The sequence below is a fragment of the Alligator mississippiensis genome, chromosome 1 (assembly GCF_030867095.1).
Source record: "Alligator mississippiensis isolate rAllMis1 chromosome 1, rAllMis1, whole genome shotgun sequence".
Classification (NCBI taxonomy): Eukaryota; Metazoa; Chordata; order Crocodylia; family Alligatoridae; genus Alligator; species Alligator mississippiensis.
Genome location: NC_081824.1, coordinates 64,964,509 through 65,108,687, shown reverse-complemented (window position 1 = coordinate 65,108,687; position 144,179 = coordinate 64,964,509).

The window sequence follows — 144,179 nt, the reverse complement described above, 5'->3', positions numbered from 1 at the left end:
AGGATTGCTAAATGATTGGCTGGGGAATGTCTGAGTTCCTGTGGCACCTACAGGCATCATGATTGATATGAGGATGGGTGACTGGTGTCAGGATGGCTGAGTCCCACTGATAGGACAGGGCAAAGCAATGGCAAAGGATTTATTGCAGACCATCAGGTGGAATCTGAGCAACTGAGCAGTCCAAGTGGTGAGGGCTGGGAATAACCGACAACAGCTGTGTGAAGTTATGTTCGTGGGCTGGAGAGAGGAAATGGGAGTGAAAAGCAGCTTGTAAACAGATGGAGAAACCAGGCACAGATGTACAGAGAAGAATCAAGCACCAGACCTTTACATACACACCATGCTTTGTCTCTGGGAGCCATATAAGGCTGGACTGAGACACAGGTAGGGGTTTGCCCTGTTCTGAGAAGTTCAGTGCATATAAACTGCTTTCAAAATGGCTGAAACCAGTTTAGAATAAACTGGATAGATGTAGCATCAGACTTAAGTAATTTAGGTTAAATTGGTTTATTGAACTTCTGTCACCAGATCCCCTCCAAATTCAAGTTAACTCACAGTCCCTCAGTATCCCAGGATGCTTTGCACCTGCCCTGCAAACCCTCCCTCACAGAGTGGGTGAGCTAGTCTTGGCTCAAGCTGCCTGCTCCAGCCAAGCAAAGAGGCATGCTCTAGCATCCCTTGGCTTCTGGCCTGAGCCACTGCAGGCACGTAGCTGTATTTCTGGAATCAAAAGTGAAAGTGTTCACTTGCTTATTGACTCAATCTATGAAGTTTAGACTAACCTGCAAAGACTGAATCAATTCAGCCTTGGGATTTTTGATTGTCTGTACTTAGCCAAAGTGGTAAGCACGGGATCCAAACAGTCTCAGGTAGGAATCCCAGGAGCATCCATAGACTTGAGATTAGTTTATTGTTAATAAGTTATTGAACTTATTGTTAATTTATTGTTTGGATTTTTTTTAGTAGAAGATCCCTAAGAGATCTACATGATTTTAACCATACACAGGATCTAGACCTGATTTTAGAGGTGTTTGGGAAAGATGCCTAATCAGATGCCAATGCTGCTAATTACAAGACCCTTGCCATGCTTAAGCCTTACTGTGCTACGTATAAAAATGTTGATCATTGGTTTACTATTTTGCTAACTTAGAGGAATTGGCAGGTGAAAAGGAGTAGAAATCAGAAAGAGCAGCCCCTTCCTACATCATATTTCAGCCCAGAACATGCAACAAAATATGCTGACAACTTCAGCAAAATGATGTCAGCTGCATGGTATGTCACTTTTAACTTAAGAGTTGTGACCTGTTTTCAAAGACTGATAGTTTCATATACAAAATCTTTCACATTTCTATTGTGGGCACATGCCCAATATCTTCCCATGAAACATTAATAACTTTGTACCTAAGTAATTGTAAGTAAAATTACCACTTTTGAATATATAATATAGATGCCAGCCTCAGCTATTGTACCTTCAGCAGATTGTGATTATGCACTCAGCCGTTCCTAATACCAAGAACGCTTTTTGAGGTTATCAGGACTATGCAGGAGTTGATCTGACCTTCCTTCATACAAAAGAAAAGACATTTTTTCCTCAGATTTTTTTGATATAGGCCTTACATAAAACATGAATTCAACCCTAGTATGTTGAAGAAAGTCTTTCTGCTGCATGGTGATTTATGCAATTATTCACTGTGTAGATTAGAACATGGAATTGTTTTTCAGATGACTGTAAAGGCAGAATAATCTAAGATCAATTCATTTTAGACAGGTTATGCTGTTTAGTTTTTTTTATACAAATAATTTATATCACTAATGTTGGCCTTTTTATGGTTACAATTTGATCTTAACTTTCTAGTTTTCACAATCAAAAGTGACCTGCATGGGCATCCATTCCAACCATTTGCATAACATACGTGATAAATTTTACTAACAGGTCCTGCATGTATTTCAAAAGCATGTATTTGAATTTATGGTAGTGTTGGAGTGATATTTTGCAAGACATCCATTTCTGATGTGAAGATTGCAAATGAGAGAATTAACCACATCCTATTGTAATCCATTCCAATGCTTAATTGCATTGTGTTAAAAATGTGTACTTGATAGGATAACACAATTGCTGATAAACACTAATGTGTTTAAATACTGTAATTATTACAAAATAGAATGTTTCTTTGCTCCATTACCTACCCTTCAAAACAACATACTTAAAATATTTGTGATATGTTAATAATTAGAAATGACCAATTTTAATAATATTAAGGAGGCTTGTAGTATGTATGAGCCAAGACTTCACTTATGGTATTCAAAACGTAGTTAGAGCTAGAATTTGTTGCCATTCTGCAAATTAGTTTAATGCTGAACTGTTAGTTTCCTGTTGAGTAAAGATTTATGTGAGCTATAGACCACATTTGTATGTAATTTAAAAAGAAGCTTGCTCCATCTAACTTAAGCAAAATAGGCATTACACATTTGGTACCATCGTTAAAAGAGATACTTGAACATAATGGGTATTTTATTGAAGACAAAGAAAAAAATTGTGCAAGACTGAAGAGAAACAGCAAAAAAAGGAGAGAAGGCCTGATGTTAATTTATATAATTCTTTAGAACATTATTTAATTAAAACATCTGTTTCAAATATTGAAGATTAGTTTACTGGGAAAAAATTATCAGTGTCCTGTAGACAATTTTCCATTTAGTTAATTGCTAATGACTTCAAAATATATAAAGAAAAATGTGTATAGCTCTTGAAAAATCTGACCATAATCTCCATGGTGCACATCTTGTTTTGGAATAGATTGAGGGCAACATTTTCAGAAGCAGTTAAGGCCCGGGTTGACTAAAGGATTACATTCCTAAAATGAAATATAGGCAGGAGTTTAGTACCCAACTCCAAAACTGCAATCCTTAAATCCTCTGCTCAACTTCCACTTAATGCTAGGGTCACCTTATACACACGAACACCTATGTTCTTTCATGGCTGTCTGAAGTTCTGGTTCTAGTTTTGAATCGCCTACAGCAGAAGAAGAATTTGAATCTGGATGCAAAGGGAGTGGGAGCACAACCCTCTCCCGCCCCCCCCCCTTTTTTTTTTTTTTTTTTTTTTTTACAAGAAGAAAATTAAATTCCTCTCAGTACTGAGAAGAAAGGACTTAAGTGCCTGCTTTCAAAATGGGATTTTGTGAGTAGGGAGGTACTGCCCAGTATTACTGATTCAGACCTCTATCATGGCTATACTGCTTCTGCAACCCAAGCTAATTTGTTCCAAGTTAGGTTATGTTTTGTTTTTTTCTGTGTAATATTGCACTATGCAGTGAAGACAAACTCATGGGCAATGTGAACACTGGTGTATGTCTACACATGAGATCCTCTGTGTACAGGGAACTATCATGCTCATGTATACCCCCCCACAACCTGGTCTCCTTTGCATGTGCCCAATTTGGAAATAAGGTAGGGAAACTGGGTTGAAATTTTTCCCTTACCACCAAGGTTAGACACATTGAAGATGCAATCTTCAAAAGGCTGACAGGGCAGCCTCTGCCCAGCTTCACTGCTTCACCTTCAGATTTAGCACATCTATAGTGGGAGTAGTTGGGCAGGGCAAGCTCAAGAGAAGCATTGCCTGGGAGCACAGAGAAAGCAATATGGAAGTGCACTTAGATACTTTTGAGTATTTTACCTAAAGAATATTAATATGGAAAAACATTCTGTTTGCTCTCCATGCTAATTATGCATTTTGTTTAGTGTAAAATGGATCGAGTTTTATAGTGCAGGAACATAAAGCATCTAGGCAGACACAGAGCCATTCTCCTTTGTCTGGAGAACAGAAGACTGAGGGGGAATTTGATAGCAGTCTTCAAACACTTGAAAGGCAGTTATAGAAAAGATGGAAATGGGCTTTTCTTTGTGGCCGTAGGGGACAGGTCTATGAGCAATGACCTCAAGCTGCAATGGAGAAAAATTAGGTTGGAGATTAGGGGAACTTTCTATGAGAGTTCCTGACCATTTGAACGGGCTATCTAGAGAAGTTATAGAATTATTATTCCTGGAAATTTTCAAGAGGAAGTTAGACAGACACTTGCCGAGAATGGCTTAGTTAGGGAAGATCTTGCCTTGAGCAGGGGGTTTCATAGTTTCATAGTGTCTAGGGTTGAAAGGGACCTAAACAGATCATCAGGTCTGACCCCCTGCCCTGGCCAGGAACGAGTGCTGGGGTCATAACACCCCAGCCAAATATCTGTCCAGCCTCCTCTTGAAGATCCCCAAGGTAGGGGAGAGCACCACCTCCCTTGGCAGTCCATTCCAGAGCCTGGCCGCCCTAACTGTAAAGTAATGTCTCCTGATGTCCAGCCTGAACCTTCTCTCTAACAATTTGTGGATGTTATTCCTAGTAACACCCGGTGGTACCCAAGGGAACAGAGCCTCACCCAATTTCCACTGGTCCCCCCCTGTTGAGTTTGTAAATGGCCACCAGATCCCCTCTCAGCCTTCTCTTGTGGAGGATGAATAGATTCAGGCCCTTTAGTCTCTCTCCATAGGGCCTGACCCACTGCCCCTTGACCATGCGAGTGGCCCTCCTCTGGACCCTCTCAATGCTAGCCACATCCCTCTTGAAGTGTGGCACCCAGAACTGGATGCAGTATTCCAACTGCGGCCTCACCAATGCTGCATAAAGGGGAAGGACCTGCTTGTGATGCATCTGTAGATGCACGACAAGGTGCAGTTAGCCTTATTGACCGCTTCCTCACATTGGCAGCTCATGTTCATCCTGGAGTCAACAATGACACAAACATCCCTTTCTGCCACTGTTTTGACAAGAGGGGTGTTCCCCCGCCTATAGATGTGTTGCTGGTTCCTTCTCCCTAGATGCAGTACCTTGCACTTGTCTGCATTGAATTTCATCCTGTTCTCATCTGCCTACCTCTAACTTGTCTAAATCTAGCTGGATTCTGTCCCTCCCCTCCAGCGTGCCCACCTCGCCTCACATGTTGGTGCCGTCAGTGAATTTGGACAGTGTGCTTTCCATACCCACATCCAGATTGCTGATAAAGATGTTGAACAGTACAGGCCCCAGGGCTGAGCCCTGGGGGACTCCACTGCCCACATCCCTCCAGGTCGAAAATTACCTGTCCACCACCACTCTCTGGGTGTGACCATCTAGCCAATTTGACACCCATCTGACTGTGTAGGCATAAATACCACAGTCACCTAGTTTTTTTGAGAGAATGTGGTGGGAAACAGTGCTTGCTGTCCTTTGACATCCCTTCCCCCATAATTCTCTCACTCTGGCAGGGCCAGATTATGGCATGCTGGGGCCCTAAGATAGGGGTTCCCAACCTTTCTATGCTGCAGCTTGGCAAACTGTAGACCAGAAGCAGCCATGGCCCAACAAACTGCAGACCACCAAGTGGAGCCCCGTGGCTGGAAGTTCTAGCTGGAACACAAATAAAGATACTTCCACACCCCAGGTGGGTGGGCAAGCGGGCCCAAACTTCAACCACAGCTGCCGTGGGCTCTGTGGGAGGAGTCACAGCCTCTCCCCCCGGCTCTGCAGGGCCGCGGTTTGCCAGTCCACGGTCACTTCCGGTCTGGCAGCTGACCCTTCACAGCCCAGGAGTTGATCTAGAGGCCCCTCATAATATAAGGCCCATAAGATGAAGCTTACTTACTTATGCCTAAATCCAGTACTGCACTCTGGGCTACCCACTGGGCTGGCTTCAAGAGTAGAATGGAAAACATTCTTAGCACAGCTTCTTGGTACCATAGCCTGGTAGTTAGAAAAGCACAAAATCAGTACTGAGAAGCATGAGATACAGGTTCAAATTCTTTCTGGAAGAGGGCAGCTTAGAACCAGGACTTTCTGGTCTCTTGGAAAGTAGCTAAGCCATTAGGAAGATTAAGAGTAAAAAAGTAGGAGGGTTCCGTCCTCTTCTATTGGATGCTTTGAAATGCAATATTTTAGTGGCACTACTTAGGTGCAATGATTTTTAATAGTATGCTTTTCTGCTCTGTGAATCTGAGCAAGGAAAATAGCTGCCTGGTAGAGGCATGTTTTGCTTCAGCTCATGAGTGTATTGATTAAACGGGAGGCAGTCTTTTAGAAAGTTATGCATCTCATGTGGTCAGACTATGATCTGCATGAATGACAGGCTTGCTTTCTAGCGGTGTGTAAGTTGCCTCCTATTTATCATCATAATGGATTAGGTACTTATGCAGAGTGGTATAGGATTGGTTTTAGAGGCTGCAACAGACTTCCCATTAATACAATAGGAAGTATAGATACTTCAGAGGTGTAAGAGGATTACTCCTGAGGGAGTTACCAGAGTCTGAGGCAAGTGGCACAGTCAAAGGCCTAATCAGATTCCATCAAAAATGTCTAGTTTCTTTTGAATATAAAATCTTTAGACCTCTATGATTTTGTAGTAAGGCAGGGGTGGGCAAAACATGGCCTATGGGCTGAATCTGGCCTGCAAGGCCATACTGTCTGGCCCATGGGGCCCCTAAAAACATTTAGAAAATTCAAATTTATCTGTCCTTGGTTCCTGTCAAAAATGACAGGAACCAAGGGCAGTAGGACCCAGGGGAAGCCCTGAAGAGCTCCAGCAAAAGCAGGGCCAGCCCGGCCCTCCTCCCCGCCCCCCCCCCCCCCCCAGCCAAAAGCCCCAGCAGGGGCTTCTGGCCTGGGACCATGTGGCTGGACCAGTGCCAGAACCTCAGGTAAGGGCAGGGAGGGGGAAGGGCAGGGAACAAGCTGGTGCTGAGCATGGGGGAAAAGTGGCTCCCCTCCACCCCATGCCTAGAGCACCCTGCTGCAGCCATTTGCAGCCTGCATAGGGCTGTCCTGAGCAGGCACAGTCAGCCCCACAGGGCTGCAAGGCGGGGGAGGGGCTGCTTTTCCCCGTGCTCAGCACCAGCTTGTAACCTGCCCCCGCTGCCAGCCTGGGCCCCAAGCCAGCTCCAGGCTTGCTTGTCAGGGCTGTGCACAGCAGCAGCAGCTGCGGCCCCCTCACTTGCCCTGCTGGGCAGCCTTTGCTGCTGCTGCCCAGTGCATGAGCTCCAGGCAGCCAGCAGCAAATGCTGCCCAGCACAGCAAGCAAGGGGGGCACAGCTGCTGCTGCTGTCTGCAGCCCTGACAGGTGAGCCCGGAGCCAGCTTGGGGCCCAGGTTGGCAGCGGGGGCGGGTTACAAGCTGGTGCTGAGCATGGGGAAAAGCAGCCCCTTGCCCACCCTGTGGCCAGTGCTCCCTGCTGCATGTACTCACAGCCTGCATGGGGCTGCCTGTGCCTGCTCAGGACAGCCCCATGCAGGCTGCAAGTGGCTGCAGCAGGGAGCACTGGCCACAGGGAGGATGAGGGGCCACTTTTCACCCATGCTCAGAACTATCTCCTTCCCTGCTGGTGAGTAGGGGGTCAGGGCTGTGCACTGACTCCCACCTGTACCATGGACCTGGGGGGCACTGAGAGTGAGCAGGCGTGGGAGCAGGGCCTACACCAGTGTCCCAGGGCCAGCGCCAGAAGGGCCCAGAGCAGGGCGGCAGGAGTACAGGGTCCCAGCTGGCAGGGGCTCTATGGAGCCAGTCTAGATCACCCCTCTCCCTGATGGTGCAGGTCAGCCCAACTCCACAGACCCCTGCCAGCCTGTGCCCTGCTCTGGGCCCCGCCAGTGCTGGTCCTGGGACATTGGTCCCAAGACGGTGAACAGGGGGCAGGGCACCTGCCAAGGGGCAGGGCTACCCGTACGGCCCTCCACTGCTTGCCACAACTTGGTAAGTGACCCTCTGCCTAAAATAATTGCCCGCCCCTGTAGTAAGGGATCTTATTCAAAGAACACTAATTGATTTCAATAGGCTTTACATCAGGGCCTAGGAGTCTACTAGAAGTTGTTCTATTCATAATGCAGAGAAAATCACTTGTTTGCCTGTTTTATGCTAAAAATATTTATGTACATGTGTGCATTCAAATTTGCTGTTTTAAATTGTAATTATTTATTGCTTTCTTAAAAACTCAGTTTCCACATGTGTTTGTATCCAGTTTTGTAAAGCAATATAATATTTGGAAATAGCAATTCCTTACTGCCTGAACTTTGAGTCTGCAAGAAAAGAAGAGTGGTAAAAGGGGGCTTCAGGTCAAGTGGTTTTTGAAAGTGGTTAGATATTTGGTGCTGTTTGTGACTGAGTTTCTTCCAAGGAACTTTATTTATTTGAACTTTCTGCACTGGGAACAGAAAATAAACCCTTCTAGGTAAAAGTTGAATTATTTTCTATTATCACGATCTTAAAATGTATGAAAACAAAAGGAATATATACTTGGAGGCAAGTATGTAATTTAAATCCTTACTACAGCTTTATCAAATCAGCTGTATATATGTTTAGAAGTATTCATTTATTTAGATAAAATGGAACTAGTCTTGCTAGTGAGTTCTTAATATTACCTTTTGCTTAATTCTTTGTCACAAGTAGGAGGAAGGTGGAGCAAAAAAGGAAGGAAAAGATTTTTATGGATCTATGCCACTATGCATCTGCTGAAGATCTGTCTCTATAATTCAGCCAAGGAGGTATGTGAATAGGAAAACAGAGGACAGTTTACATCCTGGGCCTCATGCTCTCTTTGAAAGTAGATTAGCTATTAGGAGGATTAGGAGTAAAAAAGTAGGAGGGCTCCCTCCTCTTCCACTGGATGCTTTGAAATGCAGTATGTTAGTGGCACTAACTAGGTACAATGATTGTTAATAGTATGCTTTTCTGCTCTGTGAATTTGAGCAAGGAAAATAGCTGCCCGTTAGAGGCATGTTTTGCTGCAGCTCATAAGTGTATTGATGTAATGGGAGGCAGACCAAGGGGGTTGGTGAATAGGAGAACTACTGACATGTTCATACGCTGATCTGTTTATCTCTTGAAACATGAGCACTCATTACCAGCATCTTATTACACATAATTACACGTTTCTACCAGTGAGAAAAGGTGAATTTCAGTGGAAGTTCCATTTAAGTGCACTGAGAGGGAAGAGGCAAGTGAAAGAGTTGGCACAGAATACCACCATGATCAGGGTTAAGGGTAGGGTACAGCTACATTCATGCTGACCCAGCAGCCCTCATATCTCACCTGAGTGACATGGACTATGGACATAATTCTAACCTGTAGATTGGAAAAACAGCAGAGAGACAGACAGTAGATTGCTGAATACCAGCTTATTTCAAGGGATGAAATCCCAGGTGTGGGGGTTGGGTTTTCCCTCCACGTTTCTTTTCTCCTCACCTAGCATACCAACTTATTATTCAGGCTTAATGACGCATTTTAGACAGAATGGATTAACTCATTAAAGGTGCAGATAACATATTTGGGTAATATCTTCTGCAGCAGTGGGTTCCATGGATTGCCTGCATACTATTTCCTTTTAATTTGGTCTTCTTTACCTGGCTTTATTTCAAGCAGTCCTGCTTGTTGGGGAACCATAAAATAGATGTCTTTATTTTCACTTATGCTCTGCTTCTTCTCCTATTTTTACATTCTCTTTTTGTACCGCTCATATTTCAAATTAACATATACCAGAAAATCCATGTTATTTTAACTCCATGCACATAAGTAATATAATATAGAAGCTAGAATGCTATATATTATATTTAAAATGTGATTATATCCATCATTTATTTAGTAATCATTCTTCCTGCCGCTTCTGGATGAACTGTCAACTATCCAAAACTCATAACATATTTTTTTTTCAACATGTTGTCAGACTCAAATTTCTCTGGGTCGCTGATTTAAATGCTAAGAAAGAAACTGTGATGAGAATGTTTGAAATGAAAAGCACTAACCAAATTTGAAAGGAACAGCTGAACAGTATTTCATCTTTTTTTTTGATGAAGTATGGTTGATATAATTGGCCTGCTTCAGAGGGAGAGTTGCAGAAAGATCCAAGATAAAGACTGAAGGTAAATTAGGTTGAAAAGCATTGCTTAGGACAAAGCTGAATGAATAGACCTTTCCAAAGAGTATGCAGAATTCACAAAAGTGAAAATTTTGTTTAAATACAGGGGAAAAAAATCCTTTTTTGCATTTGTGGAAAGATTTAAGTTAATTAAGTTAAAAGCAAAGCATTACATTAGTTTATTTACCTAATAACAGAAGCAAAGTATAATTCCCTATGCCAGCTCAGCTGTGTTGGCTAGAACACTGGAAAGACACTGTAAGACTTGACCTAATCTTCCTGCTTCCTACCCATTTTTGCCCACTTCTAGGAAAAGGAAGGGAAACAGGCAGAGACTGCTATATGGTCTACCATACATCATAATAATCATAAAAAAAGAATAAATGTTTACCTGAATTACATCATCTTGCTTGCTCCATAAAATTCAGGGAGAAAAGATACAATTTGTAGCATGCCTTGAAAGTTAACAGATGTGGGGGCTGTTGAAAAAAACGGGGAAGCAAAGACTACAGCTGAAGACCTGTTGTGAAGGATTTCTTTCCAGTAATGTGTTATCCTTTAAACTATGAGTTTCTCAGTTCAGACACCTCCACTGAACCTAACTGGTGTGGACCATGGAAAAGGAGAAAACGTCTCCAGGCATAAAATATATTTGGACTCTATTGGTTAAAACGAATACCTTCAACTCCCACAACAAGTTAATCAGAACCCAATCATGAAAGCCCGCATAAGCACCTATATCTTGAAGGCTTAAATAGAATTTAAGTGGAGTGTAGGGTTATGCTGGCCCTTTGCACAAACTTGAATTTCACCCAGAAAGGAGATTCAGAAACAATTTAACTACAAAGTGATGCATCCTAATGTTAAATAAAACATGGAAAAATATAATATTTATGCCTAGATTTTAAAAATGGTGCACTGGATCCTAAAGAAACAAATGCCTTGGCAATTCCTAGTGGGCCCAATCCTAAGGCAGAGGATTCAGGTCTTACTCAGTGGGTGTGTCTACACATGTTCCCCACGGCACCGTTACTGCACCATCATTTAGAACTTGCTTTAGGAAGTACTAAATGAAGGCACAGTAACACCTGTTACTGCACTGTCCTGGCAGCACATAGCTATTTTTAGCAGCTATGTCTTCATAGCAGCATGCTGTAGCAAGGTACTTGTTGCTACAGCAACGTAGCATTGGTGTTACAATTTGTGCTTACTGATGCTTCCTCACCGTAGCACATCTCTGTGGCAACGTAGCATCACGTGTAGACATGCCTAGTCACTGTATATTGACCTGACATGGATAAAAATTGAAATGTGGCCCCACCATTGCTGCTGAGCTGATAGAAGAGAAAGAAATAATATTTGCCTCATTCTGTTGTCTTTGAACAGATGATGGTCAGATAATGGTAGGAGATAGGAAACTTCTGTTGGTCTCTTATTGCGGGTATAGCTGTGTCTCCTTATCTGCTACCAGGAAGCTGTGCCATGGATGTGTGCTGTGGATGTGTCAGGGCATGGTGGAAGTGGGATGAGCTGAGGTGCAATATTCAATTTATATATGGTCCCTGGAACAAGTTGGTACTCTAATCTGTGCTGGGACTGAGGCAGAAATCTCAAGGTCCGTGTTCAGCTCCCAGATGTGACCTCTGGGTATCTGGAATAAGAAGAACTAACACAGTAGGGACAGCTGGAAAAAGGTAGGATCTTTGCCTTATTTATAGATGCAAAAAAATTAAACAAACATGTAAAAGGTAATGTTTCATACTTCCTAATGGGGAGAAGTGTTTGGTAAAAGATGACTGCTATCAATTTTTTTTCCAGGCTTAATATATATGCCATTAGAAAAGTAGAATACATGTCTGTGTGTGCTTAATGCTTCCTTTAGGAGATACCACTTTCTGGGGCTGCCATTAGAGTTATGGTGAGCACCAGAGATAACTCACAGAAAAATATAGCTAATTTTTCATGGTAGAGACAACTGAAACTTACATAGATGACATTTTCATCTGGGGAAAGAAACTGTAGATCAGAGCATGAATCAGGGATCCTGACCAGTTTTGGAAAAAGCCAGAGCTGCTGAGCTAAATGTAAATTCTATGTAACAGATATAACACGCCTCAGAGGAAAAATGACCCAATAAGGTATACAGCAAGATTGAACCCATAACCCGACACGCCCCCAAAGAGAAGTAATTGCGGTCTGTGTTCAGAAATTTTCACCTAAATTAGCCAACTGAACCAGGAAGCTGAGAGTAGCAGTCCGATGGACATAAATGGCAAATCTTAAGGAACTAAAATAGAAGCCCAGTGATGAAGTACTAAGACAGAATGCATAGAACCGAGCTGTCCACAGATATTTCTAAGGAGGATATTGGCACAGCAGTAAGGTTTAAACTAGAGATTAATGGTTTATACATCATGGACATAATAGACTCTGAGTGTCAGTAAGTTGAAATAGATAAGAAGGCTAAGGCCTCAGTCCATGAGTGTAAATATTTTCATGTGTTTGTTTGGTGTTAACCGAAGATGATCATAAACTACTTGTCATTTCCAAATAAGGACATAGAAACACTTGCATTTTCTATTGACAATCAGAGATTATTTTATCAGACATAAATGTATGATTTACAAATTGAATCTGAACCTGACAGAGATTTGATTATTACAGAGTGTATCAATGGTCTTTATGGTCTTATGGTTGAAAATGGTTTAAGATAAACCTGGTTGAATGTAATATCAGACTTAACTGATTTGGGTCAAATCAGTTTATGAAACTTCTGTCTCAGACCCCTTCCTGGTTCAAGTTGAATCACAGTCCCCCAGCACCCCAGCATGCTTTCTAGCTCTAGGTTGTGCTGTGCTGTCCAGAGAGCAGGGCTGGCCCCACCCCTGCGCTCCCTAGCTGGAGCAGTGAGGACTGGCTGACAAGGTGAGGGGAGGGGGCAAGCCTGACTGGGGATATAGCCTAGTCTCCGGAATGGGGGAAACTGCCCCCCCCCCGGCAAACCTCAGCTGGGGACTGGGGCTGCGGGGGGGGGCGGTTAAACACCCCTTCCCCCATTCAATTTACTGCTGGTTGTGATTGTGGAATACAAATCGCAGAGGTACCTGGAAACAGGAAGAGGAAATGATAAGCAACCATGCAGAGTCCTGCTGCTGTGATTCTGGATTACAACTGCCAGAGACCTCAGGGGCAGCAGAAAGAGGAAACAAACACACAGCCCATACTGGCTACATGCCAGAGATCTGTGGTGTAGCACCTCCTAGCTTCTGGTCAGAGCTACTGCAGGCATGTGGCTGCATTTCCTGTATCAAAGGTAAATGTCAGTTCACTTCTGTTTCAATATAATCTATGCAGTTTAGATGAAATTGCAAAGACTGAATCAACTCAGCCTTGGTGTTTTTGACTGTGTATACTTAGCCCAGGAGTACCAGAGTCTTCATTGGCTCTTGATAGCTTTCCAGGTGCAAAACAAGGTGATAGGCCCTACATACATAAGAAACCACCTTCTCCCTTATGTCCCATTGTAATCCTTTCGGTTAATTAAAAGCAGCCTCCTTACAAGTACAATTAGTATGCCAAGTTCACGAAGCAAAAATGTGTGGAAGGTTGCTCTTCAGTTGCTCCTCAGATGTGGAACTTCCCTTCCAGGGTCACTGGAACCCAAACCTGGATATCTTTCAGGAGCGTTGTAAGAACTTCCTTTTTGGGGAGGGATTTATGAACCAAAACTAGGATGTGAGGTTGTTTAGGGGGTCTCTTTTTATCTTGACGTTCTACTTCCCTTCAAGTTGTTTTAGTCCTCTTGTCACTTTCCTGTTTTTAAGTTATTTTGTTTTCTTATTGTAATCTGCCCAAAGCCTTTGTTGGGAAGGGTAGCATATAAATTGAATAAACAAGCAAACAACAAATAAGGATTTTGTAGAAAGTGATTACAGCTCCTGACATAGTCTGGTCAGCAGTATTCCCAGCTATTGTCAATTTAAAATACAGTTCTCAGTACTGAATTTATCTAAATGTATGGGATGATAGATGATACTTAAAATGCTCCAGAAAAAATAATTTAAATAAGAATACATGGAGATCATATACAGATTGAACAATGTATGAAGAGTATCAGAAATGTGTTGTATTGTCTTCAAATCAACATAGAGGGCATGTCTACATGTGTGTTTACACTGGCTTAAATTTACTGCACAGTAAATTACTACACAGTAAGTGGGACCAGGCTGGTGTCTACACATGCAGGCATTAAAGCTCATTAACACTGCATGGTTTGACTCAGGACTAAACTTAGTTCTGAGTCAGTTCACATACACAGTGTTACTGCACAGTAAGGTATCTACATGTGCATTACTGTGCAGTAACTAATCAGGTGTAAATTTGATACCTGCATCATGCAGGTATCAAATATATACTCAAGTCAGCATAGGTTGCCATATTTACTGAGCAGTATGGGTGTGCATGTATAGACATGCACCTGTACTGTGTAGTAATTTTGGTTACTGCGCAGTACATGCCCACATGTAGATGCACCCAGAGGGAAGGGAACTATTTAAACCAAAGAACAGTGTTGAAACAAGAGAAAATATTTTTTGTAGTTAGCCATGAGTAAAATTATTGTGGGAATCAGAAGATTTCTTACCATCAGAAAAATGAGTTTCTAGATGCAGGGGTCAAGAACCTCCTCTTTCTAAGATCAGTAATACCTACTCTTGCAAAATTATTGTGAGAGTTGCAATTTCTAAGTAAAATTATGTCTGACTCATGAGAGAACTCTTAAATCTCAGGATTTTTTTTTCAGGCCCCAACTAGGCTAGAACCAGCTACAAAGTCCCTAGGAGCCTGGGTGGGAGTAGAACCTGGGCTGGGCCCAGCCACAAGGAGGTTGGGGAGAGAGGTGCAGGGAGCCCCACCAGGTCAGTACTGAGCCTAGGGCTGCAACAGGTGGGGGGCTGCTCAGGGTACATGTGTGAAGAGCTGGGGGGAGAGGGGTTAGAACAGAGCATCTCATGATTTACATGCCAAATCTCTTGATTTTTAAGAGTTTGTCTCTTGATTTTTTACATGGTTGGATTGGCAATACTTTAAGATGAAGCTTGATCTGTTTATGCAAAGGATTATATGCCATGGTTGACTGCAGCTGCAGAAGACTAGACAAAAAGTCCTTTCCCATCCTATATAATTATGACCTTAAAGGGCATTAGTTCAGCAGTGATTCAGAGGAAAAAATGTCATTTACTGAATTGTCATATCATTTACTGCCATATTTTAGTTTTCCTTGGAGGTGTCCCAACCAATTGGCAGTCAGGACTAAGTATTCTGAGTTTATGAGATTTGACAGCTTGAGTGGCATGGCTACAGGATATTATTATAAAGTGCAGGATATACATACATATAAATTCCAACAGTATTAATTCCTTCTACATTTTACTTTAACACTCTTTTCAGTACTTTATCTAGGAAGCCAGTAGGATATTTTTCTTACATGATCTACTTGTAAAACCTGTGTTGTGGGGGGAGGAAGGGGAAGCTTATTTATTAACCCCTATTACCTCCCCAAAAGTGCTTTCAAATGTGAATGCCTAGATCCTGCTACCATTACCCTGTGTACCTTTGCATTGAATACACTAGATGACTATAATTCTCAGTTGGCTGTTGTGTTAAATATCTTTAACTATTTGCAAATGCTGTAATGAATTGCTGTCAAAATACCACCAGAGTCCAAGAATCATATCATTCTCATCTCATAAAATTTACATTGGCCTCAGGTCTTTAAAATAACCAGATTTGTAATATTACTTTCTTTTAGATATTGTATTGGCTATGTTGCTCAGGACTTTAGAGAATTTCTATGTCTCAGTTATATTGTCACTCAGTTCATTGATTAATACCACCATTAACTTTTCAGAAGGGTCACTTTGATTGTCCATGAAAATTGGGTGTCTGTAGATGTGTGGGATGCTTGCTCCAACACTCTGTAATTACAGTGTGTTGGAGCAGTTTCAATTGATTCTTCTGGAGTGTGCTAATTAGCTTGCTCCAGCAGCTTCAGCGTCTCATGGACTCAGCATCCCCATGCTTCAAAATGTTGGTGGGGGTGTTTTAACTAAAGCCAGTCAAGCAAGCTTTAGTTGAAATGCCCCTGCTGCCATTTTGAAGTGTAGGATGCTGAATGCATGAGATACTGTGGGTTCTTTAAGTAGAGCAGCTCCCAAGAGATGTTCTAATTAAAGCAGCCCCCCCCCCCCCCCCACCCCTAGAGCATGTGTAAAGATGCCATAAATGTCTGTCCTGTATTTACAAGGCAGAAAACTCAATTAGAGATTGGAAATGGCTGTTATCTGGGAAAAACCCAACTTTTCAATGCACACAGGCATATAACTTGTATACAAATGCAAAAATATCACTTGCAGAGCTAGAAAACTACTACTTGGTCACACAAAGGGAACTAGAATTCTGCCCCTCATGTGGCATCCTTTGTTTCTTCCATACTCCTCTGGTGGCAGAAGACCAAAAGATAATGAAAGTATTTGGACTTTGTTATTCCCAAATAAAAACAATGGCATGGAAACAAATAATGACACTCCTCTACACTCAACTAATATGTGAAATAAAATACTTAAAATATTTTAATCTTGTGTATTTGGGCCTAAGACTTCTTTGGAGCTAATTTGACATGGATACTGTTATGTCAGGAAAACCTTTCTTGTATTCCTATTCTTTTCATAAGTTTTGGGAAATCAATATGGTAAACACTTTCAGACTAGTGACAGGCGTTAGTCTGAAGTCAAATGGAAGACAGAGCATGGTGGCACCTTAAAGACTGACTCAATCAGAAGGGCACAGGTCTTAGTAGGCTATAGCCTACCTCCTCAGATATTATGAATGGATTTGCAGAAAGCAGTTGTACAAAACAGAAAGAAAGAACACAATTTAAATGCAAAGCAAAGGGAACGAGAAGGAAGGGACAAAGGGAGGGGCGCATTGCTGAGAGAGGTGAAGGTGGGTGAAAGAGATCAAAAGGGCTAAGAAAAGCAGTTAACTCATTGACAGACATAAAGCTTATAAGGTGAGTACAGATGTTCAGAGAGGTAAGGGAGAAGTTAGATCGCATTAAAAATGGTTACCTAATCTAACTTAGTGTGCCCATGTGCAGATCCTGAAGTTGGTTGATCTAAGTGCAAACTTTATAGAAGTCCCAGAAAGGTTAGATCAGACAAAAAATGGCCAAGCTGATCTAATTTAACTATAGGCCAGAGGTGCATTGCGCCCATCTCCGCTCGATGATCCAGTTCTGCACCACCTTTGCCCGGGCAACTGGTCTTATTAGCCTAGGACTCTCGTGTAGACCCTGGAGGGCTCCTTGATGACCTTCTGGGTATCCCCCAAACTCACCTGCCATGACTTCAGATGGTTCTCCAGTGGAGGGGGTCCACTCGGAGGATGGCTCCAGAGTTATCATGCACCTTGGCGGATGCCTACGGGGCTCCAACCTCCCCTACACCCCGGCCACATGACAACCCATGAGACGGGCCTCAGGATCTTTTATGACTGTCCCCTTTTGATGTCTTCCCCGGTAACCACATGTCCTTCTCCGCCAACCAGCGCCTTGGGTTCTAGCCAGAGCTGGAGAGTTACCTTTGGGGCTATCCCCTCGACGCCCTGCACATTCCATGACAGATGCTGTTGATTGTCACTGCGTTCTCACGTGGTGCTCCATCTCCAAATGGGATCTCTGATTCTCTGAGCCTGGTGTAGAGTGCTAGGCTTCCCTGCTCTAGGCAGGTAACAGAATGGATTTAACTAAGAAGAAAAAGCAGGAACCGAACGCTCACCACCGGAGAAGCCCCACACCAAGGGAACAACCCACTGTGAGAAAAAAACAAAATAAAGGAATAATGGCAAGAAACACAGGAAGGAAGGGACAAGAAAGAAAAGCAAAGTAAAGAAGGGTAACCGCAGGAAGAATCCTGTGCCCCCTTTGCCCCAATGACCCTAAGCCGGCACATCCCCTGGGCCAGGGCCCACGCCTTCACCTTGGCTGGGGTCACTCTTATCCCCTCCAGGACCTGCTTTTTCCTTGAAGTTGCGGCACCTGCCACCTCCAACCAGAGCTCCCTCACCGGCCCTTCTCACTGCTGGTGCCGGCTCCGCTACCGGTGGCTTTGATCCTCACCAGTCTTCCGGTTTACGGAGATCCTCAGCAGCTGCCGCTGCCGGCTTCACTGCCAGTACAGGCTCAGTTACTGACTCCTTTGATCTTCACCGGTCTTTCCTGGCATGGAGATCCTCCGCTGCTCCCGGTGCCAGCTTTGCTGCCTGCGCCTTTGATCTTTGCCAGTCTCCCCTGGTACGGAGATCCTCCACAGCTCCCGCTGCCACCACTGATCCTAGCCATGGCGGCGGGACGCGCTCCACTCGGTGGTTTCCCACCAACCCTCCTCCACTCGGCGCACCTCCACCTGTGCTCTCAGGGCCAGTTTTTAACTTCGCAAGGTAACATCTCTTCATGATGTCACCTGGCTCCAGCTGGATATAGGCGCGGCTGACAAACCGCTCGGGTGGTTTTCCCTGGTGTGCCTCCTTGCTCCTCTGGACCCCTGCAACAGGTAGGTTTTTTTCCTTCTTTTACTTTTGACTGGGGTCTGCCTCTGGATGAGACTTCCCCCTTGGTCCACCCTACATCCCTGGGACAGCATCAAGTTAAATTGGGTATGGCTAGATCAATCTAACTGAACTTCTGTACATATTCTGACTATAGCTCCAGGGCTGGGAAAGCTCAGTCACTGACCCTAGCCGCAGGACTGCACTTTTCCTACCCTCCCTCCCTCCCCACCATGCCTCTGGGTTATTTTTAGACCCTGACCCCCAAACCAAAAACTCACCCTACTCCATGGACCAGACATCCCCTCATAAGCCCGCCAACTCCCCCAATTCCACAAGTTGCCAATAAAACAAGCACCAGGGAGCATTTCATAGTTTCATATTTGTTAGGGGCTGGAAGGGACCTTACAGATCATAAGGTCCAGCCCCCCTTCACATGTGCAGGAAAGACTGCTGGGGTCAGATGACCTTAGCAAGGTGGGCATCAAGACACCTTTTGAAGATCACCAGGGTGGGTACTGTACTACCTCTGGGGAGAACACGTTCCAAGCCCTCGGCACTCAACTTGTACAGAAGTTTTTCCTTATGTTTAATCTGAAGAGATCTTCAATCAGTTTGTGCCCATTATTTCTTGTCCTCCCCTGGGGGTTCTTGGAGAATAGATGCTCTCCCAGGCCCTGATGTATGCCCCTGATATACTTATAGGCTGCTACCAAGTCCCCTCTGAGTCTTCTTTTCCCCAGGCTGAACAGTCCCAAGTCTTTCAGCTTTTGCTCACATGACCTGGTCTTTAGGCCTCTACTCATGCATGTGGCCCTCCTTTGGACTCTCTTGAGCTTCTCTACATCCTTCCTGAAGTGCGGTGCCCAGAACTGGACACAATACTCCAGCTGCGCTCTCACCAAGACTGAGTAGGATGGGAAGATGATATCCTTAGCCTAGTTTGAGATGCCTCAGTAGATGCATGCCAGTGTTTGATTAGCTCTGCCAGCTAGGGCATCGCATTGGTGGGTCATTTCATTTTGTGGTCTATCACAACACCCAGATCTCGTTCAGTCATTGTGCTGGCAAGCATAGCACTGCCGATCCTGTAAGTGTACTGGGGAATATTTTTCCCCAGATGGAGCATTTTATATTTCTCTATATTAAATGTCATCAGGTTGATATCTGCCCACCCCACAAGCCTGTCCAGGTTGGCCTGTATTGCCAGCCTGTCCTTGAGTGACCACGCTCCTCCATAGTTTGGTGTTGTCTGCAAACTTTGCCAGTTCTCTTTTAATATGCAAATCCAAATCATTGAATACTGAACCCTGATGGATGTCACTGGTCACCTTCCAACATGTTGACTCAGTTCCATCAATCAATACTCTCTGGGTCCTTCCTTGGAGGCAGTTACCTAGCCACTGGACTGTAGAGGAGTTGAGGCTACATTTTCCCAACTTAACCAGGAGGACATTGTGGAAGACCAGGTCAAAGGCCTTTTTGAAGTCCAAGTATATGACATCAACCTCATTTCCCCTATCTAGGTAGTGTGTTACCCCATCGTAGAAGGAAATGAGGTTGGTCTGACATGACGTGCCTGTAGGTCCAGGGAGGATAAAGTGTTCTGCCACAGTCTTGGGTATATTTCTGGAATTGATGTCAGATAAGTATTCATTTTTTCTGTGTAGGAGTTATCTTGTCTGTACAGAACAGACAGTACAGGTGAATGGTAAGCAGGTCATGGTATATATGAGGTTGGTAGTGGAGCCTCTCTTAGTAGGTGTTGTCTTTAGGGTGCCACTCTCCCCACTTTGAATCTGGTTAGAGGCTTAATAGTTAATGGACATAAGGAAAGAACAGTGGGTTTCAGGACAAACTACTTTATCTAGTCCAAAACTGATTACTGGAGTAGGTAATCAAAGCACTGAAACAAAGTTGCAAATCAGCCTTGAACAAAGCTGCAAAGTTTCGGAAAAACAGAGCTAAATACAGACAAAATGCAAGCAATAAACGACAGACTGGGATGGGCTGCATGGAACCTTTTTGTTTCCAAATGTTATAATGACATACCTTTTCCTGAGTATTCCTAAAAATCTGTCTGTTCTATGATAGTAAATTGATATTTATGGGGACTTACACAGTGGATTACATTGCTTCATTATTATAAATGAGAGTATTGCCTTCTCATTTAACAAACAGAGGAGACAGACAGGCTACAATTGCACAGTATCTGAACTACAAAAAATGAGCTTTTATGGACCTTTTTAGATTAGTAGTGTAGGAGTTCACATACAAGTTCTTACAAGTTCTTCTAAGAACTTTTGGAGCAAGGAAGTTCAAGCTTAAATGCTATTTTGTGTTTGTTTTTGATCTATCCATTAGTATGGTGAAGAATAATTATTATTTTATTTGTTTCTATAATTTATCATAGGACTTGGTAATATGTTTATAATGCTTCCTTGTTTACCAAAAAAGGAAAGCACACGTGTTGTGGTTTGGCATATATAAAATTGGGTGTGCCAGCTGAAGAGGTTATCAAAATCATTTCAGCTGGCTTGATACATTGTCCTGACTGGTGATTTATATTAAGTTGAGAACATGTGGTCAAGTCTGGCACTCAGATGGAACAACCATGAAGTACTAATTTATTAGACAGTGCAGTAGGTGGCTGGTATACAATTACACAATCCCTGAATTTCAGCATATAGCATAATACTAGTGACAAGGATCTAACTGTACATGGTGTTTCATTATTCTTTACCTTTTCAAAGGTCTTTTTATATGAGATACTGCTTTTTCTGTTGACATGAAATGTAAGAACAGAATTCTGTGAGTAATTTCCCTTTAATGTTTTTCCATAGAGAAAATTCAACACTTCAAATGTCAAACTGTTGGAAGCATAAATAAACAAGCACTTTCAGTGCAATGAAAAACAGCCTTGATGGCCTCAAGCATACATAAATGTTAAAAGCAACATATTTGTGTGAAAAAATGCTTTTAATGAAAACTTGGAGAGTTTGTATTTTTCAGTGAGGGAGAGGAGATAAAAAGGAAAATGACTGCATCCAATTCAGAAGCTGATTTTAGCCAAAAAGATACTTATACAATTGAAATTCACAGATTTGGAAACAAAACTTTTGGTAAAGGAAATGGAAATTACTTCAAGTTCAAAAGGTAACATTAAAGTGGGAAAAAGTAACTGGAAAAGAATGTGAGATGTGATCACAGGGGCTAATTTAATATTTCTCTGTGTTCATTTCCAGCTCATGTTGCCTGAAAATAAATCTATTGTGCATACTGAATGGACAATATTTTTAGTAGGTAACGGATAAAACCCTATATGTTCAATAGCCCTAGCTCTTGGATTCATTGACATGTCCATGACTGAAAAGCTAGAGTGTCACATTTTGAATTAGAGTTTTTGCTATAGACAAAACAGCAGCTTCATACTTTAAAATTCATTGTGCCGTGTGCAAAAATGACATCGCCACATTCTATATTTAATTCTTCTCCTATTCCGTATTAAATTAGCTCAGCTTACAAACTGCAAGGATATCATTTTTGAATTCAAGGACAACAAACTACACTTGGGATCTGAAAGTTTAGTAGTCTTCTTCCAGATATTTATATCATAACGTGCAATAAATATTCTGCAATTAAAATTCAGCTGACAGTTTTGTTGGTGCAGGTTGCAGAAATATTCCAAACAGCTTGTGGCTGTGGCCCAGTTGTGTAAAGTTTCATAGTAATTAGTTAGGGGTCAGAAGGGACCTAAATAGGTCATCTAGTCTGACCCCCTGCCACTGGCCGAAGCGCACGCTGGGATCACATGACCCCAGACAGGTGTTCATCCAACCTCTTTTTGAATTTACCCAAGGTAGGAGCGAGGACCACTTCCCTAGGAAGTTGGTTCCAGATCCTAGCCACCCTAACAGTGAAATAGTGCTTCCTAATCTCTAACCTGAACCTATTCTCCAGCAGCTTCTGACCATTGTTCCTTGTCACCCCAGGTGCTACTGGGGGGAATAGGACGCTTCCTATTTGCTGCTGAAAAGGGTGGTAAAAACCTTGGTTTAGTCAGGAAACTAATCAAATGTGACTCAAAAACACATGGTGAGAAGATAAGCTGGGTACAGAGAGGATGCTTTTACTATTATGTTTCTGACTGTATTGAGTAAAAATTGCCTGGCACTTACCAAACAAATACTATATTTTTTTCCTGGAAAAATAGCATATTTAAGAATATTAGGATTTTCAGAAAGATTAATAATCACATTAAAATAGTATTTGACTCACAGGTGTTCATTATTGTTTTTGAAAGATCATTAACAAAAGAAAAAGGAAGGATTAATTAAAAAATAGGCATCTGAAAAAGAATACTATATGTTATTCCTTGTAGCCTTCTCAGAGACAGTTCTGATGTGCTTATTTTGTCTAAATCAATGCATCATCAAGTTCTTATCTGTGGGTATACTGCTTTGATTATACCAGCAAACTTCTAACACTAACCCTTGCATGCTGCATCGATCCTGTTCTGGAGAACCACTAACAGGGTCTAAAGATAAGTCAGTCTCCATGCAGTTTAGATCTTGGTGCCTCTACAGTGTCTGCCAACAAGCATAGCATTTAATGACTGTTATGTTAGACATTTGTTGATGGGAAACTGAACTGAGAATGTACATTTCTTTTCTACGGGAAGCCAAAAATGCATGGGATGACAATTACTTTTTTGCAACAACAATCCACAAACAGGGATTAAAAATGCTTTCCCATGGGAAAGCTTCTAAACAGGGGTAGATTAATCAGAATAGAATGTGATTGCAATTATTTTCTTGGTAGTGCAAGTTAATTTTATGAAACTAAACAAAGAATGCCTTTACAATGACATTTTTTCTGTTTGCATCATTTTTTTAGAGGAATTACGAGTTCATGATCTAACAATAAGAACGATCCAGAAGAGATTTTTTATTTTTAATGTACTGAGACAGATCATTGGTTAAAATCAGGTTTCTTAGAAGAAGAACATATTTTTACTGGATTCTTTTATGAGGTACTTAATTGATTTTGGTCTGCTGGAATGTTTTGGATTTATATCAAATCCAATATCCATATTTGTTTTATATTAAAATATGATGAGAACTTTTAATTTATAGAAACTTCTGAAAATTAGTTTTATAATATAATAGGCAAGGACTAATTTCAAGAAATTAAAAAACGTGTACAGGCTTGTGGTACTGCTAGCAATATAGAAGTTTAGCTTTAAGAAAATGAGTCAATCATATTGATTTTATTGGGACTTGTAACTTAAAATTAGCTATGCTTATAAGTATATTGCTGAATAAAAGCATTTACTCTATACTGGAGTAAATATTTACCCACAATAACTACATAATAGTATTTTAGGTGTCACACTTAGGCTGGAATGTATTCCCCTTTGTGGTCATGTCCACATATGCAAGCATGTGTGCTTGCAGCAGCTCAAATAGAAGTGGTGCAACTTTGAGCCAGGGCTTTTGCTTCAGCGCATATGCCCGGACATGCATTTTGTTGTGGAGCAAATAGTGCCACTTGCATTGTCTTCAGCAGCCTCCTCTGCCCGGGTCAACTGGGTCAAGAGTTTTGTCCTGATGGTGGGTGATGGGTAGCAGGTGGGCTCACTCCCACCCATGCTCCATGTGATCCACTGGAGCACGGGCTCACTGCTGTACTTGGGGGTCTACCTGTCCCCCAGAGATCCCTCCCCACTGGAGAACTGGTACCAGCTGGAGGTAAGGGTGTGGAGTGGCTCTGGGCATACGCAGGGCTCTGGAGATGTCTGTCCCTGTGTGGGAGAGTGATGGTGCTGAACCAGCTGGTCATGTCCATGCTCTGGCACTGCTTATACACCCTGACTGTGCCCCCTGAGGTCCTGGCAGGGCTTCAGAGATGGGCGCTGGAGTTTTTCTGGCCAGGATGGCACTGGGTCACTGCGGAGGTCCTGAGCCTCCCCTTGCAGGAGGGCGGCCAGGGCCTGGTTTGCCTCCGCAGCCAGGTCCTGACGTTCCACCTTCAGGCTGGGCAGCAACTGCTATATGGTGTAGGTAGCCACATGACATGGGGCCACCTGAGGCGCGCGTTCCTCCACCATTTCTGGGGGCTCCCATATGACTGGCAGCTCCTGGCCTATAGGGCTTCTCCCTGCAGGACCTACAAGGGCTGCCAGAGTTCTACCAGGACCTTCTTTGGGCCTGGAGGCTGGTTTCCACCTCCAGGTCGCCTGCAACACTCACCCAGGGTGCTGACCTGCTTGTCAAACCCCTCCTCTGGAACCCCCAGCTGGAGTTACCAACAGCAGAGGCACCCGGTTGTGACAGAGATTGATCTTGGCTGGCGTCACCTGTATGTGACAGGGGTATGCTTGAGGCTAGACCTCATGCTTGAGGCTAGACCCACCTGTCTCTGGGCTAACTGCCCACTTCACTCATCTGCCATGCCTTGTTTTTCTTAATTAGATCTAATTAAGTGGGAGGCTGTCCATTCTCGCACAGACGCCAGCAGGCATTATCTGCAGCTCCATTCCTCCCCTACACCGCAGCCCAAGCCTCACAGATGGCATCCACCAACTGGGTCTTTCATAAAACATACACACAGACACGCAAACACATACTGTACTCCAAGCCCTTCGTCCCTTAACTGGGGTCCCACACTGGGGTCTTCCACCCCTTGGGGCTCAGGTGGCCACAGTCCTGCCTGACCCTAGGGTCTTGCACCCCCACACCACCCCCTCACTGTGGCTTCACATACTGCCTCTTCACTGGGGCCTGCCGCCCATCTGACTCAGGTGGCTGTAGCCCTGCCTGACCCTCTGCCCTGGGGTATTGCACCCTATGAGGCTCAGGTGGCCATAGCCATGCCTGGCCCCCTCTCAGGGTCCCTGCAGCCACAGGACTCATGAAGAGCCTGGGCACTGCTCCAGGTCCCTCCACTACCCTAGGCCCTGCCTCAGGACTCCCATGAGCCTGGGCTCCCCCTGTGATTGAACCCACTAGGGATGTGGAAGCTGGGGTTATTAAGGCACACTTCCCTGCCTTTCACCAGGGTGGTAACTGACCTGGTATTTCCTGGGGGGCTCTCATGCCACTGGGAGCCCCACTAGACCACCCGCTCCCAGCAGGGTGTAGTTTTTAGGTCATGCCTTGGACCAAGAGCCTTCTATCCATCCCCATAAGCTCTTGCCCTTACCTTCTGGGTTGTTCCTGCTGCAGTTCACCTAGGCAATGTTTCTGCCTATATTGGCAGCAGCAAACTGCAGCCTTTTTATGTCTAGAGTTCAAAATGGCTGCCCTCATCAGGCACCTGGTAGTTGGTTTCCTCTGTCCTTAAAGTGACACCCAAAGGTGCCCTGCCACACCATATCGAAGACCTCCTGGACTACAATAGGCAGGAGTGGGTGGACCACAACATGTGCGACCTGCTGTCTGGTCCAGGAGGTGAAATCTGCCCTACCTCCAAACACCCTTGCCATTGTTGACCAGGTCCTGTGTGTTGGCAGTTCCCCCCACCACCATGTCCTCCAGCCCACTGGAGTTTGTCATGGGGCTGGTGCCTCACCCAGCCTCACACTGCTCCCCGTTCCATTACCTAAACTGGCTGGAGGACACCAGACCAATCCGTTTTTCCACCATCCATCACTGCCACCTCTACATGCTCATGTGCCACACAATCCACCATGCCGCCCTTGCGTACCACCCAGACACCAAGTGGTGGGACATGCTTGGAGAGGGCATGGCTGAGGCACCACAGTGGCTGAGTCTGTACTCCACCCTCATCCCATGAGCCACTGGGGACCTCAGCTGACAGCTCCTCCATGGAGCCATCACGACAGGCGTGTATGTGATGAGCTTCACAGACATCCTGGTCTCCTGCCTCTTTTGCAGGCAGAGGGAGAAACTGGTGCACATGATCCTCAAGAGCGCCAGGCTGCAGCCCATCCACCTCCACCTCCAGAGCCTCCTCCTGAGGTTCTGGTTGAATTTCACCCCCCCCCCCTCATATTTTTGTTTTTGGCCACCCCATCTGCAGCCCCACCAAGTCCTGGGACCTCCTGGTCAACCTCCTCCTGGCTCTGGCCAAGTGGGCCCTGTACTTTACCATGAAGGAGGCTCTGTCAGGGAAGGTGCCCAGAGAATGCAGGGCCACTTTCCTCTCACTTGTCCATGCACATTTCCAGCAAGAGCACCAGTGGGCGGCATCCACCAGCTCCTTGAATGCCTTTGAGGACCAGTGGGTGCAGCTCAAGGGCTCTGCTCAATTTCCCTCTGAGGTGCACTCATTTTCACATTTTGACACTTTGACCCTCATGTTACTTGTGTCCTGTTCTTTTACTTTGTTTTCCCAAGTATTTTGTTGTAACATTCACTCATTAGCCCCCATACAATAGGGGCTACTAGTTAGCTGGGTGGGCCTTAGGGCCTATGGTATTTGAATATTACAAATAGACAGGAGCGTCTCAGGCCCAGCCACTTGGTATCTGGGAACACTAGCCCCTTGTGTCAGCTAGACTGCTGAAGCAGCATCCCGAATTCAGTTTTTAAAATACCCCAAAATCCACATTCTTCCACAATTAGAACAAAAGAGAGAGAGAGAGAGAGAGAGAGAGAGAGGGATTGATCAGATGGGCAATATTTTATTACTATATTTACAATGTTAAAGCAATTTGGAAGCCTACCAGTGTCTCTAGCATCTTAATAGCATTAATCTTAAATATTTATGTTTTAATGTTTGCTTTTTGTTTCATCATCACATGGTGGATGTGTGATGGGGGGATGTGGGGTTTGCAGGATAGGGGTGGGAAGGGGAGTGCAGAGATGTGGGTGGGTTTGTGGGTGAGTGGGGAGGGATGTGGAGGGATGCAGGTCAGTGTGTGGGTAGGTGTGGGGGGACGGTGGGTGTGGGGGCTGCTTAGGAGGGGTGGGTACCCTGTCCTCCACAGGGCAGAGCACCCCAACAAAGCACATCGACTGCCCTGCCTGCAGGGTCCCAACCTCTACCCCTCCCCAGGGGCTACAGCTCCCCACTAGCCCCTTCCCCCACTCGTCTCCAGCCCTGTGCTCATTCCCCTGCTGGTCTCTAGCCTTCAGAGGCTGGAGACGAGCAGGAGAACAAGCAGGAGGCTGGAGACCAGCAGAGAAATGAGCAGGAGGCTGGAGACAAGCCCCTGGAGAGACATTCCCCTGCTGTCTCTGGCCTCCTGCTCATCTCCAGCCTCAGGAGGCTGGAGATGAGCAGGGGAATGTCTCCAGCTTATCTCCAGGGGCTCGTCTCCAGTCCCCTGATCATTCTCCTTCTCTGTCTCCAGTCCTCCAGAGGCTGGAAACAAGCAGAAGAACGAGCAGGAGGCTGGAGATGATCAGGAGACTGAAGATAATTCAGGGATTCCCCAGTTGACTCTAGGCTCCTGATCACTTCCTTGCTTGGCTCCAGCCCCCTGCACTGCCTGCAGCTTACCAGTAGCAGCAGCAGTGGCTGGGGATACTGGGGCTTCATGGCACAGCCCCCCTGCATGGCGTGGGGCAGTGTGGGGCAGCAGGGCTTGGCCCTGGCTGCCTGGCACCCGTGCTGCCACTGCCGCATTGTGTGGGTGTGGTCCGGCTTGGCAGTGCACTGCACGCTGTCTGGAAGCTCGGGAATGCTGCAGCTGTCACCTGGGGCTCAGCACCACTCAGCCCGAATGGTCAGAGCTCTGAGATAGCCCGCGGTGCCCTGCTGAGCCAGGCCGTACCCGTGTGATGTGGAAGCAGGGGTGCCAGGCAGCTAGGGCTGAGCCCCACTGCCTCCTGCACAGGAGGGCTGTGCCATGAAGCCCCGAGTGGCCCTGACCACTCCTGCTATTGCCGGTGAGTGCAGGGGCGGGGGGCTGGGAGAATGAGCAGGGAGCTGGAGCAATGAAAGGGGGTGGGGGGAACAAACGGGGAGTTGGAGGAACAAACGGGGGCTGGGGCCAGGCGGGCCTCCCTCATGGTTTCCCCCCTCCTCAACCCCCACAACTTCCTACTTAGGTTGGTTGCTTCAGGCCGGGGCAAAGGCCAGCCATAGAGACGCTCTCTGTGGAGGACCAAGCCTCTGGTTTCCCTGCCCCACTTTTTTCCCCTGGAGTATTATTTGACCCCTGGATATCCAGGGGTATACTTTTGCCTCTGAGCTGCAAGGTTTTTTTGTTCCCGCGTGTGCCTCTTGCAGCATCTCAAGAGGCACGTGTGCGTTCATCTGGACACACCGTGTGTGTCTAAATGGCAGCTTCTTAGCCATGCAAGTGGCACTTTTGGCACTCACACAGTTAGCAATTCTTTTTTTCCTCCAGTGTGGACCCTCATTGTACATAGATTAAGAATCCAGTAGCCTCTGCATTAGACAGGCATATATGTCGTTTCATATGCACTCCTATTCCGGATGCATATATACATCTAAGTCATGAAAATGTAGTAAGCTAGAAACATGTGAGTAGCAGGTACTAGACTGAGGAGCATCCTCCTGTTGTTTATCTGAAGTAGCTGACTGCCTTGGGCATTCACCTGGGGAGCCAGAGATCCAGATTCTAGGACCCCCTCATCCAGAGGGGATTGTAACTCAGATTTCTGACTTCCATGCATTGTGCATGCACATTCCATCACACCCTAAGTCAGGCATTAGCCAGTCTCTTCTCTTTGTGAAGCTGTCCCATGGGCAGCCAAGAAAAAGGGAATTTGTAGGCTAGAAAGAATAGAAGAAATAGAGCATATGAGACTCAGTAGATGCTGCCCTGGATGGGAGCAGGTCTTGGGTTCCAGCCTGGACTGCCAGTTGGTCTTTAGCCTCCCATTGCTCTCAATCCATTTTAATCAGTGCAAGGGGAAGTGGCTGAGCTGCAAAATGAATTCTGGAGTGGGGAATAGGATAGCGCCTGACTTGTGGTATATATTCTTGGCCAGTGAATAGCTCTGCTGCTCACGCTTACACATCCATTGTGTAAAACCAGAGCCAAATACCTACATTCATTTCCTCCCCTCCCCTCCCCCCTCCCCCAACACCTGTCTCTCACCTACTGACAACCTCAATTTACATTTTAACTGACTCGCTTTCTTGCATATGTACTGGCCTCTGCCTGCTTTACCACTCCATCCAGGAAGAGCACAGACCGTCTGTCGTTGCTTATTCAGCCTGATGAAAGGTGTTTATGCCCAAAGGCTTGCTAAGAAGAATTTTTCCAACTATTTGAGTTTGTTGAATAAAAGATATGAGATTTACCAAAGAAACTTGTCAGCCAGATATTATTGTACTTAAGTGGAACACTTATGCATTAACAACTATAATTTTGAATACTTCATTGTACTTCACTAGAGTGTTGTCTAGGAAGATGATGTCTCTGTGTCAGAACTATAAAATAAGAATTCTGATTACACAGCGAATATGCTACAAAGCAATGTGTTCTGGCAAACCAAGTGTTTGAGCCATAATGGAGTTGAATCTCTTTTGGTTGCGCAGGCTGATTGGCAGCGCATCCTGTATTCAGTTTACTAGATTAGACTGCATTTATGTGACCTTCCAATCACTAGTCATACCGCCAAATCCTTAGCTCCTAAATCAGTTGCCTGATCAACACCCTCCCTCAGGAAAATCCATGGACTGGCCAACATTGCCTCATGGATTTTCCACATACATTTTTCATTTGAATCAGGGGGTTTGCTCCTGCAGGACAGATCACAGGAACCATTCTGAAACTCAGCCATTCCCTAGCCTGTGTAAACCTTGATGGATACCAGTGCAATCACCTGTCTGAAATTCCCTTTCAGTCTTCTGAACCTAAGTACTGCTTGATGCCATGGTATTAGAACGTCTCCATTTACTGACCCTTCTTTAAAGTGGATCACTAGTGTTTGGAGGCTATTTTATGTTTTTGAGGGGATCTCTGTGCCTCTTTCTACCTGAGGGATTGCTTCTTATCAGATCACGCCCCTCTCCCACCCAGAGCTGTTGTGTGACTTCGAGGAAAAGGAAGTTGTTACCACAGAGACAGCTGGCCCCTTTCCTCTGTTAGCAGATAGGATTCACACATGGAGGGGGACTTTTTTATGACATTTTAAGTTTTATACAGTTTGTTTGATTTTCACTGAAGTCAGTGGGAGATTTCTCTGTAGAAAAGTCCTTACAAGTTTGCCCATTGTTCACTGTGAGCACTCAAGAATAGTGCAGACGGATTGTAGCTACTCCCCGCTGACATTTTTCTAAAACAAATCTTCTCACGTTTTCTCTTCAGCCATGTTAGATTTTTGTGGATGAAGACAGAGATGACCACCCCATTAAGGAGGGGAAAAAAATTGCTAGCAATCTCAGTCCTAAACATTTTTCAAAGTTTCAAACTTTCTCCAAAGCATGTGCTTAAGGTATAGCTCTTGAATCCTATCTACAAACCATAAGGTAAATTCATGTTGATGCCTTTTTTGGCTAGGAAATAGATTCTTCATGTACAGGAGGAAGTCATTGTCTCATATCATGGTTGTGAAATTAATCTTTATGTCTTTTACTAGACACATTTGTCTAAATGCTTATTCCTTTAAGAAAAAAATACAGTCTCTATTGCATGAATTTGGTTTTGATATTCTGGCCATGACAATATATCTAAGACAGCCCTTTCCATAACATAGTTAAGTTTGAAAGAAAATAGGAACAAATATAATTTTCCAAGAAATAATATCTAAGTATCTGCAGTTGCCATAGAGACTTTGTGATGCCTTTCACTGTGTTGCCATTCTACACACCATAGAATTAGAGAACAATTGAGTTGGAAGGGCTCTCAAGAAATCATCTAGTCAAGGTAGGATCATCCCTGTTTGATGTTTGTCTAACTTTGCACTTAAAATTTTACATATATGGAAAAGTAATCTGTCCCAGTGTTTAAGTACCCTCATAGTTCAAAGTTCTTCCTACTATCTAATTTTATCTACTTTGTTCAAATTTAAGATGGTTACTTCTTACCTTGTCTTCTGTGGATCCACAGAACAATTGATTGCCATCCTCTTTCTAAGAGCTTTTTTGGTGTTTGAAGCCTGTAACTAAATCCCTTCTCAGTCTTCTCTCCTTGAGAATAATTAATCCCAGTTTCTTCCAGGCATTTCTGATATGTCATATTTTATAGACTTCTAATCATTTGATTGTTTTCCTCTGGACTATTTGTAATTTGTTCACATCTTTTTTAAAGTGTGGTGTTCCAAGCTGTACAAAGTATGCTCTTGCCAGTGAAGGATACAACTCTCTTGATAGTGCTTAATACACTCAGATCATGATTCTTATCATCCTCACGTGCTTTCCTGTAGTACTGCATCTTAGCCATTCATTCCTCATTTTTTTTTGATGTATCAAGCTAAGCTCATTTGGAATCCTAATCCTGTCCTTTAAAGAACCTAATTCCTATGCCCCCTCATTTCCCTCTCCAACGTGCTGTCAACACAAACTTAGTAAGCATATACTCTGTTCCATCATCTAAATATTTTGTAAGTATTTTCTTTAGTTTGCTTATGTAATAGCAGAATTAAAAATTTTCAGTAACATGAAAGGATCCTCTAGTACTAAGCAAGGGATATGCATTAGCTTTATTGATATACAAGAATGCACTGGATTTAGGAATAATGCTCAAAGTTAAACTCTGTGTTATAATAAGGTTTTGTCAGGTCTTTTAAATAAAGTTTATTATTCTTTTTGGTTCTGTTATCATTAGGGGAGACAGCTGCCTGATATCTTAGCTGATACTGGAATTCTTGACCATAATAAAAGTTTTATTACTTTTAAAATGGGATTACTAGTTGCCTTTTGCTGTTTCTAGGGATGTGTTTATCGCATTTTTAGAATAATGGTTTTAATTACAATTTCAGATGTTAATAGATTGTGAAGAAAAGGGAAGCAGTTAATAAAAATACATAATAGTCTTATATCTATCCATGGATCACATGCAATTTTCTGACTTAGTTGGCAACAGGATTGTTGTATGTGGTTCAGGTCTGGGAGGCAGTTAGCAATTAACACCATTTTATAATATTGCATTGCATCAGTAAAGAAAAACAAGTAGGTTAAGTTTGGAGGCAGTTCTCTTAAATGTGCTTATTGTTTTGAGGCAAAGAAAGTCTTTATTCCACTTTAACACACTAAGCTCAGTTCAGAGGTTAATTCAAGGGCTAAATCGTATTTCAGCGTGTTTTAGGCTAGGTACAGACACTCAAAAAGCCTGAGGCGGATTCAATCTAAATTATGTGTTTTTTTGTAAGCAGCCTAGTTTAGAATTGAACATGCATTTGTGCCCCTCCCCCCCCCTTGGTGGGGGTGCAAATCTTAGACTAAATTACATTTTTAAATCAGTCTCTGTGTACTGAACTCTGTTTTGTTATGGGTATATACTGGTTTCTGGTCACCTATAACTGGTAAAAATGTAATATAGCCACATGACTACAATTTTTAGCATCTATAGACTCCTATGAGACTATAATCTGAATTAGTGTGTGTGCACACACACAGAATCCATAAAGGACTCTGTACCCATCTTCCTGAATGAGAGATACTGTAGGAGGTCATTGAGGAGGCTGGTGCTAAAAGAACCCAGGAGTCCTGTGGACTGGATTTATGTGCTCTCAGAACTTCTAAAAACCATGTTTGCAGCTGAGCTATCATATCAATCAGCTGATTGTCAGCCACAGTCCCAGGCCTTGAACAGATCTAGGAGTGTCAGACCTTGGCAATCATCTGATAATCAGACCTGGTCCTGGCAGCCCTAGGTCCAGAAACTGCAAAGGACTGGGGGAATTCCAATGTTCAGGACAAAGCTACCCTCAACCCAATCTATCTGTGGGATGCTTGGAAACAGAGAAATTTTATGCCTCATTCCAAACATTGTGCCTCCTGCCATGCATGTCTGGCATAGCAGGGGCACAATTTTTGGGATATGGAATAAAATTCCTTCATTCCCAATCAGGCAACTGTTTAAACATCTGCCAGGAGCCTTAAAATCATTCATTTACTTATATAGGGTATTTCACACAAGTTTTTATAATTCCACTTACACTTAGATGGGCCAAACAATACCAAATGTTTAACTTAAGCATATACACCATTTCTGACTAGATATACCAGCTCTCACTGCAATTGTGAGAACAAGTGCTGTATAATCTTTAGTGCCTGTAGATGATAATGAATTTAGTCTTACACAAGACAGGGTAACTTTTCACCTTAGACTAACTAAATCATAGAAGGTGGAGAACTGATGAAGTAAGCCTGCTGCTTATAGAAAGCTTATGCTATGCATCTATGATTTAGTTAGCCTATGATGCAAACTTCAGACAAACTCAGCTAACTATCTCTATCAGTTTTTATATGTAATCAGAAAGATATTACTTCTCAAATCCCTAATGTGTAATATGATAGAGAATTGATAATTGTTTCAGAGGGAAGAAGGCAATCTCCTGAGACATTTTAAACATTTCTTGTGATACAGGTGGTGTATCTACATGTGTGCTTAATTCTGAGTTGACTAATTAGGTCAGCAGTAACGCAGTACCATCTACACAAGTGCCCATATTAGGACACAGTCAATTAATTAACTCCACAGTAGGATAGTACTGTCCAGGACAAGAAGTATCCTATGGCAGAGTAATTTATGCTGCTGCAATGCAGGTGTAGACAGTAATTGTGGATGGCTAGAACACAAGGGTGCTATGGTGCAGGGGCTGCCTGCTGACTAGCCCCACATTGTAGCACCCTCATGCCCAGCCAGTCCCAACACAGCCTAATGGCACCACCCAGAGTCCAGGGTTGACCCTTGGCCCTGTGCCAGCCCAAGGCTGCTCTATCCTGGTTCAGACTGCTTCGGTCCTGGACATACATGTAAACTGCATCAGATGACGTTTACTGCATCAGATTAATTGCTCATGTAGGTGCGTCCAGGATGTCTTGTAATTGTTTCAATTGCTTTCTAGATCCAAGGCTGTTTGATTTATGAGATCTGATGGAATCTGACCTTATTTGCATCTAATAAGACTGCAGGAACAATGCTCAAACTAGTGAACTTTCATTTTCCATTAAGATACCTTTTTACCTAACGTGTATAACTTCATATTATTTATTTTTATCAGCTGATTCTTAAGCTGAGGTTATGGAAATGTAATTTTCTACTACGAAAATTAATTAGATATTTTAAAATTCTTTTCATTTTTTTTCTTTGTGTCTTATTTGGGATTCTTGCACCATTTTATAAAATGTGACTTTTGTTAGTTGAGAAAACTTTAGGAAACTTTAATTTGTATGTTGTTACACCTCAATCTCTTTTCTAGGCCAAAGTTTTCCTTTGTGTATGGGACTCTATATCAAGCCAAAAATTCTTGTTAAGTTTTCGGCAGAAAGATGATGTCATCTGTCTGGTTTTGGAAGGATTTTCAGTGGAATAAAGCCATTTGTGGATACAGAAAACATATTCGGACAGATAATACATTTCTCCACAGACCTTATCCAGCATTTGTAATTTCTAATACTTAATTGAGCATATCTCTTCAAATCAATTATTATTATTTTTCTTTTTTTGCTTGCACAGATCAATGTTTTCTTCATTGCTGAATAGCTCATCAGCTCTTCGTTAGTTATGGTATATTTTTGGCAGAGAGCTTCTTTTTCCAACATGTTTGTTGAAAGGGCCTCTTGGTTTCTCAATCTCATGGCTTTTCAATAAGTCAGTCCCTAAAAGACTGGAATGAATATTAAGAGAAAAAATCTATGCAGCCAAACTCTGCTTAAAGTCACCAGTCTGCAGCTCCCCCTGAAGTCAAAAGAAATAATATACAGATAAGTACAACTTCATTCTTGCAATAACTTAGGCGCATGCTTATTAACTTCTTCTCCTTGCTCTAAAAAGAGAGAAAAGCCTGAACTGTCAACAACTGCTTGAGGGTTGACACTGACTTTTGAAGTTAAACATATAACCAAATCTTTGCCAAACCGAAGTTTGAGGAGGCCAAAAATGTGGAAAACCTGGGGTTGATCTGTAGAACTGTTATAAATGTGACATAAATATTAAGATAGTTAATGCATAGCATATTACATTATTGGAAAGTATACAGCTATAGATCTAGTTTAAGAGTGTCCTGTTGAAAAACAAAAAAGAAAGCACACAACAGTCAAGATAAGTAAGATCTGAGTAAACTCTTAAAGGACAATAACTGAGCCATTAGCTGTGAACAGAAAACTTACAGGCTCCAACAAAAGTTACACAGTTGTTTTGCCAAGACCAAGACTCTAAAGATCAAAATGAGGTTAACAGTCAGCTCCAAAGAAGAGGTTAAACACCTAGGGTAGACTTAAATGGACGTTAGGCACTCAGCTGTGATCCCTGGTCTCAGGGTTATTTCTTGTTTTTTATCCAATATCTATTTATGAATATAACTTACACAAACTGTCCAAATCCAGAACTCCCTTCTCTTTTTAGCTGATTACTATAAATAGCACAAACTGTCCAAACCCAGAATTCTCTTCCCTTCCTTGATGATTACCCTAACAGCTAGACTGTAGCATCTGGCTCCACCTTTCTTGCTTTCCTTCTGGTTCCATGAATCTTGCCTTTCTTTCTACATCATGGCCCAGCATTGGCAGGAGGGCATTCTCCCCATCAACTAAGCTAGCCCATCACATGGTGGTTAGGACACCTTCCTAGAGATGGGAAATGTAGATTTCTCAACACTAGGTCTCTCATTTCTGAACAAGTGCTCTAGCTATTAGACCATGACCTACAAGGTGAACAGTGCCATCATCATTCTTTTGTCTGCATTCAGGAGAAGACTCCAGGCTCTGAATCTCAACTTGACCAAAAGGCTTCCCTTGGAGTCATACACCTATGATCCAGAGAGGGGCAAGAGTTAAGACGTGCTCCTGAGCTTAGAACATCATGTTGGCTACATCTTATTGGCTCCGAGCTTTAAATTACTCTTTGAGGTCCTGGCAGCTACAATGCAGGCCATTTAGAGATGCCTAAATCTTTTTGGGGTTGGTTCTAAATGCTTTCAAGGACTTACTTGAGATGGGTGGAGGTGGGAATTGTCATGAACTGCTTGAGGGACCACAGTAATAGGGGCAGAGACTGAAGCAGGGCAAATTGTATCTCCCAAACTGAACAGGGGTTTTTCAGGTTAAGTAGAGCCCACTTAAACTTGCAAAAAAGGGGATAAAAGGTTTTAGGCACCATGAGCTATGTACACATATTTGTCTTTTTTGGGTGAATTAAAAATACATTTGTTTACAAGAAGTTGTTTGAATCCTTTTCTGGGTCTGCTAATTATAAGTTTCTGGAAGAAATTTTCTTGTAAGAACCAAATGAAGTTTTGTCTGTTGAGCTATTGCTGAAGTTGTAAAACAGAGGAGTTGCAAAGTAGGGATTCTGCTGAAGAGTGGTTTCACCCAGAGAGAGCTGAATGCAGAGAACCTGTAGTGAAAGGGGTACAGCCAGGAGAAACCACTCAGGAATTAAATCCACTGCAATTCATTTAACAATGGAAAATGGGACCATGAAAGTGTGTTTATAAAGAACAAATATTGCTGAACATACTTGAGTATTTAAAAAGAGAATTGTAAAATTAGTGGGTAACGTACTTGAGAAATGCCTCATTACAGTTTGTTTTCAAAATTAATTTAGATTGGCTGAGACCTGATTGAAAACAGGCTGAGGTAATAATAGAACCACACTGAGTGTATAGTGGGGTTTCACAGAGCAAATGCTTTTCTTTATAAAATATATTATTCCTATGTAAAAAGAATAATTTTAATTAACATGCAGATGATGCTAACTTGGGAGATGCTATAGATAACAGTGAAAAAAAGCAATAATGCAAAAAGATGCACAAAAATAAAAACATGGATAAGAAATACCAAGATAGATTGCTAGAATAAGAGGATGACAGTCTTTTTCTCTATACCTCTTACCAGACTGCACTTTAAATATTGCATTTCTTTCTAAACATGTTAGAGCATTTAACAAACATGATTAAGATCAATCCCAAAATGATTTAAGTGAACAGGATTCAGTAAGTATCAGACATTCTTAGTAAAAACAAATTTTCCCTTGTAAAACAGGGGTATATTTATGCCAAGTAAAATATAGGGGAAGTCTCAAAGGAATTACAGCAGGTAATAATATACTGGGCCATCCTTTGCCTGAAAGAGACAATGGAGTTGGTGCTAGAATAAAATGTGGTGCTTTCCCCTACAGTGCTTTTCCAGTTGCATAAAACAATCTTTGTGTAAGAAGCCCTACTATAAATAACTTTTTCCTTATAGTCTAAGATGGGATGACCTTCCTGGTCATGTGGGATACATCAGTCAGCCAATCAAGGTCAAAATAAAAACATTGTGACCTCAACTGTCTTGACATTGTTTGTCTGGGCCTGGAGTATCTTACATGCTCAACCCAGCTTATTACAAAAGAACATTTAAGAAGGATTTCTTCCAGTGAGAGGCTGACTTGTAGGGCTCTGTGAAACACCATCACTTCATTTTGACATCTGTTTCACTATTTCAGAGGGACATTGTTTCATTTCATCATTTTATTTCATTTCAAAGCACTGTCCCATTTCGTTTCGTCAAAACTGTTTCACTGTTTTGACACATTTCAATGTTTCAGCAATAGGCTATTATGAAGAATCATGACAATGCCTAAAACTCATTCATTTCTTGCCTGATCTGGATGAAAATTTGCAGAGATGGTGGCCCCTTCTGAGGGCATGAAGCTTGCCAAGTTTCAAGGAGATAGGTGCAGAGGTTTCTGGGAAACTGCACCTCAAACTCTTCAAGACACAACTGACACTTGAGGGCAACAGCTGCCTGCTCTCATCCAGGAGAGCTGCGGGGCTCTGGCAGACTCTTTCCAGGGATGCAGGCTCCTGGATCTTTGTGCTGGACGAGAAGAGGTTGCTGCTGCCTCCTTGGACTCTCACTGAGCGCAGCCTTGCACCCAGCACCGGAGAAGATTGCTGCTGCTGCCTAGGGCTCCTCTCATTTGGTGTGCAGATCCAGGGACTCACACCCCCGGAGGAATCTGGCACAGCCTGGCAGCCCTCTCAGGGGTGCAAGCCCCCGGATCTATGCACTGGAGGAGAAGAGGCTCAGGCTGATGCTGCAACCTGGGACAGGCGGCAGCAGCAATCTTCTCTGCTGCTGGATGCAGCCCGTGTCCAACACTGGTCCCATGTGGAAGAGGCAGCCTCCTTTCATCTGGGGCACAGATCTGGGGGCTCACACCCCTGGGAGAGCTGCCAAGCTGTGCTGGCCTCCTGCTGAGGGTGCAAGCCCCCAGATCTGTGCACCAGATGAGAGGAGGCTGCCTCTGCCATCTGGGACCAGCACTGAAGCCAAGTAAGCCCGGCTTTGAAACTCAAAATGTTTTGAATCTTTTGAAACATTTCAAGTGCCCTTTTTTCACTTTGAACCTGTTTTGAAGCCTTTTGTTTCATTTTGATTTCACTGTTTTGAGCTCAAAACACATCGAGACAGCTTCAAAATGAACACCTGGTGAAATTTCACATAGCCCTAATGATTCACTCTAATAACCATCGCCAAAGAACCAGGACTGAACTGAAGACATGCTGCCAATGGCAGCTGAAAGACTTTGAGGGCATGAGACATTAGTGATTTGTGCTTTCAATGTGAACCACTAGAGAAACTGAGCATGTGCTTGGCATGCCTTGAAGAGTTGCACAGGACCACTATGTTTTTATTTATGTACTGGGGTAGGATGTAATAAATTACCTCATTATGTATATGTATTTTGTTGGCACCTGTTGTACAGTTTAGGATGTGTACTTTTCTGCAGAAGAGATGGATGTTAATAAGAAATATTTAATGCTTCCCTGAGACACTTCATTAATACTTAGAAAAATATATTTGGAATAAATTATGACATATTGTCATCAGTCTGTGGATTTCAGTAGTACTATAACCATTTGTGTCAGCTGAAGGTCTGTCCCTTTAATTCACTAACTGTTGCTTAAATTGCTAAAATCGTGTCTTTAGCCTTAAAATATCAAGAACAGTCTCCTATTTTTGCTCTTGTACTATATATTTCCACTGGAGGAATTTGCAATAAACAGATAATAAGAAGGAATTTCTTAAGCAATTTTACTTTTTTGGAATCCCAGCTGAAATCTTGTTAACATATTTTGTGTCATTTGGGTTTTTGGGGAGAGGGAGGGTTAATTGCTACACTCTCTACAGAATATGTCAAATCACTATTAAGATTTCTTTTCTTCATCATCTTCAAGTGGTTTATTAGAGGCAGCCAAATATTTGGAGTGAATGGACAGAGGGCCCAATCCAGAGGGGGAATGAGGCGCCTTCATGTCAGGCACCACAATGCCTAAATTTTAGGCGCCAGAAAGGCTCACTAACTAACTCTCCAGAGGAACAATGGACAATACTAGCTCTTTGATTTGCAGAAGACAAAGATTAGGTTAGAGGCAAGGCTAAGGGCCACTTGGAATTACTTTGATCACTGAGATCAGTGACTAATATCTCTCCTCATGGCTACCTTCCCAACCCAGCACAATCTCCTCCCTCTCCTTTGTGTCTGCTAGTTCACCTGCTGTTTCTTGTCATAATCCTGGCTTTCAGGGATAGGAGTCATCTTTGTTTTATTTATTTACACTGAGCCTAACAGTGTTGGCCCTTATCCCTGAGGATGATATTTATGCCATTATATGGTTTCTCTGGAAAACTCATATAATGTGGAACTTGTTTAATATACGAGTTTGCCACATAGTACACAGCGGTAACCAACAGAACCAACTCATTACGTTAGAAAATGTAGAACAAAGCATGAAATCTCTCTCCCAGGAAATAAAGTGAATGGAGTAAAATACAGAAAAGTCTTTTAGCTAATTTTTGAAGCTAAGAATTTCACATAACAGCACTATTAATCTTTTCTAGGGCTTCATTAACTACCCTTAACAGTGCATTTATTTTGGCAGTGGGCTGATGGACAGAGACAGTCTGAAGGGTTTTTAATGGATTTACATAGTTTTCATGCCTGACGCAGGAGTGGGCAGTCCGAGCAATCAAAAAGAAGAGAAAAAACTCCCTTAAAAATATACATTTCTTTTCCCTCAATTTAAGGTGAGAAGGGTAAACTACTGATTGCAGGAAAATAGTTTTTCTCTCCATTTGTTTTTTTTGCAGCTTATTGTCTCATTGTTTATGAAATTGCTAAGAATATGCTAACTTCTGGCCTTCGTGATCAGAGTTGTGCTTGAGTGACAGATGTAAGATGTACAGAACTGCAAGCAGAGAACAGGACATTCCAGATATTTGAAGAAGATTGCATGTAGACAGATGCTTGGGCAGCCCTCCTTTTGAAGCATGCTAGGTAGATTCCTGATTGTATTTAAAATGATAACTACACATCAGTTATACTCAGAAACATTTTAAGGATGAATACAAGAAAACAACCAAGATAAACTGCCTTTGCTGTATAATTGAATAATATCTATGTAAAAGGGAATATTTTATGTTATAATTAATAGGCCTGATTCAAAGTTATCTGAAATTATAGGAATCTTTCCACTGACTAAACTGGATTCAGGGCTAAGTCCAATAGACCTTATATTTTAACTGCAAATAGAGCCTGGAGTAGAGTAACACAGTATGTAAACCTCCACTAAGTAGCTGGGATTGCCACTAAAAATACAGCAGGATTTTCCACTATCCCCCTTGCTTAGAAACTTTTGGTGACAACTGCAAAGCTTAGGGTGAGCTAAGAATAAATACAGCTGCCAGCAACACACGATAGAACAGACCAAAAGAATAAGTGTGAGTGAGTATTACATGTGTGAGAGTGAGTGAGCCAGAGACAATTAACAAAGCTTTAGTACAATTGAATTCTTAATCTAAACTTTCACCAAATCAACATACTCATCTAGCATGACCCCTGAAGTCCAAGGTGAGGTCAGGAATTTTAATTGGATACAGAGCTTCATCAAAATTCAACAAGTCCTGCAGTGATTCAATTAAAACATCATTTAAGCAGTCCAGAGGGGATGTTGGCTTCCATTTGCAAAATGATGAAGGCTTTTCCCTTTTCCAGTCTGAGAGAGGAAAATAATCCCATCTTGTATCTATTGGTTTGAAAGGCATGTTAATTTATCTCCATTAACCACATTGGTTCAGATGAAAAACATCTAATCTGAGCACTAATAGTAAACTGAGGGGATGAAATCAATGGTCAGATATTTATCTCCATTGCGTGTTTATTGAAATGCATGGTTTCAGTGACAGGAAACAGAAAATTTGTTTAGTCAAAGGCTAATATTGAAATAAACCTGAAAAGTAAAGGGACCCGTCAAGTTGAACAGGTCAGGTCAGCATTGTCACTTTGGGAAAAGCTGTAAATTTCATTTGATTTTGTTGGCAACTTTCCTAGTTTTTCATTTTAGCTTTTTACAAGATCTGACATACATGACACACTGCTGGCTACAAATGACCCAGACCAGACCAGCTAACATTAAGTATGAGAGAGACTGTGGGTGTATTTTACTTGGTGTAAGGTTAATACATTATTTACTACCAACAAGCTAACCAGAATGTTCAGACTGTGCTACACAGGAACAACACTGAAGTTCCCTTTGCAAAGGTTCTTCATTCATGTATGTTAGTTACATAAAACTCAACATCTTTACAGAGGTGGAACCTTGGTATGGTATCTCCTTATAGACTTGGGAACTTTGGAAGGACATTTCCATTTGCTGTGATTAAAATGCTGAGTAGATCTGGTTGGGAGTTTTTCAACAAAACCTTTTTTTCCCCTTTTCTTTGGAAGTGTTTGTTCATTAAAACAACATTTTTCTGCAAAAAAAACCCCTTTCAATTATATCTTTCATTAGTAAAGCTATCCAGTATAGGTCCAGGTGGAATTTCTGGTAAGACAGAAAAAGCCTAGCCAATAACTAATTGTCCAGTGGCTGGGGTGCCTGCTTAGCATTTGGGAAAAAACAGGTTCAAGTCCCTGCTCTGAATGAGGCAGATGCATACTGCCAAATCCTATTTGAACTCTGTTACACAACTATCCATTGCAGTGTTTATAGGCCACATGAAAATCTGTGGCTAAGACGGTCATGATGACAGGTATGATCATTATATTTTCTCCATAGTTTCTTTGTACATATGTAGTCTTTGTCTGTTAGTTAGATATGCTGTCAACAGGTTAACATCTTGTCCCTTGTAAAATGCCAAATCCTACAAATACTTAATGATGAAGCAAATTCCAGTGACTTCAGACTCTTTCAGTTTATCAAGCTGATTTCAATATTATACTTTGAATGAATAAATTTCCCATTCCCTAAAATAAATTAGGGTAGCAAGAATTTATAAAATAATTGTGATTTATTCAAAGTACTTTTAAGAAGTGCAAGTGCAAAGGAATAAACTCCTAGAAGAAGGTTTCAGACTGGATATAAGGAAAACCTTCTTCACAGTTTGTATGACCAGACTCTGGAATCGACTCCAATAGGGGTGGTGCAGGCACCTATCCTGGAGATCTTCAAAAGGAGACTGGACGCACACCTTGCTAGGATTATTTGACCTCAGCAGTCTTTTCTGCCCAGAGCAGGGGGGGCTGGTCCTGACCATCTCACAAGGTCCCTTCCAGCCCTTCCAAACTTCTGTGAATCTGTGAGAATCACAGTTTGGCTACAATGTAAAGCAGTAGATTTGCAAACTTGCCTAAGGGACATAGATGCTAAATTTCCGATTAAATGAATTGAAACTTGCATATAAATTCTGTAGGTGGCTTTTGAAAATACCACCCCCTACTTTTTTTCTATGACTGTGAAATACGTGGAACCATCAAATGTTGTAAAACTTTGTTCAAAAAGGCACATTTTTATGCAGAACAGAAGTTTGTACTTTTGACTCAATAGTTTTTAAATCTAAAAATAGCTACTGTCTAGGGAATATAAGTCCCTGGAGGGTAATGTTCTGACTGAGTTGAAGTTTTAAAAAAGGTTACTTAAATTCAAGATAAACATGGAACAATCTGTTCAAGCTTTAAAACAGCTTTTGAAATGGTCACAAGCTGGTGTACGTATGCAGGGAAGCAAGAATCCCTCACTAGAAAATCATTACACCAAGGAAAATAATTAGTCCCAAGGCTAGCATACCTTTTAAAATAATCTTATAATAATTTACAAAATTACCAATAAAATTATATTTTGTAATGCTTTAGTTGAGTAAAACCAGAGAAATATCTGAACAATCTGTACACTTTATTGTATGTAGGAAAAACAGAGCAATCCTCAAACTTGATATCCAAAATTAGGATTGGCATCTCTGTTGTGGTCCAGCCAAGCAAAATAGTTTGTTCCCTAAGGCTTATCAAATAGCTTGGGGGAAATACTGAAAGCAGAGTGAGTTGACCCCAAACTCAACTCATTATTTGGAAAGTCACTTGATATTCCAGTGATCTTTGGTGATCTGATTGCAAGCTCGGGTAGTATCAGTCAAACTTACACCAAGAATAGAGAAAGTAGTTAGCGACAGTAGTCTAAGGGTGGTGTTACAGGTTACCTTTAAACCATTCTAGAGACACTTACGATGGGAGCATCCACATATTAAGGAGTGCTAAACTGTGCTATCTATGTATCTTCTAAACATCTTAAAATTACTTCATTTTGGGTGAGAGTTATCTTTGAGCATGGGCAACTGGTGCCTCCTGAGTCTGGGGGGCATCAGATCACCGACAGAGGGAGGGGTCCCCCGGTGGCCAATTGATGACTGGGGAGGTGGGGGTCCCCCAGCGGCTGATCGCCGAGTCACTGGTGAAACTGGAAGTGCACTTCTGCCGGAACTTCTGGTTTCACAGCTGGTGCTTCCAGGGGGTGCATGGCCAATCTCAGGGGGTGCAGGTGCACCTGTGTGCACCCGCCACATGTTGCCAATGTCTTTGAGGCATTCTATTCAGCTTGAGCTAGGGTATTGTGAGTTGGCTCCTCAGAGGTAAGATGACCAATTTACAGTCATTTAGCCCAGGATGCATGGCTTCCAGCCCTTCTACCCCTGATAAACGTTCCACCCTCCCAAGCTCTACTTCCAGCCCCTGTACCCCTGACAAACTTGCCACCCTCCCAAGCTCTACTGCCCAGGGGGCCCCAAGCTAATACCCCATCCCACATGGTGACATACTGCCAGCTCCAAAGACCCAGGGAGACCTGATTCAGGCTCCTGGACTGGAGGCCAGGCATGTGGCTCTCCTCTCAGTGAACTAAGCCTTTACCCCACATCTGAGCAGCTCTTCCCTAGCCACAAGAATCTGGAGGGGGGCATGGCTTCCCTCCCCAGCCTTCAGCATTCCTGTGGAGGAGAGGGGAAAGGGTTGCCTAGAACTGAGGGTGGTGCGAGTGAGGAACCTGGGGAGGCATGGTGAACTTCTGGTAGCTCTGCTCTGGAAACAAAGTCACCAGGCAGTGAAAGCATGGACCCCAGGGAAGCATGCTTCTCCAGCTCTATTCTCTCACCATTAGGGACCTAGTGAAATTGTGGTGGAAGTGCGGTGCGCAGAGGCTCTTTTAATCTTGCAGTTTCCCCTCGAGCGCTCCCCCACCTCTGACTGGCAGAGAGTCCCTGCTGCTTGCTCCTTATTGATGGGGAGGTCAAAACCGTGGTTTTAATATAGCATAATCTTTGCCTCCCACCACCGATTGGCCGAGAGGCTCTGGTGACCCAGCTGCTTGCTGCTGACCAGCCTGGAGGCCCAAAACTGCACCATATTTGAAACCACAGTTTTTGCCATCAGGAGTGAGTGGTAAGTTGCAGGGCCCTTCTGCCAATCAGCAGCAGGGGGGCATGTGAAGGAAACTGCAAGATTAAAGGAGCAACCACACAGGGCACTTCTGCCATGATTTCGGTAGGTCCCTACACATTGTGGTTAACCCCCAGCTGCTCTGTTCCCAGAGGAGTCCTAGCTGCTGGCCATTCCCCTGTTCACTGCTAGTTACTGGTAGTGGCAAGTCACAATTGTGCAGGTCTGAGATGGCCTTAAGCCTTAACTTGTGATTGTTCTGAAACTGCTCTAACAACACACCTACATTCCACTGATTTAAAATCATTTAAAAATAGCCTGTAACAGCCTCCTAAATTAGACAGAAGGCAGAGAATTGTGGCACCTATAGACTAACTTGATAAGGGAGCCTTGCTAGCATCTGAAGAAGTAGGCTGTAGTTTAGGAAAGCTCATGCCCCTCTAATGGGTTAATCTACAAGGTTCCACACTCCCCTGACTTCTGTCTTATAGCAAGAAGTTTTCAGGTAAAAAGATACCAGCTCTGAGTGACTTTGCAAATAAGTAGTCTTCAATGTGACAAGATTGAATTACTGAATCAGAACTGTTTTGCCTAAAACAACATTTTAAAAAACCTGCAATTTATTCTCTTTTTGGAGCTGAAACATCAATATTAGAAATACTACATGCTGTGAAGCATTTGTAACAAATTATTATTAATACTGAAAAACAACTGCACATCAAATAAGAGAAAATAGAAATAAATGACCTTGGCCTTTTACGTTTGTATAGACAGGCATTTTCGGGTGGCAACATGTAAAATGGTAACTTTTTGACATTTTGCAAAATCTTACTAAAACAAATAATATTTTAGGATAATTTGATAGAATGCCTTCCCTGTTGAAGCTGGATCACTGTACAGATCCAGAAGATAAATAGAACCAGAAAGAAAGAAACCAAGAGGGACCAATGTCTTTGTAGATCAGTCATTAGGAAACTCAGCTAAGTCGGGGAGACTTTGTGTCTGGTGCCTGCTTTCAGGACTATTTATGTTTTTTTATATAATAATAGGAGCAGGGGCCAGAATCCAAATCTCCCACTCCCAACTGAGTTAGCAATAGGCTACAGAATCTGGCTTTTTTTATTTGGTGTCTTTTTGGCCACAGCAACCTAACTTCAACAGGAGAGTGGAAAGGAACCATCTTGACTTGTTCTCTTCTGTCTGTGTTTTTTTAAATACAAGTACACATGGATGTGAAGCCCTGCCCTGAACTCAGTGGTGTTGGATAGAGATATGATTACACCATAATAACAACCTGCTGTGGCTGGGACATTTTGAAGTATGTCTCTTTTATTTTCTCCTACTACAAATGTGCAAGTGAAGCCACTCTGGGTGTTTCTTCAGAATTCACTGTTAAGCACACTGGAGAACAAGATATTGGGAGCAGCTTCACAAGTGTACTCCTGATTTTAGATTATGTGTGGGTGGGCAGAGTTACCTTAGGAATGTTCTGAGCCAGACACACTGTTATCATGATCTGGTTGTACCCTAGAAGGCATAGAATCTTAGAAAATTGGGTTGGAAGGGACCTCAAGAGGTCATCTAGTCCAACCCTGTGATCAAAGCAGGATGATCCCTAACCAGATCATCCCAGCCAAGGTTTGTCTAGCCAGGTCCTAAAAACCTCCAAGGATGGAGATTCCACCACCTCTCTAGGTAACCTGTTCCAGTGTTTTATGATCCTCCTAGTGAGAAAGTTCTTCCTACTATCTAACCTAAACTTCCCTTGCTGCGACTTGAGATAATTTCTTCTTGTTCTGTCATCTACCACCACTGAGAACAGTTTAGCTCTCACTTCTTTTGAACCACTCTTCAGATAGTTAAAGGCTGCTATTAAATCCCCTCTCAGCCTTCTCTTCTCCAGACTAAATAAGCCCAGTTCCCTCAACCTATATTCAGAAGTTATGTGCCCCAGCCCCCTCACCATTTTTGTCACCCTCCACTGGACGCTCTCCTATTTGTCCACATCTTTTCTGTAGTGGTGGGCCCAAAACTGAATACAGTATTCCAGAGGTGGCCTCACCAATGCTGAATAGAGAGAAATAATCACTTCGCTTGATCTGCTGGCAATGTTTCTACCAATGCAGCCCAGTATGCTGTTAGCCTTTTTTACAAAAAGGGCAAATTGTTGGCTCATATTCATCTTATTATCCACTGTGACCCACAGGTCCTTTTCTGCAGAGTTCCTGCTCAGCTAGTCAGCCTCCAGCCTGTACTGGTGCATGGGATTGTTCTGTCCTAAGTGCAGGACCATGCACTTGTCCTTATTGAACCTCATAAGATTTATTTTGGTCAAATACACCAATTTGTCTAGGTCTCTGAATTCTAGCCCTACCCTCCAGCATATCTATTACTCCTCCAAGCTTGGTGTCTTTTGCAGACTTGCTGAGGGTGCACTCTATGCCATCTTCCAGGTTGTTGATGAAGATACTGAACAAAACCAGCTCCAGGACCAAGTCCTGGGACACTCCACTCCAATGGCTGCCAACGAAATACCGAGCCATTAATTACTATTCTCTGAACCTGATGATCCAGGCAGTTTTCTACGCACATTAAAGTCCATTCACCCATCTTTTACTTCCTTAGCTTGCCTACAAGAATATTGTGGGAGATCATATCAAAAGCCTTGTTAAAATCAAAGGTACACCACATCCATTGGTCTTCCTGCATCTACAGAGCCAATCATCTCATCGTAGAAGCCAATCGGGTTGGTCAGGCATGACTTGCCCTTGGTGGATCCATGTTGACTATTCCTAATCACCTTTTTCTCCTCCAAGTGTTTAGAAATGGATTCCTTGAAGATCTGCTCCATGATTTTTCCAGGGGGTGAGGTGAGGTTGACCAGGTTGGGCTATAGGTTGTACAGAAAGGACAGGTGAGGGAAGAAAGGGGGGGGGGTTGCACTTTATGTCAGTGAGCAATATACATCAACCCTCATCAAGACAGAATCCAAGGATGAGGAAGTAGAAGGATTGTGGGTTAGGCTACATGGGGGGCAAGGAGAAAGGGATTTGGTGGTAGGGGTCTGCTACAGACCCCCACACCAAGGGGAAGAAATAGATGCGGGGCTCCTGAGGCAACTCTCGGAGACCATAAAAGCTAAAGAGGCGGTAGTCATGGGGGACCTAAACTACCCAGACATCTGCTGGGAGATGCAGACAACAAGGTCCCATTGCTCACACAGGTTTCTAACCTGTATACAGGACCTCCACCTGACACAGGAGGTGCATGGTCCCACTAGGGGGAATGCCATACTGGATCTGGTATTGGCAACAGGGGATGACATGATAGGGGACCTCCAGATCGGTAGCCATTTGGGAGACAGTGATCACCTAATAATAGAATTCAACATAAGACGTCGAGTGGGTAAGGTAACTAGTAGGGAGAAAGTGCTAGACTTTAGGAAAGCTGATCTCAGTGCACTCAGGCGATTAGTCAAGGACGCATTGCAGAGTAGGAGTTTTGAAGGGATGGGAGCCCAAGAAGGGTGGCTGTGCCTAAAGGAAATGATCCTTCGGGCACAAAGCAAGACGATCCCCGAGCGAGGCAAAAAAGGGAAAGGGGCCAGGAGGCTTCCATGGCTGACCAGAGAAATCCAGGGCAGCCTAAGGGCCAAAAGGGGAGCACATAAAAAGTAGAAACAGGGTGAGATCACTAAAGATGAATATACCTCCTTTGCTCGTGCTTGTAGGGAGGCAGTTAGGCGGGCCAAAGCTACCATGGAGCTGAGGATGGCAACCCAAGTAAAAGACAACAATAAATTGTTTTTTTAGATATATTGGGAGTAAAAGGAAGGCCCAGGGAGGAATAGGACCCCTGCTAAATGGGCAGAAACAATTGGTGACAGACAGGGGGGACAAGGCTGAACTCCTCAACGAGTTCTTTGCCTCAGTGTTCCTAAGTGAGGCGCACGACAAGTCTCTCACTGGGGTTGTAGAGAGGCAGCAGCAAGGCGCCAGACTTCCATACGTAGATCCTGAGGTGGTGCAGAGTCACTTGGAAGAACTGGATGCCTTTAAATTGGCAGGCCCGGATGGGCTCCATCCGAGGGTGCTGAAGGCACTGGCCAACATCATTGCAGAGCCACTGGCGGGAATATTCGAACGCTCGTGGCGCACGGGCCAAGTCCCGGAGGACTGGAAAAGGGCCAACGTGGTCCCCATTTTCAAAACGGGGAGGAAGGAGGACTCGGGCAACTATAGGCCAGTCAGTCTCACCTCCATCCTTGGTAAAGTCTTTGAAAAAATTATCAAGGCTCACATTTGTGAGAGCCCGGCAGGGCAAATTATGCTGAGGGGAAACCAGCACGGGTTTGTGGCGGGCAGATCGTGCCTGACCAATCTAGTCTCTTTCTATGACCAGGTTACGAAACGCCTGGACACAGGAGGAGGGGTGGATGTCGTATACTTAGACTTCAGGAAGGCCTTCGATACGGTATCCCACCCCATACTGGTGAACAAGCTAAGAGGCTGTGATGTGGATGACTACACAGTCCGGTGGGTGGCGAATTGGCTAGAGGGTCACACCCAAAGAGTTGTGGTGGATGGGTCAGTCTCGACCTGGAAGGGTGTGGGCAGTGGGGTCCCGCAGGGCTCGGTCCTTGGACCGATACTCTTTAATGTCTTCATCAGTGACTTGGACGAGGGAGTCAAATGTACTCTGTCCAAGTTTGCAGATGACACAAAGCTATGGGGAGAAGTAGACACGCCGGAGGGCAGGGAACAGCTGCAGGCAGACCTGGATAGGTTGGACAAGTGGACAGAAAACAACAGGATGCAGTTCGACAAGGAGAAATGCAAAGTGCTGCACCTAGGGAGGAAAAATGTCCAGCACACCTACAGCCTAGGGAATGACCTGCTGGGTGGCACAGAGGTGGAAAGGGATCTTGGAGTCCTAGTGGACTCCAAGATGAACATGAGCCGGCAGTGTGACGAAGCCATCAGAAAAGCCAATGGCACTTTATCGTGCATCAGCAGATGCATGACGAATAGGTCCAGGGAGGTGATACTTCCCCTCTATAGGGCGCTGGTCAGACCGCAGTTGGAGTACTGCGTGCAATTCTGGGCGCCACACTTCAAGAAGGATGCGGATAACCTGGAGAGGGTCCAGAGAAGGGCAACTCGTAAGGTCAAGGGCCTGCAGACCAAGCCCTACAAGGAGAGACTAGAGAAACTGGACCTTTTCAGCCTCCGTAAGAGAAGGTTGAGAGGCGACCTTGTGGCTGCCTTTAAGTTCATCACGGGGGCACAGAAGGGAATTGGTGAGTATTTATTCACCAAGGCCCCCCGGGGGTTACAAGAAACAATGGCCACAAGCTAGCAGAGAGCAGATTTAGATTGGACATTAGAAAGAACTTCTTCACAGTTCGAGTGGCCAAGGTCTGGAACGGGCTCCCAAGGGAGGTGGTGCTCTCCCCTACCCTGGGGGTCTTCAAGAGGAGGTTAGATGAGTATCTAGCTGGGGTCATCTAGACCTAGCAGTCTTTCCTGCTTATGCAGGGGGTCGGACCCGATGATCTATTGAGGTCCCTTCCGACCCTAACATCTATGAATCTATGAGTTTGTAGTTCCCTGGATCTTCCTTTTTCCCTTTCTTAAGGATGGGCACTATATTTGCCCTTTTCCAATCATCTGGGACTTCTCCTGATTGTCATGAGTTTTCAAAGATGATGTCCAATGGCTCTTTAGTCACATCAGCCAACTCCCTCAGCACCCTTGGGTGCATCCTGTCCAGCCCCATGGACTTGTACATGTCCAGATTTTCTAAATAGTTTCTAACATATTCTTTTGCCACTGGTCACTGCTCACCTCCTCCCCAAACTGTGCTGCCAGGTGCAGTAGTCCAGGAGCTGACCTTGCCTTTGAAGACTGAAGTGAAAATTGCATTGAGCACTTCAGCCTTTTCTGCATCCTCTGTCACTAGGTTGCCCCCCCCATTCAGTAAGGGACCCACACTTTCCCTGATCTTTCTCTTGTAGAAACCCTTCTTGTTCCCCCTCACATCCCTTGCTAGCTGAAAATTCAGTTGCGCTTTGGCCTTCCTGACTTCATCCCTGCATGCCCAAGCAATACTTTTATACTCCTCCCTATTCGTTTGCCCAAGTTTCCAATTATAATCTTTTTTTTGATGATTTAGTTTACTGAAAGAGTTCCATGCTAAGCTAAGCTGGGCTTCTGCCATACTTGCTAGACTTCTTGCACATCAGCATGGTTTGTTCCTGCACTCTCAATAAAGCTTCTCTAAAGTACAGCCAGCTTGCCTGGACTCCTCCCCACTTCAGACTGTCTTCCCAGGGGATCCTACCCATGAGTTCCCTGAGTGAGTCGAAGTCTGCTTTTTTGAAGTCTGTTTTTCTGAAGTCCAGGGTCCTTACTCTGCTGCTGTCCATCCTTCCTTTCCTCAGGATCCCAAACTCAATCATCTTATGGTCACTGCTGCATGCTGCATGCTTAGGTAACTCTGGAAATTTATGTGATGATATGGAGTGCAGTGAATCCTAACTGCTCAGACTGGAGAAGGTGCCAAAGGGGTTTTAGGCCATCCCCTTTTGAATTATGCTAAACTCTTAACCTCTATGATCTCTCCTCATATAGAGTTTCCCAAGAGGTTTTTTTAATTCATTTTCAGTTTCTGAACCCCTTCATTATGCTATATTCCTTTTAAAGAATGGTGACCAGGGCAGAACACGTATTCCAGATTAGAAAATACCACTGTTTTATATAATGGTATAATATTAATGGCATAATACATATAATGACATATTATATATAATTTGCCAAATAATTTCTTATTCCTCCTGCTTCATGCTTTCTAGGAGTTCTTCAATTTTATGATTACAACAGTTCCTTTTCCTGTTTAAGTTAATTTACAGCTCAGATATTTAAGATGTATCTCTTTTTCCTTCTTAAAATAAAATGGGTGAAATTCAGGCCCCTTTGAAGTAAATGGATAAGGGTCTCTAAAATTGATCTATATATTTATGGCCACTATGAACATCTTGTATCTGGTCACCTCTAGCAGTCTCTATCACCAGTCAGCTTAGTGTCAGCAAGTCCATGGCTGAAGATGCCACCTGGGAGTTATGTCTGGTCATTCAGAATGTCCTGACCAACCACTTCATCCACCTTGATAACTCACAGGAGGTGGTTGCTGGCTTCTGCCACATGGGCTTCTTCAACTGTGTGGGAACTGTGGATGGCACCCATCCTCTGCCTACTCCAAGGTACCTGGGCATTCACCAACTGCAAGGGCTACTTCTTGCAAGGCATCATTGACCATCAAGACCACTTCACTCACATTCTTGGTGGCTGGGCAGGCAATGCCCGCAGTTCCCATAACTTCTGCAATACCTCCTCCCCCAGATGATGGAGAATGGGTGCTATGCTTCTGGGGCCCCAAGTTTCATCATTGGCACTGTCCTCATTCCTCCCCTTATCACTGGAGACCTGATTTACCCCGTCTTGCCCTAGCTCCTGAAGCCTTACGTGGACCACTGAAATGGGCACTCAACTACCACCTGGTCAGTTTCCACATGACTGTGAAGTGCACCTTTGGCTACCTCAAGGTGTGCTGGTGGGCTCCCAGCTTGCACCTCAAGGTGGAGGAGCAAACCTGCCACAACTCATTCTTGACACATGTATCCTCCATAACACCTGTGAAACCAGGGGAAGGTCTTCTGTGAAACCTGGGCAGAGAAGACAGACACAGTACACACACTAGGGCTGTGTGAAGCTTCAGTTGCTGATTCACTTCAGTAGAAATTTGGCCCCTGGAGCCAGGGAGGGCCCCTTCCCCACCCCTCCCCTGGCGCATGCTTGGTGGTAGACCCAGAAGTGGACTAGAAGACCTTTTGGTCCACTTCTGGGCTGCTGCCAAGCACACTGGGGACCTCCCTGCACTCTTGTGGAACTTTCCATCTGCCCCAGAATTGCAGCATTCACGAACTGCACCTGATACCTTGAGATATGTAGAAAAATCATTTAAAGCTGTGTGTATGGCTGAATTGCTGATTCTCCAAATCAGCATTGAATCTTCAGATTCCAATTCAGCCAGATCAAATCGGGACAGTGATCTGAAGCAATGAATTGAATCACTCTCCCTGATTTGGGCTGAATCCAAATCCGAATCGAATACGGCCCATTTTGCACACCCCTAGCACACACCAGACGTGGTGGGCTGAACATGTCTGGCATAGGGATGCATTGGAAAGAGAGCCTCCTCACCGATGTTGAGAGCACCAGCTCTGCATGCTGGCAGGGAGTCCAGGTCTGTAAAGCCCTAGTCAACTACCTCCTGGCTCATGGGGACTGGGAGTACTTCCCAGATTAGTAGGGTCAGAGGGCTTCAAATTTCTGAATGCCTGTTCCCTAGCATCAGGTCATGATTCTCCCACCCTGGGCTTCTCTAGTTCTGAGTCCCAGGTGGTGCCACCCACAACCCTAGCTGTCTGAAAACCATTTCCTTCCCACCCATGGTTCTCGGGAACCAGCAGCAGGAAGGAGAGGATCCAGGCACACGTGTATCTCACACGCACGTGTGCCCCTTTACTAACTCACTGACCAGAGGTGGAAGCAGCAGCAGCAGCAGAGGAATCAGCAGCAGGGGCAGCAACAGCTGATCCCCCGAAGGTAAGTGGGACAGAGGGACCCAGCACAGCTGAGCCGGATCTGAAGGGGAAGCCCCCCGGGTCCCTTATAGCTGAGCCGGTAGGGAGCTGAGCTCCCGAGCCACGCAGCGCGAACAGAGCGTGCAAACAGGGTGGGCTAGGGAGGGGACTGTCCCCCCAGGGCAGGGAGCACCCCCGGGGCTAACCCTTGGGGAGCAGGCTCTGGCAGCACTGGATCCCCCCAGCGGGGGAACGTAGGGGGAGGAACTGCCGGCAGGCACTTCCGGATAGACCGGGGCACCTGATTGGCTGTTGGGGCAGGGGCGGGAAATTCAAACCACAGGCTTTAAAAGCTGTGGTGTGACGTAGTTCCCAGTACTCAGGAACCAGCAGCGGGAAGGAGAGGATCCAGGCACACGTGTGCCCCCTTACTAACTCACTGACCGGAGGCAGAAGCAGCAACAGCAGCAGAGGAATCAGCAGCGGGGGCAGCAATAGCTGATCCCCTTTAGGTAAGTGGGGCAGAGGGACCCAGCACAGCTGAGCTGGATCCGGAGGGGAAGCCCCCTGGGTCCCTTATAGCTGAGCCGGTAGGGAGCCACGCTCCCAAGCCACTCAGCGCGAACAGAATGCTCAAACAGGTGCACTCTGTAAGAGCGCGCCGGCGTTTGCGCAGGCGTTTGCACCGGTGGGCAGGCAGGAAGGGCCAGGAGAGAGACTCCTGTATGGGTAGGGCGTAGTCACCACACAGATCTAACAAACAGCAGCTTATAGAATGGTGTCGACGAGGAGTGCTGCTAGGGCCTCTGCCCAGGGGGCCATGCCTACCAGAGGCTGGTCTGAGGCCTCCACCCAGACTGAGCCCATGGGGGAGCCGATGTTCCCCTGCCTCCTGGCCTGCGGGGGATCCCCAGCAGGGCTGGGGGGAGCAGAAATTGGGGGCCCCCACACCTGTCCAGCAGGTGCCTGTCTTAGGGCTCTGGAGGCGCAGGTGAGGGAGCTCCGGGAGGAGGTTAGTAGGCTGAGGGGTATCAGGGAGGCGGAGGATGAAATTGACAGTTATTTCCTTTCCCTGCAGGACCAGGCACCTAAGGAAGAAGCATCCCGGGGAGTGCCCTCCACAGCAGAGTGGAAGACGGTCACATCCAGGACCGGAGCTGCTCGCCGCAAACTGGTACCAGTTCCTCCAGTCCGACTAGAGAATAGGTACAAGGCCCTGGCGACCCTGCAGGAGATGGAAGGAGAGGAGGAAACCTCCAGGCAGGAAGCAACACCACATTCTCCACACTCTGAACAGGTCAAGAGATCCAAGCGGACCCAGAGGAGGAGGCATCGAGTGATCGTCACAGTGGGGTCCCGCAGGGCTCGGTCCTTGGACCGATACTCTTAAATGTCTTCATCAGTGACTTGGACAAGGGAGTGAAGTGTACTGTGTCTAAGTTTGTGGATGACACAAAACTGTGGGGAGAAGTGGACATGATGGAGGGCAGGAAACAGCTACAAGCAGACCTGGACAGATTGGACATATGGGCAGAAAACAAGAGAATGCAATTGAACAAGGAGAAGTGCAAAGTGCTGCACCTAGGGAGGAAAAATGTCCAGCATACCTACTGCCTAGGAAATGACCTGCTTGGTGGCATGGAAGCGGAAAGGGATCTTGGAGTCCTAGTAGACTCCAAGATGAACATGAGTCATCAGTGTGACGAAATCATCAGAAAAGCTAATGGCACTTTATTGTGCATCAGCAGATGCATAACGAACAGATCCAAGGAGGTGATACTTCCCCTCTATCGGGCGCTGGTCAGACCGCAGTTGGAGTACTGCATGCAGTTTTGGGCGCCACACTTCAAGAGGGATGTGGATAACCTCGAGAGGGTCCAGAGAAGGGCCAGTTGTATGGTAAAGGGCTTGCAGGCCAAGCCCTATGAGGAGAGACTAGGGCACCTGGACCTCTTCAGCCTCTGCAAGAGAAGGTTGAGAGGGGACCTTGTGGCTGCCTATAAGTTCATCATGGGGGCACAGAAGGGAATTGGTGAGGCTTTTCTCACCAAGGCGCCCCTGGGGGTTACAAGAAATAATGTCCACAAGCTAGCAGACAGCAGATTTAGACTAGACATTAGGAAGAACTTCTTCACAGTTCGAGTGGCCAAAGTCTGGAATGGGCTCCCAAGGGAGGTGGTGCTCTCCTCTACCCTGGGGGTCTTCAAGAGGAGGTTAGATAGGCATCTAGCTGGGGTCATCTAAACCCAGCACTCTTTCTTGCCTATGCAGGGGGTTGGACTCGATGATCTATTGAGGTCCCTTCCGACCCTAACATCTATGAATCTATGCCTCCCATCCTCTGCCTTTAGTGGCAGACACCAGGCTTCAGAGGAACATGACATGAGGAAGAGATGTGCCTTAGTTAACATTTGCATTGCTAAGCTTTTCTTGTTTATATAAAAAAACCCTACTGAACATTGCCCATGTCAGAACTTGGTCCCTCTTCCCATTGATGCAAACTAGCAAACATTTGGAAGCAGGGGTGTTAAAGTGGGAGGTGGGGGAGGTTTGTAAAAGGGGTGGAATAACCTGGATGGGCAGTTAGGACAGGGAGCAGGGAAAGGGTTGGGGTCAGGGAGAATGCTGTAAGGGTAGAACTGAACACAAAAACTTGGAGGGGCTACACAGGGAAGGGGACTTTAGAAATGGAACACTAATTCCCAGTCAGGAATGAAGACCAGGGACTTCTCTATGTAGGAGTTGGATAGGTGGGTTATCCTTAGGGTGACCATATTATAGTTAAGGGAATCTGGTATGGGGTAAGGGAATCTGGAATGGGGGGTCCTGCCACCATGTGCACAAGTGCGTACACACACACACACAAACACCCCTGACCCCACAGCTCTCAGGAGCCCTGATGGTGAGGTGGGGTGGGACAGTGCAGAGGCCTATGATTGGCTTCCATCTCCCCATGCACAGAGCCTGGACCTAGCTGACAGTGGCCCCTCCTTCTCACTGCCAGCACCCCCCCAGGGCCACCATATGCATCCCAGGCCTTGGTAGCAGCTGCAGCAGCAGGGCACAAGGCTGATGGTGGTGGGCAGCCCCACCCAGGTGACTGAGCCCCTGCCCCCTCCCTCAGTCCACTCCACCCCTCCCCACCCTGGCCAATCCCTGCCTCAGGCAGGAGGAGCAATGCCCAACCCAGCCTACCCCTCTGTTTCCAGCCGCCGCTCAGCAGGAGCCAGGCTGGGTACTGTGAGTGGCAGCAGCAAATGCCTCTGTCTGCAACAACTGAATCCAGGACTTTTGCTTCAATGTACACCAACCAGCTGGGACACTTGGATGGCCTATGAAACCTAGGGCCATCTCAGCCAATCCAGGATGTACTGCCCCCCTTTTGATCCTGGACCTACTGTCCATCTGGGAGGGCTGTGGGGTGGTGGGATGAGGCATCTGCAGAATGGGAGACATGACCACAGCAGGGCCAATGGACTCCTGGCACTCCCTTGTGGGACCCCCATCCTCCACCCCAATGCCCTCAGGTCCCAGTTTCCCTCTGTGGGGACCCCCTGCAAGCTTTGGCTATGCCTGGGGCTCACCTCATGTGGCAAGGATGAGCCTGGGGGCTGCCTATCTCTGCCGTGGCTGTGGCACTCCCCTGCAGTGGGAGCCAGGCCAGAAAAGGGGTCACAGGGAGTGTAAAACTCCCCCCTAGGCTTCCTGCCTGGTGGGTAAATGATCTAGTTTACGTGGGCTCTGATGGCAATGGCTGTCCCAGCAATAGCCGGGCTGTGCTGTCCCTCTGGTTCTGGGTGTTCCTGTGCCCTGCCAGGGCTGTCTGGGAGACGCTTGTGCGGGGGTGGGGGAGCTGCATACATGAGTCATCTCCAGGGGTGGAGAGGGAAAAGGTCAGCTAAGAGAGGAGGGATGGCCTTAGTCTTGGGCAGAAATGTATATTTATGGGTTTAAATTGATCTACATTCACCCAGAAGAGTCTAAGTGTGATATCTGTACATGCCCTAACTGTCTTTTACTGGTAATGTTTTGAGTTCTGCTAGAAAAGGTAGAAGTTACTATCATTAAGAACTGTTATCTAAGCATTATAAGAATAATCAATGACTCTTATATTTTCTGCAGTATAGTAGCTTGTATCAGAACATCCCAACACAGTGCCTGAGGTGCCAGGTTAAAGTCTTGAACTAAAGCCATTGCAGCTGGAAGGAGCCTTTTCATGAGCTTTAAAGGACATTGTCTTCAGATCTTAAATAAGATTACTGAAAATGTCCAAAGGGGTCAAATTCTGATGTGCTTTCAGAAATTAAAGGCTACATACCACCATGGAATTTTATGAGTATCTAATTCAATACACCTATCATTCTGATAGTTTCAGGGCTAGAACACTGGTATGCTGAACTATCCAGCGGTCAAAAAAACCTGCACAGAAAAAAAGTGGGGTGGGGCATGGGGCATGAGGCAACTGGAGGCTGGGTCCTCCATACCTATGCTCTGGCTGCTAGGATGCCTCGAAGCCCCCCAGTCCCTGCTTGGTAAGTAGACGCTTTTCTTTTTTTTTATGTTCCGGAGGCTGGGGTTGGGGGGGCAGCCATGGGGGGGTTGGGGGTTCAAATGGGGGATGGAGCTGGCCAGGCAGCCACTGGGGTGTCTGGGGGAGCGAGGGGGGCTTGGGGGGCAGTCATTGGAGGGGTTGCAGGAGCTGGCTGGGAATGGAGCCAGGCAGGGCAGCAATCCAGGGGGCTGGGGGAGCAAGTGGGGCTGGGGTGGGGCATGTGGACCCTGCAGGGGAGGTGGCCCCTGTGGGTGGTTCCATAGCCCTGTTGGGGAGCCATAGCCCCTGATAGGGTGTCCATAGCCCCTGTGGGGGGGATATAGCCCCTGTGGGGGTCCATAGCCCCTGTGGGGGGGACGTAGCCCTTGTGGGGGCGGGGCATAGCCCCTGTGGGGTGCAGCAAAATATATATTCATGTACTCATTAATTCATGAAACATTTATTTAGAGTTCACTTTATTATTATGATAGAGACACTGGTAGTCTTCCAAATTGCTTTAACACTGTAGATATATCAATAAAACATTGCCCAACTGATCGCGCTCTCTCTCTCTCTCTCTCTCTCTCTCTCAAGTGGTCTTTTGTTTTAATTGTGGAGGAACATGGATTTGGAGGTAGTTTTACAGAGTGACTTTGGGATTTTTTTATCAGGGATTTTTCAGTTTTCCAATAGGGAACACCAGAATTCCTGCTAGGGAGGCCAGTAGCAGGACCCTGCCTGCTCAAAGCTGGCACCTTGGACCCTACTGGCTGTGGCTGACCTCCTGGCCAATTGGGGCCAGGAAGTCATGCTTTGACAATTCAAAGCAGGCCACCACATCCAGAACATCTTCTGGGTGATACAGATGCCTGGGTAGGGGGCACACATGGCAGTAGTGCCCCACAAAGGCCAACTCTGCAGCCACAGCCTGCTGGCAGCTGGCCCAGCAGGACAGATACTTCATCTGGGTCTGGCAGGTGTGCAGCAGGTCACAGGCAGCAGCCTCCACTGCCAGATTGTGGCAGTGGGTAAAGGGTGCAGGGAACTCTCAGGGCTGCTTCAGCAGTCCAGCTGGCACAAGGGGTAGTGTCCCCAGGTACTAATTGGCTGGGCCCCAGAAGCTCCTGAGAGCAAGTATCCCTGAAGCTACTTGCCTAAAGCAGGGCAGCTTTATGTACTGATGGGGCAAGGACAGGGCAGCTTTTTATACTGCTGGGGACAGCACAGGTGCTGGCCTCAGGCTCTAGCTCCTCTTGGCTGCAGATCTGGGAGGAGCCAGGCAGGGTTATTTTGCCCCAAGTGGCACAATTTGCTCTACAACAAAGTGCATGTCCAAGCATGTACGCTGAGGCAAAAAGCCCCGGCACAAATTTGCACTGGCTTCTATTTGACCTGCTGCAAGCACACATGAGTGTTCCCCTATTGAGTGCAGGGGAATTGAGTATTCCCCTTCATCTAACTTGAGTGTTGTGTTCCCTTTCTCCCAACTTATGCTGCAAGGTGCAGTAGTCTGGTAGCTGACTTTGCCCGTGAAGACAGAGGTGAAAAGGGCATTGAATACTTCAGCCTTTTTCACATCATCTGTCACTAGGTTCTCTCTCCCATTCAGTAAGGGACCCACACTTTCCCTGTTATTCCTCTTCTTGCTGAAATACTTGTAGAAACCCTTCCTGTCATCCTTCATGTCCCTTACTAGCTGCAATTCCAATTGTGCTTTGGCCTTCCTGATTTTATCCCTGCATGCCCAAGGAATACTCTTATGCTTCTTTTTAGTTGTTTCTCCAAGTTTCCACTTCTTGTAAGTTTCTTTTTTTGTGTGTGTTTTAGCTCACTGAAGAGTTCCCTGCTATGCCAAGCTGGTTTTCTGCCTTACTTGCCAGTCATCCTGTACATCAGGATGGTTCACTCTAGCACTGTCAGTAAGGTTTCTTTAAAATGCAACCAGGTCCAGTCTCCTGGACTCCTTTCCCCCTCACACTGGCCTCAGTTCCTGCCCACCAGTTCCCTGAGTCAGAGCCTGCTTTTCAGAAGTCCAGGGTTCTTATCCTGCTGCTCTCCTTCCTTCCTTTTCTCAGGATCCTGAACTCAATCATTTTGTGGTCACTGATGCCCAAGTTGCCATCCACTACTACATTCCCCACCAGTTCTTCCCTGTTTGTGAGCAGCAGGTCAAGAAGAGTGTGGCCCCTAGTTGCCCTCTCCAATGCTAGCACCAGGAATTTGTCCCCAGTACTCTCCCAAACTTCCTGGATTGTCTGTACACTGCTGTATTGCCCCTCCAGTACATGTCAGGATGATTGAAGTCCTTCATGAGAAGCAGGGCCTGTGATCAGTACATTTGTGCTAGATGTTCAGAGAAAGCCTCATCCACCTCATCCTCCTGGTCTGGTGGTCTATAGAAGGTGTAGCAGAAAGCCCCCTTTTCCTCTTGCCTCCATTTGCTCTCCCCTCTTTGGATATGTTTCTCTTTTTCTACCTTTTCTTCCTTCCTCTCTCTTTCACTTTAAGATAAGGAATTGTGTTTTAAAATTTGTGTGTGCGCATTTTGTATCTCCCCTTGTAGTTTGGTATTTTTATCTATTTGTGTGCCATGGCATTTGTAGCTTATATTTTATACTCCTCACCTTTCATCTTTCAACTGAATGTATTTAGTTTCATAAGTAAGTTATACATTGTAACAATGTTAACAAGGGCAGGAATCAAACTGTCCTTCCCTGTATCAGGCTGGCCCCTGAAAGAGCGAGTGAATCAGTGATTGAATGCGTAACATGGTAGCAGACAGATATTAACACCTGGGAAACTCCAGATCAACCAACGGAAGAATTCAATAGAAGACAATGTAACAACCGGGAAATCTCTAACCGTCACTGATCAAGGGCTAGAAGCCCTGGCCTGAGTTAATCAATGCCGGGGACCAACTTTTGGGCTGAATATCTCCAGATCGACCACTCCCAGAGCCCTATTCAAAATTCACCAACGGACTCCCAAACCTGCACGTACATGCGGACAACCCCTGGGGCTGACAGATGCCATCCAGTAGCCACCGAGGGGGGGGGGGAGGAAGTCCCACGAGGGTCAATGACCCCTGGATTGGGCAAACCTGAAAACTGGGGAGTCACCAAAATCTGCCAAGGACAGATAAAAGGCAGTAAAAAGTGACCCTCAGTGGTGCTCTCTTGATCTCCAACTTGACCAGCACCCGACCTGTCCAGCCAGAAGGACCAGCCGGGGACCCCCTTCTGGATGATAACACCATGCTGAAAGAAGCCTCGACTGGCCATTGATGGCAGACTCCAGCGCTTGTAGGATAGGTATACCTGACTCTGTAGCTTGCTACTGTGTGTGTGTATCTGTGTGCATGTGTGTGTGTGTGTGGGGACCAGCCCCAAGGTTTATGATTTAACTCATTACAGTGTTTCAATCCGCCTAATAAACTAGTTTTTAGAATTTTAAGGATCCCGAGTTGGACATTTGTAGCCAACATAGGCATCCACCATGACATCACCCTTATTGCTTTCTCCTCTTTCCTTAACCCAGAGATCTTCAACAGGCTGATCTCCATTTTCATACTGGAGCTCTGAGCAATCATACAGTTCTTTTACAAAAAATATAAGTCCTCCTCCTCTTCTCTTTTTCTCGTTCTACCAATCACATTATAGTTCCTTGTCTATATGAAGACTTCCAATTCTTCCTGCTTGTTTCCCCGGCTCCATACATTTGTGTACAGAGATCTGACATAACTAGCCAATTGCCCTACTTTCTCAGGAAGAGTGAGGAGGCCCTGTTGCCTCCTTCCCCCCTCCCCTCCCACCCTTTCTTGTGCTTCCTGCAGGTCATCCACTTCCCCACTTACCTCAGGGCTTGGGTCTCCATCCCCCGGAGAACCAAGTTTAAGCCCTCCTCTCTAGGTTAGATTCCATCTCTTCCCAGAAATCCTTCTTCTTGGAACAATATCCCATGGTCAAGGAAGCCAAATCCCTGCTGGTGACACCATCTTCACAGACCTGCTTTGATCTGCAGGATGCATCTGCTCCTGCTCAGGCCCTTTCCCTTGACCGGAAGGATCAAGAATATCACCTGAGCCCCCTTTCCCTTGCACCCAGAGCCCTGTAGTTCCTTTTGATCTGATCAGGGTCTCCCCTGGCAGTATCACTGGTGCCCACACAGATAAGCAACATGGATAATGCATCCATGACATCTCTGGTCCAAGCTCCAAGCATAGCAGACCTCCCAAGAAAACATGTCAGACCAGAAGATGGATGCCTCCATCCGCTGCAGAAAGGAGTCTCCAAGCACCATCACTTGTCGCTTCCCCTTGGTGGCAGTGCTCTTGATCCTCCCAACCTTGGGGATGTCTGGCCTCATATCTTCCACCAATGGAATGTGCTCCTTCTCCTGTGTTGCTACAACTCCATATCTGTTTCCTAGGAAAACTGCTGTAGGTGGAGATGAAAGCTTCTGTTTGCTGCCAGAGGTCACAAGCTTCTAGCTTCCACCTTTCTATGAGTCCATGTCCTCTTCCTTCTCTAGCATTGCCTGTAGTAGTCCTTCCTCCACAGTCTTAGATGTCTTTTCCAGCATCAAACTGATGACGTCCTCATGGCAGAGGATGCTTCAAAGCTTTGCAACCTACTCCTGTAGCAATCATGCCTGCTTCCTGAGGCACACCACCAGGAGACACCGCTCACATTGCAGGCACTTCCCCAACTGGTGGTTACTGAAAGGAACCTATAAGCTGCAGTCCCCACAGCACCAAACCAGGACATGGGTGGAAGCCTCAACAGTGAGCATTCCTGCCTGGACAGACACCTCACAGGTGCAAGCAGAGGAAGACTGGTAGTGGCTCTAAATTCTGGTATTGTGGTGTCCTCCAGCCATTTCTCTGGGTTTTTTTAATTTGCTGCCTCTCTCTTCCTGCCCTTCTTTTCAAGCAGACCTTCCCTAGCAAGCTCCCATGTAAGTTGGCCTGTTTGCTGCTTTCCTTTTCCCTGATAACTTGCTTCCCCTCACCAAGCCTACAGTGAAGGAAGGTGAGAGAGAGTTTTGGGCAAACTCCCTAATGAACTGCCTCTCACTCAGGACTCTAGTTAAGCAAGAGGCTAAAGTATTGCTCTAACTGCTGAGTTTTAGCTACTTACACTAAATATATGTAGGTTAGCTACTCTTAGGGTGCATCTACACATTACCATATAGTGACAGTGCTATGGCGCCATGCTTTAATACTTCGTTTTGGAAGTTCTAAAGCATGGTGCAGTAACTGCCTGTACTGCACCATGCACATAGTGCATGGTTAGATTTCGCCACTATGCCATAGTGGTGTACTAAAATGGAGGAGCGTGCTGCTGTGGTGAAGTACCTGAGTGGAGCATGAGGCAACTGGAGACTCACATGATCACTACGTCACCATAGTGTGCTGTGTGGTGGTATAGCACATTGCTACAGTGATGTAGGGTGATATGTATACGTAACCTTAATTAAAGAAAGAGCTTATCTTAAAGGTTTCCCTTCAAAGAAGAAGGCAGTGAACTGCTCTGTGTACTGACTTGCTAACTGCTTGCAGACTGTCCTGTTTGCTGCCCCTGTTCCTGTGGTCCTTGGTCATTTGGGGAATTTCCTTTTATTACCTGCTGGAGCTGGACTGGCTCCCCTTATTTGGGCTTTTGTCAGATACAGGCAGCAATCACCCAGCAATCACTCAGCTAGCAGTAATCCCAGCTACTCAGAGCACAAACCCAAAAACACAGTCCACCAAGCAAGGACTCAGCAGGCCAAACACACAGGCAGCCCTGGCTCACTTACTTACCCAGAGCAGGACCTAGTGTCTGGTTCCTCTTCCTTTCCCCCTTCCTCCTTTTGCTCCTAATTAACTGCTTACAAACTGCTCTGTTTGATGCCAGTAATATTATATGTCACAATTCAACAGGAAAAACAATATTGTTTTCCAGCTGTACATAGGAAACTTAGAAAAGAATAAAAATGAATACACTTAATCCTCTCACCAACTGGAAATACCACAATAAACAGTTTGTTTGTAAAACCAAAACTTTATTGTGTTGAGTAACACAACAAATAGGAAGTAAGGTGGTTGTTGGGGGGGGAGGGGTTGTTTTTTTCATTTTAAGGATTTATTGCTAAATTTCCTAAAGCACGAGTCTCCATAAAATTTAATTACTGTCTATCAAAAATACGTTGTCTAGATTCTCACAAAGGGGAGAGTTCAGTTCTTTGTTAAAAAAAAATGCTAGTCTGATTACTTTCATTCCTCTATAAAATTTAATTCATTACAGACAGCAAGATATGTGGACAGCTGTTGTGAAACCAAGAAATGTTACTAATATCTTTTGCTCTGTGCAGCATGAGCTTCATGAAGCAGTCACTTTCATGAAGCAGTCATTTTCAGTGGACAAGATAACTCTACGTGGCTGAATTCGCCAGGAGTCTTTTGCAAGAGATGGCCAAACCCCTTCCCCCAACCTTAAAAAAAAAGAGACCTGAGGACAATGTAGAGAAGTGAATCCTAATGGTGTCAGCAATTTTTATGAATTTTAAGAAAATGTGGTTATTGAATGAGGAGGGTACTCCAAAATAAGAGTGTTTATGCCTTTCCAATAGAAAAGCAGAAAATGTCAACTATAGTGAACATTGTCTATACAAACTGTCATTACAGCCTTGGTCCAGTGAGGGAGACCCACTGATCTGTACCTTAGGATTATTAGGAATGGATGAATAGTATAAATCCAGCTCAGTTTCCATTTGAAGATACAGACACTATATTGTGTACAGAGGCAAAAGAAATGAGACTTCATAAAAACTGTGAGAGAGACATGAACATCACCCATAATCATAACAAGGATGGAAGTCTCTAACCAAAGTACAGCAGGAAAATGTTGATACTAATAGCTTTAACTAGCTCATAGAAATAGAGCTTATGTCTATGCTGTATAGTATTAGTATAACTGTCAAACTTACTTAGTTTTTATTCCATTTCCTATTTCTAATTAAGGGTTTAGCTTCTTTTAGGCAGTAGAATCCATATGCACCAATGACACAGTAACACACACGGCTGGAATTGACAGTGAGGCTTGTATTTTTACAAAAGATTTTTAATGTGCTTGAGGAGGAGTTTAGATACACAGAGAATCTGCTTTCTGGCTGGTAACCTGAGGACAGAATTGTCTTGCGGGAGTTCTTCAGGGAATGTTGCAGATGTATATATTTTCATGCTGCTTGTCCTGTTTTTCACCATTCTTCTTCAAAGTTAGAATTGAACCATTTTTTTGTTATTCCCTTAAAAAATAAAAATCATCAAGGAATATCCTGAGACTCTGCCTCCTCTCTTTCCAAACTGAAGAGAATCTACTCTAAATGTTTTCTGACATTTCTGAAACTGGGACAATATCATAATCCTGATCAGGATTTCATTATTTAATTGAAGATTAATTCAGTTAAAGACTTGCCTGTAATGTAATGTTAAATATATTAACAGCATACAAAACGTTTTCATTCTAAATGGACTATTACTGAAGATTTACTGGAAATCATGCAAAGCTAATAGTAGTTTGTCTTTGAAGAAAATATTTACATTATAAAACATCAAAGGCTGGATTATAATACCCTAAAGCATGGTAAAACACTGTTTTTGTTGTCAACAAAAAAACACCTAAATTGCACATGCGGAGATTTTAATGTAACGTGTTTAATGGGACTTGCACACACTCTAATGTTACTGCGTAGTGCAATCCAGCTATCTCATGCATCTATGGAAAAGATGTCAAATCAGAGAACATATGCAAAGCATGATAATAAATGTTAAACTTTTTCCCCTAAGGCATCCACAATGAATTTTCAAAGCAAAAACTCATAAAAGATAGATTCTTTATTAACTAAATTGCATAGGCTGCTCTGGAAAATTTGTTAAAGTATTTAAACATTAAATATTCTATTCTGTGTGTACATGTATGTACTGAAAGATGCCAGTATAATAAATAATAACAAATGATTTACACTTACAGCCTACTGAAGTCTAATAAAAGACTTAGAGGACCTTGGGACCAAAATACTAAAGTTGTGATTCAGTCAGCCCCTTTAAATAAACACATGGGAAAAATATTAGAAACAGGGAGAACTCAGTTTGATAATACTTGACATTCCACTTATGGAAAAAAATGCTTTGCTTTATTGCCTAACACAGGAAGCTTTCTGCTACTACTTAATACCAAAGCACATTCAAAGAACAAAATGTCAAAACATTACTGCTTTCTCTATTTGAACTATTTAAATACACAGATCCAAGAGACCATATGAGTGACAGCAGTGACTTAGAGAAGAAATATGTTATATTCAGTTACCATACTTGGAATAAAAGATGAACACATTACTGTGGTGGTAAAATCCTACGATATATTTATACAGCATAATGCCTTTCACTTGAGAGTTTCAAAGCACCTTTAGAAATACTATTTAAATAGTATTTTTCTCATGGAAAAATTGGGCAACTGTGGCCTCGACTACACCACAGTCTGATGGCTGGGGAACTGGCTCTGAGGTCAGACCCAGGGAGTGGTAGTTGACACAACTGAACCAACATGGCACTTGGTGACCAGTGGTGTTCCCTAAGGCTCCATTCTCAGACCTGTGCTCTTTAATGTCTTTATAAATGATCCAGCCTCTGGTGTCAGAAGTGGACTGGCTAAGATTGTTGATGACACCAAACTTTGGGGAAGAATGCCCACACTTCAGAATAGGTTCATGATCCTGGCCGACTTCAATAGGCTTGCAAGGTGGGTGAATGAAAACATGATAGCATTCAATACAGAGAAATGCAAGGTGCTCCACCTCGGGGAAAAAAAAAACCCCACATCACACTTATAGGCTTGGCAATGCTACACTTGCTAGCACCACGACCAAAAGAGACTTGGGGGTCATGACTGACCACAAGAGGAACATAAGCCACCAACGTGATACCGCAGCCAGCAAAGTGAACTAAACCTTGGCTGCAATCTACCAATGCATCTCAAGTAAGACCCAAAATGTCATCTTCCCACTGTACTTGGCCTTGGTGAAGCTGCACCTGGAGTACTGCATCCAATTCTGGGCTACATAATTCAGGAAGGACGTGGAGAAGCTTGAGAGAGTCCAGAGGAGAGCCACAAGTAACATCAAGGGCAAGAGAACAGGCCTTATGAAGAGAGGCTGTGAGCAATGGGACTCTTCAGCCTGGAGAAGTGCAGGTTCAGGAGTGACTTGGTGGAAGCCTATAAGTACATAAGGGCTGTGCATCAAGATCTGGGGGAAGCCTGCTCACCAGACGACTCCAAGGGATGACAAGGCCCCATGATCTCAAACTCCTCCAAGACTGTTTTAGGCTGGACATAACGAAAAACTTCTTTACTGTCCGAGCCCCCAAGGCCTAGAATAGGCTCTCCCGAGGTGGTGCAAGCACCTACTTTAGGCACTTTTAAGAAACATTTGGGTGCTTACCTTGCTGGGATCCTTTGACCTAAGCTGACTTCCTGCCCTTTGGGTAGGGGGCTGGACCCAATGATCTTAAGAGATCCCTTCCAGCCCTAATGTCTATGAAATCTATGAAATAAATAGCTAATTCATTAGTTATGGCTCACAAAGACACTGGGAGGGAAGTATATGTTACTATACCCCTTTTGCATTTGTAAAGGTGAGGCCCATAGAAACATTCACGGTCCCACCAGAATATGTGTGTGAGAATTCTGAATCTGAGAACACTTCCCAGGATGGATATGGCATGTTCATTTCCATTATTTACTCTATTTTATGATTTTTAGAATATTGGCCAGCTAGTCCAATAAAGGAATGTGGGAGTTATAAGAGCTGGAGGAAAAATATGATTATCATAAAGTGAGTTTATAGGATCATAAGAAACTAGAGCTGGAAAGGACCTTACAAGGTCATCTAGTCTAGCCCCCTGCTCAGAGCAGGATCATCTCAGACTAAACCATCACAGCCAAGGGTCTGTCCAACCCAACCTGCTTTTGGAAATTTTCAGGAATGGAGATTCCACAAATTATCTAGTTAGCCTGTTCTAATTCTTAGCCAACCTCATAGTTAGACAGTTCCTCCTAAAACACCAAGTTAAATTTCCTCTGGTACAGCTTGAGTTCATGCTGTTACTCCTGCCCCCTCTGGCCACAGAGAAAAGCTTATCTTCTATACTCTCTGTAATCACCCTTCAGGTATTTGAAGACTATTATAAAATTCTGTCCCCTAACTCCAGTCTTGTCTTCTTCTGACTAATTCATCCAGCCTTTCCTCATAAGTCATGCCTACTAGGCCCCTAATAATTTTTGTTGCTGTGCACTGGACTCTTTCCCAACTGTCCACATCCTTCTTGAAGTGTGGGGCCAAAAACTGACACACTACTCCAGGTGAGGCTCTTGATTTGCAAGTGATGTTCCTGTTAATATAGCCTTATGCTGTTGGCTTTTTTTGCAATGGGAGCACACTGTTGGCTCATATTCAACTTATGGATTACAGGTCTTTCTCTGCAGTACTTCAGTCTATCACAACCCAAGGGTGTGATTTTCTGTCTGTGCGCTTCGGCGCTGCTAAATTATTTCCCGCCACGAGGTGCTTTCTTTGCAGGGTGCATTTCTCAGTTGCAAAGAGAAAACCCCGGTGCAAAGAAGTTCCCGCCACCCGCATGCAAATTTGTGTCCCACTATTGGCCAGTTCTAAATTATTCCCACGTGGCGGCTAGCGATTGGCTTGCTAGCCGTATAAGAGGCTTGAGCAGTTTCCGCCCAAGTTGGAGGACTCCACAACCATCAGGAGGAGGAGGACTTCACGTCTCGTGAAGAACTCTAAGCGCTGCGGAGCCTAACGGACCCAGCGTGTACCTTAAGAAGGCTATAGGGGTCTGATCAACCTCTGGCCTCTCCCTGTCACCGAGCGCAATCCCTTGATGAACCCCTTCCCTGCACGCATGTTCCACGAAGCCTAGCAAACTTCGTGTGAGTGTATCCAGAGCTCTCCTTCGAGTTGTTTTCTTCGGTTGACACGACGGGCTCGCGGTTTTAGAGCCTTCAGCCGGATTGGGCTAGAGTTCACGAGATTAGAACTCTTGTCCGCTCTTCTTTCCTATCTGTAACTGCAACTCAAGCAAGTTTTCCTGCCTGCACTACGACCATCTACGGTGTGAGTAAAATAATCTTTAATCAACCGCTACGCATCCGTGCCTAATTCTAGTCCCTGACCCGCGTGCCAGGGCTGCTGGCCACAGCCTGCCGCGCGCCCCCGAGGGCCTCGGAACGCTCCCAGCCCGCACATGGCGACCTAGATGGGATCAGGGGAAGGCACGCTGGAGCTAGAATTAGTTAAGAACTGCCCTTGGCGCAGTGGAAGACGCCAAGTGGAAAACTTTATGGAACTGGAGGCGCATATCGCGTACCACCAGGCGGGCGGAACGGGTGAGAGGTTTATCAGCGGATGCCTTTCGCTGAAGGGAGAAGAGGGAGCCTCCGAAGACGGAGCCCTAAGAGAGAGGGAAGTGTATATGCACCCCGTGGCATTCGGGTGTATAGTGAGTGATGAGCGGGTCCTGTTCAGGCCCCTCGACACTGTGTCCCTCGCCAGAGTCAACCCGGCGGGCGCAGTAAACCCGACCCTCATCCAGGAGCGTGCTGGTTGCCTAAGATGTACTCGGGAGAGTGAAGAACTGGTGCTGATCAACCGGTTCACCCCCTTTATGCTGGCGTCTAGATTAAGGGGTCGCGAGCTTCCATCTGAGCTCCGCAAAGATCTGGAGACGGAGGAACACGCCGCAGATGAGAGGGTGGCCCAACAATATGACAAGGGGGGAGTGCTAACTGCAACTTTTCGCACTGTAACCGATTTAATGCAAAAGAATTTAAGTTTGAAAGCCCAGCTGCGTATGGCTGTTCAAGTGGTCAAAGAAGCGGCTGCGAAAAAGAATCCTGAAACGCCACGACAAGATGGCGCCGAGCGAGAGGGAGACCGTGTGGAAGAACCTGAAGAGAAGGGTGGAGCTTCGGAGGAACCCGCGAGAGTTCGGCCAGCAACTCCGCCCACCGATGCAGCGTCGCTTCCGGCAATCCCGCCCACCGATGCAGCGTTGCTTCCGGCGACCATGGCTTCATGCCGACGGAAGGGAGAATCGAGCGGAGGAGTGCATCTGCCCCTCCTGCCTGAAGTAATAACAGCAGCAATGACTCCCGCAGCAGTAGTTCAGCCTGTAACAACAACCAGCCGAGTTGCTACTGCCTACTATGCTCGCACCAGAACTGAATTGCAGGAGTTGTGCAGAGAATCAAGAATCCAACCTGAAGAAACTCTAGCTGTGTGGTTGGGACGTTTGGTCGTGGAACTTGGATCTGACCTGCTAAACCAGAAAGAAGCAAGCTTCTTGGTCAAACAAGCTTCATGGAGTAGAGGACATGTCACTGACATCGACATGGTGGCGTTCAATGTTCACTGGCCTATTCCACTGCCAGCGCTTGTTGCAGGACTGATCGCTCAGAAAGCCCACGCATGGCATGATGGACGGCCAGAACATACCGGCAGAGAACAGCTTATGCTAGCAATCATCAGAGCCTTGTACTGTGCCTGGAACCCCACAGCATGTGCGCTGGGACTGACATCACTCCAGCGAATAAGACCGTGGCCTCACCGTCATCTACGAGATCCTGGAACCGTTCCAGTAACCATTCACAGCATAGATAGTTGTCTTGAGGTTTATGGGTGAAAGAACATCGTCATTCTCCAGATTCTGCTTAACCCAACGGTGAACCAACCCGTGAGTAACCTCCTTCGTCAGTTATCACGACTGCATATCCTGATGGAGCCAAGATTATCTAGTGATCGGGAACGTCGACACCCGACCAAGGCTCAAAGCACAAGACATCGTGAAACCGATCTTCCATCATTGCCACAGAGAACACCAGATGAGCGATACATGTTTGGATTTCTCCTACAGCGTTCTGGACTCAATAAGCGGCAACTTCGGATTTTAGGGGACGCAGGCCACTGTCCTATGAGTTAGGTTTCCATTATCTAGAAGAATTAGACGATGGCTCCTCGACAATTTCATCTAGTTGAGTGTGCAGGAGAGGGTAGTTTAAAGTAGCAAACACCTGTATTATATGTTTTAGAAATGATAGTGTAGTTCCATGGAAATTTTGTAAATATTTTATTATACGTTAACTTATTTTCTGAGAGTTTTGTTTACAGATCCGGAATTCAGAGTGCGTGGCGAAGAAAAGCCCCAAGAAGGATAACATCATTGGAAGAAGTGAGGGCCTAATGCACGACTTCGCCATGATGCCCACTGAAGCCCTGATCATACAGTTCTTTGTTATGAATCTGATTATGTGTATATGTATTTGTGTTGGTTATTATTTGATTCGATCCCTAGAGGACGAACTTCTTATGTTAGTTAATTTTGTGTTTATCCGTTTAGTTCGACGACCCGTGGTAAGAGCTCTCGATAACCCGAGTGACGAGCATGTGGTATAATTCAGCTGTGCCTTCAGCAAGGGGGGATGTCACAACCCAAGGGTGTGATTTTCTGTCTGTGCGCTTCGGCACTGCTAAATTATTTCCCGCCACGAGGTGCTTTCTTTGCAAGGTGCATTTCTCAGTTGCAAAGAGAAAACCCCGGTGCAAAGAAGTTCCTGCCACCCGCATGCAAATTTGTGTCCCACTATTGGCCAGTTCTAAATAATTCCCACATGGCGGCTAGCGATTGGCTTGCTAGCCGTATAAGAGGCTTGAGCGGTTTCCGCCCAAGTTGGAGGACTCCACAACCATCAGGAGGAGGAGGACTTCACGTCTCGTGAAGAACTCTAAGCGCTGCGGAGCCTAACGGACCCAGCGTGTACCTTAAGAAGGCTATAGGGGTCTGATCAACCTCTGGCCTCTCCCCGTCGCTGAGCATGATCCCTCGACAAACCCCTTCCCTGCGTGCAAGTTCCACGAAGCCTAGCAAACTTCGTGTGAGTGTATCCAGAGCTCTTCTCCGAGTTGTTTTCTTCAGTTGACACGACGGGCTCGCGTGTTTAGAGCCTTCAACCGGATTGGGCTAGAGGTTCGTGTGGAAGGAACTCTTGTCCGCTTTTCTTCTTTCCTATCTGTAACTGCAACTCAAGCAAGTTTTCCTGCCTGCACCGCGACCATCTACGGTGTGAGTAAAATAATCTTTAATCAACCGCTACACGTCAGTGCCTAATTCTAGCCCGCCGGCCTGCATTCCCCAACCCGCGTGCCAGGGCTGCTGGCCACAGCCCGCCGTGCGCCCCAGAGGGCCTTGGACCGCTTCCGGCCCGCACACAGTATACCCAAACATTCCCCAGTCTGCATTTCTGAATGAAATTATTCCATTCCAAGAGCAGTACTTGGGATTTATCCGTATTGCATTTTATCTGATAGATTTATGTGCTGGTTTTCCAATCACAGAATCATAGACAAGTAGGGCTGGAATGGACCTCCAGAGGTTATCTTTTCAACCCTTGCCTGAGGCAGGATCATCCCTATCCAGACCATCCCATCCAAACTATCTGGGTCATTCTGGGTCCTAGCCCTGCCCTCCAGTGTCAGCAAGTCAACCCAACTTGGTGCTGTCCACAAAGTTGCTATGCATGCACTCAATACCACCATACAAATCATTAATGAAATTTTGAACAAAACTGGACATCAGACAGAACACTCGACAGAACACTTGATGCCTCCTTCCAACTATAGATTGAGCCATTGATGACTTCTATGATTACCCAGGACTTCACCCAATCTCCATGAGTTCTCAAACAGGATAGCTAATATCTCTGAAATTACCTCAGTCAGTTCCTCCAGAACCCTGTAGGGGATCCTAGTTGGCTCTGCCAACTTGAAAGCATCCATCTTCTCTAAGTAATTCTTTAACCTGTCCTTCTACTACTCTAGGCTCTTTGACTCCCTCCCTATCTTTGCTGCCAACTGAGCTTGTCCTCTGGTAGCTGCCCCTATTTGTGAAAAATGAAGTAAAAAGGTATTAAATACTTTGGCTTTCTCTGCATTATCTATAACTAGATTGCCTTCTGTTGTCTGTAAGGAACCTATGGTTTCTTTGGTCTTCCTTTTTCTCTTGACATACTTGTAGAATCCTTTTTTATTGCCTTTTATGTCCCTTGACAGTTGCATCTCAACTTGTGCCTTGACCTTTTTAATTTTCCCTCTACATGCCTGTGTAATACTCTTATAACTCATTGAAGAGATTGCTGTCTAGCCAAGCTGGTTTCCTGTTGCATTTCCCATTCTTCTGTCACTTTAGGATAGCTTGCTCCTACATCCTTAAAAGGTCCTATTTAAAATACAGTCAGCTCTCCAGGAGTCCTTCACCCTTTAGACTTGCCTCCCAGGAGATCCTGCCCACCAGCTCCCCGAGTTTGTTAAAGTCTGTTTTTAAATCCAGTGCCTTTATTTTCCATTTTTCTTTCCTTTCTCCCCTTAGAACTTGAACCAGGTCCTGCAAACTGGAAGCTTCCATTGATTTAATTGGTTGAAAAGCACTGATGAAGCAATTTCGCTTCACATTGTGTCATAGGAATGTGGCTCTTTTGATCTATTTTTAACAGGAAAAGAAAAGATTTTAAATGTGAATATACTGTATTACAGTAAACTTTGGCATATTTGCCTATGGGATAATTTACCAGTGTGGTTTAATTTGCTGTTGCTTTGACTTGCTATCAGTCACCCTCCCTCACCTCCTAGTCTCAATTTATGATAACTGGTAACAATTATGTAATTCACCGTTATTTGCATTCCCCTCAGAGTGGCAAATTAACAAATTTAATGCATCTTTTCTCATTCTGTTTAGCTCTAATGATCCTGTTTTGGTTCACTTTGACTACATTATTTTGCTATAACCTCCCAGCATTATCAGCAATACATTTGGATGGTGTCAAAACAAAATGTTGCTTTGATGTTTTAAAATCAAAATATTATGTAAAAAAAAATCAAGTTTTAAAATGTTGGAATTTCCCACTGCATGGAAAGTCTGTTTTCTAGACAGCTGTGATCAGAAGCACTAGACATGAAAAAAAATGAAAACCCAGACAACTCTTCCCCAGAAAACCCATGTCTTGCAGTCCTGTCTCCTTTGATCTTCCCTGCCATGCATTTGCATTTTTACAGTTCTACATTTTGCATATTGACTTAAGCTTCTGTTCCACCCAAGAGAGCAGTCAGACACCAGCAGACGGAGTCTCCCTATTCCTGAAGAAAGGTGCTTGTGCCTGAAGCTTGTAAAGAACAATTTTTTTGCAACTATTTAGTTGGTCTAATAAAAGATATTGCATTTACCCAAGGAACCTTGTCTGCCACGTTAAACAGAGATCCATGTTTATTCTTATAATCAGAGCTATAGAATCTTCTGGAGTTCACCATTTGCCTCAGTTACTTCAGAAATGCTTCTGGTGAAGAAAATATTCTTTGAAATTGTGCCAACTTCAGCTTGTGCTCATGGGCACAATCCAGCTTTTAGTAAACTGGTGAAAATGATATTGTTATATAGATGTACCCCACTTGAACTAGAGATTAACTTGGTCAAATGCCTCTCCTCGTAGTCAAGCTGACCTTTAAACATTAGAGGAAGGTTAAGAGTGAAGAGGTTAACACACACTAATTTTTAAGTGCTTTTCCCAGCCATCTGAATCCTGCATAATACTGCAGAAAAACAAACAAGAGTGTGGTGTTCTAGAAATGCTATCTCCCTCTTGAGGATAGAACTGAGATCAGAGGACTCATTGCCTCTGAATTTTTTGGACTTCTTAGACACCATCCTTATCAAGGTTAAAGACCACTTAAGCACTGTCACACGCAGGCAGGTGGGCAAAACAAAAAATTATGGCAGACATCTATCAATGGGGAGCATTCTATCTGTAATAGGCATATTGCAGATGGAACTTATATCACTATGATGGAGCAGAGGATAGATAATATGCATTTATAAGAATCATAACATAACTGATATTAATTATTTTTGAAGTTTCTTTTCTTTCCATAACTTTTCTTTCCAGAAAGTTGAGATACAAACCTACTATTATCATTATAATTGTTGTTGTTGTGACAAGGAGCCGTAGTAATGGGCCAGGTCCCCGTTGTGCTGGGACATGTAAAAAGACAGAAAAGACAGTCCTTGTCACAACCATATTAGAGAGATGGAAACTAGACTCAGAAAGTATACCAACCAGTACTGTTCAGAATTTTGGGTATATTTAGGAGTTGTCCCAGGCAGTATGCAATGCTTAGCCAAATTAAAGTCTCATTAGTAGTCAATGACAATGACAATAACAGTCCTAAGTCTGTTAGGCACATCATGTTGAGTGGAGCAATGTTTACATGTTTTTAAAAATGTGGGCTTTGTTCTTTGACTCACCCCACAATATTTAATTTTAGTACTGTGGTATACAATTCATACAATTCTCCAGCTAGGGACATCACACAGAAGCTTTCATCCCGAATTCCCTTGACTGTGTCCTTTTCAAGTCTGAGTCAGATGCTGACATTTTAATTAAGCTTTTCTTGTCAATACCAAATTCTGTCAGTGGTTTTTCATTTAGAGACAGCTCAAAGCAAAGCATTCATTTTGACATTGAATTTGGGTATACTAACCAAACCAGCCAATTCTAAATAAGACCCTGAGATTTACTAGCCAAGGCCTCTAGACTTATACAATACAAAGTGTTCTACAAGTAGCATCTATTGGCAATATAATCACAATATATCAACTGAGTCCAAAGAGAAAAAATGTTTATAATATACCCAAATAATGTCTTTGACTGTAATTGTACCTTTACATAATTTTTTAAGGAAGACCATCTGTAATAGTAGGATTTGTGCATGGTTATAGTTACATTATCCCATAAAAACTATGCATTTATATATTTTTTCTTTGTACAATAGAATAATTGCTGCACCAAGAAAAAGAATAAAATGAAAAGAAAGTGAGATTCAGTGAATAAAGCATACAAGTGATTATGCAAGAAATAAAGAGAACTATCAAGTGATGTTAACCTGGCAATTGTTCAGCAATCAGGATAGGATCGTGGACTTGAAAATGTTCTAGAAATGTCCTTGTAAGGGGTGTACTTGGTAGCCGTGTTGGATTGAGACAAAAAGACGTACAAAAAACTAGAACTCTTGGTTCCAAAATGATACCTTTTATTAGACCAACTGGAAAATGGCAAGAAAATTGTCCTTTTCTGCAAGCTTTCAGGAGCAAAGTCCCTTCATCAGGCTCTGGAAAAAGTGTAGATAGTACAAGATAGTAAAAAAATCCCCATAGGTAGGAAATAAACTTCATTTTTGCACAGAGGGAGCTGAAGATGGAAGTCTGTCCCTCTGGGTGGATGAGTGTCTTTGTGAGCTGTGTTGAGTAGCTCTTTGATGTGTTGATCAGGTAGAATTCCTTTCCTGGAGGTGTCAGATGGCTGGCAGGGAGGCAAAAAACCTTCCTTGTTGTTCTGCAATGAAGTTTAAAATCCATCTACAGCTCCCTCTGTGCAAAAATGAAGTTTATTTCCTACCTACGGGGACTTTTTACCATCTTGTACCATCTACACTTTTCCCAGAGCCTGACGAAGGGACTTTGCTCCTGAAAACTTGCAGAAAAGGACAATTTTCTTGCCAGTTTCCAGTTGGTCTAATAAAAGGTATCATTTTGGAACCAAGAGTTCTATTTTTTTGTATATCTTTTTGTCTCAGACCAACACGGCTACCAAGTACACCCCTGAAACATGGAAGATGCCGAATTTTAGCTGATTTTGGATTTTAAACTTCATTGCAGAACAACAAGGAAGGTTTTTTGCCTCCCTGCCAGCCATCTGACACCTCCAGGAAAGGAATTCTACCTGATCAACACATCAAAGAGCTACTCAACACAGCTCACAAAGACACTCATCCACCCAGAGGGACAGACTTCCATCTTCAGCTCCCTCTGTGCAAAAATGAAGTTTATTTCCTACCTATGGGGACTTTTTACCATCTTGCACCATCTACACTTTTCCCAGAGCCTGACGAAGGGACTTTGCTCCTGAAAGCTTGCAGAAAAGGACAATTCTCTTGCCACTTTCCAGTTGGTCTAATAAAAGGTATTTTGGAACCAAGAGTTCTAGTTTTTTGTATGTCTTGTATATCTAAGACATTTACGCCATTGGCACTAAAACATTACTGGTCAAAAAATCTGGCATTTGCTTGAAAAGAAAAATAGGTCGAATCATGTAATTGTATGTAATTTATAAAAAAAAAAATGTAAGTGTGTCAATTTGGTATGCAAGATGTGGATCTGTGCAAATGGGCCTGAAAAAGGATACTAGTCATGAGGCTGTTTTTACTAAAAAATGGGCTATTATTAGTAAGTGATGCTGAGCTGAGAGAGAACTACAGTAACTTACTTTCTTCTGTCTTTTTATCATTAGCAAAATTAATGATATGACTAAAGTTTATGTATATTATTATTTTTGTTGCTGTTGTAGTTGTGGCTGTTATCATTATTACTAGGATTTAATATCCCTTTGATCTGGATTCAGCTTTCAGTTTTGGCACGCAGAAAATTGTTTTGACCAATAAATCTGATAAAGTAAAACTATGGAAAGGCAAGAGAGTTAAAGGTATCAATTTTAGATAATATTTTTTCTGATCATAATGACATTATAATGACCTTGCTTCTGCATTATTTTCAGCTGCTACAATTAAGTGATGTCAATACACTTAAAGAGCTGTGGTAAATTCTTAATAGAAAATGTTAGTCTTCATTTACTTTAATGTAAATTAAAATGGCTATTCCTATCAGAGAAGAAACAAGAGGAAGTTTATAATTTCTCCAACAAGATGAGTGAGATTGTGACAGAAAAGTAGGGAAATACTCATTAGCTTTTCAAATGGGAAACAGAGGTTAATTAAAAAATATTCCAACATTCACAGAATTAGATAAGAATGAGAGAAAAGTTGCTGTGCTTTTTGAAAGCCTCTGAATGTTCAGAGACACAAGTACGTTGTGGTTATGTAACAAAATAAAATTGAATATAAATTCTGCCATACAGCCAGTAAAGCCAGTGAATGTGTCTTTTTCCTCTTTCAGTCAAGGAGCATCCCAAATATTTTCCAGTGTGGGTTATATATTTGTAACTAAACCTAATGTTCTTTCCTGTGGAAATGAGAACAGGGAAAGAATTTTAAATGTCCTATTTTTTTTTTTAAAGTTTGCTTCCGTATGCTCCATTCCTATAATATTGCCCACCAGACCATCTTCTTTGTAAGAGAATAAAAACATAGGTGGGGTTTTTTTTGGGTGTGGGGGGGGTGCATTCATGTTTACTTATTCTATGAATAAAGATAAACTATAGCATGTGCCCCCTAGCAATACCACTCACACAGTAAATAAAAAACAAACACCTAAAGGTACTTGGATATTATAAAGTGATGCCTGTATTATTAGAATATATGGAAGAAAAACATTTTTTAGATTGTTGTTATAAAAACACATTAAAAACAAAAGAGGTAATGCTTTCATCAACCAAACCAGCATCATAATGACAGATTGGAACCCTCTCCCTTCTACTCACATACTCACTCTTTTAGTACTAGCCAGCTGTTTTCCACTGCAGAGAGTGCCACCTCCATAGGTCCATGTAAACAAATTGATCTGTTCTGTTGAGGGTGAAGTGGTCAGATTCAAAGGAGAGATACCTCAGAACCAGGAACCAAAAGCCCCTGTAAGCTGGTTCCTGCAGCTCTTCAGGGTTACCATCATTGCCTGGCCCAGCAGGAGATCATGCTTGGCCAGGCAGATCATGCTCCCCTTGGCCATTTGGCATGGAAAAGAGAAAATGTATACTGTCTTGGAGAAGTTCAGTCCAGGGTGCCGAAGAGAGCACTGAGCATGGCAAAGAGCAGTGACAGCCAGGAGTAGTTGAGAAAGGCATGCAAGAGTGTCTTCTCTGAGTCCTTCTCACAAAAAAAGCATGCCATTAGTGAACTAAGCAGTGAACAATGGTGCCAGTGGCCAGGGCCTCATGCAGCAGTTTCCCCTAAAGGTAACGCATACTCTTCACAATAGGCAATTTGTACAGTGGTTTTGGGGGGAAGGGGTTTGTTTGTTTTTTGTTTCCTTTGCTACTGCTGGATGCCATCACCACGTTAGGTCAGGGTGGGCAATGAAGACATGGGTATGATGCACATTGACTTTCCATGTGTACAGTGCCTTCCTAGCCTGGATCTCAAAGCACATTCTGGTGATGATTTCATTGGGTGCAGTGAATCATAGAATCATAGAAGTAGGGTTGGAAGGGACCTTGTAGGTCTTCAAGTCCAACCCCCTGCCTGGGCAGGAGGGAAACTGGGCTGAAGTGACCCCAGTCAGGTAGGCATCGAGCCACTTCTTAAAGACCCTCAGGTCTCCCCCAAACCCTTCTGGTCCCCCCTAGTGAGTTTATAGACAGTCACAAATTCCCCCCTTAGCCTGTTCTTGTGAAGTCTGAACAGGTTCAGGTCCTGTAGCCTCTCATTTTAGGGTCTGCCCTGCTGTCCCCGGATCATGCGGGTGGCCCTCCTCTGGACCCTCTCAATGTTGTCCACATCTCTCTTGAAGTGGGGTGCCCAGAACTGGACACAGTACTCCAGCTGTGGCCTGACCAGTGTCACATAGAGGGGGAGGATCACCTCCTTGGCCCTACTTGAGATGCACCTGTGGATGCAAGATAAGGTCTGGTTAGCCCTGCCAACCGTGACCTCGCATTGTTGGCCCATGTTCATCTTGGAGTCACTGATGACTCCAAGATCCTTTTCTGCCTCCATGCTCTCAAGAAGGGAGTTTCCCATCTTATAAGTGTGCTGCCAGTTACTACTGCCCAAATGCAGCACCCTGCACTTGTCCGTATTGAAACGCATCCTGTTTTTGTTAGCCCACCCCTGCAACCTATCCAGGTCTTTCTGCAGTCTTTCCCTCCCTACTAGCATGCCCACCTCACCCCAAATTTTGGTATCATCAGCAAATTTGAACAGGTTGCTTTTCACCCCGTCGTCCAAATCGCTGATAAAGAAATTGAAGGATAGTAGGGTATTAGGCCCAACCCTTTTGCCATGGGATAGGCAGAAACAATAGTGCAATTCAACAAAGATAAATGTAAGGTACTCCACCTAGGGAGGAGGAATCCCCAGTACACTTATAGGTTGGGGGATGATGTCCTCAGCAGCTCAGCGGCTGAGAGGGATCTTGGAGTCATAGTTGACTCCAAGATAAACATGAGCCGGCAGTGCAACGAGGTGATCAACAAGGCCAGTTGCACCTTGTCACGCATTTGCAGATGCATGACCAACAGATCGAGGGAGGTGATGCTCCCTCTCTATGCGGCATTGGTCAGGCCGCAGTTGGAGTACTATGTCCAGTTTTGGGCATTGCACTTCAGAAGGGACATGGAGAATCTGGAGAGGGTTCAGAGGAGGACCACTCACATGATTAGTGGCCTCTGTAAAAGACCCTACGAGGGGAGGTTGAGGGATCTGGATCTCTTCAGCCTTCACAAGAGCCGTTTGAGGGGACAACTTGTAGCCACCTATAAGTTTATAAAGGGAGGACAACAGGGAATTGGAGATGTGCTATTTACCAGAGTGCCCCTAGGAGTAAGTAGGAATAATGCGTGCAAACTAGTGGAGAGTAGATTCAGGTTAGACACTAGGAAGACATCTTTTACAGTAAGGGTGTCCAGAATCTGGAATAGGCTTCCAAGAGAGGTGGTACTATCACCTAACTTGGAGGTCTTCAAGAGGAGGCTAGATTGTCCCCTGGCTGGGGTCATCTTACCTCGGTCCTCTTTCCTGCCGGGGGCAGGGTGTCAGACACAATGATCCTTTGTGGTCCCTTCCAATTCTACAATCTATGAATCTATGAATCTATGAATCTATGAAACAGATGCCATGTCCAGAGAGCTCCCATTGGGGAGGGTTAATCACATGTGGAAGTGGTCCTTGAGGACAGCGACAGTCTTCACTTCAACCAACAGGTATGAAGCAAAGCTGGAGCCAGGCAGGCTGGGCTGGATTGAAAAGATGGGCCTGCTTGATAGTGTGCGGCTGGAATAAGGAAGCAATGAGGTTTCTGAAGGTGAGGCTCAATGTCCACTACTTCAAGGCCAGGTTGTGGACCAGGGTCTCAAGCACCTGGCATAGAGTTTTAGATAGAAGGAGGGCAACCAGGAAGAGATGAAGAGCAGGAAAGCATTCCAACTGAGGCAGTTATGATCCAAGGGCTCCTGATATAGGTCAAAGCCCCCCACCCAGGGCAAAAATTCAAAGAGCAGCTGCTGAATGGCTTGCAGATGTAAAGACTCTGCTCACAAGGTCATTCAGGCCTAGACCCATCTTGGTGGTGGGCAGCTCTTTCTCTGGAGCTTGAGATTCTCAGAGTCCTGCATCATAATTGGTATCCCTCAGCCCTGCCTCAAGATCCACATTGTCCCTCTTGAGCTCCTGAACCCTGCAGGGGAGATCTTGTGTCACCTGCTATGTGCATCTTTTGCAGAAAATCGTGATTTGTGCTTTTTCCCATTTTACACCCTTGCTGCCTTGAGAGTCCCTCAAGTTTGCCAGAAATAGGTGAAGCAGCCCCAGAAGTGAAGTTCTTGCAGGATATGATGCTGAGACTCCAGTAGGGTGCTCGGATGCAAGCCAGATAAGGAAAGTTCACAATGCAACAAATTGTGCACTAGGGCCACATCTACACATTACATTTAAGACATGATTCATCAGTTAATCATGCCTTAAGTAGTCACCTGCCCACATGTTCAATTAATTAATGGTGTGATAAAAAGAGGAATAAGCTACAACTTTATTCCAAAAATATGTGTAATAACTGTAGCTGGTTCCTATTGTGCCATTAATTCCTAGACTGGTCACTGACTTATCCACTCAGTAATGTCAGGCAAACTGGGTCCCAAACAATGGCTGCAGCAGAAGGAATTCCAATGGAAGGTCAATGTCAAAGAACTCAAGGACCCAATTAAGTGAGACCTCTTCCACCAGTGCCTCAACGAAAAACTAGAAAATTCTAATCAATACAATGGAAGAATGTTGGTAGCACTTGGGGTGCCTTCAAGTCTACCATCATCAGTGCCTGTGAAGAGACACTTGGATTAATTACCAGGAAACATCAAGACTGGTTTGATGAGAATGAGGAGGAGATCTAAGAGTTGATCAACCATAAATGTAAGCCTTTCGTGCTTGGCAAAATGACACCAACTCAAAGCAATAGGACATGAATTACTGACAAGCCAAAGCAGAGGTGCAAAAGAAGACGTGCAATATGAAGAACAGAGTGGGGAGACAAGGTGAAGGAGATTGAATAACTCACTGACATCTATGATATGAATTTTTTTTTAGTGCCACCAAAGCCATCTATGGCCAGAATACTCAAGGACCAACCACTTGGGGACCTAAGGAGGGAGGAGACCTGATGGAAGGAGCATTTGGAAGACCTTCTCAGTTGAGACTCTACTGTTGACAAGTGTTCTCAATTCCATCCCACAACACCCAGTCAGAGATGACCTTGGAATCTCTCCAACCCTTGACAAAGTGAGGAACGCCATCCAGCAGATGAAGCCTGAGAAGGCATCTGGAAAAGATGAAATTCCTGCTGAAATCCTTCAAGCAAGGGGGAGAGGAGTTTGCATCACAGGATCTCATGGCACCCTGGCTGAGAATCACTGCTTGAGGCACCTGGGCCTGGAACTTGTCAACTTTTTCTGACGTGGGCTGTGCAGGAGGGTTTCTTAGCTTGTTGGCTTTTGCAGAAAACTCACTCCCTTATGAAGAACTCACTCTCTCAGCCAGTTGTTCAAAGCAACGTTCAGTCTTTTAAGCTAGGGACAGAAGTTACATATAAACTAGTTTAAGTGATGAGAAACTGGTTTAAATCTGTAACAGAACAGAACCTCAGCACACATAAACCAGTTTGAAAATGGTTGAAACTGGTTTAAGATAAATATGGTTGAATGGATTATCAGTCTTAACTGTTTTTGGTCAACTGGTTTATGAAACTTCTGTCCCAGATCCCTTCCTCATTCAAGTTAAATCACAGTCCCACCCACATGTTTTGCAGTCCTGGGCTGGGCTGGGCTGTGCTTCTGATCCAGAGATCAGAGCTGGCCCCCACCTTTGCTCCATAGCTGTAGCAGTGAGGGCTGGCTGACAAGGGGTGGGGGATGCAAGCCTTCCAGGGGATGCAATGCAGTCTGCAGGGTGGGAGGGGACTGCCCCCCACCTCCAGCAAACCTTGACGAGAGTTTAGGGCCAGGGAGCAGGGTTAAACACCCCTTTCCCCAATCAAACTTACTGCTGGTTGCAGCTGTGGACTAGAAATCCCAGAGGCACCTGGAAGCAGGAAGAAGAAGTGATGAGCAACCCTGCAGGGTCCTGTTGTGATTTTGGACTGCAGATCCCAGAGACCTTGGGGGCATCAGGAAGAGGAACTGAATACACAGCCCATGCTGACTATGTGCCAGAGGGCTGTGCTCTAGCGCCCCCCCAGCTTCTGGCTTGAGGTACTGCAGGCATGTGGCTGCATTACCTCAATCATAAGTGAATGTCTGTTCACTTCTGTTTCAATTTACTCTTTGCAGCTTAGACTAACCTTCATAGACTGAATCAATTCAGCTTTGAGCTTTTTGACTGTCTGTATTTAACCTAAGTAAACAAGCAAAACAAAATCCGTCTGTCCTCTCCCAGGAACTAAGAGGGGATCCCCTTTCTGTTCTGTCCCCAGCACAGCAGCCTGGCCTCTGCCTGCAGTAAAATGTTCCCTTCCCAACTCGTTTGATTCCTCCTTTCTTTCACTTACTTTTCTGGGAGCTTTTAAAGCTCCCAGTAGGACACTCTCTGCTTATCTAAATAATCAACAGCTAGGCTTTTTTAACAGGGTTGACTTATCAGCTTGTCTATTTAAATGAATAGATGGCCCTTTTACAGGTTGCTACTAGACAATTGATACTTGCTATATTAAACTTCATTCTCAGTCTGATAGGGACACAAGCAATAAAACAATATAATCCTTATCTGTGTCAGCTTCAATAAAGTTGTCTATGAAGAGAAGTTCTCTTCATCTGACTCCCTAAAGTGGAATGTCAAATCATAATGTTTTGAACTGGACAGTCCACGACACTGATCTGAAATCACTATTATTGGCACAATCTAATTAGTTGTGGAATCACCTCCTTGCTGCCTTTCTAACTACTTTGTTCAGGAATGGGACATTCAGGCCAAAGTCCAATTTTACTTCATGTGCACAAAGGTCATTTACTTTACCAAGTAACAGCCATTTTTAGCCTTCATGCACAGCTTGTGATCTTATTCTGCGTGCCAAGTGGCTGCATACGCCTCTACACAAGCCTATGTGCACATTCAATAGGCTGCACCCTGTGTGGCAGATAGGTGGCACCAGATGTACCTGAATATAATTCCCAAAATGAGGGAAAAGCAGGGGAATGAGGAGGGCGCAGAGGGCAGCCCTGGGGCACTGCACCTCTCATTCAATATTGACTAGATAGAATGGATGGAAAGTAGTAGGAACAGGAGTCCAGGCTAGAAATCAGGGCTTGCTTCCTCTCAGAAGTGACCTAACAACTAGAAGGTCCTCCTACTCCTCTGCCTCTTCTATCTAACAGTCACTAGGTTTCTGCCTGACTAGAATTCTGATTTGATCACTGAAGTACAAACATCTGGAAACACATCCTACCTGGGCAGAATGCAGCTTCCTACATATGTACAGTGGCTGTACGGATGCTGGTTTGTCCACAGTCCATCTGAGAAAGGATCTCAAATTGTGTGTACTTGTCAAAACCAGCACTTATTTTGTGTCGTTAAGTGCCGTTTGAGTGTACAAAGTAAAATAGGATTCTTCCCAGTGATTGATATTAGATGAGGTTGTTTGCATCCAAGAATAGTTTCAGAAGAAAATAAGTGTATGGTATAGTGAAGGTGATGGGAAACTTTCCTGGAAGGAAGTATTTATGTTTTCTGGTTCTGAGGGCCGGAAGTTTTGATTGGGTAGCCATGGGTCAGCTGCATGCAATCGCTTTACTGCCTTGTATAACAGTTAACGCTACGTCTTGCCTGAATGTCACAGGAGGAAAAGATGTTACAGATCAAGAATATAGTCATCAATTACTCTTATCTTGAGGACTTGTGTAAGATTAGGCACAGTCTTTCCTGAGAAGCAGAATGGCTATTCTTCATCAAGCAGTACTTGGATATTCATTTATGGTCACTATAGCAGAGTAATACTATCCTAGTGATGTGATGGTATAAGTTATTAGGAATTTGTAGTGACTTCATTTATCTTTGGCTCTTCATTTATCTTTGGCTGTTTGACTTCCAAACACTTGCATTTAAATTTCTTTTCCTTTCACTTCAGTTACACCACAGTATTTGGGAAGCACTGTGATCCATGAAAGCAACTGGGAAAGAGAGAACACTTTACTATTGATGTGTTAGTAACAGTGAGAGTAGGGAAGGCATTCTATTCTTTCCTGGTCATCTAAGTGGATATTTATTTGGCTATCTATAATCATTTTTGGCACTCGCTTATTCCCTAATCCATCTTAATTTTAAGCTTCTGCACATACATATTTTTTAAGTTAATTATATTTAAATAGAAGTATATTAACCATGATGTTGTAAAGGAGGAGGATATATTAATTTTTCACTCTTTTCTGCATTTTCAGTAGGTTTTGACACCAGTCATCAGTAGTTACAGTAGTAGATACAACATTCAAAGGAGCAACAGAATACTGACTTTAAATAATTATAGGAAGAATTCATATCAGTGTTATATTATGGTTATATTTTCTCATTTTCCTTTTGAGTCATTGGCATTTATCATGAGTATGTACTAAATTGACCCTGAACAGCTAATGCCAAACAATTTCACTAGAGAGAGTTCATGCATAAGGCATACATCAAGTGCACCCGATTTGGTTTTGTTCCTTTGCTTATGATGCCATTTCAGATGGCTTCAGAATCACTCTTAATCTTTGTGTTATAAATGTCTGAGTAACAAGGCTGACAATAAGCCTCATATGACTGGCTATATGCATGGGAACTACTTTTTAAAAAAAAGAATGAAGAGTGGGAAACAATGTAGTAGGCTGAATTAGAACTTATGGGGTTTAGAACATGAGAGAGAAAAACTAAATTGTTTTACCATGTAGATAAACTACTTTGAATGAAGAATTCCAGTTTCACAGTTATTGAGAGCTCTCAAAGGAAAACAAAGTTAAAAACAAGGAAAAGCAAATAATTTATCAAAGGAACTGGAAAATAAATTTAATGTTTTTAACCTAGATGCAAACAGAGCAAAAAACACAATGGTGGAATTGGACACATGCATGACAAATTAAAACGATGACATAATAACTATTACAGAAGCCTTGGTTATCCCAAAGGAAGAAGTTAAGCTATAGGGTTACAGGATGTTCCAAAATAAAATGTTCTATAGAGAAAAACAGAGAAACAGAGAGGAGTATCTTTAAGTGAAAAGAAAATTAAAATTGATATTGAATATAAGATAAAATAAATTCTAAAAAATATTTTAGGGAAAGTAACTGTCATGGAAGAAAAAATGGCAGGTAGTAAAGATGGTTTATTGTCAAATAGGCATGAAGCAGAAAGAGAGAAACTGGGACAAATTGATGTAGTGCTATGGATTCAATGAAGCTATGATAATTTATACTAGGTAAGGATTTGCCCTTGACTAACATGTGATACATGAATGAACAGTATAGATTAAGACAGACCACTGAGCAACTTACATGAGGAATATAATACACGATTCCTGTAAAGGATGGATTTATTATGCCTGATATGAGAATTATTTAGATGTAATGCCTTAAAAAGTAGATGTAAATTAAATGATATTGCATTTGTGTTTCTCAGAAGCTGTGAAAACAGAAGTGGGAAGGGGACCAAGAGAAGAAAATCCAGTGAAAAATGGGGTGACATCTGGAAAACAGAGCTCACTACATTGCTTAAAATGCTAGAAAATGTATTGGCAAGATTAATTCTGTAGTGGATTATATCATAGATCATTCCATCTCTAGTGTCTCTGAGATTCTGGTTTAAAGCCATCTTTAAACGGAACTATAATGGTTTTATGAATGAGAATGAGAACAACAATAATTTGAAGTTCATAAATCTCCACAAAAATCATGTTTACCTTTTATATATACAACCACAACAAAAATCAGCAAAGCATATATTATTGCTTATTTGTAAGTGGTGTATGTTTCTGTAATAAATAATACAAAGGGATAGTATGCCTTATTTCATTTGAAGTCTGTATAACTTGAATTAGCTTAATAAAAAAAGAAAAATTTCAAAATAGAAATGCTGTCATTAATCTACAGCAAGGGAAATAAAATCATCATTATTTTATAAATGGCAACGTAAGTGTATGTTTGTGTGTGTATGTATATATATGCATATATTTGTTTCCCAGATGTGTTGAAATTTCACATTTGGAAGCATAATGAAATTCAGATGCTGGTTAAAGTTACATCTTTGTTCTACTCATAGATTAAATCTCTGCTGGCAAGATAGTTTTCATTGACCTCTTATGTCTTCACAAATTTTTTGGCCATTATGTAACTCTTTTTAGATCCAGAAAAGATCATCTAGCAATATCTCAGCTGTTTTTTCTTCATCACAGACAGTCAAATACAATAGAAATACTATATTCAGATGTTAAAGTTTTCAATACAACAAGCTATATGCAATAAGTTGAGTTTACAAGAAGTGCGCCTATCTTTCATCAACTTGTAGAAAACAATTGAATCAAGATATCTGACATAACATTTACTCTCAATGATAAAAGTCAAGAGTTATGTTATATTATATATATTATTTATTTATTTATTTTTTGCCCTGGATAATTTCAACAAGATAGCACTGAGCAAGAGGTTGTTTCTACAACTTCAAACATATGCCCCGAACATAAAGAAACATTTTCCTACCCTCATTCACATCGAGTAGTGCCTTTATTCATGGCTTGAAGCCAGCCAAACAAATATACTAGAACAGGGGTGGGCAAAATAGGGCCCATGGCCTGGATCCGGCCTGCCAGACAATTCTGTCCACCCCACGGGGTCCCTAAAAGTTTTTGAAAAATAATATTCATCTGCCCCTGGCTGCCTGTCAAAAATGACAAGAGCCAGGGGCAGTAGGACTCAGTGGGAGCCGGTGGCAGAACTAAATAACCACTGCAGCAAGTCTGACCTGGCCTCACCCTCCCTCCAACCTCCTCCCTCACCCCCCACCCCAGCAGGGGCTTCTGGAAGCTTCTGGCCTTGGACTGCTCCTGCCTCAATGCACCAAGGGAAATACAGATAAGAAGGAGGCAGGGGAGACTGTGGGCAATTGCCCCAATCCTCAGGGCCAGCTGGGCCAGCTCCTATGGTCCTAGTACTACAGCCAGGAACCATGTGGTGCTGGCGGGTGGGTGGGCAGCTGGGGAAATGGCTGCGGCAGGTAGAGGGAAGGGGCAGCAATGGGCATGCAGAACGCAGGAACAGACAGGCGGTAGTGCAGGACCCTAGCCACCCTCTACAAATCTCCCCCCCACACACACACCCTCCCTCACACCCCACATACCCACAAACCTATATCCTCCCTCCCACCCACACCCTCCCACAATATACAAGAGTAAGATTTCATTTTAAGCTATTTTAAGCTATCACCTCTAGGCACACTACACAGACACTTGTAAATCAGGACAAAAATTTTTTTTAAATCAAATCAATGAATGTTGTAGTACATGTTTGATTTTTAGAATATAATTTGGTATTTTTTTCTGGTTCAGAGATGGCAAGAACCCCTTGCTGAAAGGAGTAATTCTAGCGGCAAGGGGAGGAACTTCTACTGGCAGAAGTCAGAGGTTAGGGAGCGGGACTTCCGGTCCTAAGATGGTGATCAGGGGGTGGGGCACCTGTCAAGGGGCGGAGCTACCCATGTGGCTTTCAACAGCTTGCCAGAACACAGTAAGTGGCCCTGCACCTGAAATAATTGCCCACCCTGCACTATAAAATGCAACAGAATTCAAGTCAAAATAAGGAAGTAGTAATGAAAGGGGGACATATGGTGCCGAGCTCAAATATAATTTGTTTTATTTTTTTACTTTGGTTGAAAAAGGAGAAACATTTTCTAAAGCATTCAAGTGACTATGGGACAACAAATCCAATTTAAAAATAAATTAAGACACTTAAGAACCATGTATACAATGTCAAACTTCTTTGTAATTCACTCACCAATAACATTTCTAAGATAGAGATTTGCTTGGGGTGAGATACAGTAACTTCTCTTTCCCATACTCTTTGAGACATGGCATCACACAATCTGGGGAAGAGCTAGAGGGCCTGCAGTGATGTGAGCCCTTTTAGATTACAGTGAAGAAACAGCAGCCAGGAACTTAAAAACATCCCCAATTCAGGTGTCACAAACCCTGTTGTGTTTTAGGGGTGGGGATCATGGCATGTCATGAAATTTTTCTTGTGTTTTACTATACTGATGTGCAATATATGGCTGGAAAGCCATGTATCACTGGGAAGCCAATGTTATCTTGTATCCATTGATATTACTGCTATCTGTCTATATAGATTATGTCAAGTTGTCTGAATATCTGTTTATGGTTTTGGATATGGTTAGGAATGGCCCATCTAGCCAAAGAAATGTCACATACGTTAGGCAGACTAGAATTTCTTGATCTTTGGGGACTATAGAAAATGGGGGAGGGGGAAGAGCAGGAGAGAGTGGGGGGATGGGAATTATTGGAAGGAGTTAGGCAGTTAACAGTGGGCTATGAAGGGTCACAGAGATCACAATGGTTAAAGCTGGCAGAAATTAGCAGGAAGGTTGATTCCTGGTGATGCTAGCAAAGTTCTCAGAAAGGTTAAGGTGTGTCTGGATGATAGGATAAGAAAATGTTCTTTGTTTTATTTTTTCTTTCTCCAAATTTATAGTCAGCTTTGTATAAAACTTTTTACATGCAGGTTTAGATTGTTTCTCCTATGTAATAAACATTTTTGTTTTTTGGCTCCTTACTGGTTGCCTATGGAAAAATGATTTCTAGGTGAATTATGTTCCAAGCTAGTCCTCTCCATGGAGAGGGGGACCTAAAAAAATCTTCCATAACTCAATGGGGTGGCTACTTTGGGCTAGCAGAGATTCCCTCATTGCAGCAGTGGGGGTCCAGTATTAAGTCAGTGGAGCTGAGGCTTGCTGGGGTAGGAAGCTATCCCAGGGCAACCTTGGTCTGTTCCTTGGGGCAAGTAGCAGCACAGTGGGGAGGGACTCAGTGCTCACTCCCCTACCTCCTGGTCAGGTTTCTGACAGCAGGGATAAATCCACCTTGGCACCCCCTCCCTTCCACTCTATGCTCAGTGGTGCTTCCTCTGGTCCCTTTCATTCTCCCCAACGCTGCCTACTGCTACTCTCAGCTGACCCAGATGGGAGGGCTCTGAGCCACTTCTGCCCTGTTCCAGCCAGGCTGTGTGAGGATTAGCAGCAGCAAGTGAGTTCCCCCTCCCTGTATGATCCACCTGGGTGTTCCCTCCAGCCCAGGAGCAGACACTGGGAAGGAGGACCTTCTCACCAGTATCATCACTACCATTGCCTCTAGGTCAGCCCAAGCCCCCACACAGCTGCTCTTCACAACTCCAACTGGAATGGGGTAGGAGTAGCTGAGACGATGACAGCAGCATGATCCCAGAGATGTAAGTAGAGAAGGCAAGTGGGGAATGGGAGGGGAGGAAACATGCCACTGAACATAGAGGGGAAAGGAGGGAGTAATGAAGGATGGGGAGATTCTTACCTGATCCAGGGACTTAAAAATATCCCTACTGCATGGTCTGACTACTCTGCTGTGGGGTGGATGGAAGGGACGAGGGAAGTACAGCCATTCCTGCAGTACTGAACACTGCTCTTGCATTCACCTTTTTAAAATCCTGGGTCCTTCACACAACTATAAACTCATTGTGTTGGAAGACTAAGAGATATAAACATAGGTATTGTTTTTGTACAACCCAACCAGACAACCATAATTCCCCAAGAACTCACAAAGCCAAATGACTTTTCCACTCCACAACAAACATCATGACATCTGTGATGAATGCTTCACAATACAATCCTCCAAATCCCTTGTAGTAACCAGATGTGCTTGCTGAGTACTTCCTACGACTTCTTCATCATTACTCTGAATACATTGAATTCTGACTCTTACTTGCTTCTCCTAACCAAATCATAATCCATGAGGTTAATAGGGAAGGGGGCTTTCTAACATTTGTTTTCTTGTACTTAGTAAAAGAACTGGTATCAAATTTCAAAAGGAGGATATAGTAATAAACATTAACAGGTGGCCAGGAACTTTGTCTATCATGAATTATGTCAAACGTCACAGTCCACAATATCACAATGTGTAAGTAAAGCACGGATTATGTATGTGGTACTTGGCTGCTTTCTCTATTAGGCTTTTCTTTGACACCGAGATTAATATTTTAGAGGATAAGAAACAAACTTAAATTTAAGATTTTCTGGGTGTGCTGCCTTGATAACATTATTAACTTGACATACTGGCTAGTTTACACAATGAATATCCTACTATCATCACCAACCTATTACAAGAAATGATCCAACATCTATAAAAATGTGGCTATTCTTTCATCAGTTATTAATGTTGTGAATGAAATTTGCCAATGGGTAAGATGACTGGTAGTTGTGCTGTGATTATCAACATTCAGGTGAAACTGTCTGGCCACGTATTAAGGATACGGACATAAGATGACAGCTTACTGAAGAAGCTTCTCTAAAGTGAACTGGCATCAGGCAAATGGAACTGTATTAGGCTCTGCATACTCGTTTTGGATTGCTTGAGGTCTCAATTCAAGACATGAGATGTTGACTTCCATAACTGGGAACAACTCACAAAGGGCAAGATAATATGGTGCTATGTTAACCCACGTAGAGAGCTGCCACATTTGAGTTGAGCTACTGCATTCTGATCAAGCATCCAAATACCACATCAACAATGAACAGTATTTGATTGATGCCATTATTGTTCCTCGGTTTTGTGTATGAGCTCTCTATCAGAGCGCTATCTCCACTTCTACTGAGGCTGCAAGCAGTGTGTTTAATCCTTGAAGACCTTAGTAGCACAGGGAGAATGACCACCAGCTCAGTTTATTACCACCACAGCACTTATTAATACAAACACACATGGCCGAATGGTTACAAGGTCTTAGCCCTGGAAGCTTGTGGCAAGGTATCTGAACAACTTATATATTGCATCCCCTAGACAAACGCAAAGTTGAAAGGGTTTCCAGTTTTTGTTTTATACATCTACCAAAACAATTTTGTTTACCTCAGTTTACAACATACATTTACTGTACCTGTAGCAGGGCACTGTGGTGTGCCTGCAACTTGAAAGGGGGAGACTGCCTGAGAGGCAGCTTCCAGGTGGTATGGGGGGCTGATTGGAAGTTCATCTGACCAGAAGAATGCCAGGCTGGGGCTAGATAAGCCCAGTGCTGAGCTAGTAAGGAGCCTAGCCCTGAGAGCCTGAGAAGAGGTGTTCTCTGAAGCAGGGGCAGAAGGACTCAAGGGCCCAGGAAGATAGGGGAAGCAGAATAACTCTGCACACCTGGGAGCCAGAGAATATTACACAGGGCAGAGAAGAAAGGATTTATGCAGGCAAGGGGCCTTTTTTTATGTTGGTTTTATTGTTTGAGTTGCAAGAGTTGGGGACGTCTACACGTGTGCTTTAATGAGCATTAGCCTCTTTTAATACACATTAAAGTGTCACTCAAAAACCCATGTTTTTTAGTTAATGCATATTAAAATAGGTTAATGCACATTAAAGCATCACTAAAAACCTGTGCTCTTTAGTTAATATGAGAGAAGCTAATGGACATTTTCCTAGTACCTAAGAATGGAGGTACTAGATTTAATGTGCATTAACCAAAATGTGTTAATGCGTGTGTAGATGCACCCCCTGAGCCCTGCTGGGGACAGGATGAAGGCCTACAGAGAATTACCCAGCCCAGAGAAGGGGCTGAATGGGGATAAAGGGCAAGGGAATAGAGCCTGCCAGCCCAGAGAAGGGAGCTGAGCGGGGCACAGAGATTTCCACAGCCCAGAGAAGGGACTGAGTCAGGGAACTGAGCAGAAGATCCATGGCCAGGAAGAGTTGGAGGGAAGGATTAGAGGACGTACAGTCTCTGAGAGGGACTGCGTGAGGGGCTAAGGGTCTGAGGACCCAGGGATAGAGGGCAGAGAGACCCAGAAGGTCTAAGAGTCCTGAAAAGGACTAAGAGAAGCTAACATCTGAAGTGATAACACCCATGAGGCTTGGGGTGGATGGAAGGGAGCAGGGAAGGAAGGGAGCAGGGAAGGAAGGGGAGGAATGTAGGGGAGGAAAGGAGCCACAGAATTTGTCCTTAAGGTTATAGGTGCTCTACAAGAGCACTGCCAGGCCAAGAGGGCCCATTTAGCACAAACGCTGTATTGAGCCTAGTGGGGGTCGGGAGGGGCAAGTTGAGGAGTTGATTGCACTCAGGACTTGAAGGCCTGTGGGAAGTCTCCCTTACTTTATCTCATTAACAACAAGGAATGATGGTAAGCAATTAAGGGAGGGCAAGAATAGGGACAAAGCCAGGCAGAAGTTATACAGCAACTATGGGGTATTACGGCTGCCCCTGTGGCTTGAACCTGCTATAGTACCATATATTTTAACAAATATCAAGATCTTTATTGGGTCACCCTAATCCTTGTCATTATTTTGTTTTTTTTCTGAGCCATCCGCTACCAACCTTTTAAATCAGTCCTGACAATCAGCCATGTCAGGGGTCTTTACAACATAATTTTGCAGACACACATTTTAGGTTTTTCTGTAAACTGTGGGCGCATCCTGATTTTGTCAATGTTTTAGCAGAACGTTTAGGTGAACTGCATATGCACTGGACAATGGTTACCTTGATCAATACTCCAGTGAGACCTAGAGATTCATCCTTTTTGGTGTCATGAAGGACAGTCTTCTTTGATAACAAAGGCTGGATAAGAAAAAGGTCTAAACGCTTTGAAAGACAAACTTTTCTGGCCATCTTGCCCTCTTTTATTTTAATATGGCAATTAAAAATCTATAATTGTTTCCAGAGCACAGATTTTCAGTACCTCCTCCAAAAGTTTTTCTGGCATTGTTTAAAACTTTCCAAGCTTTAAATATGTACAAGAATAGAGTAAATTGGCCATACAGAAAGAGAAATCCTCAAAAGAATGTATAATGATTGGAAAGCCCTGCACTAATATCCTCTGTGCAACCTGAAGTGGAAAGAAAGCACACACACACTATTTACATAATTTAATTACACTACTGGTCATTTAAATAATTTCCCAGGGAGCATTTTATTCAATTTTTAAATATCTTTAGGCTGTAATCCAGCCTTTGAACTGCGACTCAGCTTTTATTCTGTATGTTTTACCATTGCTGTAAATTTACTGACTCCTTCATTTGAACCAATATACAAGCAGAAAATCTTCCATGTGACAGGACTAAGCTACTGCATTGAAAAGTGATATCAAACTCTAGCTGAATGAGGGGAAAACACCCTCACATACATTGTCCACCAGTTAAGATGGAAAGTATCTGTTAACAAAATATCTAATAACAAGTTTAAAAGAAGATAAACCATCTAAAACATTATATTCGCTCCTCACTGGACTCATATATAATTGTAGGTCTCTCTTTTATAAATTACCGCTTTAGAAGCTGCTGAACATGACCGATTTAACAGCAAGAGCATGTGTTGAACAGCTCTTCAGGAATGAAGACATCCCCAGAATTTCGACCCAAGCTGTACATGTGTATTCAACTCTTCATTGCTTAGCGATAAATAGTTTGCCACATGGGAAAATAATGATGATAAAAAAATCTGGAGATTTTCTCCTGACAGGGTGCATCTATACATGTGCTTTACTGTGAAGTAGACCAATTAGCTTCACAGTAAAGCATCACAGTCTACAGTGCTCTGGTAACAGGGCACAGTAGATTAATTAACTCTGCTGTAAGATAGTACTGTTGGGATAATACTGTCTTATGGTGGAATACTTGCATGCATTCAAATACATATGTAAACTGTGACGGGGCTGGCTGGGGCATGAGGCTGCTAAAGTGTGGGGGCTACCTACTAGCTAGCCCCACACTGTAGCATCCTTGTGCCCCAGCCAGCCCTGCTGCCACCTGATGTTGTCACCCAGAGACTGGGTCTGATCCCCTGGGACACATGCGAGCCTGGACTGCTCCACTCTGGCTCAACTTGCTGCAGTCCCAGGTGCATGTGTAAATAAACTGGTCCAGAGTTTATTGCATTGCCCTAATAGCTCATGGAGATGCACCCACTGTTACATTTAAGGCAGTCAAATATATTTAGTTTGCAAATCAGGACTTACTTATCCCACAGATTTGTCTTCTTTCAGTAAAAACACATTTTGAATCATGAAGTAGATCTATGCAGGTGTCTGGGAAAAGTAAAAGGGTGCTTTTTGGAAAGAAGATCTTTACTCCTCCCACTTACTATTTTGTAAAACAGCCAACTTCCCATAGGCAAACAAAAACCCTCTACTGATTTCATTCTGTTCAGGGTACATGAGCCACCAGGTTCTGCAAGAAAGGCTGGATTTGAACTTCATCATGAATTTCAATGTAGCAAGAGCAAGGACTCAGAAATGCTGCTGCCTCTTTGTTCATTTCCTGATGAATTTCACATAAACATGCTGCACACAGACTAGCTATTGTTGGAATCTACTTATGGCCATATGTTTTTCTAGTTCTTTTTGCTGGTCATAGTCAGAATCTGGAAACAGGATTCTCTTATTAAACTGATTTATTTTTCTTTGTTAAATTATGTATGAGAATCTTAAACATATACTTAACAATAAGGGAAAATATCAAGGCTAGAAGAACATAAGGCAAGGTTCTCCAGTGTTTTGGGAAATTTTACAACTTTTTAAACAAACTTCTGAAATGATTTTTTACTTAGAGTAGAATAAATACATCTGATTTCTATCTATACATTTATATTCTGTGTCATGAAAACCTAAATAAAAATAGAACAAAGAGATCCATCTTCTGGAGGGATTAAGCTGTAAAGGGATACAGAGCCTTTCAACTCTAGGTTTTGGGTTCAGTTTTAGTCTACATTATTTGTGACCTGAGATCATTACCATCTGGTGTAGTTTGGTGACTTTTATGCGATGAATTTGGAGTGTCAGTCTAGGTTCTACTAGACAAGTGTTTACATCATGGGCCATTCCCTTCATTGCCACCCAAGTTGATCAAGCAGTCAACGCACTGACTTTTCAGTGGAAGTCAATGGATATGGGATATGAACTAATTACTCATACCTACTATTAATGGACCCAAAGGGAGTCTTACCTAAAGATGGATGACAAGACTGACTCATTATCAATTAATATGTATATAATGTTCTAATTATGTATGATGCTTTATACAACTTAATAGTCCATGGGTCCAAAGATTTTAAATCATAATATAAGTCCTTCCAAGTAAGAGTGAAGTATGTTGGTAATAAATGGTGGAGTAGCTTATACTAGTTCTGTCTGCACTGAAATTTTCAGCAAATAAGGATTTTTTACATGTGCTCGGAGGAGGGGGGGGTTGATTAGAATGGCTCTAAGAGCCACTCTAATTAAAGCACACACAGCACCTTGTGTATCAGCATCCCCGCACTTCTAACTGGTAGGGGGGAGGCACTAAAGCTTGTTGAACAAGGTTTAGTTAAAGTGCCCCAACACCATTTTGAAGTGCAGAGACACTGATACATGAGACATGTAGGCTGCTGGAGAGCAGATTAATTGAGTCTGCTTTGATGTGTTGTAATTACAGTGCATTGGAGCAGCCTCCCTGCACATCTACAGGAACCCTTAGTGTTTATTTCCAAAGCTATTGTAGTGTAGAGATAAAATTATAATTTAGAGATACTCCCTAATTTACAGAAGTGGGAATTGAGACTTGGTCCCTCAGCTAGTGAGAGAGAAAAAAGGTCTGCCAAAGTTTGCCTACTGCTTTACAATAGAAGTCATTTTTAGCCCTCGTTAATCTTTTCATTGAACCATATGATCACTACATTGTGTCAAAGTGGTGAATGAGAAAGAACTTGAAAGAATGTAAGATCCAAATAGAAAAAAGTTGGAAACTAAGAGGAAGTGAAGCAATGCAGCCACATGGAAGGACAAAGGCTTCTGTAACTGATCTGCATAGCCATAGTCATGGAAGTGTTGCAACCTCCAGACGCTCTTCTGTGGTGAAGCAATATAGAAGAGAATTGGAGGGTGTTCAGACAATGGTGTGAGTGGTGCCTAGCAGCCATAGGGGCAGAAGACAAAAATAATTTTTGTTCTTGCATATCGTAGCAGAGGAAGCCCTGGATATTTATAACAGGTGGTGGCACCAATTTAGAACTGACAGCCTGTGAGGAACTGAAGCTAGTTAAGTATGTGCTTTCAGTACAAGATTGAAAATTAATGCCTCTTAAAGATCCATTTGACTTCCAGAGACCAAATCTGGATAGTCTTAGGAAGAAACCAGCTGCTCCAAAATACAAGAAGCAACCACCTCCATATTGTCAGGGTGCAGCCTCAAACCAAGTGCATTGGCCAGACCAGTATAGCTACTTGTTCCAGCCTGCCATCCTATAACTGGTCACCCAAACTGATCACAGCTGTCTTGAAGCCTTCATCAGAAACTAGCCCTCTGCCCACTCACTGGCACTGTAGTGATCAGCTGGGATCAATGGACTCTCCAGGTCCTGTCCAAATAACCACCTGATCCAGAACAGGAAGCATTTTGTAACAGGGCCTAACCTGAGTGGTCGCTCCTTAAGGACGTGATCCTTAAAGCAGAACGGAAGCTCATTCCAGGCCATAGGAAGTTATTGAAAGGGTTGGGAGACCCCCCTTGGCTCAATAGGGAACTTGTGGACCTCCTTAATCTTAAAAGAGAAGTGTATAAGTGTTGGAAGATGGGAAATGCAACTAAGGAGGATTATGTATCACTGGACTGCAATTGTAGGGAATGTATTACAAAATCCAAGGCTAAAATTGAGCTCAAACTGGTATGGGAATCAAGGACAATAAAAATTTCTTCTTCAGATATGTGGAAAACCACATGAAAAATAAGGGCAACGTTGGACCCCTACTGAACGAAACGGGGGAGCTGACAACCAACACTCAAGAAAAAGCTAACCTCCTTGATTACTTTGCACCAGTTTTCCACCAGTCCAAGGGGATCACCCTGTCTGACAGGACACAAGATTACCAGGATAAGGGTGACCGTATGCCTACAATTGGTGAAGACCCTGTGTAGGAAAACCTTGAGAGGCTAGACATCCAAAAGTCAGTGGACCCAGATAGAATGCACCCAAGAGTGCTAAAACGGTTGACTGACATCATAGAATGGCCAATCATGAGGATATATGAGACCTCATGGCACTCAGGAAACATTCCTGAAGATTGGAAGAGGGCCACCATGGTGCCTATCTTCAAGAAGGGAAGGAGGGAAGACCCAGGGAACTATAGGCCAAACAGTTTGACCTCAATCCCTAGAAAGATCTTGGAAAAAATTGTTAAAGAATCCTTCAGCAACAGGCTAACAGAAGACATCATTCTGAGAGATAGCCAACATGGTGTTGTTACAGGTAGGTCATGCTCAACCAACTTAATTTCCTTCTATGACTATGTGACGTGTCACCTGGACAGGGGAGGAGAAGCTGATGTCATTTACTTGGATTTCAAAAAAGCCTTTACTTGGTCTCCCGTGATATCCTCATGGTAAAATTGGGGAGCTGAGGACTCAGCAACCTTATGATCTGATGGCTGGTGAACTGGCTCTGTGGTCAGACCCAGAGAGTGATTGTTGGTGGAACCGAGTCAACATGGTGCATGGTGACCAGTGGCATACCCCAGGGTTCAGTTCTCAGACCAGTACCATTTAATATATTCATAAACTATATGAATTCGGATGTCATAAGTGGACTGGGTAAGTTCACAGAAGACACCAAATTATAGGGAAACGCGGTCACTCTAGATGATAAGCTGGGGATTCAGGCTGACCTGGACAGGCTTGCAAGGTGGGCAGATCAAAACCTGATGACATTCAACATGGAGAAATGCAAGGTGCTCCACCTCAGGAGAAGGAACCCACATCATACCTATAGGCTCAGCAGTGCTATACTCACTAGAACCATGACTGAAAGAGATTTGGGGGTCATGAGTGACCACAAGATGAATATGAGCCACTAACGCGATGCCACAGCCAGCAAAGCAAATAAAATCCTGGCTTGCCTATACCGATGCATCTCAAGCAAGACACAAGATGTCATCCTTCTGCTTTACTCGGCCTTGGTGAGGCCACAGCTAGAGTACTGCATCTAATTAAGGGCTTTACAATTTTAAAAGGATGTGGAGAAGCTTGAGAGAGTCCAGACGAGAGCCACGTGCATGATCAGAGGTTAAGAGAGCAGGCCTTATGAAGAGAGGCTGAGAGGCATGGGACTCTTCAACCCAGAGAAGTGTAGACTTAGGGGGAACTTGGTGGCAGCCTATAAGTACATAAGGCTTGTGCATCTGGATCTGGAAAGACATCAGTTCACCAGGTCACCCCAAAGGAAGACAAGGTCAAATGGTCACAAACTGCTGGAAGACCATTTTAGATTGGACATAAGAAAAAACTTCTTTACCATCCAAGTCCCCAGAGTCTGGAATAGACTCCCCCAGGGAAGTGGTGTAGCTACCTACTCTGGACATATTCAAGAAGTGTTTGAATGTTTATCTTGCTGGGGACCCCAGCTGACTTCCTGCCCTTTGGGCAGGGGGTTGGACCTAATGATCTCACAAGGTCCCTTCCAGCCCTAATGTCTATGAGTCTATGGGTCTATGAACCTGATCCTAGACTGCATTCCTGGTCTCCTTGCTCAGTCTCCTGGCCTCCTGGCCTGACTTCCTCTCTGCCTCCACTCTCTGCCTAATCTCATGGCTTCCTGAGTCAGCCTATTGCTAGACCCTGTTCTTGGATTAACCTCCTGACATGTCATTGGAATCTGCACATTCCTCCCATCTCTAGTTGGCACCTCAATATCCCCAAGTGACCCCAGACCCAGCCATCCATTACCTGGTATAACACCTATGGGAAGAAATGTGCCTACAGATGTAAATTCAAATGCTATTATGAAGGAAGAGGAAATCAGCCTTAGAAGTCTGTAGCTGATGAACTTTTTGCCATGTCCAGAAGTACAGCTGCCAACACTATAAGTGAAGGAGGACTCAGGAAAAAGCAACACTGTTCCATGTGGCACTAAGGATTCTGACTCCTGATCTCAAATGTACTTCTCCAAAGTAGGAACTGGATCCAGTATAAGGACTTGAGTCTATCAATACTTGGAGGGAAAGTTTCCCACCAAAAATAAATTGACAACCAGATCCAAAAGTTTGTCAGTCTGAGAAGAAAGTGAAATATCCTGAAAGACTCATAGAGACTTGCTAAAGGAACTGCAGAAAAAGGAAATAGAAAAGTGAGTGATAAAGCCTCACTCCAGAGTGATATGCTAGTAATGTCTCCTCTGTAAATGGGTTCTTTTCTCATATCATTCATTTTTCCCTCTATATTTCATTAAAGCGGCAGAGCCACAAATTGCATTATTGTTGATGCTTGCTAGGTCCTCATCCTGGGTGTGCAGGTATGCTGCATGCATAAGGAGGTTGTCAGAAGTCTGTGGTGCATCACCACACTCACATATTGGAATGTCCTTTAAGCTAATCTTATAGAGTGTGGCATTAAAGCATACAGCTCCAGAGTGAATCCTGTTTAGTTTAATCCATAAGGTGTGGGTGAGCTTGTGCCTGAGTAGATAGGGTGTTGGGTTGCTTATGAAGTGCTTGAGATGAGAATCAATCTCATCCCACTTTTTGTGGTGGTGTTCAAGTGCCCATATGACACTGCTCCAACCTCTATACTGTTGCAACAGTACCTACATCTCATGTCTTAATGAGTTTTTTTTTTTACTTTAGTCATTTATGTACTGGTTGCTGTAAGACTTCATGAAGTAGGTGCTCCTGGTTTTGTTGGGCATGCTGAGCAAGGCCAAGGATTGCCTTCTGTTCTCTTAGTTGTGGAGATAATGTCCCTTATAGTATTGGCAGCATATCAACAGGAGTATGTTACACACCCTGTTACTATTCTAATTGCTGAGCTTAGGGCAACATCAACTTTGCTGGTGTGGCTACTGTGCCCCCATGCTTGACAGCAGCATTCAGGAGGTGCATATACTAGTTATTGCAAGTATCAATGTCCTTAGAGTGGTGAAACTGGATCCCCAGGTTGTTCCTGCCAATTGTCTTATAACATCAATGCGAGAGTTGACCTTAGTTCATAGATGCATAGATTCATAGACGCTAGGGTCAGAAGGGACCTCAACAGATCATCGAGTCTGACCCCCTGCCCTGGGCAGGAAAAAGTGCTGGGGTCAGATAACCCCAGCCAGATGCTTATCCAGCCTTCTCTTAAGAACCCCCAAGATAGAGGAGAGCACCACCTCCCTTGGAAGCCCATTCCAAATTCTGGCCACCCTTACTGTGAAGAAGTTCTTTCTGATGTTCAGCCTAAATCTGCTGTCTGTCAGCTTGTGACCATTGTTACTTGTTACCCCAAGAAGTGCCCTGGTGAACAGAGTATCTCTTGTTCCTTGCTGTGCTCCTCTAATGAATATGTAGGTGGCCACAAGATCGCCTCTCATCCTTCTCTTACAGAGGCTGAAGAGACCCAGGTCCCTTAGTCTCTCCTCATATGGCTTGGCCTGAAAACCCTTAACCATACGAGTGACCCTCCTCTGGACCCTCTCAAGGTTATCCATATCCTTCTTAAAGTACAGTGCCCAAAACTGAACACAGTACTCCAGCTGCAGTTTGACCAATGCCACATAGAGGAGAAGTATCACCTCCTTGGTTCTGTTTGTCATGCATCTGCTAATGCGTGATAAAGTGCAGTTAGCTTTGCTGATGATTTTGTCACACTGATGACTCATGTTCATTTTGGAATCCACTATAACTCCAAGATCCCTTTTCACTTCTGTGCTGCTGAGAGGGTCATTTCCCAGCCAATAGGTGTGCTTGATATTTTTACGCCCTAGGTGCTGCACTCTGCATTTGTGCTTGTTGAACTGCATCCTCTTGTGTTCTGCCCACTTTTCCAAACTGTCCAGGTCTGCCTGCAATTGTTCCCTACCCTTCGGTGTGTTCACTTCACCCCACAATTTAGTATCATCACAAACTTAGATAGAGTATAGTTCACGCCCACATCCAAGTCACTGATGAAGACATTGAAGAGTACAGGTCCAAGGACAAATCCCTGCAGCACCCCACTGCCCACATCCTTCCTGGTTGAAACTGAAACGTCCACCATCACTCTCCGGGTGTGACCCCCCACAAGCAAATTTGCCACCCACCAGACTGTGTAATCACCTAAGTCACAGCCTCTTAATTTATTTTTGAAAACAAGATGAGATACTGTATCAAAGGCCTTCCTAAAATCCATGTAAATAACATCCACCTCTACTCCTGCATCTAAGCATTTTGTGACCTGGTTATAAAAAGAAAAAGTTGTTTTCAGTATATATTCTATGTAAGTAAGACTCCTATCCCAAGTTAGTCTCAGGTATGCTGAGTTATCTGTGGAAGTTCTTTACCATTCAGGTCAATCTTGATCTTATTATGTTCCATAGCAGTACAGTGATGCAGTGATACAGTGGTTTTTGTTTGATTGTGGTTGAGCCTTCATTGGTACAGGTAAAAGTCTACCTTATTCATATCCTGAGACAAGGCAGTTTCTATTTTTGGGATGGATTTGTTGATTGTGGATAGGGCCAAGTCATTGTGGTGGGTAGAATGTCAGATATATAGATGTTAAAAGGGTGGGTGCTAGCAGTGATCTTTGTGGTACCCCAATATGCAAATGCTTGTATCCACTTCTAACTCTTCCACTGGTGGAGAAGATCTGTTTCATATTATATTAGTGATAAAGACTACCGTTCTCCTATCTGGGATCATGTTGAGTAGTTCATACTCAAACTTATAAGCAATGGAAGGGTGCAGGGGGCTAACAGGGCTTAGCCTCTCCAAATGAGGGTAGTGGTAGAGCTGCAAGGCTGTCCAGCCACAGGTTTCCAGCAGCTGCAGCATGGGTGGGGAGTGAGGCACGTGCAGCAGTGTGAGAGGGAGTGGGGCTGGGGCTGGGGCAGATGCTGCACAGCTAGGGCAGAAGCAGGACTGAGCCATAAGCAGCTCATCTGGGGGACATGGCTCCTGCTGCTTCATGCACCCCAGGAAGCATGGGGGGCATATGCCTCCGGATCTGCACTGGGCAGGGTAGGCTGCTGCTGCAGGCTGGGGCCAGGGCTGCTCCAGGCTCTTCGCGGTGGGAGGGGGTTGAACTGGGCTGGGAGGTTGCAGCACTGGGAGTGGGGCTATGGGGGGCTGCAGCCACTACAAAATTCACTGTAGCCCCACCAACCTCCTCTCTCAGTGCCACCACTGCCTGCCCTGAGTGCAGCATGGCCCAACCCCCCACTGGAAAGAGTCCAGCTTGCAGCCTGCCTGCCCCCACATGCAGATCCCAGGCACATGGCCCCCATGCCCTCCCAGGGTGCATGCAACAGCAGGAGCCGCCACCCTCTGTCCACAACAGGCACCCCCCTGGACAAGCCACTCAAGGCTCCCTGCCGCATCCCACCCTGCCTGTGTATGGCTGGTCACTGCCCCAGCCCTACTCCCTCCCACACCGCTATGGTGGGGAGAACAGATCGAGGCCCCAGTGGTGAGGGAGAGAGTAGGGCACAGGCAGGACCCACTTACCCCAGCCTCTGCTCCTCCTGCCTGTGCCCTGCTCCCTCCCTTACCGCTGGGGTCTCAGTCTGCCCCTCCACCACACGACCCTTTCCCCTTCCCCCATAGACTTACCTGCTGGGGGAGAGGCTAGGTGTGCACACTCATGTAATATTTTTTCTCCCTCTGCCTATGCTCAAACTACTTTCAATGTACCAACCTACATGTAGATGGATGGTCAAAGGAAGTATGTTGATAAATGAGAAGATATAGTATTAAAAAAATATAATTTAGAGAGATTCTTTAATTTAGAAAAAATGGGAATTGAGAAATGATCTTTCAGTTAGGCAGTTTGAGAGAGAGAGGGACACACACACAAAAGGTCTGCAGAAGCTTGCCTACTGCTCTACACTAACAGTTATTGTTTACTTCTCATGCCTGTGTTTATTTAACCCTATGATCAATACAATCAGCTTATCAATTTTCCTAAAAAGCCCACATACACCAGAAAAATTAAGACCAGGTTCTCTTCTCCATTTACTGTGATCGAAGGACTTGGTCTTTCACTATTGATGTTACTGGGGATTATTACACTGTTTTTTCATTGAAAGCAAAACCTACACCCCATTGACCATTAGTGAGTCAACATTCACACTTTGCATGGAGCATGGAGCTACAGTGGATTTTCTTTCTTTTAAGTTAGAGCAACATATAACAGGAAATATTAACCTCAAAACATGCTTGCATACACCATTCATCAAAATACACCTATTGAATCTTCTGCAAAATATTGCTTGTACATGTATAATTTGCAATATTAACAACAAGGTAAATTTTCAGGATCACATGGGTAAACAGAAATTAAATACATTAACCAAGCTCAAACCAACCAATCACCATACCCAAAAATAAAGATATTGTGAAAACCATTAAAAGTCAACTGAGAGATATCCAGAACTTAAAAACAAATGAACATATTGCTCACAGTTTGAAAATATTTGTTAAAAAAAATCTCCTTCTAATTAATATACAGTTTTAAGTGCAACATTACCTTTTGTCCTTGAAATTACTGAAATTTGTTCAGTAGCCAATTTTGGATACCAACCATAGTAAGGAATGTTCCCTTAAATTACAACACCAGAAATGCGCTATTTTCTTTCTCCACCAGGTATATCTTCTGATTGTAAATGCTGACTAATCCTTAATTATACCATTTATTTATTTATTTATTTATTTATTTATCTAGTTATGTATTTATTAGATGTAACTTTAATGTATGAATCTCTGGGCACCAGAGCATATATTTGAACAAGAAGTTTCCACATTAGACCCTGTAGGCTCATGAAACTGGAAAAACTTTTACTTAAGGTAAATGAAACTTTTGAGAAGTTAAATAATAATAATAATAATAATAATAAATGGTTAGGAAAAATAAACATGGTTTCCACTGTAATTTATTTAAAAAAAATGTATTTCCTTATGCAGCCAAAGAGTATATATATTTAGAGGCTTTTAAATCAAAATAAGACATATTTAAAATTTTTTGCTGTGATTCATGAACTGGGAACACACATTACTTTTTATATTCTTCTATATACAGTGTAATATGAAAAAAAAACTTCAGGGGAAAATTTGGTGATGATTTTTTTATGGAGCTTTTTGGTAACTTCATAGAATTTCATGAGATGTGATGAGAAAGCATATTTATTTTATTCACATAAGTACTGGTATTCATGAAAAATAATTATTTAGGTCTTTGTTTTTAGAAAAGTACATTGTGAAATACCATTGTAATGCTTTGTAATTTAGTCTCATTACAATTTTCCCTTCCTGATATTTCTCTTGTCTCCTTCCAAATGCAAAGGTATCAGAGCATTTCTGCTTTTGAAGCTAGTAGGATTTAATACATGGGAGCCAGGCTCACTATATGCTACAGAGTTTTGTTCTGTTTGGTCTCACTGGGTGCATCTACATGTGCAATTAATTCAAACTAATAAACTCTGGAGCAGTTTGAGCCAGGGTAAGCTACTCCTGGGTATAGCATCTACAAGTGCACCCAGGACAGCAACATTTTGAGCTAGGGCTGAGAAGTTTATGCCAGGGCCAGAAGCATGGAGGGGTCAGCCCCAAGCTCTGGATCGGGTGACAGAGGGGCTGGCTGAGGTACATGGTGGTGGTGAAAGTACAGAGTAGGCCTATGTGAATAGGGAAGTATTCTATTTGGATTTATTTGGATTCAGCCAATTCAGAGGCCAGCAATTTGATTTGGAGATTCAGATTACTGCTCTGAATGGATTTGACTGAATCAGCTTCGGAAGATTTGTCACCAATTTGGAGATATTAGGAGATTTAGCCATAGAGTATAATGTGGAATCACTGGAATACATAGAACTTTGTCATTTTTTGGCTGATTCAGATAAAACATGCAGGGATGGTAGCCCCTTCTGAGGGCATGCTGTCTGCCATGTTTAAAGGGATAGGTTCAGGGGATTCTTGGAAACTGCACCTCAAAGTCTTGAAAGCAAAACGCATGTCATGTGTGAGTTAAGGCACGGGGGGGGGGGGGGGTGAAAACTGCAGGGATGGTAGCCCCTGCTAAAGCCACAAATCCTGCCAAGTTTCAGGAGCTAGGTACAGGGGATTCTGGGAAACTGCACCTCAGGCTGCTGACAGACAAAACTTGTGACATGGGTGATTGTGCAACTGTGTCTGTGTTAGGGCACACAGGGGTGAAAACTGCATGGATGGCAGCCCATGATGAATCCACAAAGCCTGCCAAGTTTCAAACAGATAGGTGCAGGGGTTTCTGGGAAAGTGCACCTCAAGCTGCTGACAAGCAAAACTCATGACATGGGTGACTTTGCATGTGTGTTAAGGTGCAGCAGGGTGAAAACTGCAGGCATGCTAGTCCCTTCTGAGACCAAGAAACATGCCAGGTTTCAAGGAGATAGGTCTAGGGGTTTCTGAGAAACCGCATCTCAGGCTGCTGACAGGCAAAACTCCTGACATGGGTGATTGTGTGAATGTGTCTGTGTTAGGGAACAGGGGGATGAAAACTGCAGGCCTGCTAGGCCTGCTGTGGCCATAAATCCTGCCAGCTTTTAGGAAGATAGGTGCAAGTGTTTCTGGTTTCTGGGACCCTGCATCTCAGGCAGCTGACAGGCAAAACTTGTGACATGGATGGGTGACACTGTGTGTGTGTTAAGGTGCACCCTCACTGGCACTGGGGCATCTACACAACATGGTAGTGTTCCCCAAGGAGGCCTCTTCCTCCCCTGCAGCCTCAGCCTGGTCCACCACTTTAAATGGCAACATGTAAAATAACTTAGTGACTGAGCACTAGCACAGTAGCACCAGCAGCTTCTCAGGTAGCCAAACTGGGACAGAGCCCTTCTTCTCCAGTGTGTGTTAAGGCATGCGCTCACTGTATGACTGTGTGTGTGTGTGTGTGTGTGTGTGTGTTAAGGTGTGCCTTCACTGTGTGCCTGTGTGTGTGTGTTAAGGTGCACCCTTCTTGGTGCTGGGGCCTCTACACGACACAGTAGTGTGCCACAATGAGGCCTCCTCCTCCCCTACAGCCTCAGCTTGGTCCACCACTTTAAATAGCAACAGGTAAGCACTGCAGTGCACTGCAGCACAGTAGCACCAGCAGCATCTCAGGCAGCCAAACTGTCATAAACTAGAGCTGTTTTTTGCTCTCCTGCAGGAGCTTCTTCTCCCTGCCAGCACCAGCCCTGGGACTTAGATGTGCCCAGGGCCCTGCCTTCTTATGGTCAGTTGACTGGGGACAGGTGCTATGGGTGTTGGTCTAAGGACATAGCACTAGCAGCCAAGGACCTTTGGGTAAATCTGGTGTGTTTTAGTAGACCAACTGAATAGTTAGAGAAATATATCTTAGCAAGCTTTTGGGTTGAAAAACCTTTGTCAGGCTGAGGAAGCATATGTATTTGGTCTGTGTGTGTGCTGATGCAGGATGGAAGGAATAGTAAAGAAGCCAGAGGCTGGCCTGGCATGCAATGCAGGCAAGAAAGCCATTCAGTGAAAATGGAAATGAGGCACCATGGGGCTTGGTCCTCGGGCCTGCACTGTTCAACATCTTCATCAGCGACTTGGATGAGGGAGTAAAAAGCACCCTCTTCAAATTTGCAGATGACACTAAGTTGTGGGGGGAAGTGGGCATGCTAGAAGGGAGGAATAGACTGCAATCAGACCTAGACAGGTTACAGGGGTGCCACCTTCACATCCAGCCACCTTTGATATCCTAGCCTGAATGATCATTTACGTTGGAGTGAACTGTAGAGTCTTTGGTTTATGTCTGAAGAAGGCTTGAACTCCCTTCTATAGAGCAAAAGCTTAGCTACACTTCCGTTGCAGCCACATTTCAAGCAACAGGTATGCTCAAATCAAACTGTCAACTAGATCCTCCAACCATCTAAAATCACTTCACTTTTATCTGGATGGAGTCAGAATGAAATTAGTCTCATCCATGCCCTTAGTTCCTCCCACACCGTGTGAAGGCAGGGTGTTTTTTTCTTTTTTTAGACTCTTCCCTCACTGAGCACCCCTTTCTCTGTCCCTGAAATCAGTTTCATAAAACACAATTATCTTTTACTGGAAACAGCATGCATATTCATCTATGTAGCCTCACTTCATTCTGATCATTGCTTTTCTGACCCAACATTTAGGATACTAGTTTAAATGTTTTGACCATATACATACAGATTAGGGAAGATGAGATTAAAAAAGAAAAGGTGATTACTAATGAACGTCAAGAAAGGTGATTCACTAATTACAGAATGATAGAAGAGTATTACATAAAGTTGTCTTGTGTGCTGGTTAGGATTTTTTGGAAAGAACCCATTAAAAAAATAAATACCAAAATCAAGATATAAGCCCAAAGCAAACACTTGGTTGAAACATCTGAAAGTCTGATCGGTTTTGTACATTCAAATTCTTGGGATAAAATGAAAAAGAAGAAAATTGTTCTTGGTCAAAGTCTGTCTTAAATTTACTACAGCAGCAGCTTTAGTTTTAAGACTGATTTTTTAGTTTATAACACTGACTATAGATTTAATAGATTTCATAGACATTAGGGCTGGAAGGGACCTCACAAGATCATTGGGTCCAGCCCAAATCTAGCATCTTCAATTGGTGGGGTTTTGTAATTGTGACAGCTGTCATACAAGACTCGTGCATCTTACTGACCTTTTCCTAGCTGCCATTGATGAATTTTCAATGACACGATACCTGTTCAAAAATGCTGGCAATGTTGTATATGCTTGAATCCAATATATACTGTTCCTTTTAAGTGTTCACAAAAGAGCACGCACATTATTTAGTAAGTAGGCATTCAATCTCTCTGTATTGAGTGAGGGCAAATCCAAACAGTAAAGCTTTAGTGTTGCTGCATATTCATTACTCTTTTCCCAGATTTGATTCTTCAGAAAATATGTCAATTTCTTGCTATTTTCTTACTTGAAGGAGGCTGTATTATCTTAAAATAGACCAACAGTGATGTCCATGAACACTGTTGCAAATGAGGTTGGGGAGAGGTCATGGGAAGGACCATGGTTGCCTAGTTCCAGCTGTGCAGGGTAAAAGGACAAGCATACAAGAAAAGGAGAAGTCAAAATGACAGAAGAAAGATCAAAATGTTCCAGTGACAGACTGAAGCTGAAGGAGGTAGGGATTCATTCATCATTGTATTGTATTTGGCTAAATGAAGCTGCCCTTAGCATTTTCTTTGACTTGGATCTACTTTGGACAGTAGCTAGCAAAACAAATGTAATCACATGCCTAGTAGGATCTCCTAAGTCTTCTGTTTATATCCAGGCATCTATCTATTGCTTGTTCAACTCCCATGAGTATGACCTGTTTCAGAATCCTATAAATAATATTGATGTTTAGGTGACTCAAATAAAGAGCCTATAAAAATCTTTACAATATGTGATTGTGCTTAATAAGTATATATATCAATTTGATGAAGAAATATAATTTAACATAGGAACTGGTCATTACTTTTGAAAACTCATAGCAATTGGGGGAAGTCCTGGACAATTGGAAAAAGGGATCTATAGTGCCCATCTTTAAGAAAGGGAAGAAGGAGGATCCAGGGAACTACAGACCAGTCAGCCTCACCTCAGTCCCTGGAAAAGTCATGGAGCAGGTCTTCAAGCAATCCATTTCTAAGCACTTGGAGGAAAATAAAGTGGTTAGGAATAGTCACCATGAATTCACCAAGGGCAAATCATGGCTGACCAATCTAATTGCCTTCTATGATAAGATGACTGCCTCTGTGGATGTGGGGAAAGCAGTGGATGTGATATACTTTGACTTAAGCAAAGCTTTTGATATTGTCTTCAGGGGCGATGCATAGGAGGTACACGAGGGTGCATGTGCACTCCCTGAGTGTGGCAGTGCACCCCCTACAAAAAGGTGGCACCTGCAGGTGGTTGCTCACCACCCCCACCCACCACCAACACCACCACTGGCAAATGCAGGTGGTCGCTGAGCCCTGGTTGGCGCTCCACCCCACCTGGATGTCTGGGTTTCTTGTTGCTTGAAGGGACTGTAAGCTGGATAGAAAACTGGGTAATACTCAATGGCTCACTGTCTAGTTGGCAGCTGGTATCAGGTGGAGTGCCCTAGGGGGCTGGTCCAGGGGCTGGTTTTGTTCAATACCTTCATCAATGAACTGGAAGACCAGGTGGAGTGCACCCAGCAAGTTTGTAAATGACCTTAACTTGGGGAAATAGTAGATATACTGGAGGGTAGGGCTAGGGCTAGGATTCAAAGTGACCTAGGCAAATTGGAAGACTGCACCAAAAAAATGTTATGGACTTGAATAAGGACAAGTGCAAAGTCCTGCACTCAGGATGGAACAATCCCATGCACCGATACAGAATGGGACTGATTGACTAAGCAAAGCTCTGCAGAAAAGGACCTGGGGGTAACTGTGGACAAGAAGCTGAATATGAGCCAACAGTGTGCCCTTGTTGTGAAGAAGGCTAATGGCATACTGGACTGCATTAATAGGAGCACTGCCAGCAGATCAAGGTAAGTGGTTATTCCAATCTATTCAGCACTGGTGAGGTCACATTTGGAGCACTGTGTCCAGTTTTGGGCCCCATACAGAAATTTGTGTACAAATTGGAGAGAGTCCAGCAAAAGGCAACAAAAATGGTTGGGGTGCTGGGGCACATGATTTCTGGGGAGAAGTTTATTTAGCCCAGAGAAGAGAAAACTGAATGGGGATTTAATTACAATCTTCAATTATCTGAAGCGGGGTTCCAAAGAGGTTGAAGCTAGACTGTTGTCAGTGGTGGTAGATGACAGAACAAGGAGCAATGGTCTCAAGTTGCAGCAAGGGAAGTTTAGGTTAGATATTAGGAAAAGCTTTCTCATGGTGATTGTAGTAAACCACTGGAACAGGTCACTTATAGAGGTTTTTATGACCCAGCTAGACAAAGTTTTGGCTAGGATTCTATAGTTGGGGATGCAGGGGTTTGGACTAGATGACCTCCTAAGGTCCATTCCAACCCTAATTTTCTGATTCTATGATATCCATTAGCTTCCATTGTTCCTTAGACATCTCTGGATATTTTCAGCAATCCTACTTATTTTTACACAAAAGAAATGCTTATACTATTGGGTGGGGGGGGGGGAGCAGGGAGGTGGAGAGGCAAACTCGTTTGTTTTGCTCTACTGATTGTCACAGCACTCTCCTCAGTTCTAAAGTAAAGATTCTCCCACTTTTAGTCTTTTTAAATTGAGATACATTGTAACATGTATAATTCATTGAGACCTTCATGCATTCCTCGCATTCTGGTCATACTGCCATGCATACAATTGTTTTATTTCTTTAACTGAAACCATACTATGATTTGAAAGAAACTATCTACACTAATTCCAAATTGATTAACTATCTCACAGCTCCAAGAATTTCTGGTAGCTAGGCTTATAGTGTCTTACCTAAATCAAAATTACTGGTTCATATGTTTGTCTTACCAAGGAAGTAGGGCAGTGTGAAATTTTGCCTGGCATTTCATTTCAAAGCTGTTTCAATGTGTTTTGAGCTTGAAACAGTGAAAACAAATGAAACAAAAGCCTTCAAAACAGCTTCAAAATGAAACAAGGGAACTTGAAACATTTCAAAAGTTTTGAAATGTTTTGAGTTTCAAAGCCAGGCTTATTAACTTCAGCACTGGTCCCAGCTGGCAGCACCCACCTCCTGTCATCTGGCAGGCAGATTGGCGGCTTGCCTGCACCCCCAGGAGGGCTGCAGAGGCTGCCCCAGAGTCCTCCCAGGGGTGCAGGCCCCCGATCTGCCTGCCAGTTGACAGACCAGTGTTGGGCATAGGCTGCACCCAGCACTGAGAAGATCAATGCTGCCACTGGCCCCAGGCAACAGCACCCAGCTCCTGTCACCTGGCAGAGGAGAAGGTGCTGCTGCCTGGGATCAGTAGCAGCGGCAATCTTCTCAGCACCGGTCCCAGGTGGCAGCACCCAGCTTCTCTCATCTGGCAGGCAGATGGGGGCTCCCATCCCCGGGAGGACTCCAGCACAGCCACTGCAGCCCTTCTGAGGGTACAGGCGAGCCCCCAATCTGCCTGCCTGCTGCATTTTAACCTATGGGCGTGTGACCGCCGGGCCTTGAACGCCCGGTCACGTGCAGCCTTGGTTCGAGTAATTGGTGGTGTACGCCTTGCTGACTCCAGTAAATTGCTGAGTAGATGTTTACTCCTCAAGTAGTCTTCCCCGATCTCACCTACCATGACTTTGAATGTTTCTCAGTGGTGGGGTGACTACCTGGGGTCCTCCTGCGGCACGAGGTCTGCCCGACGGTCACTTGCGGGGCTTTGCCACCCCTACACCCCAAACTTACACCACCTTGATGGATCAGCGGGCCTTCCTGGCCATGCTCCCACTCTTGTACAGCTGTGGGGCCTTTCAAGTCCTTTCCCATCCTGGCTACCGGCTCTTGAGGCTGGTTTGCTTACTCCACCCAGGTTTGTTTGTGGTTGGAGATCCCGGTCGTGAAGCCTGTTTTCTCTCTAGAGTGAACTACCTCACTATGGTCTGAACCCAAATGTGATGCCCCTATGGGCCCTGTACTGATTACCTTATCCATATTGGCCACTTCTGTCTCTCAACCCCTTCACACAGGGAAACACAAAAGGAAAACACAATATAACACTTTACAGTTTTGCCAGGAATCTGGGTAGCCCCTTTTCTGCTCCCTTACATCAGGATACCAGGTGCCTCATTTCCTAAGACCTATCTAGGGGATGACCCCTACCTGGGGCTGTGTGCCCGTGGCCTCCCAGTGCTGCCCCACTTCTCTCCCTTCTGGGGGGTCCTGATCCAGGTGCCTCGTAGCCCCTCTGTGTATGCCTGGTTACTCTCTGTAATCAGGGTAGGTACCCGGCTTCTTCACAGCCCTTCACGCTGCTCCTGCTGGGACTCTCCCAAAGGGGAAGATTCCTCTTCCTCCCAACTGGCCCCAATGCTCCCACCTGTTATGGTGTGGGTCTTCACATCCCCCTCTCTGTTTCCTCTGTTGTTGCTGCTTTTGCTGACTGCAGGGGCTACTTCTGGCTCACCTCTTGCACTGTTGAGCTGTTCCCTACCGCTGCTGCCAGGGTCAGCATCTGGAGCCTCCTCTGGCTCTTCGTGCGGTGCTCCTTCCTCCCTAAGGGACTCTCAGGAAGTGTCCTGTAGCCATGCCCTCCTTGGGTCCACTCTCCCCTCTCCTTTATCTCCACCAGCAGTCATTTTTATCCCCGCCGGCTGGTGATTGCTGGTGACATCATCGGCCGGCCTCAGCTGGATAAAGACGTGGCTAACGAGTCGCGCAGGCTTCTCTCCCCGTTCCAGCTGTGCCACGGCTCCTGCTGTGGGTAAGTGTTTTTTTCTTGCTTTAACTTTTATGTTTACTTCCTCTCCTTCCTGTTTACTCTGTTCCCGGTGACTTTCCCTTTTAGTTCGGGGTCCTTCCCCCCATTCTTTCCCGGGACAGGGAGAAACACCGAAACAGCATCAAAACAGCAAAAAGGATTTGAGAAAATGAAATGGAACGGTAGTTTCAAAATGAAATTTGAAATGAAACACTGTTCCATTGAATCATTGGAATGGAAGTTGAATTCGAATGGTGCTGTTTTGCACAGCCCTAAAAGGAAGTACATTTTTAGTGTAGTCATAGCAACATGCCAATAATACTTTTACATTTACTGATGTTTGCGGCTCTTCATCAATATTTAAATTAAATTCTCCCACAATTATAAAAACATAGATTATTCTAGGATTAATACTTTTATTATTGTTATTTCCCTTTTCACTAGAATGAGTATGGAAAAATGCTTAAATAATAATAAATATTTAAATAAATCTAACAACTATGTTATGTTCTAACCCGGGGGGTTTCAAACTTTTTGGGTCAGTGGCCGGTTGAGAAGGCAGGTGTCCCCCTGTGGCCAAGATGAGGGGGGAGGGGGGAGTCCCCCAGCAGCCAGTTGATGGGGGGGGTGTCCCCCAGTGGCTGATCAGTGGCAGAAATGCCGACGGCACAGCAGAAGTGGCAGTGGCAGTGCCCACTGCTGAGTATCCCCAAGGCCATCCCAACTACCCCCAGGGGTATGTGTACCCCTATTGAAAACTTATGCACGTATCAACTTTCCTTCCTCAATGTAAAAGGGCTTGCTTTGATCCAGAAATAGCTATTTCAAAATAACCGTTTCTGTCAAAATGTTTAAAAGATTTCCATTTTCTTTAAACGTAGAACCAAAAATAAGCACTTTTGAAACTGAAAAAGTTACTGTGAAACTGAATTGTCACCCTTCAGTCAGCTCTAATCACAGTGAAATATTCTGACATCTGAAGTCTGCAGCGTTACTGGACATACAATATCCAGACATTACAACGCATAAAAATATGCAAACAGAGTTTTTGTCCTTATGTGAAAAGCCCCATTAATCCAAGAGATACAGGTTCCTGGAAACTGGCTCACATAAATATAAGTCTTAGTTAAATTACCACAATCTGCTTTAAGAGTACAATGCATTTTCATCTTTAAGGGGCAGGGAGATTCTTAGCTCAGTGCAAGGTCCCAGTCTTGCAGATGTTTTTACAAATGTTTAACTATAAGCACGTGGAGTCTGAAATCAATTGCAGCTTGCCATTGATGTTGCTAGGTTTTCTCTCTTAGAATGTCTCTAGATGTTTTCTCATCTGAATTGAACTGAACCAATATGACAAAATGGAAAGAAGAAATTTTTTCAATTTCTTCTGTGATAGGGATCTGGGTAACTGTCAACAGGCATAGAAATTATTTCTAGTAAAAAGAACTTTGATATTGCACCAGTACTGAAGCCTAGTGAGATCGTTTGCATGATTGGAATGTTGCATTCACTAGTTATAACCTGTGCGTGCAGTAGAGAGTTACCTAAAGAGGCAGGCGGGGGAGGGGGGGAGGGGGGGAGGCAGTGGCACTCAATTGTGAAATAGGTAATGCTGACCTTCAGGTAATCCGTAACTCAGAACTACAGGATTTTAAGGATCTATAGGGTGCCTATACACGTGCAGGGAGTCTGCTCCAATGCGCTCTAATTACAGTGCATTGGAGCAGACTCCCTTCATTTGTATAAGCACCCTATATTAATCAAGAATAGTTGTTGAAAAAGATTAATCAAGTCTGCTGGAGCATGGTAATTACTGAGCTCCAGCAGGCTCCAGCATCGTGTGTATCAGCATCCCCGCACTGAAAAATGGGGTAGGGAGGGAGGGCGCGTTAACTAAAGCTCATTCCACAAGATTTAGTTAAAGTGGCCTTGTTGCCATTTTTCAGCACAGGGACATTGGTACATGTGAAGCTCCAGGCACTTTAATTACAGCGGCTCTTAGAGCCACTCTAATTAAAATACACCCCCACCTCACTCCTGGAGCACATATATAAATGCCCATAGATTGATCTAGTAAATAACAAAGGGCAAAGTACTGGGGATCTGTAACAAATCACCATATCAAGGCAGAAAACAAGATAAGTCACTCCTTAAACATCTGCCTTTAAATAGTGAAAAGGAAAATTATAATGGTATAAGAGGGTTCATTTTGGGATACTGATGCTGGAGATCTCATGTAGCAAATAGTAAACCATCATCAGTAGTGTTTCTAAAAAAAAAAGAGTACAATAGAAAAATTACCAACGTGAGGTTGAAAAGCCTCTTCTTCACTTACCAGAATTTTTCCTTTTTAGTCATCTAATAAATGCTTCTTTAAAAAATCCCATTCTGAGAATTTACCCCTTTGGAATTGCTAATGATATTATGCTACTGATTGCAAATCTCCTCTCTTTGTCCATATTGAATGCAATCATGTCCTGATCACTTATACCTAGATATTCAACAACTTCTAGTCTGGTGCCAAATTAATCTTTATCTCTTACACTAAGATCCAAATAGAGTCACCCTGCTTTCAATATTTCATTTACTTTTTTAATGTGTTAATGTCAGGTATTTCATTATTGTTTTAATTTTTTTAATTTTTTTTTAGCAAAATACTGATTTGAGGAATGTCAGTATCTACTTTTAGTCTCATGAACAATGTAGGTATGGTATTGATATACTTCTTGTCCTGCATTTGTCATTGGAAAATCTGAGAGAACTTATAATGGAGCCAGCAGCTTGTTGGGAAATTGCAACAGAGCATAACTTGTTAGTAACAGAAAGGAACACCTTTTAGCTTGTGGACTGTTTAATGCGTTTTGGGAAAACTGTAGCTGAGGTGGCAATGGAAGTGTCTACTATAATTTGTGAAGCTGCTAGAGTGATAACTGATGTGGGCACGTATTTCATCAGATAACAAAGTTATCCATTTTCCTGTTTTCAGGTTTAAAATATTCTGTGTGTCTTATGACAACGATGTGTTTGAATCATCTGGTTATTTTTAACATGCATAAGAAAAGATTGGACCTGATTGATAATCTAAACGGCAAAGGATTTTGTAAATATGAGTTGCAGTGTGCTACTTTTGGAAATATCAAGTTTAAATTTCTAAGCATTTATGAACTACAATTTACGATTCATGGAAGTTTTTTGCATAGTTTTTGCTTTGAATTAGTATTATATCAATTAAGAGGGAGAAATATCAGTCTGAATGACCACCTACACTGATCTGAATATTTTGATCTGCAGTCTTTGTAGGCATTTGTTGTTTAAGGTTAGTCACCACTATGCCAGAAAATCAGATATTCAGACAAAACCTCAGCCATTAGTCAAGCTTAGATTCATTTTCTAGCAGGCCTAGCAATCTGCGGATTAGGTCACATAGAGACCAACAAAGAACGTAGGTACAGAATCCAATTTTTAAAAATAAAATATGCTTTTAATTCTCTTTGTGCCTTTAATTCTCTCAAATCCAACCTAAAAAACTGATTATTAGTTTGCTGCTTCTCTCACCTTCTGTATCTTTTATGTTTCAGTTCCCTCTCTGAACATAGACCATTGATATTAAGACCATTATTTATTTAGATTAACACAATTTTAGATGGGGATTTTAGAAAGCATGTTTTCAATGCTATTCAACTATACTGCCCAAAATACCTTCCAGGACAGCTACAGCCCTCAGAAGCTCAACTCATCATTTGTTGTAACTACCCTCTTAAAATGAAGTCCTGGCAAGTCACTACTGTGACAGAGCTGGAAGATGCCAGGAACAGTAATGGTGGATAAAATCACAAATGGACCCAGTGTTGCAAATATTTGACAGTCAAGGGTTATGTGTGTGTTTGTGTATACATCTGTATCAAGAATCTAGGCATGAGTGCCTTATCCATGGGGAAATCAAGAATTTTGAGAAAAGAGGTTGTGTGAGGATGTTTATGTGTGCGCACATACACATATAGATACACATCTACACAGATATCTATGTATCTGTATCTATCTGCACATACATCATCACACAACCTCTATTATAACTCCAAACAGCAAATACCCCAAATACCCAACACTTCTCAAATAACAATCCCCAAATGTCCAATCTACAAATTATTGCCCCTTAGATATTAATTACCCCAAATATTAAATACATTAATTAACCTAAAATATCAGCTATTTCAAATATTAGCCACTTAAAAACTATTCATGAATAAACCTAATAACACTTAAACTATACAGTGTCTGGCCTGGGAGGCCATAGTTTTGAATAGCCACTCCCCACTCTATCCAGCCCAGGCCAAAAGGGGTTTCTTTCTAAGTTCCTCCTTTTGTTTTTGCTTGTTGTCTCAACCTGAGGGGATTGTCGCTTGTAGGTATGGTAGCTAGCTAGGTCTGTGCCACCACCTGGCTCTTTAAAGAGCACTGTCTGATGCCACTGCTTTATGGAGCACCACCCAGGGCTCCAGATATCACTGGGAAGTGGTCTAGGGGTCACTGTTGTCACCTTTTGCTCTTGCTGCTGGCACTGCCTGCCACTGTTGCCACTCACCATTCTGGATTGCCACTGTGCCCCTGAGAGACCCCCTCAGAGTTGCTGCTGCTGGGGAAGCCTCATGTCTTGGGGCCAGTCCTATGTGAGTACCTGTGGGATTCACTAGGCTTCAGTAGTTTTTCACTAGTGAGGGTTTACCAGCCTCAGTGGGAATGCCCTCAAAGGATGATTATGGCTTAAAGTCTCCCTGGACTCACCTGTACTAAGATGTAAGGTGCCAAGAGTACTAAGACATTCTCTCAGTCTATCAGCTAAATCTAATGGAGTGCAGAAGCTTTACAGTCAAAGATGAAGCAGGCTGCCCCAGTAATAGCCAATTCATCAGGATAATCCTGACAAGCACTGTTCAGCCTATGCCAAAGCTTCTGTTTGCCAGCAGCTCCTCCTTTCTACTCATGCCCAAATAGACAAGTGTGAGCAGTCCCTTTAGTAACTAATATATGATATTAATACATGTGACTGTCTAATACAGGAGTAACATACCTTCTTTGTATCAAATCAGAGCCAGATCCATTTGTCATCTGAATGGAGGTCAAGCAAGGTTACATCATCACCCTAATTCTGTTTTTTTTACTATCACCCTGGCTCTCATTCAAGACCACTTTCCTTCTGAAATTGACATTGAATGCTGAATAGATGGAGGGCTTTTCAATCTGGCATGTTTTTGCTCAACGACTAAAGTATTGAAAACAACCATCCTTGACCTTCAATAAATTGATGACAGCTCACACTAAGGAAAATCTCCAGACTGCGCTGGATCTTTTCAAAGCAGCCTTTTGAACTTTGGGCCTCTCTCTCAACATCAATATTAGAGTGCTCTATCAGCCTGCTCCAGGCAATGAAAGTGGCCCCCTCCTTAAATTTCCATCTAGGGAAAGATACTAGAGATAGTTGAGCACTTTACCTTGGTAGCCATTTATCTCAGAGAGTGAACATTGATGAGAAGATTCAAAACAAAATCCAATGCACAAGCACCTTCTTTGTGAAATTGCTTTAGCCTGACCTGGGGGTCATCATTGACCACAAGATGAACATGAGCCTTTAATGCGATGCTGCAGCTAGTAAAGTGACCAAAACACTGGCTTGCATCCATAGATGCTTCTCAAACAAATCCCGGGACGTCATTCTCCCCTTGTATTCAGCGTTGGTGAGGCCGCAGCTGGAGTACTGCTTCCAGTTTTGGGCTCCACAATTCAAAAAAGACGTAGAGAAGCTTGAGAGAGTCCAGAGAAGAGCCACGTGCATGATCAGAGGTCAGGAAAACAGACCTTATGACGACAAGCTGAGAGCTATGGGGCTCTTTAGCCTGGAAAAGCACAGGCTTAGGGGTGATCTGATGGCCACCTATAAGTTTATCAGGGGTAACCACCAGTACCTGGGGGAACGTTTGTTCACCAGAGCACCCCAAGGGTTGACGAGGTTGAATGGTTATACACTTCTGCAAGACCATTTCAGGCGGCACATAAGGAAGAATTTCTTTACTGTCTAAGCCCCCAAGGTCTGGAATAGCCTGCCAACAGAGGTGGTTCAAGCACCTCCACTGAACACCCTCAAGAGAAAATTGGATGCTTATCTTGCTGGGATCCTATGACCCCAGCTGACTTCCTGCCTTTGGGGTAGGGGGCTGGACTCAATGATCTTCCGAGGTCCCTTCCAGCCCTAATGTCTATGAAATCTATGAAACCAATGAAATGTTTTAATTGATCACAATCTCTGGAAAGACATCAAGATTCAGATCTACAACACAATCCCACTCTCCTCTATGGATGTGAAATGTGGGTGGACCTGCTGTTGTCATCTCAAGAGTGTAGAAAGGTATCACAAACAATGCCTTCCAAAAAGCCTCTGCATCAAGTGGGAAGATTTCCACAAATGCCAGCATCCTTGCTGAAATCAGTATTCCCAGCCTTGAGTTGGTTATCCTCAAGCACCAGCTTTGCTGGACTGGACATTGTGGCAGATGCCTGACCCTCGATTTGCAAAATAAGTGCTCTATTTCCTGCTTTGCGGCGGCTTCATATCTAGCGGCAGCCACAGGAAATGCTACATGAGCACATTGCAGTCATACCTCAAGAAAGTGGATGATGACATCAAGAGCTGGGAGGAACAGGCTGCTAACTGCTAAAGGCACCACAGCCTCAATTAAGTGGCAGTCCACTTTGCATTAAAGCACCTTGCCCTCAAAGCAGAAGAGAGAGGAGGAAGGAGGAGAAAAATCCCAGTTTACAGCCTACTTTCACCTGCAGAAAGTCCTGCAACTTCTGATGACATAACTGTGGCTTAAGGATTGGACTCTTAAGTCACCTCAAGACCCATCAACAAGCCATGGTACAGATCATCCTAGAATCAATGGATTGATGATGACAGCATGCGGTAGATTGGGAAGTGGAAAGGCAGCTCAGTGGCAGTGGCACAGCAAGGAAAAGAAAACAGCTGTGATGAAGCAGGGGGCACAGGGACAGGAACAGGAAGCAGAACAGCAGATTGGGCAGGGGAAGGGGATCAGAGTGGCAAACAGGGATGGCACAGGGTTAATATGTGGCATACCTGCTAAAAAGGTTGGCTCCCACTGCCCTAATATATGTGCTATATACTACTCTCCAAGCCTGGATTATCAAGAAGCATAATAGTCAAGCTGTTCCTGCCTAATAAAAGCAGAAAAGATTAAAAAAGGAAGACAGTTCAGCATCTAAATAACAGGCACCTAAAATCTCCCTCAACACATTCTCTTTTTACCCCTGTGCATTGATTTTTGATTATTCCCAGATCATAAATGAAAGCAATTCCTAAGGTTACATCTTTGCTCACATGCAGTCTCCACTCTCAGTTGTACTTAGATGCAATAACTTTGTGCACCATTCTGTCTGCTGCAGATGGATTCTTTGGATCAAGACCTTACCTCATATGCTTTGTGAGATTTTTAAGGATGTGTAACAACTACAAAAGACAAAATGAGGCAGATCTGGAAACTTCATTAGCTATGTCAGCAAGTTGGCTGCAAGTAAAACAAAAGCTGGTTTGGTATAGTTTAAGAACAGAAGATTAACCAACAGATGATGTTCAGCCTTAGTGATCTTTTATGTGGAAAAGATCATAGTTTATTTTCTAATGGGAAAAGACTGGGTAGCCTGCAGGCTTTTGAATTAACAACAGCAGTTGACTAAATAGTGTAATTTGGAGCACTCTCTAATTGTGCGTTTTCATTTCCCTGCTGAGATAATCACAATTAACAACTGATTGCACAGAATATATTTGGCAGTTAATATGGAAGAACAATATCAGAATGAGTTCAAAGTGGCTGTGGCCTGAGTTCAAAGTCCCAGGCATTCGGAGATTCTCTAGCCATGCTCATGTTGTATGGTGGGTGGATGTTCCCTTCACATCCAAAATAGGATTTTTTTCTTCCCCTTTTCGTTCTTAAACTTTATAGAAGAGATGATAATCCAGCCCATGGAAGTGAGGTGAATCATCTAGCCCACAAGACTTCTAGTCCAGAAAACCTACCTTCAGATCTGGACAGAATGGCCCTAAATTCTGTTGGTGGGTCCAGCACCCAAGGATTCTGAGCACCAGAGAAAGTGATAGGGTGGGAGTAGGAATGGGAGGAGGGTGGTCAGTCTAACCTGTTATGGGGACTCAAAGACCCTGCTGCTCCTTCCATGTCACTCACCCAGCTCCTACAACCTCCTGATGTGGCAAAGACTGGGGGTGCCATTCCAGTGCCCCTCCTAAGTGAGCTCCTAGAGCTGGGGACTCTCACCCCACTCCCCAGGTTATTTTACTGACTCTGTGCACTACTATAATAACCATGATAAATATAAAAGGGGGCGGAAAAGAAGCACTTCTGAGGGCAAACTCTCCAAAACTTGCTACTGGCCATGTCATAAAAGAAATGTAGGACTTCTAATCTGTCATGAGAATGCCCCTTAACTTCTGAGATGGCCATGCAAAGGTATGTCTGCATCCTATGTATATGATTCTCTTCAGTCTTGTCCAGCCCTAAAAATGCTGGTGCTTAGAAGTGTTTTTTCAGTGCACAACATCACTACTTCCTTGTGAGAACTCTTGCACTGAGCAGGCAGACTCCAGTGACTTAAGTTTTAACCATACTTTGTATCATCTGCACTATATATTAAACTGCATCATAATTTCCAACTGATGGCTCTTAATATAAAAGACTATTTTGCAGAATGGGTGTAGATATTGAGATATATCATCAAATGTACTCGCATGCACCAAAAAATAAAAAAAAATCCAGAAAACACTGAAAACATATGTTCCCTCTAGGGAATGCAGTACAACTGCAATCCTAATTGATTTTCATCAACCTGGCCTGGCTTGCTAGCTTTCCATGATTCTACTATGAAGGAATGTGCTATATTGTCAGATTCTGTAAAAAAAGAAGAAAACTTTGACACCTCTGAAGTCCTTGGGACATTTCCTCATATTTCCTACCCTGGACTTTGGACCATCCAAAGAAGAGTCTGCTTCAGAGAAGCTTTTAGACTTGACAGTGAGCCTCATATACTGTGACATGACTATGGTAACTTAGTAGGTGCCAGGTGGATACTCAAGCAGTACAGACACACAGTAAAGCTGGCTAGGAAAGTAGATTTCACTTCCTCAAAAGTTGTGATGTTTTGGAAATGTTTTTGTTTTAGTCAGGATGAAAAGTCAAAACCATTGTTTCTACTACAGGGCTATTTCCATGTTTCTTAAATGACATATGCTACTCAGGATGATTGTTAATCTGCAACCTGACCTACTGCTAAGAAGCAAGAGTTTGAGGGTCTTGGGAGCCAGGGTTCACAGGGTTTCTAGAAATTTTGTTCCATGATGGCACCTCAATGAAGTGCCAGGAAACTGAAAGCTCTGGATACCAACCTACCTCTTACATTGGCTGACCTGAAACCAGGGAGCCTGGAAGCACAGTTTTCCCAAAGTTTACCAGTAGGGAGGAGCCCAAAAGCCAGCTTCCAAAAAGTCAGACAGATGGTTAAACAAGCAAAAGCCAGGCATGTTTCTTGTGGATGGTTTGATTTAAATGAATCAGCATTTTCCTATGGAAAAAACACTCAGTTGGAAAACTATCAAAAACCTGAACTTTTAACAGAATTTTTTTTCTATATCAATTCAACACAGGAATCTATATGCCTTATATATAGGAATATATACCTTAAATACATTATATATATAAATACATATATATGAATATGTACCTTGTATATATAAATATATACAGGAATGTTATATATTTGGGTCCCTGTCCTTAAAATCTGGAATGGCCCATGGTGGTTCTGAGCCCTTGTTATCCATCCATAACTCCCTTGCCCTGTCCTCCAGTTGAGTACCCTAGAATTATCAGAAGATGTCATTATGCTTCTGGTAACTCCTAAGGGCACTTGTCCACAGTATCGGCTTTTTCTAGTTTAAGATATTCCTAGTAGAGTTGTGCAAAACAGCACCGTTCCATTTTGACCTGCGTTTGAACGTTTTGATGAAACACTGTTTCATTTTGAATTTCATTTTGATTTGAAACTGATGTTCCATTTTGTTTTGTCGAAACAGTTTCGTTGTTTTGACGCTGTTTCAATATTTCACCCATAGGCTATAATGGGGAAGCTCAAAACAGCCTATAACTTTGTCATTTCCAGCCTGATTTGGATGAACCTTGCAAGAATGATAGCCCCTTCTCAAGGCATGAAGTCTGCCAAGTTTTAGGGAGATAGGTGCAGGGGTTTCAGGGAAACTGTACCTCAAAGTCTCGAGAGCAAAACTCATGTCACGTGTATGTGTTAAGCCACAGCAGGGTCAAAACTGCAGGCATGCTAGTCCCTGCTGAGGCAACAAAACCTGCCAAGTTTAAAAGAGATAGGTGCAAGGGTTTGGGGGAAACTGTACCTCAAGCTGCTAACAAGCAAAACTCATGACATGGGTGACACTGTGTTAAGGCGCAGCAGGGTGAAAGCTGCAGGCCTGCTAGCCCCTGCTGCGGCCACGAAGCCTGCCAGCTGTCAAGGAGATAGGTGCAGGGGGAGTCTGGGTTCAGGGGCCCTACACCTCTAGCTGCTGACAGGCAAAACTCCTAACATGGATGGGTGACACTGTGTGTGTGTTAAGGTGCACCCTCGCTCAATTGTCATCCAGGCAGAAAACAGGGCAGTTCAAACAATGCTGCCTTTAATGCAGTTTTTCCATCCCTGCCCCAGAGCACTGGGATTGGAAGGGACCTCAGGAAAGGATGACAGTCACTGGCTAGCTACACAGTCAATAATGAGAGCACTCCTTCCCCACCTGCTTCTTCCCTCTTCCCCCCTCCCTCTCCTTACTTTAGTTTCTGTTTCCCTGCAGGCAAGCTCAGTTTGAGCTTTGAAACTTGAAATGTTTTGAAAATTTTGAAAAGTTTTGATTTGCCTTGTTTTGTTTCAAGGCTGTTTCGAAGCTCTCTGTTTCATTTCAATTTCGCTGTTTTGAGCTCGAAACAAGTTGAAACAGCATTGAAACGAAACTGCCTGCAAAATTTCGCACAGCCCTAATTCCTAGGTTTTCTTTATTGTCATAATGTACCATGACGAATGATATAGCGTGTACCTTATTTAACGTGTTTAAGCCTCATTATGAGTTAATGTGCTATTACTAGTAGAAGATGCTAGGGGGCACCTCATAACACCTCTCCTCTTCACCTCCCAGTCCTAAATTGCAGCAGGGGCAGTTTAGGAATGTATTTAGTGATTGGTGTAATTTTTCGGGTCGGATGGTTTTGCTTTTCCGCTTGGAGTTTCCAGTGGAGCCCCTAATTCACACACCGCATGATATTGTTACCTGCTTCGTGAAGCCAGGCACAGATAAAGTGTGAGGTGCTTTTCTTGGGAAGTACTCTCCCTTCACTGCTGCGTGCTGTCTCCTGGTGCTCCCCCCAACAAATGTACACGGTCTCCCCTTTTCCCCCTCCTATCACAGGGGTGACTCTTGGGGTTTCCAGTGGAGCTGAGCCCCTAATATGCACACCGCAAGATATTGTTGCCCGCTTGGTCAAGTGTCTTGGACAAAGGTGAGGTGCTCTTTTGGGGAAGCATTCTCCCTCCACTGCTGGGGGCAGTGTGGGCACTCCACCCCCTAAATTCCAGCACCCATAGGTCGAACCCTCTTTGTATGCTTTTAAAAAATGAACTTCAAGCATGCTTGCAATTTTGCTTCAGACAACACATTTGTAAACCATGGAAGCACAGCTTTTCACTTATTTATTGGGCATTAATCATCATCCTACCCATGCCCCACATGCCCCATCCCCCACTTCCTCCCCCCTTCCTTCCCATCACTGGTGTCACTCTTGTGGTTTCCAGTAGAGACCCCCATTCTCACACTGAAAGTAATTTTTGCCTGCTGTGTGAAGCCCCTTTGAATGGTTACAGCCATCACTCTGGCCCCAAAACCCCAGGGGTGCATGCTTGTGGGTCCTCGGTGCACAAAGCGGGGGTACTATGTTTGGAAAACACCTCTCATAATTAGAATTTTTTTGCAGGTCCTGGAAACATTTTTGGCTCAGGCAGAGGCATTGTATCAGTTATGCTATTTGCATGTCAGTTCCAGTTTCCTGCATCTCCGATTACTACAATTCAGGTGTGCCTGCCTAGGGTTTGTTGGCATGCCTCACAGCATTAACACCTTTTTCTTTTTTTCTTTCTTTTTTTCAAAATGGCTGCAAACAAGAGTGTTTGCTCTGAGCTCTAAAAGCTTCTCCCTGTTTTGTGAGCCTCTCTCTCTCTCTTGTTTTGCTTTCCCTCCCCTAGACAGTCTGACCCCTTTCCCACTGTAGTCCCCTACTTTTCATTACTTTTTCCTGCCTTTTTCCCCTTTACTCAGCCCTTTCTCCTGAAGTAACCCTCTGCTCCTCCCCACCCCCTCCCTCAGGTTGTTGTTTGTTTTCCCTCCCTCTCACTGCATCTTTTCTGCTGCTTATTGTTTTCACTTCCCTTCCCTGCTATATTGCTTACCTTTCTCCTCTTCCCTGGGGCTAGTTTGTTTCCAGCTTCTTTGTTCCCTGCTGGCAGAGGGCTGCCCATTCCCTACCCTCTGTTTCCTTGCAGGGTTAACCCTTTTTTTGCTGGAATGGCTGAAGGCAGCTACCAGCTGTTCAGTGGGATGATAACCTCACTAACTGCCTGCGCCCTTATGCCATGGTTACAGGGCCAGTCTATAGACTGCTGCTTGGCAGCAGGGTCCCTGATCTCCAGTATGTCCTATCCTTTAAAAGGCAGCTGTTTATGCTTCTCAACAGGGAGGGTTGGGGTTTGCCCCACTCCGTGTCCTTCCTGTTTGATGGGCAGTGTTATGAGGTCTACCTCACCATTGGGGACACCTCATGTTTTGCTGTGGTAGCAGGCCCCACCTGGCTACCAGGTACCCAAAGAAGCTGGGTGCAGTGGAGCCTCCTGCGGCTGTGCCCAATGATGGATCATCCACCTCTGGTGTGGCAGCTCCATTGGGTGGTAAGGAAGGGCCTTCCTCCCAGTTGCTCCCTGTTTCGTTGGAGTCAGCTAGCTCTGTAGCGGTGGACCCAGCCTCCCCCTTTCCTCCCACCTCAGGGGAGGATTTAGCCCCTCCTGCTGGGAAGTGCAAGTCCAAGAAAAAAAGGGGTCTTCCAAAAAGACCTCTTTATCCCCTCAAGACCTCCCCACTTTGAGGGGAGCTGAGGTTACTGAGCAGGGCCCTTCTCTGCCTGCCTCCTCATCCCCCTCCCCCGACCCCATAGTGCTCAGGGGTGACCTGGGAGTAGGGGAGGTGGTGGGGGAGTCCAACAGCCTTCCTTCTACCTCTCAGATCCTTGAGCCTGACAAGGTCAACATGAAAGTTGGACCTTCTGGGAGCTTCAAGTGCCTGTGGGAGAAGAATGCCTAGAAAACAAGAGTGCCCCACCCAAGAGATCAGGGACTGATGTTCCTCACCCCAGACCCCCCTGGGAGGTGTTGCTCCCATAGGGCCTGATGCTGAGATTCCTGGTGAGGGGTCAAGTGCTCTCCCTGGGGCTCAACAGCTCTTGGTGCCTGGCAAGTATAGGTCCTCCTCCTCAGTCGGACCTTGATCTTGCCTCTGAGGATGAGTTGACAGAAGTTCTCCCTCAGGAGGTAGTGTCCCCTGATTCAGCTAAGGTGCCCCCCTCAATAGGGAGTGTCCCCTCCCCGGAGGCAGAACCTGTCCCTGCTTCTGAGAAACCTCCCTGTGCTGGCTATTCTGTTGAACACCTCACTGAGTTTCTAGACCAGACCAAGCACCAGCATAGACGTAAATGGTTTCCCAAAACCTGAGACATTTTTGGTGTCCACTAAGGCTGCAGCAGCAGCAGCAGCACTGCACTCCAGTCCAGGCATGCAGTGTTATAGTTTTTGCCTTAGCAAGCTTGCGGGTGATGTTGGGCACTTGTTATGAGATGCACCAGCTGGGGAATTGTAGACCTGGTCTTTCCCTGTCCTTCATGCCTGCTCCTCTCTGCTGCTTCTCTCTCTGTTTTTTTTTTTTTTTTTTGGCCTTGCCTGTCCCCCCCCCCTTCTACACCCTTCACACATGGCTGCAACAACCTTTGATTCTCTTAATGCCAATGGCTGCAGAGACCCTGTGAAGAGGATGGCACTCTTTGATTTCCTGCACCAGAAAAGGCTGGACATAGCCTTTCTGCAGGAAATACACACCAAATGCAGCTAATCAAGCTGACTGGCATGCTGCCTGGAAGGGCTGCAGTTTCTTGAGTCATGACACCTCCCTCGGTGCAGGGGTTGCAATCCTTTTATCACCACAGCTGACACCTGACTCAGTGGTAGCCCAAGAGGTTGTCCCTGGCCTCCTGTTCACCATTCATATCCTGTTTGCACAACATTGCCTCCTCCTAATGAACATCAATACTCTCACTGCTGGACAAGAATGAACTGCCTACTTTGAGACCCTGGCTGACTTCTTGCAGAGTGCAGCTGATGGTGATGACCTTCTCCTCCTTGGGGGGGTGGGGTGGGGGGGGACTTTAATTGCACAGTCAATGCACATCATGACCGGAATGGGCCAGAACCCCATCCATCCTCGGCCCGGAAGCTGTGGACAGCTTTGGAGGCAGCAGACCTTGTTGATGTCTGGTGCCATGTCCATGCTGATGCAAGGAAGTATACCTGGCTGAATATGAGGAAGTATACTGTTGGGCTCTCCATGGCACACCTTGACCACCTGTACATCACCAGGGACCACCTACCACTTCTGCACAGCAGCTGTTTTACCCTGGCAGGACTATCAGATCACAGCCTGGTCTCTGATGTGCTGAGCCTACCCAGCAGGACACATTCCTGGGCACCCTACTGGTGCCTCAGCACTAGTCTTTTGCAAAACACTCATTTCTGTGACTGCTTTGCTCACTTCTGGCAGACATGGAGGCCACTAGAGCCACCTTCCCCTCCTGGAAGCAGTGGTAGGATGTGGGAAAGGTACAGATTAGAGTTTTCTGTTTGCAGTACAGGCAGTTGGCAACAAGCAAGCATTGCTGCCATGTTTGGGAGTTGGAAGAGGATGTGGCAGAACTTGAGGTGGCCCTGCATGATGCTGGCATTGATACAGGGATGCTCAAGAGCCTAAAGCTTCACAAGAAACATCTGCAGGAGCTGGCAGAGAGTACAGCCTGGGGTGTGAGGGTCCTGCTTTGAACTGGCAGAGACTGATGCCCCAACTCACTTCTTCAGCTCTGAGAAATGATGAGCCACACGGAAGGTCATTGACCATCTTCAGACCCCAGACAGCCAAACGCTCACAGAACCTGTTGATATCCAATGCCATGCCATCGCCTTCTACCAGGAACTGTTCACAGCTGAACCAATCTGCCTAGAGTCTGCTAGGTGCTTACATGATGGTCTCCCTTGGCTTTACTCATCAGAGGCTGACCATCTTGAACAAGAACAGTCTTTTGAGGAACTCACAGCTGCCGTTGGGGATCTCAACTCAGGCAAAGCTCCTGGCATCAACAGGTTGCCTGCTGAGTTTTATAAGACCTTCTGGCCTCTCCTCGGCCCCTGCCTCCTGCATGTCTTTCATGAGAGTCTTGCAGACCAGACAATGCCGACTAGCTGTCACTGAGTGGTTCTCACCCTGTTGCCTCAGAAAGGAGAGCTTGGCTGTGTCAAGAACTGGCAACCAGTGTCCCTCTTGTGCACTGATAACAAGATCCTGGCCAAGGCTTTGGCTAACTGGCTGCCCTCCATTATGACTTTGATCATCAGCCTTGAGCGGAGCTACTGCATGCTGGGCAGGACCATTTGGGACAATCTGTTCCTGCTTCAAGACCTACTGATGGCTGCAGAATTCTTTGGTCTCAACATTGGGTTTGGCTCCTTGGACCAGGAGAAAGCCTTTGACTGGGTCGGCCATGACCACCTGTTTCAGACCCTTGAGGCCTTTGGCTTGAGGCCTGTCTTCACCTCTGCACTCCGGGTCCTGTATCAGGATATTTTGAACCTCCTGAAGGTGAATGGCATGCTCTGTGCCCCATTTCTGGCCTACAGGGGCATCTGCCAGGGCTGCCCACTGTCAGAAATGCTTTGCACCTTGTCTATCAAGCCCCTACTCTACACACTGTGGTGGCACCTGATTGGACTAATTCTTCCATCTGCCTCTGTCTCAGAAGTCTGCCTGCTGATCCCACTGACAGCATATGTGGATGATGTGACTGTCCTCATTAGCACCCAGGGTGACATCCAGTCCTTGGTCAACTGTCAACATGTCTATGAGCATGCCTCTTCCACATGTGTGAACTGGACCAAAAGTGACACCCTCCTTCTCAGTCTGTGGGTCAACCCCCTCCCCCTGACTTGCCCAGGGGTCTTACCTGCCATCAGGAGGGCCTCAAGGCCCTTGGAGTGTTCCTCAGGCCATCAGTCTTTTCAGCACAGAACTGGGAAGACCTTGGTGTCAAAGTGGAGGCACACCTGCAGTGATGGTGCTGGCATCTGCCCAGCCTCTCCTACCACAGGTGGGTCCTCATTGTTAATAACTTGATAGCTGCAATGTTGTGGCACCGGTGTGCTGTGTTGGACCCCCCACTGGACCTGCTTGAGAAGCTGCGGAGACTTCTTATGGACTTCTTTTGGGACAGGCGTCATTGGCTCCCCAGAGCCGTTCTTTATTTGCCAGTGGCTGAATGGGGCCAGGGCTTAGTTGACCTAGTGGGCAGGGTGGTGGCCTTCTGCCTGCAGGTCTTCCAAAGGATCCTCTACTGTGAGGACCCCTCCCCTCGTGGCAGCTAGCTAATTTGTTTTTGCACTGGGTGAGGGACCTTGGTGTTGACTGGGAACTTTTCCTTCTGGACCTCATCCTCCTGGACTGGGGTGTCCTCCCACCCTTCTATCGAAGCATGGTGTGGTCCTGGTGAGCTGCCTTCTGCCTCTTGCCCCAAGCCAGGCATCTGCGGTTTCTGCAGTTACTGCAAGAGTCCCCGGTCCATAACCCAGCCCTGCAGTGCAGGCTACTAAGCCTCACTTCTAGCAGCTTTGTTGACTCCCTCCTCTGATCACATACCATCCAGCTGGTACACCTCCTTGACATGACTGGGTCAGCCTGGTTGTCAGCTGAGACTCTTGCTGCCTGCTTGGGCATGTGCTTGGTCTGTTGTGCCACCCGCTTCCTGGGGGACGTGCAGGCCACTCTGCCAGCAGATGTGGCAGCTGCCCTGGAGGACCACCACCAGGCACAGAGAGCCCTCTTAACAACATCACCTGGCCGGAGGGCTGCTGGTATCATATGGAGGTAAGGGCAGGAGCTGTAGGGGATGGTCAGGAGGCTCCTGGTCCTGGGTATGACCTAAAACTGCACCCTGCTGGGAGTGGGTAACCTGGTGGGGCTCTCAGTGGCGCGGGAGCCCCCAGGAAAATGCCAGGCCAGTTACCACCCCAGTGAAAGGCGGGTTGGGATGCCTTAACCCCTAGCCCCCACAACCGGGTGGGTTACCCCTTTGTAGGATCTGGAGTGTGGACCCCCAGAGAGAGAGAAAAGGCCATAGACTGATGCCTGTCTGGACTTCCCCTGACTGGTCAATGCTGGGGCCAGGACTGGAAGGGTCAAAGGGCCAGGGGCCCACTGCGAGGAACGCCCAAGAGCAGAGGGCCTGGGGCTCTGAGTGTCCTGGAGGTGGGCCAGGGCTAGTGAGCCAAAGGTCCTGGGGGGACCACACCCGAAGAGGAAGCGGTTCAGGGAGCTATGCTGCCTAGTATGAAGGCGGATGAGGCTGCTTGAAGAGAGGAATCCAGGCGGGGTTCAATTAGGAAGATTCTGGGGCCCAGTGTGGGGGCCGGTGATGATAATAACATCTAGATGCCATCTGTGAGACTTGGGCTGTGGTGTAGGGGAGGAATGGAGCCACAGATAGCGCCCCCTGGCATCGAGGCAGGAAATGGGCAGCCTCCCACTTAATTACATCAATGAACTAATTAACAACAAGGCGTGGTGGGAAAGAAGGTGGGCGGTTAGCCCAGAAACAGGTGGGTGGACCACAGTGAGATGGGCCCTGAGCAGGCCCCCTGTTACACTTCCTCAAGAGCCTCAGGAACCGGCTTGCCGAGGCTGGCTTAGATGATGCCCTGTGGCTCTTCCAGTTTTTGATGCAGGTTTGCTTGTCACTGGAGTTTGAGCATGCAGTCCTCCAGTGGATGGTGCCTGCCTTCCAGGCACATTGGGCAGTTCAGGGGCTGCTCTGCAGTGTTGAAGGTGGTCATTTAGTCCTCGCACTGTGATACTGCTTGCCCTTTCCTGGGGTAGAGGCAAGGGTCTCAGCAGGCTGATGTACTGGATATTTTTATTTTTAGACTGTGAGGGCAGGCCTTGCGGGACGAAGCCCCAGGCTCTGTCTGTTGTACATGGGCCCCTGTGTGGGCAGTGTTTTATTTCTTTGTTGGATTGTTACCCCCTTTTCCCCTTAATAAACCTTCATAAAAAGTCAAATAAGTCTTTCTTTCTTTCTTTGTATTTTACACCTTTTACCTAACAACCTCTGTTTTCACACATCTTTCTTCTTTCAGGGCCTGCAGACATGTACCTGCCCCTTAGCCCCCAACTCCAGTTTTCTGTTAAAACTCCTTCCTTCTGAAGGCTCCTGCCTGACTCAACACACCAACCCACCACAGACTCATTACCCTATGCTCTGCACCCACATCACCCCCTGCAGGGAGGAGGATGTACCCTGGACCCACATCCTCCTCCTGCAGGGAGGATATCCTCTTCCCATCCCATACCCCCCTTCCCCCAGATCCCTTTATTAACAAAGTATGCCGAACTGCTTCTCAGAAAGACTTTATTCAATCACAAACTAATAGGAAATACAAAATCAAATATAATAACTATCCAGTTACACAGTTACAGATCACATTCCCCAATGTGAGCAGCCATGATGTGTGTCGCCAGGCAATTGCTAATCACAGCTCCCCTTCTGCTGTTTGCCTGAATGTCTAACCCCCTGCCTTGCCCTGCTGCTCTCCTTCTGTGTTTTGCAGATTCCCTTCCTTTATGTCTTGTTCCCAAGACTGTATTCCTCCCTTGTCTCACAGATATTATGCAGTATACACGCTGCCACTATGAAAGAGGTGATGTTCTCCCAATCAACCTCCATTCTGTAGTTAAGGAACCTCCAACAGGCTTTCAAGCACCCAAAGACACACTCTATGCTCATGCAGCACTTGCTTAGGATGTTGTTGAACAAGAATTTTTGTTGGTCAGTCACTTCCACCCCATAGGGCTTCATGAGTCAGGGCAGGAGTGGGTAAGCCACATCAGCAATTATCAAGGGGGGCACTGAAACACCCTGAATGACAACCTCCTCCAGTCCTGGGGCATATTGGCCCTTCTCCATCTTCCCAGGTAGCGGTGAATTTCAAAACACACGTGAATCTTGGGTGCTTACTGACCATCCCATGTAAATGTTTGTAAATCTTCCTCAGTGATCCACTACAGCTTGGAGAGTGAGTGAAGGAAAACCCTTCCTGTTCATGAATGACCGGTTGTTCTGGGACAGTTTTAGGACAGGAATGTGTGTGCTGTCCAGTGCTCCCATGCAGTTTAAAAAGCCCATCACATGGAATCCTTCCACCACCTCCCTGGGGTTACTCAGACAAATAAATTTGTTTGATGCCAGCTCCTGCAGCAGCTGGCATACCTCTCTGACCACCTTCCCAGGAGTGCAGGGAGCCATGCCAAACTGATTTGCAATGTGGTGCAGGCTTGTTGGATTTGTCAGTTTCATCATGGCCATGGCAACAAACTTCTCTGGGCTGATGGGCTTCTGCATGACAGTTGTCTGGCACTGAATGTGCAATGACAGCATACTAACAATGTGGAAGAAGGTGTTCCTGCTCATTCGTAAAGTCTCCAGCCACTGATCATCATTCCAGGTCGACATAACAATTCATTCCTACCAGTCTGAGCTGCTTTCGTGTTCCCATATCTGGCAATCCTTGCCCTTAATGTATGGCCAGCAAGCCACTATAGTTTTGTGAACCCACAATTTATCTTTTTCCAAATGTGATAGCATCTTGTATAGTTCCATCAAGCACCTGCTCTTGGAGGCAGACATCCTAAGATGTCTTTGCAGGAGTTTTACCACATACCGGCCCAGTTCCATAATTTTCATAATTTCCTCTTCTATAACCAGATTTCTGTGATGTGAATCTTCTATGGCCATGAAGATTAATCTCTTCTTTCTCCTCAGTCCATTAGGACTCAAGGAAGCCACGGTCTTTAGCAAGCAGGTCTTTAGCAATACACCTAATTCTAGCTCTGTGCCCTGGTCCCCAAAGGCTCCAACAGTCGTATATTACCATGAAAGCACTCCCATCTTTTACATGTCAATAGTTACCTGAACCAGATCCTGTTGCAATTCCTCCCTGTCTCTTTCCATCTTTGTGAACACAGCTGGCAAAATTGCCATTCCTAGAAAATTCACAATCCTTCATTACCTTCTGCTATTTCACACCTGATGTATACTACACACAACCCCTCCTCTCCTCACCCCAAAAAGGTATGCTAGGCTGGTCTTTCTTTTCTGAAAATTAACTGTCGCTTTTACAGTCATGACCAAACCAAACCTCCTCCCACCCCTCCCCCAGAGAACACTACATGGGGTTCCATACCAGAATTAACAAGTACCTCACTTAACAGTGAGGGCTTTTTAAAATTGCACTTGGGTCACCGCACTGCTCACCCAGGCAGGTCCCCCATTGCCAGTACCATTGCCCCTGACCCCAATGACATTAGCAGACCAGAAGCCACCTTTTTTTTTTTTACAGTCTTCAAATTAGGGTCTCCCCAGGACACCTGATCAGTTGCCCAAGTCATGCATGACACAATTAGGTACCACGAGGGGTGCAGGCTTCCATGTCTTCCCAGCAAAACATCCCAGTAAACTATTCCCAAGCTCTGTCTTCTAAAAGGTGACTCACTGCCTGCCTGTAGTCTGGTATCTTGCCCACCCCCACTCCTAGGGTGCAATGAGCAAGTGTGCACAGTGCTTTGGCAGGAAGCAGCCTTCCCTGCACTGTTTCTCTATCAGCTCCCCTCCTTTCTGTACCCTGCATGCCTGACATTGGGCTGCCCCCAACGCTGCACACTCTCAAATGGTCTGCAAATTTAAGGGTGCCACTTTGCCCACCAGCCAACTTTTTTTTACGGTGTTTGAATTAGGAGCTCCTCAGGACACCCTATCAGTTCCCCAAGTCATGGATGGTACATTTAAGGCACCACGAGGGATGCAGCCTGCCAAGACTTGCCAATAAAACATCCTGTGTCTCATTGCCTGCCTGTAGCATGGTAGATACCTGTCCCCAGGGCACAGGTGGGGGTTTGCTTCCACAATTGGCACTGAAGGACATGGAATATTCAACTTCTTCTTTTTGGTGCAACCAAACCCCACAGAACCCACTCCCTCCCACATCGTAAAAACCATGACCACCCTTTGGAAACTACTCATACAGAAGTTGGATTGCTTGCATATCTAATGGAACTGTTTTTTCCATCAAGATCAATTCCAACATGGTGGTATTTTCTCACCTGCAGTGATTACCCACCATTTTCACCAATCATCAGCACAATAGTTTTTTGAGTATATTCACAAAGCCATGCATGACTCACAAAACAAAAAACTGCTACAGATCTCTGGAGATTGCACAAATCACACCAGTAGTATTACTATGCATCTCTTTATTAAGGGTTCACAGGTATTAGGTCATTGGACATACATGAGAACAGGTCCTAGCAGTTTGTTCTGCAAACTCCACTCTCTCTTCTGCTCTCACCTAGCACACTTGCTGGTTATAGAAGGAACAAAGAAAAAGCAACATTTTGAAGACATCCCAGGTACTTCTCAAGGCCAGGGAACAAACTGGGTTTATGCAGAAGTTGAGGCACTGATTGATATTTGGGGTGAAAGGAAGGTGCTCATGCGACTTGAAAACCAAGAAATAAGTTGGTGTATGTGACTATTGCAGACCTATTGAAGGAACATGGCTATAATCGGGACTGAGAATAGTATAGAAGTAAGATCAAGTCCTTAAAGTGTGCCTTCCATCGTGTTATGGTCAATAATTGTTCTATGACAAGTTGGCTACCATCTTTAAAAGAGATGGTGCACAGGTTTGCATGAATGAGTTTGGGACAACAGGTTTGCAACCCAAGGAGCCTGAAACCATATCCACACCTCCCCGGCACCACAGTACATGGGCAGCCACTTCCAAAACTCGATGCAATCAGTCTCAGTCAGTCACAAATGAATGGCCTCAGTTGGGTCAGCTCAAAGGACATGTTTGGCACAGAGCCAGAAATGAGCTTGCCCTCTAGTACTGTCACCCCACACATTTTGGTACCAGATTCACAGGATGATGATCATCAGGGGCTCAGAAACCACTCTTCTGTTCATGAGGATGACAATGACTCTGACTCCACCAATATTCTCACTCAGGAGTCTTCACGTTTCCAAAACAGATCGTTCGGTTCTGTGCTGGAGACCCCACAAACCTTGAGACCAGTCACTTGTAAGTTATAGAAGTGGCATTAGAAATCATGCTATGATATTTGTGCCACACACGTTTTTAGTCTGCTGGGCTGGGGAAGACTGCTCGCTCGCATTAACTAGATCTCAGGTACTCCCCGCTGGGTGGTTCCTGGTAGCTGTTTTTCACAGCAAAGGGGTACCAGGTACAGCCCATTGAGCTGCAGGATATGTTGTGACTGTTTAGAATAGCTTGGTGGTGGACTTGATATCATAATACAGGTGGGTGGTAGTGGGGGTCCGCTTGGTAATTCTTGCCAAGGGTATCCTGTTAAAATATTTTAAAATAGTGTTCCTAATGTTTTAAAATAGCCTTAGACCTCATGAAAGCTTTCTTTTTCTGTTTGCTATAGCTACGCCTAGTACTGCAGCTGTGGTTCCTAGCTCATCAACAGCAAATGATAATGCTGAACAACAACATAATTACAGGACAAGGCAAAGAGAAACTAAGGAAAGCATTCTACAGCTACTGGCAGAAGCATCCCAAAACATATCTGCAAGCAGTGATTGAATGGCAGGTGACATTAATGATATCTTTAATTGGCTATTGATGTGGGAGGAAGCCAATTTCAACCTTATGGAGAGCAGGACTCAGTGCCGGATTTAGGCTTAAGCTACTTAAGCTACAGTTTAGGTCCTCACAATATGAGGGGCCTCTAAATAAGAAAAAAACCTGACTCAATATCAAGTTTTATAATAATCAGTTAGTAAAATAAAGTAGATAAAGAAGATATGGGAAAATGACTCTCTAAATATGGACATTTTTATTCTAATATGACAAAAAATACATATATATATTTGATTATTTTTATTGTATGGGGCCTCATAAACTGGACATGGCTTAGGGCCTCAGCATGTCATAATCCAGCACTGGCAGGACTACTGAAATCTTACAAATGGTTGATCATTTCCGTAAGGATGCTGATCATAGAGGACATCTGGAGACAAGGTTTAAACAGAAGCTTTTAACATGTTTTGCCAATGGCAATACTACTGAGAGCAACATTGAGAGTAGGCCATTTCAAACCACTGTGCATTCTCTTCCAAAAGAGAACCGTGCCTCCTCTATCGAGATGAGGAAAGCACCAGTACACTTCAGGGATGAAGGGAAGGAGGATTCAGAGCAGCCCCAAAGAGGCAAAGGGGGGGCACTTCATGGGGCACCAGGTTCTCATCCCTAAAAAGCATGATTGTATCCAAAGCTGAGTGACATCCTATTAGAATTTCTAGTCCGCAGGCAGTCAGCAGTGATCAAGCTGTTCTCTAACTTCTTATTACCTTTTATTACTATGTAGTCAATGCATGTACCTTTTTCAATTTGAAGTAGCTGGGGATATATGTCAAAACAGGGGTGATGGGATTCTGTAGTAGTTCCTGTGGTTGTGGGCTTTGTTAAGCAATGCTCCCTCATCTGCTCTCACCTCAGCTTATGAAATCACATTATCCTGCTATCTTGCACATCTCCTAAGATTGATGGCTGGGAGTGGAGAGTGGTTAGGAACTTGGAAATTTTTGGTTAGGTTTACTTCCTATCTGTTACTCTTACTATTGGTTTAAATGTTTTATTAGTGCTTGTGAAATTGTCAATGAAAGAAAGTTCACAGAAGGACTTTGGCAACTGTACAGAACTGTTTACTTCCAAACAAGGAAAAGTGTAAATTCCCTTTTAAACCCACCTATGTTAATTATCCAAAGAGTACCCATCCCATTCCTGCCCATAGTCCCCAAATAACATAAATCCCTTCCCTGGAGACTCATCAACTCAGCACACCCTGGTGCTTTCTGCTGATATCTCCCTGGCACAGCTGCAGGTGAAGAGCAGCCCAAAATTCCTTTAACATTTCAAGGCATCATTGCAAGTATCAGACTTCACCCAGCAGCCAAAAATTTCATTTGTTACTCGAATTACGAAAGCCCTTGGCCATCCTGACAACCCAAAAATTCCTCAAGTCTTGGATGGCACAGGTAGGCAGCCCAAGTGCTGCACCATGCCAGGGCTGAGCAGCACGCTAGAAACTGCCCCCCCACACACACACACACTTTGTCATCCTCTAGGCAGAGGTTACCCACCAGTACCTACCCTGGGTTTATATGGATGGGGTAATCACTCCAAGCATGCAAAGTCACTTTTCCCAGTGGTCAAACATTTACACTGATCTTCGAATTATGGGGTCACCATGGGCACCCCTACAGTTCCTCAAGTCATGCATGGCACAGGTCATCAGGCACCCTGAGGGCTGCACCATGCCAGTACTGGTCAGCAAACCATTGCCAAGCCTGTTCATTCCTTCCTCAGCTCTTCCTTGCCCCCACTTTCTTCCAGCCCCTATTGCAAACCCCTCAAAAAGGACTTTCTCTCAACATAAGGTCCTCTAGGCCCCTCAGCGATTTAGGGTGTCACATGGGATTTTGAAGAGTGTGGGTTCTGCTGCAAGGCAATGGGAAGTGCCCATACCAGCGCTGCCCCAGCACCCTCTGACACCCTGGGCACGAGGTACCCCTTTGGGCTTTCCAATGGGCAGGTGGGCTTCACACCTCAGCCTTAGTGGGGTTTGGGTGTTAGGGTCACCCACCCGCCCCAGTGCTCAGCCCTGCAGGGCCCCCATTGCCAGCCTGGCTCCTCCTCTGATACCAATCACATCAGTGGACCATGCCACTGTCTCCTGATCACCCCACGCCAAATGGCTAGACCCAGGACTGACCTGGCTCTGCCAAATTGTTTGGCACCCCACACAAAGATACTTTCTGCACCTGCCAGCCTGCACATGGTTTTAGCAGGAAGCCACCAGCCCTGGGCTTTTGCCATGCCAGCACCCTGCTTTTCTGCACCCCACATGGCTGAGGGTTTGCAGTAGCCAACGGTACCTAAGCTGTAATGGTGTGCAAATTCTAAGGTTCCTGGGTTCCCCTGCGAGCAGCAGGCCATGTCTGGGAAACCTAACCCTTCCAGGTTCACCCTAAAAACACCCCCCCCCCCAGACACTCTGTCACCCTGTAGGCAAAGGTGCCCCTAGCACTCACCTCAGGTTTATGTGGATGGGGTGATCGCTCCAAGCATGCAAAGTCACTTTGCCCAGTGGTCAAAAATTTACACTGCTCACCATGGGCACCCCAACAGTTTCCCAAGTCATGCAAGGCACAGGTCAGCACCCACACCAAAAAATGCAGAGAAAACTATTGTCAAGCCTGGTCTTCTAAGGGAATTCACACTTCCCATGGCAGCACCTGTACCCAGTGCCAGCCATCATCACCACAACCCTGGCAGAATGTGCTTGACAAGGTTGTTTTACCCCAAAAGGCATAACTCCTCCTAGTTCAGCATTCTGGGGTGCTATTTCTTTTTTCCACCTTGCAATGACAAAACAAGCCTATTCACAGTAGTGTTTGCACAGAGCAAGCATATAGTGGTATTTCTGCAAAATCAGCATCTGTGTTTGGCACCAAATTTTGCTACTGATGCTTGCAAAATGTAGTGCTTTGCTGCATCTGACCTTCCCATGGATAGGTCACTCAGAACTGTATAATTTGATACCCCAGGACACTTGAAGTACATCTACACAGTAGAGATAGCTGAGGAACATCAGAAGACCAAGTGGATGGTGGCAAAGAAGACTAGAGTAGCATAGACCATGCCAGAAGTTAAGAGCCTCATGGGTGTACTGGCACAACCAGAGGTGATTCACCAATTTGTGATCTGACCGAAAGCAAACTGGCACATATACTGCGACAGATCCAGCAGAATGGTGGACTGTGACCACAAGAAGTCACCAAAGCAGTGCCGTGTCAAGGCAAAGTTGCTTTGCGCTAAATTCTGTAGGGATATCACTAGGGCACAGCTCATGGGCACACCAGTCAAGTACGTAGTCATCTATCAATACATGCATCAACTTGTGGACACGTTGGAACGGTGGACATCCACAGCCACTAGCACCAGGGCATCCTCTCCCCCGGGATGCTCCAGTAGTGGCAGCATCTTTCCCACCACACCAGCCACAGGCACTGGTATCAGTGACTCCAGTTTGGAATGCACTGGTGCATGTGGTGACATGTCCTGCATGGGCTCTGAGCACCAGGAGGAGAGACCTGGGACCTTCAGCTCCCCACAAGGTATGTTGCCTAAGCTGTACTAATTTGGAGGGTCTTGTGTGGGGTGAACTGGGCAGGGCATGCCAGTGTGATTTTGCCATGGCATTAAAAAGCTGCTGTTGATGTCATATGTCAAAATGCAGAGCATAAAACCAGGTGCTATTAGTCTGCTCTTTTTTGAGGTTCTACTAACTCATGGTTTTCAGTTGGCACTCTCTGAAAACCTTGAGGGATGCAGACACTCACAGGCAGCTTTGGCAATGTTGAGAAAGCTATGTTTCAGAAAGAGTTCTTCCTTTCAAAAAATTATTATTGTTCAATCACAAGTGTTTCATGTTACAGCTCTGATTGCTACCCCTCCCCCAAGAACAATTAGGAAGACCAACAGGGCTGCTGATTTGCGAACCGATTGGATAGTGAGGAGCCTGAACAAATGCACAGAATGGATCAAGGAAATGGTCTGACAAGTTCGCCAGTCTGTGGGAAGTGTCTTTGGGAGATGAAGCAAAAAACAAAAAGAAGTAATACACAAAACTGACAGGATCTACAGGTCCTGGCTGGCATGCTAATCACCATTCTGGTGCTGATGGTCAGCAGAGAAGTGTCACCTTCCCACCTCTCAACTTCCACACCAAACTGCCCAACAAAGTTGTCACATATCCAACCACTTCCAAGTGACATGTCTCAGCCCTGATGAGCGAGCAGATTGCTTCTGGTGTTCCAATTTGTCAAGTATGATTGCAACATGTAATGTAACATTACATGCTGTAATGTTAATTAATAGAAATACATTGCTTCTGGTGCTCCCAGCCTTAATGTATTTGAGAAACGTTCTCTAATGTTAATTAATTGAAAACCACTTGTTTAAAGTATTAAATAAATCAATGACCCAAGCTGCTGCCTCAATTTCTCTGTCTGTGTGGGGTGGGGGAATTGTATGTCTCTTGGCCCATGTGCCAGGGCTCCTAAAGCTTGTCTGAGCTAGTGTTTCCCTTTGGGATGCTGGTTTCCTGATTCTTACAAATGAATAAACTTGTGTAAATCTTTAATCATACAAAGGTGTATTTGCTGAGTGGTCGGTCCCTTTGATCCTATTCCGTGTGCAAGATGGGGGAATTGTATGTTTCTGGGCCTCTGTGCCAGGGCAGACTTGCCCGAGATTGAGGTGAGCAGCTAAAATTTGACTTTTTCACTGTTTTGGTGAATTGAAATGTATAAGTCATTAATAATCCAAGTAACTTTCAAGGGATGCTACAGTTTATGTTTTTAACAGAGAAGTATGTGAAACATTATTCAGTTTAGCCTGTTCAAGATGCTCCCTCTTCCTCTGCACCAACCTGTCTTGCCTCAGCGGTTTTTCCTGACATGGGGTGCACAATCCGGCCTGGGTGCAACAAACTAAAATTGGTACAGTAAGTTGTGTTTAATAAGTTTTTTCAATACCCTGTCTTGAAAAACTGAAGTACCTTATTTTAAAAAATGTATAAGTGGAAAGTGATGTAATTTCTTTATGATTATGTAACTTACGTTAAAGAAATCACTAAAGATTAATACTGTCAATGACAAATGTCTGACCTTTTCTGGTTTACTACTGGTTTGCTATCATGAGTTTAAATTTATGTATGACACAGAAGGAAAGGAAAGTGCTTTAGGAACCCCAAGAAAAATCCCAAACCAGCAACAGAATGGAAGAGGCTAGGGTGGGAAGGGTTAGAATTAGACTCCTTGGGGCTCAGTCTCAGGGGTACCTCTTATGCCAATGTGGGAAATGCCTGAGAGAACATGGGGGACACCCTGAAACTAGCAAACAAGCAAGGATGACAGACACCAGGGTGCAACAACCCTTGGATAGTCCTGGGCAGCACTGAGGGGTGGCAAAGCGTGCATAGCTGTTCAGGGCCACCCCTGGCAAAAAGGTGCGATGGTAAGGGAAAACTGACTAGAGGAGCACAGTTGTGAATGACCAGCCATGGAATGGGTGCTGTACAGACAAAGGTGGGATGTTCCTTTTCTGGAAATGTGAGAGGCTGGCTTGGCCAGCCCTCACCTGCAGGGAACCCAGGAACCCATGAATTGGCAGACAGGTAAAGAGTCTGCAGTGCTGGGAGCTGCAGGGATCTGGGGTGGACACTGTCAGGGGTCTGGGGTATAGAAAATGTTTGCTGAGTGGGACGGTGGACAAGCAGCTGACATTGTAGGGACCCCATGCTGTGCCTTCCATGTCTTGGGGACTGCGTAAATGTCCAGGGAAGCAAAATGTTAGGAGGAGGATAGAAGAGGCTAGGGTGGGGTCCTGGGAAATGGAAGCCCAAGACAGCCACAAGGGGAGGAGGGAAGAGGTTTCAATTATCTAATGTGAGGCTGGGTGGGGGGGAAACAGGAAGGGATCCCATAATATGAATCAGGAGACTGGTGACAGCCAGCTTGGGGCCTGCTCATGAATTGTGCCTTTGTGCCTGGTGGCTGAGGGCACTTCACACCTCAAAAGACTAATGAATGGTTGCTAATGACCAGCACTTAGCCCTTTACAAAGGCAGTAAAACACACCCTAGATAATCTATCATAAAGCATTGATAATAACACCATAGAACAAAAGAACTGAACACAGATCAGCCAAGCCACAGAATGAAAGACCCACACTGTGGCTTTCAACAGAGGTAGTTGGAAAAGGTGGACAAGGTGGATAAACTGCCCCCAGTGTTACCCGAGCCCTCTTGGGAACAGAATGCGTTCACCACTGCCTCAGGCATAGGCACCCATGCCTCCACCCTTACCCACTCAACAGGTGGTACGGATAAGACCACCCACAGTACTTATGGTACATACAACTGTGTACACGGTCCCTCCCCTTGCCCTTGCCACCGCTGCACCAGTTGGAATGCTCTGAATGCCAGCTGGGGTTTGGGGACCAACACCGAGAGTGAGAGTGCAGGACATTGGTAAGTTTTCCAGTATTGGGGTACTTTTGAAAAGGCCAATGATTTTTAGTAGAATTGGGCTAAATGCTTAATGCCATCTCCTCTGCCAGTTGTTCCTTGCCCTGCCACAAGTGATGCTGTGATACAGAGGAGCAATACTATCAATCAGGACACTGATTGATTACATAGGCATTT